This window comes from Lampetra planeri, chromosome 6 (genome assembly GCF_965212315.1).
Source record: "Lampetra planeri chromosome 6, kcLamPlan1.2.h2, whole genome shotgun sequence".
NCBI classification, from domain to species: Eukaryota; Metazoa; Chordata; class Hyperoartia; order Petromyzontiformes; family Petromyzontidae; genus Lampetra; species Lampetra planeri.
The window spans coordinates 16,977,159-17,121,337 of record NC_136112.1 but is presented as its reverse complement, the minus strand read 5'-3'; the positions used below and the strand labels follow the sequence as shown (position 1 = coordinate 17,121,337).

Sequence of the window (144,179 nt, the reverse complement as noted above, 5' to 3'; positions counted from 1 at the left end):
TGCACGGTCGTAAGCAAGCAAGCAAGTTAACTTAATATAAAGGATTTAAAAAAGGCGAGTTTAACACATAGTAGGGCTTTCGCGACTAATATTATCCATGACAAAGGATTTTTTTTTGGGGGGGGGAGGGAGGTTAGCTCGTGTAAATATAAATCTGACGTTAAACTCGCCACGACCCGACACAGATAATGATGTCCATAATAACCCTTATAATAACCGTAATTATTATATTATTACGGACAATTTGGCCATGCAACCCAAACTATTGCCAACACAGTGAACCCACTGTGGCATGTGCTCTTTCAACGTTGGAGGAGAAGGAGGAATAGCAAAGTGACGTGAATTCTGTCTCTCTGCTGAAGTCCTCTCATCGTGGCGAGCAGGCTTACTTCAACATTAGCATTGGCTACCCCTCGCGATGTTGCCAATGCAAAAGACTAGGGTTTAGTTGTTTAAGGACAAAATAGGGAAACATTACACATAGCTACTGCAGATTTATGAAATAGAACAGGTTGTGGTAATTAAGAACGCAGGTCGCCGGATGTCTAACATTTGGAGAGTAATTAAGAACAGAGGTGGCCGCCTGTCTAACATGGAGAGAGGAAGGCACTAGAAGAAGAGATGACAAGTCGTAGCTAATTAAGGACAGGGCGGAAAGGATGTTGGGGCTGCTGGCCCCCGAGGTCTCTCCCTGCTGGGTGCTGACTGCAGGGGTCCCGCCGTTTCCCGACCCCTCGCTGGTGTGCGAACAGCTGCTGCCGCCGCTGGGCTCATCGCTCGCGGGGTAAGGGCTGTCGCCCGACGGCTCCCCTCCCTGAGTCGCACCCCCGCGAGTTCGCGAGAGAGTCATGGATCGTCGCCGGCTCTCGGACGCCAGTAAACACTGCGTTGCCTCTCCGCCAATCAAACGCGACGCCTCCCCTCACACAGCCCCGCGCAGCAATCACACGCTCTGAACGGGGGGTCAGGAGTTGGAGGGTGAATGACTTCGCTCGCGTCTGCGTTGCCGATTGGTGTTTTCGTTACGGGAGGTTTAAAGGGCTGCGAGACGGCGGGCATAAGGGGGGGTTAGTCCGTACGCGGTGCGGGGTCCGCAGCAGCCAGAGGGAGCGTACACCCGTGGAACACTGACCACACCTGCGGTGAGTGCACGTACACTCAGCACCATGCGCTTTCACATGCTTGTCGAAACCACACGAGGCTACGATTAGTTATTAATGATTTATTACCGGCCGACTGCGATTCACTGTTAAGGCAGTAAGGATCGACAAGGCAAGCCTACACTATCGCCCGAGGGTCTGTACCCGATTTATCTAATTTGATGGACTCTAAGCGGTGTTGGTTTCCCTAGACTCAATCCCAACACTCTCTCTCCACTTACTCAAAGTTAGATGCTTACGGCGTTCCGATGGTCTCGTTCTCGCTGCTCACCTCGACGCGTCACACGGACGTTTGAGTGGCCTAACTGGAGACCGTCCCGAGGGCAGACTTTTGGAGCAAAAGAAGGCTCTACCTGTCTGCACCCCCCTTTTATCATTAACCTACATCAAAGAGAGCTGACCCGAGGGTCTTCTCGGCCAATCAGGTCGTCGTTTCCCTAACAATGGGCCCCCGCTGGCTGCGGCGCCGGCGGTGGTCCACGGGCGCCTTTGCTATGCTAATCAGCCGCGGTTTCCGTAACAAAGGGCTCGCCGTGGGCTGCTGCGCGGCGGCGGTCCCCGAGCACACCCGCTATGCCAATCAGCCGCCCCCCCGGCTTCTCCCTTCGTTCGTGGCTGCGGACCCCTGCCTGCTTTGTCGATCCGTGTGTGGGGGGCATGCGTTTCAACCGTGGTGGCTGGACAGCCCCCGCCGTGACCATGCAATCTCAACCCAGGTCACAGCGCCGCGGTGCGACTTAGCATCGGGGGAGGTCGCCCAACTCCCCTCGGAGCTCTATGGGGGTGAAAGGTGTGAGGGTGTGTTTATGTGGGGGGTGGTAAGGGGGAAGCAGGTTTCGGCCCCGTCGCTTGGTGGTGGCGAGGTTGTAGATGGGGCGCCCGCCGAGCGGCTTCGCGGCGGCGGCATCACAAGGATATCGCCGACAGTCGGAGCCCTTGCCTGGGACGAATACGAGTTGGTGGCTATACGCTGGAGAAGTACTCGTCGGGAGAGATGTGAACATCTACACATTCGGAAATAAAGACTTACCGTCCTCTTCATGAACGTCTTGTCTGAGCTTCTTTACAGTTGTATTTGTATGTTTATAGGTTATTTGTTTGCCTTTCCTGTACTTTGCATTTCTATCGTGTTTGTATACTTGTGTTTAATGTTGTGAAGTTGTGACCCCATGCTCTTTCTGAACATTTGTGAAAAAAAGCTTTATAGCTCATTGGATTCCTCCACGATAAATATTATGATTCTAAAAAATAACATATTTTTGGGGTCTTCCGGTAAAACCACGTAGAGAGAAAAATTATAAAAATATAAAAAAATATCACGACGTTTTGATCGCAACACAAGCAATCATCAGGTGAAAAAATATAGCAGGAGAGTTGCTGAGGCAGGAAAAAATAGTGGGAGAGCTGCTGAAGCAGGATATTATATACGTTTGAGATGGGTGTAGCCCAAGGGTTAGTGGGCTTGGCTAGAGATGAAATTTGCGTGTAAATATACCTCCACGACTACGAAGCTGTGGAGGTGGCTATTTTATTGTGAGAGGTTAGCATGTCAATCTGTTAATGTAAAAATAGCATGTCAATTTAAGAAAACCGGGCGCAACGATGGCTGTATTAATGAGACATTTAGCCTGTTAATGTAAGATTAGCATGTCAAAGTAAGAAAACTGGGTGCCACCGCCACATCGAGGAAAACTACGCTGTGGAGGTGGCGATTGTATTGTGAGAAATTAGCATGTCAATGTAAGATAACCACCGCAACGGTGGCTGTGTTAGTGAGACATTTAGTCTGTTAATGTAAAGACATTTAACCTGGTAATGTAACTTAGAGAGTCGGAAATAACTGCTAACATCGGCAGGTAGGATATAAACATCACAACCAGTTATGACTTAAACTGGTTAATAACCTTCTTTCAATGATTGCTCAGTTCGTACCCATCTTGTCGGTTGAAATTGTCTTTGTTTATATATCTGGATGGCTTCATGAACGGATCTTTGTTGATAGCCAGTGGGTTTGCAGAGTACCTTCGTCTTGGGAAAAATCTATTTTGTGTGTTCCCACAGCATTAAAACAATGATCAGGCACGGCCGAGGTATTTGTTGTACCGTGTTTCAGATCTGCCTTATGTTCACGAACACGGTCCGAGACATGTGGCTTAGTTTCCCCAATGTAACTACTGCCGCATACATAGCTTAGTTTGTAGACACCGGGGTATTGCATGTCAGGGATCACATCCTTCACATATGGGATCAGATTTCGAATTGTATGTACTGTGCTGAATCGAACCTGGATTTTGTGTTTCCTCAAGATTTTGGGAAAAAAATTGGTCACCCCTGATATGTATGGCAAGCTGATGGTTTTGATTGGGTCCTCAGATGGCTCTTTCCCAGCGGTTGGGATGATAGTTTTACGAATTGTGTAGTCCGAATATCCATTCATCTTAAGGGCTTGGTGTACGTGCTCCAGTTCACTGGCTAGGTGGTGATGGTCAGAGATTGAGTTACGATCTTGCTGAGACGCAGTTTTTTTACATTTGCTTCGTTTTTCTCTCAGGCCATTTTAGTTCCTATGAAATTTGCGGCTCGCCAGGACAAAACGTTTCCGACAAATGTTACGATGAATCGCAATGAGCGTTGCCTGCACTCTGGTTCCCTGTGTGGGTTAGGCTCCCACGCAATACCGAGTCAAGTTGTATGTGCGTGCGTGTGGACCTCTGGTGACCGCAGCGTAGGAGAGACAACCAGACTCACCAGCAACTCACCCGTGCCACCGGCAGAGGGAGAAGCAGGATCAGGTGAGAGCGACAGTGTATGGAATTTAAGCAACAGTTTGATGTTATAGTTGAATGTTAAGGTCATTCAACCAATCCAAGGTGGCAGTAAATGCTGTGCGGATTGCAGCGATACCGTCAGGGTGTGTGGCGTGGATGGCACCCTCGTGGGTGATGTGTTTGCTGGTTTGGGGCTTTACCACCACGGTTCAGTGTGGTACACAGCCGTCGTGGACCACACTCACTGCTAGTTGATAAACATTCACTATAGGCAGCTCTGCATGTATATATGTTGAACTTCTTTTGCACCATATATCGAGGGTATCTGGTCTACTCTTCCATGCAGGTGTAGCCAGCCTGCCCTTCCTCTCCTCCCGTGGATTCTAATGATGGAAAACAGGTCGGCTAAATGGACAGAAACAAAAATAATAAAGTTCGTCGACAAAGATGAGTAGAGATACTCCACGTTATGTTCTGTCCTCCGGAGAAATGGGCGACTCCACCACATCAGAGCACCAGAGCTTTGTGGAACGGCAAAGCTTCATTTAAAAGTGTTCCTCCTCAGAGCATTTGCGTATCTGCTAAAGCGACTAGGCACATGTTCCGCGTCACATAACCACAGCTCCGTCTCTCAGCACGGGATCCGCCCAAATCTAAATTGGGGGGGGGGGGGGTGCCTCGTACTCTAACCGTAGCTATTACAGCCATGATATTTAATACAAAATAGTTTATTCAGTTCCCATATGCTGCAGAGTGCACAATTATAAGTGTGATTAATCACAGGTGAGCTCACACCCGTTCCACAGGCCAGAAACATATTGTCTGGCGTTGGTGGCATATGTCTGTAATCGAGCACTGTAGAGGCCAGGATGAGTGGACCACGAATAATTTACGAACTAACTCACTTCCAAAGGAACCATATCCTGGCTCACCAAGAGAATGGAGAGCTGAATAGAGTTCAAAATAACTCACAAACACCTTGGTGTGGAAGACCCAGTGTAGAAGATCCATGGGTTTGATCTCACAAGAAAATCATAGTCCACTCTAAATCGCATCTGCTGCACAGACCATGGCAGAAGGTGCATATACCTGATGCACAAATGAAAAAGCATAAACTCTCCGGCGTGCGACTGTGGTTATGCAGAACAGACTATACAACATATTACGAATGCCTCGATCCACAAATACAAAGGACACATCACAGCGATACACTCCGCTGCTCCTGATGCGGTTATCTGGCTTGACCACCTGAATATTAAAGTTTGGTTGTGGTCTCTGCATCGACATTAGCCATACGAAAGAAGACGAATATCGTCTGTCCCTTCTATATGGGATAGCGTTGACCAGTCGCGTGCGTGTGGTATTCTTCGGGTGTTCCAGTTTCCTCCCACATGTACAGTATGAACTAAACTATTTTTATTTTACCACGTAGGGCCCACTGACATGTATAGCTCTTTTTCAGAAGCGACCTGGCTATCACATATGATAGCTTAATGAAGTGGCTTATCATGTGGACATTTATAGCGGCCAAATACTCTTAAACGCATGTTTCTAAACGTTGGAGGGAAAACCGGACATTTCGGAGAAAATCGATGCGACCACGAGGATAACATGCAAACTCCAAATATACAGCAGACATCAGGGTTGGGATCGAACCCACGACCTCCTGTATACCAGGCGATGTAGTTAACATCTCCTAGGTACCGTGGCGCCCTGAAAATATGTTTTCAGCATTGGCTGAAAATATCTTGATCTATGCGCCTCCGTGTTTGCAGATGGCAGAACGTTGTGTTCAAAATGAGAATTGGGCCCAGGAATGCATCACAAAGTGGATGATTCTAATTAAGGTTTAATTGACCTCAACGGCAGCTCTTCTCAAAATGCATTGTGCTTGTGTAGTGGTGATACGCGCTGGCAGTAGGGATCGTGTGGCAGCGCGTGGTGATTGGCTGTGTATTGGTGACACGCGCTGGCAAAAGGGATCGTGTGGCAACGCGTGGTGATTGGTCAACTAGAGTGGGTGCTCACATCGCGGTCCGCATAGGCTCCGCCCCCTCGGGAGCGGAGGACTATGAAAGGCGATGCGCGCGGGCGCTCGGGGAGTTGGTAACCAGTGAAGACGGAAGACGGAGGAGGAAGAGATAGGGCCCTGAGACCCCTAGCCCCGCTGTCCTTGTAAGGGCCGGGACCCTGTGTGGCTCAGAGGCGGAACCTTGGGACCCGCGGCCGGACGTCCTTGTGAGGGCCGGGCTGCGGGACCCAGTGGTCGTGATCCATACCCCGGCTGGGGTGGGTCTGTGAGTTTCCCCTGGAAGCTACGGGGCTGGAGAGCCCGTGTGTGTGTAGCCAGGTGGAACGTGTAGCGTGAGCTGTAGTTGACCACACGTGTTATTGTGGCTACGGAAGTGTTAATAAAGTGTGCTACCCGTCAAGTGGTTTCCCGCTGTAATTTACAATATTACACTTGCAACATTTTGCTTTTAATCCAAATGCGTTTATCGAGATATATAACGTATATTATAAAGGGTTTTTCTGATACTCAATAGTCATAAATACGTATCTATTCATAAACCAATTTGAAAACTGTCCATGAAGATTTTTTTAACGTTTGTATGTATGTTGTACTTTTTTCACAGTTCGTTGCCAACTGTGCACATCGGATATGTAAAATGTGATCATCTTCAGGCCCTATGGTGTAAAGTGCAGTTTTCAGTTATTATTAATCAACTTTTTTTTGCTACTCTCTGATATTTAGAAGCTATATTGCCCAATACCGAATCTATTATATATTTTACTTATTAAGGCCACACAGTGTTATTGGGAAATGCTGTTTTTGTTGTTGTAGTATACCACATAGCATTGGAGAGATGATAACTTTCATTTTATATATCGCCATTCATGCTAGACGCATCCCATTACGCAGTACATTAGCTATAGATATAAATAATCAAATCCCATATACAGCCACTACCAATCAAATCAAACCCCTACTACTCCCAAACAAAATAAAAAATAAACAAATTAAGTTATGGCATCAAAACAAAAGCAGCACAAACAACATAAACGTTATCACAACAAAGAAATGAGTCCATGAGGTCTCCAGGGACAGTTCAGATAACCGTGACTGGTGTTGGTGGTCTTGTGCGAGAATTGAACTCAGGTTGCCAGGTTCGTAGCACACTAACCGCTACACAACTACACACTTTTGCAACTCCCTACCCGTGTGTGTTACAGTCACCATCTCCTGGCAAATGGCCAGGGTATGATAGTACAGCAAGTGGTTCCACCCTCCACCACTCACTCCATTCACACACGTGGGTTTACACTGGCTACTCTCTCACGCAAGTACATCTTTAATACAGTTGACCAAACTCTGGCTACTCTCTCACGCAAATACATTTTAATACAGTTGACCAAATATCCCAATAGAGGAACTGCTTTTTGTGTTCAGTTTGTTGTCCTTCCCCTGCACCTCCAATTATCGTGGTTGGCTACATATGGTGCTACGTTTCAACATACATCCACTACGCTATTCACTGAACTACTATACACAACCATACACTGCACCATAGACGACACTACTATACATGACACTATACACTACAAATTATACACTTCACAAATGTGCACCACGCTACATTGGGAACTCCAATTAGCATGATTGGTTACGTACGGTGCGAAAGAAGTTCAACATACAAACATCCCAATATTGGACCACAGCGCTTGGGTAATTGGCACGTTTTTTCTGGCTGCCTTCCCACTTATGTGTTGGTTGTGCATTGAATTCATTCTCTCTCTCTCTGAGTAAACGGAAACTGTTAAATATTTAAATAATAATAATTATTGTCATAATTTGAAAGAGGGAAGGCCTCAAAAAAGAGTATCTGCTTGGACACCTAATAGGTCAGCACCGTCACTGCGACGGGGAGTACACATTCTGAAGGCAAAACAAACCCTGACTGCGTTGTTGCTGTATCTGTTTTGCGTGACAGCTGAGACATCAGTGTGGCAAGTCTAATGGAAAAGTTGCCAGAGACACCCATCTGATATGGGCAACCCTTCAATCCCTCGTCTCACTTGATGACTACCCAGACGCGTTGAGTACGCGTGTGTGCTGTAACCCGATAAAATCGTACATCTGACGAAATCACCGATCAGAGATGTGCCCATATATGGAAGAAAGAGTGGTGTTGGTTGAAAGGGGCTTTTCTTTGCCCATATATGGTCTCATGGATTGTGAATCGAGGATAGTTGTATAGATTCAGCTTACTCGATCTGGAAGCCTTCTTGAAAATATCCTATTTTATTTCAATTTACATTTTCCGGTTCACAGATCATACAAAACAACGGTATTGATATGCGATTTTTACGTAAAAGTTTTAAATACATTTGTTAATATCGTCATTACAACTGCTGTATTAAATCGCTGTGAAAAATGTCCTTGTTTATATTTATAAATCAATGTTATCCAAATGACCGATTTTATCATAGCTACGATTCAATAGATTATGATGTCCTACTTTTCTTAAATTTTACTCTGTGAAACTTTACAAAGTGAGTGCATATAAAACCATTGTATTTCAATGTCCTACTTCATATTAGCTTGATTCTGTGTCAAATGTGTTCAACTTTATTCAGTGAGTACATACAAGACCATGCATGCTGATGTCCAATTTTATCATAGCCGTGATTCAGCCTATTCGTGTCCTACTTCATCTTTCACTTAATTCTGTCAGTGTCCGATCTTATATTAAACATCAGTGAGTGCATATGTAATAAACCCCGTTCAGACGACGTCATTACTTGAGAATTATTTATTCGGTTTTGTTCACAGCTTCCACCACATTCGTTCCTTCAGTTCCCTTGCTCCTTCACGCTGTTGGCTGACAGCGTGAGAGAGAAAGACTGCCGCGGCCCGCCACGTGGCAGGCTCCGGACCACAGCACCAGCGTGGCTTCCCCCTTCGTTCCTCGTGATGCCACACAGCCAATCCTCAGCCACACCCCTGGAACTTTCCCGAAGATACTGTACGGCTCCAGGGCCACGCCCCTGGCTCGACTCCCCATTGGTTGCGGGCTGAGACCAGCAGAGCCAATCATCATCATCATCCAGGTGTAACCTTCACATTACATCAGGGCCACGCCCCTGGCTTGACTCCCCATTGGTTGCGGGCTGAGGCCGGCAGAGCCCATCATTATCATCCAGGTGTAACCTCACATTACACATACAAGACCATGTATGCTGATGTCCGATTTTATAGCCACACTTCAGTCTATTCAGATGTCCTACTTAATCTTTAACTTGATTCGGTGTCAAAGTTGTATTAAACTTCATTCAGTGAGTGCAAATGGCAAACACACAAATGAATATATAAACAGCACCTCAAATACGACCACAAAGCCACATGCATAAGGCATAAAGTCAGAACTTTATTCACGACTATGACTCAACGTAATCCTCACACATGCATAGTCCAACAAATCCATGTCTGCACAGCACATCCGCTCCAGTAATTTCAGCTGGGAGGCCAGCACTCAAGTTTAAGCTGGCAGTCATGTATGTGTAATGACAGGGTGACACCTGTCGGCCTGAAGGGGTAATTGCAGTTATGGGAGTATTACTTAATGCCTTATTATAAGGGGGTGTATCTGGGGTAAAGGTGAAAGGCGGAGTTAGTCCAGAGGCTCCGGGAACCTGCTCAAAGGTTCTGGAAGGGGGTGTGGCCTGAGGCAGGGCTTGGCCACGCCAGGGTGCAAATAAGGGGGGCCGAACTAGAAGTTTGGGTGCTGTTGTGGGTCCTGGGTCCTGGCTGCATTGCTGCTCATCGTCGTCTCTTCGTCTTCAACCACGTGGCTGATCTTCTGCAAGACCCTCTCCGTCGCCGTCGCTGCGCTAGTCAGACAGCTAGCGCAGCATATGCCAGAGATGGGCTATGTCTTAGGATTGCCTATGTGTAGCTGCATTACGTAATGTATCACCCCATGTGCTTTTAATAAACAAGAAGCCTTCTACTCGACATGTCTCGGAAGTCGCTCACTACATTTGGAGTCAGAAGTGATTGAAAAAAAATGAAAAAAAATTCCCATCGGAGGAGAGAGGAAGGAATATCAAAAGAAGCGGAACTCACCTGTGGCGTCTTCCGACAATGACGAGAATGAGGATCTCCTAACAGCCCCGGGAATCGCGGTCCTGGTTGTCAAGAGTTGGCGGCGCTGGAAATGGCAGAACTGGCGACAGCTTCTCCGCGGTAGCAGCCCGATATTGGATGGCGCGTGGTGTCGGAGCAGTTGGAGCTCCTGAGGGCAACAGTCTCGCACATGGTGGAGCTCATGACGGCGACCACGATGGCGAGGCTGACTGCATGGATTTCGCCGGGGAGAGAAGACCGACCGCTGGAGGATGACGCACGGGCGGGAATTTCCATGAGCGGAGCAGCCATCTTTACTAATCGGGGTGGAAACCACGCGGCGGAGGCCACTATGACGTGTAGCATGGAAGAAGCGTGGTCGGGGGTCGCCATTTTACAACACGGGCGTGATTCACCGGAAGTGATGCCTGCTGCTGCCAATGCTGGAAGATGGACTGAACGAACCCGCCAACTGCGTCCCGTCAGAGAATTCGTCGTGCCAGGGGGTGACTGGAGCACCTTCATCTGGCACTTCGAGGTGGCTTACTGGTTGGTGAACTGGACCGAGGAGGAGGTGCTGAGAGTTCTGCCGACAGTGCTAGATGACGATGCCCTCGCTGTTTTCTGGGCCATACCCAAGGGGCATACGCCGAGATGGCCGAAGTATGTGAGCTGCCTTCCAACACCCGTAAGAAGTTTTTTACAGCGGAGGTGAGGGGAGGCTAAGATGCCCCTCGCCTACCACAGTGTGCTGTTGGTGCTGGGAGAAGAGGCGTACCCTGCGGTAGACCCGAAGGATCTTGACTCTCTGGAGATGGAAAGAATGTTGGGACTAGCACATGAAATGGGGATCGTCTTGCCGGTCATTGCCATAAACGAGCAGAAGTCCCGATGGGCTGCCCGATGTCTGCAGGCCACGGCACTTTGGGCAGGGATGTCAGAGCCTGCGTCAAGCATGTATCCGGTGCCCCCAGCTCCTTCGACGGCTGCACGCCAACCCCACCAGGCGAGTCATGACAACTCAGACACTCGGCCTGTGTTACAAACTCAGGCATCTAAGCTTACGGAAGTCATCGCCACCCCACACAGGGGTGGCCTAGCTCGGGGACACAGTAGAGGAAGTTAGCGCGTTGGGTGATCGCAGCCGCTGCGGGGACCTTGGCGGTGTCGGGTTGCATTCAAGGAATTGAGGTGTGTGTGTTGGTTGATATGGGTGCTTCCTCTACCATTATATCGGACATGATTTTTGACCTGTTACCAATCAGGGATCGGCTTGTTAGGCCGGTAGTGAATGCATGCGTTGCGCGAACGGTGATAGTATGGGGATTATAGGGCAAACATAGGCCCGTGTTGAGATTGGCGAGATTGCAGTAGTTGGGCCGGTACTGATCTCGAGGATGCTGGAGGTGCCCTGCCTTCTAGGCACGGATTTTTTTTAGTAAAATGCCCCTTAAGATCCTCATTGATCAGGGCTGTGTGGAGATGCCGTCGGGCCCCAAAAACATTTTGCAGTCCCCATACAGGAGTACAGTTGCTAATGTTATGGTTCAGGCACTTTCCAAGGACTTGGTGCGAATCCCGCCAGGATCACAGATGTTGGTGTCGCTGTGCTACCGCAAGCGGTTACAGGTAACGGATCCTGAATCGGGCATCTTGTTGACTCCGTCAAATGCGGTGACTCGGAGATTGGCGCTGGTTGGCGCACAGACAGTCGTCCGCCTCAATCAGGAGCTATTCTTGCAGGTGCTCAAGCTCAATGCGGGCCCGGAGATGCTTTGGTTCAGGCAGGGATGGTGTTGGCTCACGCGACAGCCGCGTTTCACGAAGGTGATGGTGTTGCGTGCGACGAGATTGTTGGCATGGTGGAAAAGAATGTTGCAGAGGATGAGACGTGGGCGGAGGTGGTGTGTCATGAGAATCCCCAATTGTCTCCGGCGCAGCAGGGGGAATTACGATCACTGCTGCGCGAGTTTTCAGATGTGTTTAGTAAAAGCAGGATCGATATTAGCCGTACCTCCCTGTTGCAACATTCCATTGATACAGGGGAGGCCGGCCTCATCAGAACCCGTATCGGCTGAGTCCGCTGAAGAAGGAACATGTGCAGAAACCGGTAGATGATGAGATGTTAGCTGCCGATATTATTTCTCCTTCTACCAGCCCTTGGGGAGCGCCCATTATGCTCGTTAAGAAACATGATGGCAGTCTTAGATTTTGTGTGGACTTTCGGAAAATGAACAAAATCTCGGTGGCCGATGTGTACCCGCTCCCTCGCATGGACGATTCTCTGGACGCATTGTCTGGCGCGCGTTTTTTCTCTACTTTCGACTTGTTAACGTGGTTTTGGCAACCTAAAACCGTGTTCTATACGCCCCAAGAACTTTTCAAAAGCAACTGCCTTCCAATGGGATGGCACTCAGTCCCGGCCACTATTCAGCAGTTGATGGAACTTGTTTTGGTTGGCCTGCAGTGGGACTCCTGCCTCATCTACTTAGATGACATCATTGTGTTAATCCAAACTTTTGAAGAACACCTCCAGCGACTGCGAGCTGTTCTTGTTAGGATGCGATTGGTTAATCTGAAATTGAATCCTGCTAAATTTAATTTGCTGCAAACTCCATGCGATACTTAGGCCACATTGTCAGTGCGAACGGGGTAGCCACGGACCCCGAGAAAACAGCATGTGTGCGGGACTGGCTGACCCGCAAGTCTGTGGGGGAGGTCCGAAGTTGTGTTGGGTTTTGCATCGTATTATTGTAGATTTGTGCCACAATTTGCTACAGTGGCTAAATCACTACACGCTTTGACGGCTAAGAACCAGAGGTTCAAGTGGGGGTCGGAGGAGGAGGCTGCATTCATAGCTCTTCGTAAATGCTTTGCTGATGCGCCTCCACTCGATTACCCAGATTTCTCCCCGCCCTTTGTTCTTGACACAGATGCTAGCAACACGGGTATAGGTGCCGTCCTTTCCCAGGTTAAGAATGGTGTGGAAAGATTGGTCGCGTACGGTAGCTGCGTCTTGATTACGGCGGAACAGCATTACTGTGTCACTCATAGGGAACTGTTGGCCATTGTATACTTTATACAACAGTATAAGCCTTATCTATATGACAGGGAATTTGTGGTTCGCTCAGATCATGTGGCCCTTCAGTACTCCCTCAGGGAAGACCAGCCCTCTGGGCAGCTCTCGCGTTGGCTGGAGATTCTCTAGGAGTACTCTTTCCAAGTGATGTACCATAAACGAATACGACATTGTAATGCTGACGCATTATCCCGCTGGTGCTCAAGGCAATAGTTGTGCATGCGCGTCAGGCGCAGGTCATTGCAAACCTCCGGCGGCAATGCCCTCGGCTGTCATGACAGCGCTTGGGGGAGTGGAGCCCGCCGAGGAGGTTGCGCCGGGGGATAGTGTTGTGCAACTTGCGCGTGCCGATTGGAGAGGATTACAAATGGAAGATGTGTCTCTTATGACCTTGCGGCGCCAAGTGGAAGCAGGATGAAAGGGTCCACTCCCTCCGATGGCCTGCGACCGGTCCTAAGGGACGTTTTTTTAATGATAGACAAGGGCACAGTGACGTTTTGTAGTTCCCACTGCCCTCTGAGGCAAGCTGACTCGGGGTGCACGAAGACAAGTTGGGACACCTTGGGGTGCGAAAAACGTTGCTAACGTTGCAACATGATTATTATTGGCCGAGGATGGCGAGCGACGTGCATCACTTCATTCTGGGTTGCATGGAATGTACGCGTAGGAAGCCACTGTTGATAAAGTCACAGCCTCCATTGCAGTCTATCTCGGTTTCGCGCATCAGTGAGTTGGCCACACTCGACATCCTCGGGCCCTTTCCTCCCATGCAAAGGGGGAACAAGTTTCTCTTGGTAGGGGTTTCATGATGGCATATGGCCTGGCTGCTGCCCGACCAGTTGGCAGCCTCTATTGTGGATGCGTTTTTGCATGAATATGTGTTGGCAAAGGTACCCCCGACCAGCTTCTCACGGATCAGGGGGCAGAGTTTTCTCTAAGCTGTTACGAGAAGTTTGCAATGTGCTAGGCACTAAAAAGATTTGCACGTCCCCGTACCATCCCCAGACAGACTGGATGGTAGAACAGCTGCATAAAACCCTGACAGAAATGCTCAGTCAGCACAGCCGAAACTGATTGGGATTTGCATGTTCCAGGAGTGTTAACCGCGTACAGAACAGTTCTGCACGCTTCCACTGGATTTTTGCCTTTTGTCTCATGTATGGGAGGGAGAGTGAATCTCCTATAAAGATTAAATTAGGTTTGTCTGATAAAAAGGGAAAATCGAACTGGCTTGCGCCTTTGGAAATTACTTTGGAACGTGTCTCGGCAGCTCGAGAAGCGGCAAAATTAAACTGCCAAAGCACAGGTGGCAAACAAACTAAATTCGGGGCAAAAGGACCATGAGTTGAATTGGGCTGTGGGAGATCGGGCGTGGTTGAATTGCCTGCAAGTGCCATTGGGAACGTGCCCTAAACTGTATTGGCCATGGCAGGGTCCTGTGGAAGTGGTGCGTGTGTAAACCAGTTGGCCTTTGCCGTTGGTTTGTTCATCCGTCGCGGTTGAAGCCTTATATTTCTCCTCGGACTGACACCTCATCTCCAAATTGTGTACCTCCGGTGTCTGTTGTGGCTGACGAGCAGGGGGGGGAGATGCCAATGGAGAGTATACAGCAGAAAGAATGTATTGTGCCGCCCACAGCTTCCGAACCCCTAACCGACGGGGCCCGTGATCTTGCCGAAGTCGGAAGCCGCGACTCCTGCAAAGTCAGGAGTGGAACTACCTTCATTGAGTCTTTGGGTGGAGCCCACATCTTATGTGAAGAAGATTTTCCCAACAGATGGACCAGCATCGAGGACTCGGTCCAAATGCGTTAGATTTCAGTGACCAAGAATATTTCATTGTATGTGTATGTGTGAGAGGAATTGGTGGGGTTGCGCTCACGTGTTATATAAAAGGGAATTTTTTTTTTATTTTTCCCTCTCTGTGTCTCTTGTTGTTCTCTTACCTCCCTATTGTGTTGGTCTATTCCTTCCCCTTCATTGCAGATCGTTCTACCCTATTCGAAAACATTTTGTTAAGTTGATTCTAGTTATGGCAGAACTATTCCTGCCTCACGTGCATTTCATTATTATTATTAGCCGGGACAGCTATCTTTAACCACTGGGGGGGGTGATGTAATAACAGGGTGACACCTGTCGGCCTGAAGGGGTAATTGCGGTTATGGGGGTATTATGTAATGCCTTATTATGAGGGGGGCGTTTCTGGGGTAAACGTGAAAGGCAGAGTTAGTCCAGAGGTACCGGGATCCTGCTCGAAGGTTTTGGAAGGAGGCGTAGAAAGAGGCGGGGCTTGGCTGCGCCGGGGCGCATATAAGGGGGGGGGGCGAACCAGAGGTTCGGGTGCTGGTGCAGGTTCTGGGTCCTGGCTGCATCGCTGCTCGTTGTCATATTTTAATCTCCGAGTGGCTGATCTTCTGCAAGACCCTCTTCCTCACTGTCACTGCGCTAGTCGGACAGCTAGCGTAGGATATGCCAGAGATTGGCTATGTGTTAGGATCACCTATGTGTAGCTGCATTACGTAATGTATCGCCCCGTGTGCTCTTAATAAACACGAAGCCTTCTACTCGACGTGTTTCGGAACACGCTGACTACATATGTATGTTTGTGGAACTTTTGCACCGTACGTAGCCAACTAGGAATATCTGAAGTGTGGGGGAAGGACAGCAAATTAAACACAAAACGCAGTTTTGAGGAAATTAGTGTGTCAATGTAGACGATTTAAAAGTGCATAGATTCAGTGGTTTCCTAATATCGGAAAAAGAGCGTTCTAGACGGCTGAAGTTCATTTTAAAAGTGCGTGATGCAGTGACCGTCTTAGCTCGATGACTCGCCAGAAGCCGCTGCTGTGAGGATGACCACAGTTTGCATGATGTTGTATGCTCATTGACAAGATCAGCAAGGTATTGTGGTTCATTTATGCCAATGAGTGCGATCTTTATAATACATTCGCTCGGCAACCGGAAGCTAATGCAGCTCGGCGGGCACTACATGGATACAGTCCAATCTTGCAGTACCCGTCACGACACGCGCCAAATAATTGTATACACACTGCAGCTTGGTAATGCTTGGTGAGGGTAGAGAGGCCTGGGCTGGATCCTCCCTCCTGTGGGCTCCCTCCGGTCCCTACAAGATGCCGCTCTATGTGTTGCCTCTGGCTACTACGGCTACGCTGTCTGTTTTTGAAATCTGAAATAAATGTGAGTGATGGAGAAGCTGTTGTGGTAATGGGAGCAGAATTTGTTTCAACACCCGACCTTATGGACAATAATAATGTTAACTGTTTTAGAATGTATTTTGTAATAGAGTGCTGTTCACAATGACATGCACAAAGACATTCGTAAGAGTAATTTGAAAGTTACAGGTGAGAGGTGCTGACCTTGGGGAACAAACTATGAAATTGTAGTATATTATAGACTGCAGAATGATCAATATGGGAAGTACCTTTGTTTGAGAAAGTATATTAGTGTGTCGTATGTGATGGATGAGGTGACCGTTTGATGGGTTGTAAAACAGAACGAGTTACTGCGTGGGAGACCGGCAGCAGTGATTCAGCAGTGGAGACCATTGCTGATGATGGCAATGGTGAATTAGAGGGGGAGGTTAGGGGAGTGAGGCATTCATCCAGAAGTAGAAAGACCCTGGCTGATGATGCCGATTGTGCATTAATTGGGGGAGCAGACAGTAGACGCAAATCAGGAATTATATGTATACGTTCTGGAGAGAGACGGAACGAGCTCCTTTCCCCGTCAATTGTTTTGTATACACTCACAGAATCAAGTTTAAAATGAAAACGGAAATCAAAGTCCAGCGTTCTTCATTAATATAAAAACGGGTATAAGAATATAATAAACATCAACAGTACTGGATTCATCGTAATTTGCAGGTTAATCGTTGTACCTATTCATTGCCAAGCAATCCATGGACGGAGTAATGCTGCGACACGCCCCCCTTCATTTGATTGGCTAATATCAGAAAATCGATTAATCCGTCGCAGTCCGATTTTATTGTTACCACAGCGCCACCGCTATCGCTCTGCCACAAACACCACAGGCGCACAGTGCGAACTCCATCACAAAGACAAAGATACCCCGTATAGCCTTCAACATACCGTTGGGGCAAGTGCTGTTAGCGAGTAGCAGCAACACGATCGAGTCAGAGCTGTAATAAATTCGGAGATCTCCTGACAGCTGTGTGATGATGTGTCGGTTAATTTCGAGAGTGTCCTGGTTGGTAGGTGCCAGAATTGCTCTTTTCCCAAGCTCTTCAGCAGGCATGTGTTGCAAGTTTTGACCGTCAATTGCGGTGACCAGATCATCAACCGTTATCATTTGTGGTGGAATTTTAATGAACCTAATGGTACTCCAGATATCTCTGGCAAAGTTCCCAATCCAACTTTCAGTGATGCTCATTTTGACCATCACTCCGAAGGTTTTCCGTGAGAGTAAATTTGGTAAAACGCTGCTATAATACGCTGGATTTGATGCAGCACTCGATTACATCAACACGGGTGCCTTTTGCTACAACCGGAAAAGTCTGTCTGAAGTCGCCACCGATTAAGACGACTTTTGCACCAAACGGCCGTAGAATCTGCATGATGTTGTGCAACAGCTGATCGATGCATCGAAGGTGATGCATTGTCAGCATCATAATTTCATCAATGATGATGAGCGAAGTTTGTCGTAGCGTTTCGCCTTCTGGCAAATTCAGTCTCATCGGCGAAGAAGATGTGTCGAGGAGGGGAAGTGGAAGCTTGAATCAGCTGTGCACAGTTCGTCCGCCTTTCAGTAAAGTCGCTGCGATTCCAGTGGTCGCAAAAGGAAGAGCGATTTGACCTTTTCCACGAACAAATGAGAGCAGCGTTGAGTACAAAAACGTATTTCCAGAGCCGCCAGGACCATCTATATATATAAAATCGCAAATCTGTCTGTCTGTCTGTGTGTGTGTCTGTCTGTCTGTCTGTGTGTCGCCGGACCATACGTAGTTTCATTGGACGACCGGCGCGGACCACGGCGGTTGCTCCTGGCAACGGGTAGCGACGCATTCGCTGCGGGGTGGACGCCATTTTTAATTACCGTTAAAAATATGCGCACGCATTAACACGCGACTCTGAGGTAAATTCATCAAAGTTTCACGTCCTCTTCACTCCCCCCCCCACCCCAATGTGTGCAATTACTATTATAGGGTCGGTAGATAATAAAATTATAGCGATTAGACAGTATTATTGTAGCGCGGGGGGGGGGGGGGGGGTAACGGCCCCAGTACCCAGCCTCAGCCGAGTGGGCAATTTAGGCGAGGCCGGAGGCTCTGCACCGTACTAGGCCTCGACACCCCACCACACTATAGGCCGTACATATTACTGCACAGCAGCCGAGGAGATCGTGGCTGGGGGGGGGGCAGGGGTAGCAGCCCATCTGTGTATATATGTAAGGTTATTAAGAAATATATTTTTCACCCGGGCAACGCCGGGTACTTCTGCTAGTTGCCTGATGAAGCTAGTTGCAATTACTGGCGAAACGTCGTACTCAGATTGTATATATTGTGGATTTGCTCTCCAACACACTGGTGTGCAGTACTAGTCTAAGTAGAAAAGTCTGTTGTGGACATGTTCATTGTCGACAGCTCTCATTCATGCTGTGAAAGCTTCAAACTGTTGTCCATTAAGGAAGCAATTTCTCGTTTCAGCTTCTTGGTCTTCTTGCACTGCGTCATATAGCTGAACTTAGATTGGATGTCCTATCGGTTGAAGAATAGCAATTGATGCGCAAGACAATCCATGTTGTTTGAAAATAGCGTGCAGAGCCATGTTCAATGCAACATTTTTGTCATGACGCCGTAGATAATCCAGCGACATGTCATGTGAATTATTGTTCCACAACTCGCCAGCGTTTGTTTAGTTTTATGATAATTTAGAAGCAAAATTTTGACTTACCTTTTGTTTCAAGTGTTGAATAAATAAACAAAGACACCAAAAGCACTTTGTTGCCGCGTATGATTATTTATTTGATTAAATTTCAATAAAGAAACGTCAAATTTAAAGAGAAATTGCTTAAAAAAATGTTTCTCCGCTCGACCTGGGGGATTGTAAAAATCCACCCGCTATCTTGATGCTCAGATCCAAGGTCATCTTTCTTCTGGTGGACAAGCTCAGCATCAACTCCTGTGGTATTGCCAACATCACAGACAACTTGAACTTCTAGTGCCTCAGTCATTTTGCCATGATTGTATGCATTTGTTGTTAGCTCTTTTTGCTGTTCTGCTGCTGCCTTGCATTTGAACCCAAGATCAAATAAGTTTGAAGATTTACTGAGCAGTTCTTCATGCTTCTGCGTCTTGTTGTCTTTTTCTTTTGCTTGCTCCACTCTCAAACCTCTTCTTCTCCGACATGATTAATCTGAAAGGATGGAACAATTGGCAAACATTGTTATTTTAATTAAACAAAAACATGGAATTATATTAGTAGTAGTATTTTGGGGGCTTTCAGTTTGTTTTTCCCAATGTCAACGCTAAAAGTATTTCTTAGGCCTAGGCCAAAAATTGTGCCTATCTTCGCCATATAGGTTGCATGCAGTTTTTAGAGAAAAAAGGTGCGACTTATGTGCCGAAAAATACGGTACTTATAATTTGATTCGGCATTCATAAGTGAAATAACTTTTCACTTAATCTCTGGAGGCCCTCCAGCTGGCGGAGGCCGCTGAGCTGCAGCACCTAAAGCTCATGCCTTAATCCGTGCCAGAGCAGACCAGGTACTTATTAGAGACTGAGTCGACCTAGGGGAGGAGGCCCAAATCCGCTTCAGATAATCACTATCACTGGTGTTTGTGGCCTCGTCGTGGGAATTGATCTCAGTTCGGCGGGTTCATAGCACAGCGCGTTAAGACCGGAACTGTGGCTACACGAGGGGGTTAGGTGGCCAGTATGGTCACCGTATCAAGTGCCTTACGATGCGCTTCTGTGACCGTCTGGAACGCTCTTCCTTATATTAGGAAGCCACTGAGAGCTATGCGCTTTTAACTCATCTAGATTGACGAACAATATTTTTAGAACTGCTTATTATGTCCAGTTTATTGTCCTTCCCCCGCACCTCCGATTGGCTACGTACGGTGCGAAAGAAGTTCTACGTACATACTACGCTACTCTACACTATACCGCACACTACATCACTATACACTACTATACCTACATACCGTGCCTCCCATGCAGTGCTTTTCCACCACTACTAAAAGTTTTATTAGTTAGAGACACTCCCTCGCCCCACGTCTCCCCCTTACCCCATCACTTCCCGCAACCATGGTTTGGGGATGGAGTAGCCCAAGTGTAACAACAACACCAGAAGGCACGGGTGGTGCACGAGAGCCAATGCAGCAACAATGCCAATGCAGCAACAATGCAACAAGAGTGCCATTGAAACAACAATGCCAATGCAGCAACAATGTCAAACGCTGTGGATGCGGGGGGAAATTAACTCGGAAAAATAGGCTAGTACCCGGCAGATATGATGGAACAACCATAAACAGTTAAGGAATTGCCTGTTTAATAACATCCTTCGAATGATTGCTGAATTTGTATCCATCTTCTCGATTGAAGTTATGTCTATGTTTATATATCTGGATGGCTTCATGAACAAACCTTTGATAGTAGCCCGAAGGTTTGCAGAGTACCTTGGTCTCAGAAAAAACAATATCATGCGAGCCCACGGCGTTGTAACAAACCACGGTCCGAGACATATCGTTTCGTTTCCCCAATGTAACTGCCACCGCAGGTACAACTCAGTTTGTAGACTCCAGGATATTGCAAGTCAGGGATGACATCCTTCACAGATGGAATTAGATCACGGATTTTGTGTACTGTATTGAATACCTCTGCTGCGGCTGACCATTGTAACCTCATTTGCCAGTAGCAAAATATGAGAATTGTTTTTTTACCTTTTTATCTGGCAATAAAACTGACACCTTTTTTACAAGGAGTAATGTTTGCATTGACCACAATAACTGCAGTCGGAATGCAAACAAAAAAACATAACTCTGATAATGTATGCACTGTCCTTGAAATTGATTGGTCCACACCAAAGACAGATTTCTTTAGAGCGTAGTCTCACATGGTGTTGGACCAGATGACGCCAAAAGGCGCACAACTCAATGACAATGCACCATCAGAGTATGAGAGCTCGGGGTAAGCATTGACACCATTGGAACCTCATTTGCCAGTAGCAAAATATGATAATTGTTTTTTTACCCTTTTATTTGGCAACAAAACTGACACCTTTTTTACAAGGAGTCATGTTTGCATTGACCACAATACCTGCAGTCGGAATGCAAACAAAAAAAACATAACTCTGACAATGTATGCAATGTCCTTGAAATTGATTGTTCCACACCTGAGACAGCTTTCTTTAGAGCCTAGTTTCACATGGTGTTGGACCAGATGACGTCAAAAGGCGCACAACTCAAGGACAATGCACCATCAGAGTATGAGAGCTCGGGGCAAGCATTTACACCATTGGAACCTCATTTGCCAGTAGCAAAATATGAGAATTGGTTTTTTATCCTTTTATCTGGCAACAAAACTGACACCTTTTTTACAAGGAGTAATGTTTGCATTGACCACAATAACTGCAGTCGGAATGCAAACAAAAAAACATAACTCTGATAATGTATCACTGTCCTTGAAATTGATTGGTCCACACCAGAGACAGCTTTCTTTAGAGCCTAGTCTCACATGGTGTTGGACCAGATGACGCCAAAAGGCGCACAACTCAATGACAATGCACCATCAGAGTATGAGAGCTCGGGGTAAGCATTGACACCATTGGAACCTCATTTGCCAGTAGCAAAATATGAGAATTGTTTTTTTACCCTTTTATCTGGCAACAAAACTGACACCTTTATTTACAAGGAGTCATGTTTGCATTGACCACAATACCTGCAGTCGGAATGAAAACAAAAAAAAACATAACTCTGACAATGTATGCACTGTCCTTGAAATTGATTGGTCCACACCTGAGACAGCTTTCTTTAGAGCCTAGTTTCACATGGTGTTGGACCAAATGACGTCAAAAGGCGCACAACTCAAGGACAATGCACCATCAGATTCTAGATTTGAAGCTTTCGTGACTGCAAGGAATCATATTCTTAGGTTTTTTCAGTAAAGTCACGTAGGTAAAACATCAAAATTAATAAAAATAAAATAAAATAAAAAATCACGACGTTTCGGAGGCAACACAAGTCTCCGTCATCAGGTGGGACCGTCACAGCCGGATTAGCTGCATCAAGTGAGGCAATGATTCAAGATGTAATCCCTTAAAAGCAAGTTGAGGGGGGGAGGAGAGGGGAAAGTTCATCAGAATGTGGTAGCCAATGAATGGAACGTATCGGGAGGGAGGGGAGCGGGGCTCAAAGACGGCACGGAGTGCCAACGTACAACGCATCGGGAGGGTGAGGGGGGCGGGGCCAAAAGGATGGACGACGGCTTGGACGCGGTTTCTGCTCGGGGTAAGCATTGACACCATTGGAACCTCATTTGCCAGTAGCAAAATATGAGAATTGGTTTTTTATCCTTTTATCTGGCAACAAAACTGACACCTTTGTATTACAAGGAGTCATGTTTGCATTGACCACAATACCTGCAGTCGGAATGCAAACAAAAAAACATAACTCTGATAATGTATGCACTGTCCTTGAAATTGATTGATCCACACCCGAGACAGCTTTCTTTAGAGCCTAGTCTCACATGGTGTTGGACCAGATGACGCCAAAAGGCGCACAACTCAAGGACATTGCACCATCAGAGTATGAGAGCTCGGGGCAAGCATTTACACCATTGGAACCTCATTTGCCAGTAGCAAAATATGAGAATTGTTTTTTTACCCTTTTATCTGGCAACAAAACTGACACCTTTTTTACAAGGAGTCATGTTTGCATTGACCACAATACCTGCAGTCGGAATGAAAACAAAAAAAAACATAACTCTGACAATGTATGCACTGTCCTTGAAATTGATTGGTCCACACCTGAGACAGCTTTCTTTAGAGCCTAGTTTCACATGGTGTTGGACCAAATGACGTCAAAAGGCGCACAACTCAAGGACAATGCACCATCAGATTCTAGATTTGAAGCTTTCGTGACTGCAAGGAATCATATTCTTAGGTTTTTTCGGTAAAGTCACGTAGGTAAAACATCAAAATTAATAAAAATAAAATAAAATAAAAAATCACGACGTTTCGGAGGCAACACAAGTCTCCGTCATCAGGTGGGACCGTCACAGCCGGATTAGCTGCATCAAGTGAGGCAATGATTCAAGATGTAATCCCTTAAAAGCAAGTTGAGGGGGGGAGGAGAGGGGAAAGTTCATCAGAATGTGGTAGCCAATGAATGGAACGTATCGGGAGGGAGGGGGGCGGGGCTCAAAGACGGCACGGAGTGCCAACGTACAACGCATCGGGAGGGTGAGGGGGGCGGGGCCAAAAGGATGGACGACGGCTTGGACGCGGTTTCTGCTCGGGGTAAGCATTGACACCATTGGAACCTCATTTGCCAGTAGCAAAATATGAGAATTGGTTTTTTATCCTTTTATCTGGCAACAAAACTGACACCTTTGTATTACAAGGAGTCATGTTTGCATTGACCACAATACCTGCAGTCGGAATGCAAACAAAAAAACATAACTCTGATAATGTATGCACTGTCCTTGAAATTGATTGATCCACACCCGAGACAGCTTTCTTTAGAGCCTAGTCTCACATGGTGTTGGATCAGATGACGCCAAAAGGCGCACAACTCAAGGACAATGCACCATCAGAGTATGAGAGCTCGGGGTAAGCATTTACACCATTGGAACCTCATTTGCCAGTAGCAAAATATGAGAATTGTTTTTTTACCCTTTTATCTGGCAACAAAACTGACACCTTTTTTTACAAGGAGTCATGTTTGCATTGACCACAATACCTGCAGTCGGAATGAAAACAAAAAAAAACATAACTCTGACAATGTATGCACTGTCCTTGAAATTGATTGGTCCACACCTGAGACAGCTTTCTTTAGAGCCTAGTTTCACATGGTGTTGGACCAAATGACGTCAAAAGGCGCACAACTCAAGGACAATGCACCATCAGATTCTAGATTTGAAGCTTTCGTGACTGCAAGGAATCATATTCTTAGGTTTTTTCGGTAAAGTCACGTAGGTAAAACATCAAAATTAATAAAAATAAAATAAAATAAAAAATCACGACGTTTCGGAGGCAACACAAGTCTCCGTCATCAGGTGGGACCGTCACAGCCGGATTAGCTGCATCAAGTGAGGCAATGATTCAAGATGTAATCCCTTAAAAGCAAGTTGAGTGGGGGAGGAGAGGGGAAAGTTCATCAGAATGTGGTAGCCAATGAATGGAACGTATCGGGAGGGAGGGGGGCGGGGCTCGAAGACGGCACGGAGTGCCAACGTACAACGCATTGGGGAGGGTGAGGGGGGCGGGGCCAAATAGATGGACGACGGCTTGGACGCGGTTTCTGCTCGGGGTAAGCATTGACACCATTGGAACCTCATTTGCCAGTAGCAAAATATGAGAATTGGTTTTTTATCCTTTTATCTGGCAACAAAACTGACACCTTTGTATTACAAGGAGTCATGTTTGCATTGACCACAATACCTGCAGTCGGAATGCAAACAAAAAAACATAACTCTGATAATGTATGCACTGTCCTTGAAATTGATTGATCCACACCCGATACAGCTTTCTTTAGAGCCTAGTCTCACATGGTGTTGGACCAGATGACGCCAAAAGGCGCACAACTCAAGGACAATGCACCATCAGAGTATGAGAGCTCGGGGCAAGCATTTACACCATTGGAACCTCATTTGCCAGTAGCAAAATATGAGAATTGTTTTTTTACCCTTTTATCTGGCAACAAAACTGACACCTTTTTTTACAAGGAGTCATGTTTGCATTGACCACAATACCTGCAGTCGGAATGAAAACAAAAAAAAACATAACTCTGACAATGTATGCACTGTCCTTGAAATTGATTGGTCCACACCTAAGACAGCTTTCTTTAGAGCCTAGTTTCACATGGTGTTGGACCAAATGACGTCAAAAGGCGCACAACTCAAGGACAATGCACCATCAGATTCTAGATTTGAAGCTTTCGTGACTGCAAGGAATCATATTCTTAGGTTTTTTCGGTAAAGTCACGTAGGTAAAACATCAAAATTAATAAAAATAAAATAAAATAAAAAATCACGACGTTTCGGAGGCAACACAAGTCTCCGTCATCAGGTGGGACCGTCACAGCCGGATTAGCTGCATCAAGTGAGGCAATGATTCAAGATGTAATCCCTTAAAAGCAAGTTGAGGGGGGGAGGAGAGGGGAAAGTTCATCAGAATGTGGTAGCCAATGAATGGAACGTATCGGGAGGGAGGGGGGCGGGGCTCAAAGACGGCACGGAGTGCCAACGTACAACGCATCGGGAGGGTGAGGGGGGCGGGGCCAAAAGGATGGACGACGGCTTGGACGCGGTTTCTGCTCGGGGTAAGCATTGACACCATTGGAACCTCATTTGCCAGTAGCAAAATATGAGAATTGGTTTTTTATCCTTTTATCTGGCAACAAAACTGACACCTTTGTATTACAAGGAGTCATGTTTGCATTGACCACAATACCTGCAGTCGGAATGCAAACAAAAAAACATAACTCTGATAATGTATGCACTGTCCTTGAAATTGATTGATCCACACCCGAGACAGCTTTCTTTAGAGCCTAGTCTCACATGGTGTTGGATCAGATGACGCCAAAAGGCGCACAACTCAAGGACAATGCACCATCAGAGTATGAGAGCTCGGGGCAAGCATTTACACCATTGGAACCTCATTTGCCAGTAGCAAAATATGAGAATTGTTTTTTTACCCTTTTATCTGGCAACAAAACTGACACCTTTTTTTACAAGGAGTCATGTTTGCATTGACCACAATACCTGCAGTCGGAATGAAAACAAAAAAACATAACTCTGATAATGTATGCACTGTCCTTGAAATTGATTTGTCCACACCCGAGACAGCTTACGTCATCTGGGGTTCTGCCGGATGGCAGCGGCATTGCCAACATCGATGTGGTGACTCAAAAGGGGAGTGCGGCCGATGTCTAATTTGCCTTTACTAAACATGTCAGAAAATTCAAGCAAAAGCGTCCTCAACTCCCTCTTCTGAGGCTCGGACAATTTGGAACTTTCAGAACAAAGCGCATCCATCCACTTTTCATTGGAAACCTGTTGCGGCTCTGTTTTCGATGCGACCCCGACCCCGCCAATGATGTTTCTCTCACGACGCGCGGGCAATGCGTGGGCTAGCATGGTGCCCTGCTGTATGACAGATGTGTCCACCCTACATTAAGGACTTGAATGAATAGTTCTTGGTCATTGGACAACAGAGTCTGGGCCCCCATCAACGTCAACACATGAATGGCTTTGTTTGATGGTCCTAAAAGGATTTCTCCCGCAGTCGACTCCTGATCAAGCGGCTTCCGCAATCGTAAAGGAACCAATATTTGCGCACCAGGAGGAATCTTTAAGGTCCTACTCTCAAGTGCTTGTACAGTAGCGTTGGCCATGTGCAATCGAGTGGGAGAAGGGAAAAAGGCCATGCGGCGGCCCGATGGCAACTCAGGACAATTTTGGTCAATTAAAATTTTCTCCAGAAAGTCAGTTCCGAGCAAGCAAGGGACATTGACACAAGAATTGGTCCTGTCAATTTGATATCTTCATTACACACCTGTGCTGTTATCTGTTCAATGATGCCCAATGAAGCGTGGCCCTCTCCGATGGCGGGATTGTGCAAAACGCCGCAAAAGCATCGTCTTCAAGCACGGCGGTTAGCGCTCTCAGCGCCTCCGCTTCCGTCCATCCCACCAAGTCGCAGTTTGTCTAGTCGACGTCGCCTGAGGGATGTAATCTCCACAGGCGAAATCGGCATACTTTCAGACTTGGCGGGCTCTCCGTCTACTGAATCTACAGTAGTTTCTGTATAGTTGTGTGACAGGTTCCGGAGACACTTGTAGAGGTAACTTCTTTATTACAATCCAACACTCCAACAGTCCTGATACTCTGTTACAGCCTAGGTACACAGCCTAGGTACACAGCCTAGATACACTACTCTGGCTACGCTCTGGAACTCGCCCTCACAAGGACGTAGATCCGGGAGTTCCAGAGTCCCACCACTGGCCCTCACAGCGTCCCAGGGTCCTGAGATGGCTGGTCTTGGGTCTTGGGTCTTGAGCTACAACTGGCCCTGATCGGCCAGGGAGCTGCCCTTTTATGCCTCGTCCCCAACGAGGGGTGGGGTTGTGTGCGCCCCCAGATATCCCACAGAGCACACACAGCCCCCCCCCCCCCCCCCCCCGTTCGTGCCGCCAAGGGGCTTAACTGGCTGGGGTGCCTGGTATCCCAGCGCCTGGCGCCAAGGGGCTTAAGCGTCTGGGTTGCCTAGGGTCCCAGAGCCCCCAGCAGCCCCTCCCCTCTTATGTCACTACATTACCCTCCTCTATGTAGCCTCCAGCCGTCCCGGCTGTCAATAATTATAATGTTTAAATTAACGAAAGGGAAGAAAAACATACACGAGCCTCAACACTATATACAAGCGTCAATCAACAAAAAGGTGAAGCAATGACACGTGAACAAACGACCCGCGGCACACCTAGCCCTCCTCGGGATCCGCAGCAATGCCCGACTGGCCAATGATATGGCTGAGATATTGCACAGATCCTTGCAGGAGATGGCACCTCCACGGTCTGAGATGCGCGAACCGCATCCCCGTGGTCTCCCGCGCTCGCACAACCCAGCAGCCCTCCCTTGAAGGCCAACCAGGACATCTCATGCCACTCGGCATCACACCCCGCCTTTCCGACCTTCACGCGTCGGCCGTATCGGGGGAACTTCAACCCAGTCTCTCTCCAAGACTCGCGTCGCAGCATATAGCTGTACCGACCGAACTGAGATGAGCCATCGTTCACTCACTGCACAACATGCACCCTAACAACTGAGGGATACAGTCCCAACATAACGGGACAACTACACCTGAACACTACGAATCTCCAGCCCACTGTTTCAACGCGCCTCGGAGTGTCTCAATCTCTGGGCTGTCAGGGCGAGCCTACAGCTCCAGACGCACCACGGAGGGTCTCAACCTTCGGGCCGTCAGGTCAAGCCGTCAGCCATTGCATGACGGGACCACACTCTCCGAGCCATGTGAGCGCACAGCCCACTAGGCTAGACATGCCACGGAGTGTCACAATCTCCGGGCTGTCAGGTCAAGCCGTCAGCCATAGCATGACAGGACCACAACTCTCGTGTTAGACACGCAACACCCACTGGGCCATCCTGGTCAGGATCTGCACCCCAAGATATTTGAGAGCCAGCACGACAATTCCAAATCCCTGGCAGCATGTCACCATCTCAAAGTAAATGCCCCATACAGTCTATACATCGTTAACAATGACAGCACAAGCTATACATTAACAATCACGAACAAAGCTCCATACAAACCATTCATTGTTAACAATCACAAGCCAAGTTTCGCACACACATTGACAACACTCACGAGCGAAGCTCCAAGCAGTCTACCCAACAACAATCACGACTCCCCAACGACAACGAAGAAAATGTCAACCAAAATCATTAACCCGGAGCGCATAAATTAGTGAAGTGTCAGGGGTCTGGTCTCCCGACCTCCAACCTTTGGCCGGAGCAGAGGCGACGACCAGCGGGACGATCGATGTGCCGGCCCCGGCGCCGGTTACAGTAAGATTGGCGCCCTCATTGTCCGGTCGCAGCGCTGATGATGCGGTATGGTAAGTTGAAGCCAGCTGTCGTCCGGCGGTGAAGGTCACAGCGCTGATGACGCGGCGTTGTTTGGTTGGACCGCGCTGGGCCCAGAAGTGACGTTGCTCCCAGCGGTCATTGCTCCTCCAGTGGAAGTGATGTCATTGCCAGCGGCCACTGTGCCCCGGGCGGAAGTATCCCCCACATTTGTTGCGGGAACGGCGGTGGCGTCCACCATGTTTGTGGCGGCGGCGGTGGGCTCGGGCGAGCGCTGCATCTCTTCTCTCTCTCCCGCCATCGCATGTGAGCGCCGCAATTTGCCCAGGAGGGAGGCGGTGGCGCAGAGCAGCTCTGTGAGGCGAAGCAGCGCCTCCTCCATCCCTGCTCCCGACGCTGGAAAGGGGACGGTCGGTGAAGCAGACAGCTGCTCAGCCGGCGGTGCGGCGTCGCCGTCGGCCGGCGGTGCGGTGCGGCGTCGTTGTCGGCCAGCGGTGCGGCGTCGTTGTCGGCCGGCGGTGCGGCGTCATTGTCGACTGGCGGTGCGGCGTCGCCGTCGGCCGGCGGTGCGGCGTCATTGCCGGCCGGAGTTGGCCGCCCCATCGCTGCTTGCTCCTCTACATCGCCGTCAGGACTGAAGGCTTACTTCTTGTCTCCCTGGCCACTTCTGACACCAAATGTGACGGGTTCCGGAGACACTTGTAGAGGTAACTTCTTTATTACAATCCAACACTCCAACAGTCCTGATACTCTGTTACAGCCTAGGTACACAGCCTAGGTACACAGCCTAGATACACTACTCTGGCTACGCTCTGGAACTCGCCCTCACAAGGACGTAGAGACGGGAGTTCCAGAGTCCCACCACTGGCCCTCACAGCGTCCCAAGGTCCTGAGATGGCTGGTCTTGGGTCTTGAGCTACAACTGGCCCTGATCGGCCAGGGAGCTGCCCTTTTATGCCTCGTCCCCAACGAGGGGTGGGGTTGTGTGTGCCCCCAGATATCCCACAGAGCACACACAGCCCCCTCCCCCCCCCCCCCGTTGGTGGCGCCAAGGGGCTTAACTGGCTGGGGTGCCTGGGCTCCCAGCACCTGGCGCCAAGGGGCTTAAGCGTCTGGGTTGCCTAGGGTCCCAGAGCCCCCAGCAGCCCCTCCCCTCTTATGTCACTACAGTTGTATCAACTGACTGTACAGTAGTAACTACTGAGTACAGTAGTATCTACTGACTCTATAGTAGTATCTACTGACTCTGGAATATTATCTGGCTCTACAGTAGTATATTTTGACTATAGTAGTATCTACTAACTCTATAGTAGTATCTGCTGACTTTGTAGTTTCATGTACTGACTGTACAGTAGTATATACTCCGTACATTAGTAACTACTGACTATAGTAGTATCTACTGACTGTATAGTAGCATCTACTGACTGTGGTAGTATTTCCTGACCGTAGTAGTGACAGTAGTATCTACCGACTCTACAGGAGTATCTACCGACTCCATAGTAGTGTAATGCGAGCAAGGACAGGGTGGTTGCCGGCCTCCGCGCCGCTCACACGCGCCGGTGTAGTGAGAGCGTGTGGGGGGGGGCACTGCTCACCTCGCTCCAATGGGAGCGGGGTGAACAGGGGGGCGGAGGCAGAGGCAGGATGGAAGGTGGAGTTGGGTCACGTGGGAGAGGGGGATATAAGAGGAGGGCCGGAAGGAGAAGGGGAGGAGAGAGTGAGAACCAAAGAGGGATCCACGCAGGAGGGTGGAAGGAGCCGTGGCGCCATTGCCACGTGGTCGAGAAGGGATAGGCGCCCACGGGAAGGCAGCGTGCGTGGGGAGCGGCCAGACAGGGGAGCTTGCGGGATCGTACGGAGAGAGACACAGAAGGGAGCGTGTGCGGAGTACCTGAAGGGCGGTGTGGCCGGGCCGGGTGAGGGAGAGCACATGGAAGGGAGCCAGGTGACGGCGTGAGCGAGAGCCACAGGGGATCATGCGCGGGGCGCACAGACGTGTGGAAGGCGAGGCCGGAACGAGGAACAGCAGGTGCGTGGAAGAACCCAATAAAGGACACGGAGAACAACGAAGTGTGAAGGAGTCCTTTATTACAGTAGTATCTGCTGACTCTACAGTAGTATCTGCTGACTGAGTAGTTGAATATATTGACTCTACAGTAGTATCTACTGACTGTATAGTAGTACCTACTGACTGTATAACAGTGCCCGCGGACTATAGTATGAACTACTAACTCTATGGTTGTATATGCTGACTGTATAGCATTATCTGCTGACTCTACAGCAGTATCAACTGACTGTATAGTCGTATCTACTGCCTCTGCTGCAGTATATACTGACTGTAGTGGTATCCACTGACTCAGCAGTAGTAACTACTGATTCTACAGTAGTATCTGCTGACTCTACAGTAGTATCTACAGACTGTACAGTAGTATCCACTGACTATAGTAGTAACTACTAACTGTATAGTAGTATTCTGACTCAATAGCAGTATCTGCTGACTCTATAACAGTATCTAGCGACTATAGTAGTATCTACTGACTGTAGTAGTATTTACTGACTCTTTGCTAGTATCTACCGACTCTACAGTAGTATCTCCTGACGCTATAGTAGTGTCTACCGACTCTGTAGTAGTAACTCCTGACTCTACAGCAGTATCTACTGACTGTATAGTCGTATCTACTGCCTCTGCTGCAGTATATACTGACTGTAGTGGTATTCACTGACGCTGCAGTAGTAACTACTGACTATATAGTAGTATCTACTGACTGTACAGTAGTATCTACTAACTCTATAGCAGTATCCTGACTCAATAGCAGTATCTGCTGACTCTATAACAGTATCTAGCGACTATAGTGGTATCTACTGACTGTAGTGTATCTACTAACTCTTTGCTAGTATCTACCGACTCTACAGTAGTATCTCCCGACGCTATAGTAGTGTCTACCGACTCTATAGTAGTATCAACATAATCTATTGTAGTATCTATTGACTCTAGTAGTATCCACTAACTATAGTAGTAACTACTAACACTATAGTAGTATATGTTGACTGCAGTGGTACCTCCTGATTGTTGTAGAGTCTACTGACTTTACGGTAGTATCTACTGATTCTATAGTAGTGTCGTGACATAGCTGGATGGCACCATGCTGTGGGTGCAGTACCGGCCCTAGAGGGGCACAGCGTGCGGTGTAGCAACATCGCCGGACACCACAATATTGTGGGTGTAGTACCGGCCCTAGAGGGGCATGGTTTGCACTGAATAATAGCGCTGGATGGCACCATGCTTTTAGTGCAGTGCCGACCCTACAGGACAGGGTGTGTGGGTGTTGACCTAAGGATAAGGTTGTTTGAGGCCATGGCACTCTCGTTGACCCAGGAGGACACGTGACCGGTTAAGTTGACAGAGGGACCCCAAGAGGGGGCCAGGGGGGTCACATGCTTGGAAGGTGGACGTGGCCAAGGGCGGAGCTGGCCACTCCACAGAGAATATAAGCCAGATCCCGAGAGGAACCAGGGTTGTTGTTCATCCTGGAAAAACCCTTCGTCTACGATCTCTATTCAATGAGTCTCCAACACGTGGACCCAGACTGAAGTCATTGGTCCTGGTCAGAAGTAACAGTTACGTAGTAACTAGTATAGTTAGCTGGGTGGTCACCACCATAGGTTGTTATTCTGTTAAGGGGAAGTTACATCGTGTGTTGGAATTGAATAAATGTGTTGCCTCAAAAGTCTACATCTGCAACTCAGTTGAACACATTACAACTGGCATCAGAAGTGGCCAAACGTTATTTTGTCAGTAAGATAGGCCGAATGTATGGGTGCCGACCGAAGGATGAGGTTGTGTTAGGCCATGGCGCTCTGGTTGACCCAGGAGGACACATGACAGAGGGGCCCCATGAGGGGGTTAGGGGGGGTCACTTGATTGGGACCCAGATCCTTCCTGAGGATTCTGGAAGGTGGACATAGCCAAGGGCGGAGCTGGCAATGCCACAGAGAATATAAGCCGGCTCCCTAGAGGGACCGGGGTTGTTGTTCATCCTGGAAGAAACCCTTTGTCTATGATCTCCGTTCAACGAGTCTCCAACACGTGTGTAGTGGGTTAAATGCAGGCACACACTGGAACTTTGGAGACAACACTATTTAATAGCTAAACACAATGGATAACTCTTAACATTAACAGAATAACGGCATAGGGTGGTAACCACCATTCCTAACTTGGCTAATACACGAGGATACTACATTTTTGGACCGGAGATCGAGGATCATAGATGGTGGCTTCATCCCAGAGTTGACCCAGCAGAACAGCCCAGCTCTCTGTCCACACCCCACTTATAACCACGCTGGCGTGGCTGGCTCCGCCCCAGGCCATGCCGCCCTTCCCGATCCTTCAGGAAGGCCCGAGCCCCCAACCATGTAACCCCCCTGGGGCCCCTGGCCCCCCTTTATCCGGTAACGTGTCCTGTTAGGTTCACGCAGAGTGTCACGGCCTGACACGACCTCCGTTTTTATCGGTTCACTATATGGTAGTCATTATGCAGTGTAGTGTATACCCAGTTACTTAATGTTAATAGCTCAGCTTATTGGAGAGTATATTGATTATATTTATGTAGTTCATATATTTAGTTGTTTCACATCGGTTTATTGGATGATAGTTGGGTAAACTTTTACTTTAACATAGCCACTTCCGTGACCAGTTACATGCTAATTCCTCACATTAACATCATGTTAATCTCCCAGTTACATGCTAATTTCTCACTTTAACATCATGCTAATCACTCACATTATCTTAGCTACTTCTATGCTAAATTCCTCTGTTGATATGTAAACTCCTTTGTCAAGGCGCTCTACTCCTCCCACCCAGCTTAAATACGCTCCCAAGCTTAGCAGTGTTCATTGGAGCCCTGTCTTTCCGACAGCTCTGTTTCTTCAACTGAGGACGGCTGCTTGTGTTGTGGCCGAATCGTCGTGATAATTTAATTTTATAATGTTTTATTTTTATTATTTTATTATTTCCCTTATACGTGACTTTACCGAAAGAACCAAGAAGATAAACTATGAAATTGTATCATATTGTAGACTGCAAAAAAATAATGAACAATATGGGAAGTAGTAATAGGTTTTTACCCTTTCAACTGGTACAAAAACTGACACCTTTATACAAGTGTAATAACAGCCATAGAGGGTTCACGTGGGGATTGGCTTGCCGGTCCTGCTTTGTAGCCAATAAGGGATGAGCCAGGGAGCATGGCCTCGGCGTGATCTCGGCATGTCAGCAGGGGTGATTGGCCTGGCCATTCGGGGCCCCAGCTAATGGGGAGCCGGATCAGAGGCGTGGTCCCGGGATTGACAGGGAACCATCGAGAATGGTCAATGCTGTCTATGGAGGATTGGCTGGGGGGTACCACGTGACGAAGGGATTAAGAGAGAGAGAGAGAGAACGATCGAGAGCAGACTTGGGAACGACAAGAGCAGGAGTCACGCGCGTACGGGGGCTCTGGGTGCCACGTGCGCGGTGGGGACTTGGTGTGAAGTCTGCCCTCTCTCCGTTGTCTGCCAGCAATGGAGAGTGTGTAAGTAAAGTGTAATTGTGGAAGTGGAAATAAAAAGGACTGATTCCGAAGCCGTCTCAAGAAGGTTTATTACATTGGTGTCAGAAGTGCTTCTGCGACTGTTTGGACGATCGTCAAGATGTCCAAGCACCCCAGAAAAAAGAACCTGCCCGTGCCTCCATCGGAAGAAGAGGTCGAGACGGATGAAGATGAGCTGTTGGGAGCTACAGCCCCTATGCCGCCTGCTGATAATACTCTCCTCGACGCCTCTCAGCGTCGACCGGGGGAAGATGCGACCACCGCAGGAACAAAAGACGAATGGCGGCTGATAGCGGAGGAGATCGAGTCATTACGCGCCATTCTGCTAAGCCTGGTGACCGCGGTGGCGTCCTCACCAGCCGTGGGTCGCCATATCGCCGATCAGCTGGACGCCGTGGGAAGGGGTCCTGCAAAGGAATCTGAGTCCGCCATTGCTCCTGCCACGCGGGAGGACGCCATCGTTTTGGGTGGGGCGGCTGCGCCGGAGCCGTCGGCCGCCATTTTGGGCGCGCCTACCGCCACGCGGCCGCCGGACGCCATTTTGCCTGCAACAGGTGGAGAGCGGGAACGGCAGTCGGAGACGCCCGCGGAGCGTTTGCCACCGCGGACATCGCCTTCCACAAATTAAAGAATTTATCGCCGGGGGCGATTGGAGTGCTTTTACGTGGCGCTTCGAGTCAGCTTTTAGATCCGTGAACTGGACGGAGGATGAAGCGCTGGGAGCGCTACCTACACTGCTTGATGATGTTTCTCTGGGGGTCTTCCGCTCCATCCCGGCGTCCAAGAAGAAGACACTGCGGGATGCGTTCGCAGAGATGGCGGAATTTTATGACCCACCGACGTCAGCCACCAGAAAATTTATGTCGCGTCGCCGAGCATCGGAGGAGTCGCCGTTGGCTTATCGGGGGGCGTTGATGGCGCTGGCCATGGCTGCCTACCCCGACGCGACGGCCGATCATTTGGATCCTCTCATCCTTTCCCGTATGCTGGAGTTGTCTCAGGAGCTCAACATTTCTCTACCAGTGTGCGGCCACGAACCGCTTACATCGCGATGGGTGGCGCGCTGCCTGGACGCTAAGTTTAATATCAAGCGTTGGGACCAAATGGTGGCATGGACGGGGAAACCCGAAATCGACGGGCCGCCTTTGGGGTGGTCTCCGCGGCTGGTTGTCCACTGCTCCGACGACTCGGGCGACGACGACATGCTGGCTGCTGCGGTTCCGCATAGGATTCCGGGACGACGGCTGCGCGACCAGCGTGGCGACTACACGGCCTGTCCACGTACAAGGGCCGGGTCGTCCGACCGCCGGCCGACGACGGCCGCGTGTTTCCAGTGCGGCAGACGGGGCCATTTCACCCGTGACTGCCGCTGCCGGCCTCTCCTGTCGCCTCTTCTGCCAAGGGGACCTCCATCTCCTCCACCTGCTGCGGAGCTGCAACAACCTCGGGCGAGTCGGCACAAATCGGACACCTGGCAGGTCTTGTCACATCACTCATCCACTCGCACTCATTCTTACACTCCTAAGGATAATTTTACTTCTACTGCTCCATTTACACGCTCTGCTACACAGTGGAAGAAATTGGCTCGCAGGGTTGTGGCTGCGGCGTTGGGCTCGTCGACGGTACGGGGTACCATCGACGGCGTTGACGTCCGTATCTTGGTAGACACGGGCGCGTCTGCTACCATCATTTCAGATGTTATTTTTCATTTGTTGTCCATTCCTACGTCGCGGATACGCAGGGTTAATGATGCGTGTGTTGCCGCAAATGGGGGAAGCATGGGTATCTGTGGTCAGGTAGATGTGAGCATCGCTATCGGAAATATTACCACCGCAGGACCTGTGTTAATCTCTCGCTCGCTAGCTGTTCCATGCTTGCTTGGTACTGATTTCCTGCGCCGGATGCCGCTGAGAATACGGGTCGACAAGGACTGTTTGGAAATGCCGGGGGGTCGTAGGATGGCGTTCCTGCCTTCCCTGCTGGCCAATGCGCCTACAGGTAACGCAGTTACTGCCGTAGTTGCTGCTACGGTGGAGGTTCCATCGGGAGCGCAAATGTTCATTCCGCTGCGTTACCGAAAACCCCTTCAAATGGGAAGGGATGCGAAGGGCGTGCTATTATCCCCACGGAATTCGGTATCTAAATCTTTTTCTTTAGCAGCGGCACAAACGATCGTGCGACCAGGTCAGGCACCTTTCATACAGGTGTTGAATGGGGGACCTGACCGCGTTGTTGTTCCGGAGGGATCGGTGCTGGCTCACGCCACTACCGATTTCGCCTCTTGTGACAAAACGCCGCGCGCCCGGATGCCCGCGGGTGGGCCTCCGCACGATCGTTCACAAGAACGCTGGATCGCAGATTTATGTGGAGAGAATTCTTCCTTGTCGAATGAACAAAGTAACGCCCTGCGTTCACTATTGCTATGGTACGCTGATGTTTTCAGCAGAAATGATTTGGACCTCGGCCGCACGTCGCTTTTGTCGCACCATATTGACACCGGTGCGGCACCTCCCATCTGTATGGACCCTCATCGCATGAGCCCGGCGGAAAGGGAACACGTGCGCGGAGCAGTAGATGAATTGCTGGCGGCGGATTTTATTTCGCTGTCCAACAGCCCTTGAGGCGCGCCCGTCGTTCTGGTTAAGAAAAAAGATGGTGGTACGCGGTTTTGCGTTGATTTCCACCGGTTGAACAAAATTTCGGTGGCGGACGCGTACCCCTTACCGAGGATGGATGACTCGTTGGATGCTTTATCGGGTGCTAAATTCTTTTCCACCCTTGACCTGTCCTCGGGCTTCTGGAAGCTTCCCCTCGATGACGAGTCGAAAGCCAAAACGGCATTCCGCACGCCGCAAGGTCTTTTTGAATTTAATCAGTTGCCTATGGGCTTGAATGCGGCTCCGACGACGTTTCAGCGACTCATGGAATTGGTGTTGGCTGGACTGCAGTGGGAAACGTGCCTCATATATCTAGACGATATTATTGTCTTCAGCCGCACGCTCAAGGAACACCTCCAACGCCGAGAGACAGTTTTTCAAAGAATGCGCGCGGCTGACCTTAAGTTTAAACCTAAGAAATGCCACCTTCTGCAACACTCCGTCCGTTACTTGGGTCATGTTGTCAGTTCAGACGGCGTGTCCACTGACCCTCTGAAAACCAAATGTGTACGAGAGTGGCCCACACCCACTTCAGTGGGTGATGTTCGGCGATTTATTGGATTCGCTTCCTATTATCGCCGCTTCGTTAAGAACTTTGCGACGTTGGCAAAACCATTACACGTTCTAACTGGCAGAAATCAAAGATTTAAATGGGGAGCGGAGGAAGAAAGTTATTTTAGGGCACTTCGGGACCACCTCGCCACGGCGCCTACGCTAGATTACCCAGACTTCTCACAGCCGTTCATCCTTGATACGGATGCTAGTGATATCGGCATTGGGGCCGTTTTGTCGCAACGTAAGGACGGGGTTGAGCGAGTGGTGGCGTACGGCAGCAGGGTTCTATCCCCTGAGGAAACGCAATATTGCGTGACAAGGCGGGAACTTTTGGCAATTGTCCATTTTGTTCGATTGTACCGGCAGTATCTGTATGGACGGAAATTCCTGGTTCGCACTGATCATGCGGGTTTGCAATACTCCTTGAAATTGGATCAGCCATCAGGCCAACTGGCTCGGTGGTTGGAGTCGTTACAGGAATTTTCCTTCGATATTACATACCGAAAGGGGGCCCGTCACGCGAACGCTGATGCGCTCTCAAGGCTGCCGCCCGTTCCTCCGTGCACTTGCCTGACGGGCACGCACTGCTGTGCTGCACCGCCCACCTCGCCCTGCCCGGTTATGGGAGCGATAGCGAATGAGGACGACGCAGGGGCGAAAGCGAAGGAGGACGACCAGCAGGTGTCGGTGGACACCGATGATACCTTGCGGCTGCCGCACGCGGTCTGGTTGCGTGAGCAGGAGGCCGATGCCTCGCTGTCTCCGCTACGGAAATTGGTACGGAAACAAAAATCTCAATTGGCGGGATGGAAGTGGCAGATGTTCCGAGGCAAGTCGGGATTGTTAATGTGTACCGACGGGTTGTCTGACCGACAACGCTTGCTAGTGCCTACTTCGCTTCGCTACGACCTGCTCCGTGCTCTGCACGCTGATAAGTTGATGCACCTCGGCGTCCAAAAGACTTTGGCCGCGATGCAAAAGGATTTTTTCTGGGCCGGTATGACGGCAGACGTCAATGACTTTGTCCGCTCATGCCATGATTGTGCGAAGAGGAAGCCGCCTCGGAACCACTATGTACCACCGTTACGTTCCATTGAAGTGTCCCGTATCAACGAATAAGTTGCTCTCGACATTCTGGGCCCGTTTCCCCCGTCGGCTAGGGGCAATAAATACCTTCTGGTCGGTGTGGAATATTTTTCTCGATGGCCGATGGCCTGGCCTCTACCCGACCAAACGGCAGCGTCCATCACCGACACTTTCTTGAACGGGTATGTCATGGACAAGGGGGCACCTGAGAGGCTGCTCACAGATCAAGGGCGGAATTTCTCCTCTAAATTGCTTAGGGAAGTTTGTGACGCGCTGGGTACAAAGAAAGTTCGCACTTCCCCATACCATCCACAAACAGATGGTATGGTGGAACGATTCAACCATACCCTCTCGGCTATGCTTTGTCACACGGTCAGTGAAAAGCAAACCGATTGGGACCTGCACGTACCAGGCGTCTTAGCGGCATACCGCATGGTTCTGCACACGTCCACGGGATACTCACCATTTTTTTTTATGTATGGCCGTGAAAATGTTCCACCCATCGATGTGCAACTGGGTAAGCCGAGTAAACGACCGTCCCGCTCCTTGCCTGACCACGTGCGTGACTCACTTGAACGAGTAACGGAGGCGCGAGAGGCTGCCCGGTGTGCAACGGCCCGTGCCCAGGCAAGGAATGAACGGTATGTGCGTCGATCGCATACTCGCATGCCTTGGTCAGTGGGAAATCTGGCGTGGCTCCACTGCCCCCAGGTACCGGCGGGCACATCCCCCAAACTGCACAGGCCGTGGCGGGGGCCTGTGACGCTGGTATATGTTCGGAACTCGCAAAGTATCCGCGTTCAGTACGGAAAACGTCGGTGGTATGTTCATTCCTCGCGACTTAAACCCTATGTTGACGTGCGTGTCGGTCCTTCATCCCCACTAGCTGACCTGCCGGGTTCTGCCGAGCCCACTACGCCGATTGCCACACCCGTTGATCCCAAGGGGGACTGTGTTGTGCCTCCTACAGATGAACAGGTTCTGAGGGCTGAGGAAGCCCCCGCTGCCCCCCCTCCAACGGGGCCTGCCCTGGACGTGACCAAGCACCAACAACCTACTTCTTCTTCGAGCCTACTACCTCCTGTCCATCCGGAAGCGAAGCGACCATGCGCTGGGAGCGGAGAGGGTTCCGCGTCGCGTACGCGGTCGAAATCTCTCCCGTTTCGTTAACGTTTGATCGTTTGGCTATTTTCCCTGTCATTACTACGCTGCAGGGGCACCCTAATGTATGTCGGGTTTTTCATGGGTGACTGTTTTAAGTGTTGTTAGGCGCGGGGACACCGTTTCACCCTCTACTGTTAAATGCACCTTGGTGCCCTAATAAGATATTTTACGGAATTGGTTCATCACCCTTTTCCCAGCCGAGACGGCTAAATTTTTTCACCGGGGGGGGGAGGTGATGTAATAACAGCCATAGAGGGTTCACGTGGGGATTGGCTTGCCGGTCCTGCTTTGTAGCCAATAAGGGATGAGCCAGGGAGCATGGCCTCGGCGTGATCTCGGCATGTCAGCAGGGGTGATTGGCCTGGCCATTCGGGGCCCCAGCTAATGGGGAGCCGGATCAGAGGCGTGGTCCCGGGATTGACAGGGAACCATCGAGAACGGTCAATGCTGTCTATGGAGGATTGGCTGGGGGGTACCACGTGACGAAGGGATTAAGAGAGAGAGAGAGAGACAACGATCGAGAGCAGACTTGGGAATGACAAGAGCAGGAGTCACGCGCGTACGGGGGCTCTGGGTGCCACGTGCGCGGTGGGGACTTGGTGTGAAGTCTGCCCTCTCTCCGTTGTCTGCCAGCAATGGAGAGTGTGTGAGTAAAGTGTAATTGTGGAAGTGGAAATAAAAAGGACTGATTCCGAAGCCGTCTCAAGAAGGTTTATTACACAAGGCATAATGTTTGCAATAACCACAAGACAAGCAGTCAAAATGAAAGGGTAAAAACCTATTACTATATTTTGCCACTGGTAAATGAGGTCTCATAGTGTAAATGCTTACCCCGAGCTCTCAATACTCTGATAGTGCGCTGTCTTTGAGTTGTACGCCTTTTGGCGTCATCTGGTCCAACAACAATGGAGACTAGGCTCTAAGAAAAGCTGTCTCGGGTGTGGACCAATCAACTTCAAGGACAGTGCATATCATTATCATCATCAGAGTTGCTTCTATTTGTTTGCATTTTGACTGCTTGTGTTGTGGTTATTGCAAACATGATGCCTTGTATAAAGGTGTCAGTTTCTGTACCAGTTGAAAGGGTAAAAACCTATTACTATATTTTTCCACTGGTAAAGGAGGTCTCATAGTGTAATATGGGAAGTCTAGATTTGAAGCTTTCGTGACTGCAAGGATTCATATTCTTGGGTTTTTTCGGTAAAGTCACCATCTACATGGCAGGGGCTCGGTCCCATTAGCAGCAGTTGCACTTTAACAACTCTGGCACCCCCCCCCCTCAGCCAGTCTACATAACAAAGGCTCAGTCCTTTGTTATGTAGACTAGCCGTAGTTGCAGCCGCACTAACCTTACCATAATAATAAAAAGGGGGCCTGTCCTGGCTCCTCCCCCCTCAACCAGTATATATACGGGGTCGGATCTCTTGGAATTTCTCATTTACTTGATACAGCAAGCGTGCTGTGACGGTTCCACCTGAAGACGGAAGCTTGTGTTGCCTCCGAAACGTCGTGATTTTTATTTTACTTTTATTAATTTTAATTTTAGTTTTTTTTACCTACGTGACTTTACCGAAAAAACCCAAGAATATGGGAATTACCATTGTTTGAGAAAGTATATGGGTGTGTCATATGTGATGGATGAGGTGACCGTTTAATGGTTTGAGTGACAATGGGGTAAAAACAGAGCAAAGTTACTGGATGGGAGACCGGCAGCAGTCATCCAGCAGTGGAGACTCTGGCTGATGATGCCGATGGTGAATCAGAGGGGGGAGGTTAGGGAAGTGAGGCATTCATCCAGCAGTAGAAAGACCCTGGCTGATGATGCCGATGGTGCATTATTTGGGGGAGAAGGTAGTAGATGCAAATCAGGAATTATATTAATACATTCTGCAGAGAGACGGAACGAGCTCCTTTCCCCGCCAATTGTTTTCGTAAACACTTACAGAATCAAGTTTAAGATGAAAGTCGGACATCAGAGTCCAATGTTCTTCATTAATATAAGAACGGTTGTAAGAATATAATAAACATCAACAGTACCGGATTCATCGTAATTTGCGGGTTAATCGTTGTGCCAATTCATTCCCAAGCGATCCATGGACAGAGTTATGATGCAACACGCCCCCCTTCATTTCATTGGCTAATATCAGCAAATCGGCGATTCCATCGCAGTTCGATGTTATTGTTACCACAGCGCCACCGCTAATCGTTCTGCCACAAACACCACAGGCGCACAACGCGAACTCCATCACAAAGACAAAGATACCCCGTATAGCCTTCAACAGACCGTTGGGGCAAGTGCTGTTAGCGAGTAGCAGCAGCGCCCATGAAGGCTTACTGGCACTGAGGCACACGAGAGGGTGGGTGGCCAGCACCACGCTCGATCGCCTTTGTCTCTTGACTACAAACCACGCCAGGTACTTATTAGAGGTTGAGTCGACATAGGGGAGGAGACCCAAACCCGCTTCAGATAATCACTAATCACTGGTGTTGTTGGCCTCGTCGCGGGAATCGAACTCGTTTCGGCAGGTTCATAGCAAAGTGCATTAAGGCCGGAACTGTGGCTACATGAGGCGGTTTGGTGGCCAGTACTACCCCGGCCCGGCAGTCTTTGTCTCTCCCCCAGCACCAGGTACTAATTTCTAGGGGCTGTTCCTGTCTGTGTTAATATTTGAGCTGTGATGAGGGTGAGGAGCTGCATTTAACTTCAGGTTGCTGAACTGATTCGTCATTACACACAAAGTGGTTGCCGCAAAAGAACCACAAAAAATCTGAAGGTTGCTGATCTCGTCATTTCGTCAAGGAGCATAAACCACCAATCACGCGAACTCCGTTCATCCTTGCAACAGCAGCGGCTTTTAGCTATCCGTCAAACAAAGATAGTCGCTGCATTGCGTGCTTCCAGGTGATATAAAGAATTCACTAATTTACTGTACACCTACATTACTATACCCTATTATACAGTATATACTACACTACTATATACTACACTTGGCTCGCCATCGAAAGATGGTTACCATATCACGCGCCTTAGGATGCGCTTTTGTGGCCGTCTGGAACGCTCTTCCTTATATTAGGAAGCCACTGGGAGCTATGAACTTTTAAATCATCTAGATTGACATTTTTTTAAGAACTGCTTGTTAAGTTCAGTTTATTGTCTTTCCCCCGCACCTACGATTGGCTACGTGCGGCGCAAAAGAAGTTCAACATACATACTACGCTACTCTACACTACACCGCACACTACATCACTATACATTATTATATAAACATACCGTACCTCCCATGCAGTGCTTGTGCACCACTGCCAAAAGTATTGTAGTGACATCAGGGATGTCACTGTATGGCGTGCGATGTCCCTACATCGCGGACAGCACCGGGTGGGTAGCTGTGTGAGGCCGGCTCTAGCACAACACGGCGTGCGATGCACTGTCATCGTGTACACCCCGTGGACGAGAGAGGTACCAGCCCTAGTGGGGCTTTGTGAGCGCTGGGATAGCGCGGGCACCACGCATAGCATGTAGTGCGTGCTCCCACTAGGAGTGGGAGAGTGTCAGCCCAGGGGCAGGGTTGCCCCGGGCCATGGCACTCTGGTTGACCCCGTAGACACTTGATCCGGAGTGTCCACAGAGAGGCCCCTAGGTGGGGGGTAGGCCTCGGCAAGGTAAGGTAAAAATTAAAATGTAAAAAAACAAGCCTACCTTTACCCTACCTTTAACCCTTACCCCATACAAATTACCCGATTACAGGGTAATTACTGGGGTACTACTACACATGCAAAAGGTTTTTAACGGTAAATGCTAGGCAGAGCGCTTTCTTCATATAGAATACTCTCCATGATTCCAATTTTACACGCTTTCTTTTAACTCACTCTGTTGTTGTTGTCGTATCCTCAAATCTTGTAACTCAATTTTAACCCACTTCCCAATGTGGTATCGACTTCAAACTTGGTATACTTATGTCATACTGATGACAACACTATATTATATCATTAAAATATATATTTTTAAACATTTTGTATATGTTATGTTTCGGCTTGGGTCTAATTGTCCACGCACAACTGACGTTGGCTGTAATTGGCCACGGTCCCTTACGTTATGGCAAGCTTCGGGGCCATTCCTGGAGTCGTGGAGTTCTGCCATTACTAGTTCATTTCATTAAAGCGTGTTTTTAAAACAGTGTTTTTTTATATTACTTATTAAATGGAAGCCACGGACTGCCCCACGGAGCTTTTAGCGGTAAACAAGGTACCATATTTACCGAGTGATACTTCGCGCTACCTTTACCCTACCGGGTAATTCTTCCGAGCTACCTTTACCCTACCCTTTACCTTACCCCTTGGCATGTCGACACCTTTACCCTTTGCCTTTACCCTTTCACCCGGTAAAAAGGGTAAATTACCTTACCTTGCCGAGGTCTAGTGGGGGGGCTAGGGGGTGATCACGTGTCCGGGGAGAGCTCTCGAGAGGGATCGAGAGGGAGCTAGAACGCTCGAGAAGGCGGGCGGGGCCACGGGCGGAGCGGCCCCAATAAGGTGGGTTCCTGAGAGGGACCGGGGTTGCTGCATTCTACAAGCTGAAGCATCAAGTCTATAAGCTGGAAGCTCTACGTCCTATGAGGCATCGACACGTGGTCGGGAACCCGCGTGAGGGTCTGACCCTTCGTAGCTGTAACTCCTACGTCTAGAGTAGTTAGCTGGGTGGTCACCGCCCTAGGCTGTATTTGATGAAGGGGCAGTTACCCCTTTGTGTTAACGGGTTGATGTTACATTAAAAGTGTTGCCTCTAAGGAACATTGTCTGCGACTCAGTTGGACTCACTACAGTATTCCCTCACCCCACGCCTCCCCACTTACCCCATCACTTCCCACAACCATCCGCCCACCCCTCCCCCACCAGCGTCACCCAAACCCCCTCCCCTCTCGCACTGGAAGGTTAAGTTGACTCATGCGACTTTTGTGCCCACAAAGTTGTAACGTTTCTGGTGAATGTGTTAATCAGCAAACAACTATTCTTTGCACGCACACACTTTTACGAGCACTCAAAAGTAGAACATTTATTTTTATCCCCAGAATTAATCAAATTTGATGTGCTGAACAAAAGTGGGTGGTTCGTATAAAGACAATTTAACATACAAAATGAAACCAGACACTTTCAGCACGTAAAATTTGATTAATTATGGGGTCAAAATAATGTATTTTCTACTTTTGAGTGCAAATAAACGTGTGTGCATTGGAAAAAAACTGTTCTTCCCTTTTTTAGCATGAAAAATATTGTAACTATTTAACAGCAAATATATTTTACCAGGTAAGGTCCACTTGAGCTATATATATATGCCTTTTTTAGAAGCGACCTGTCCACAAATGATAGCCCAATGAAGTGACTTATAACGTGGAGATTTATAGCAGCAAAATAAAGCACATGTTTATAAATATGCAGGGAAAAACTGGAGGACTGGAAAAAAAATTCATGCGTCCACGGGGAAAACATGCAAACTCCAAATATACAGGCGTCAGTGTCAGGATCGAACCTATGCCCTCCTGTATACAAGGCGAGGTAGTTAATATCTCGGAACTGCGAGATCTTAGCTTTTAAGAATAACATCACGAAAACCCTCAACGCCTATGAAAAAATCATCAAGACCTGGAATATACCCGATGTGGTCGGACCTCGAAAACCAAGCAGATCTGAGCTTGGACAGTGCCTGGATGGGTACCCACCATGCACACACAGGTTGTCATAAGGCTGGAGGGCCACTTTGTATTTATATCGTGTTGGACTATACGTTTATACTGGCCACCTTTACCAATCTGCACTGACCAGCCGAGGTGAAGTATGGTAAAACCGCCTCCACAACCACACTGCCCATAGACTCAACACTGCACCATAGTCTCAACACTGCAACATAGACTCATCACTGTCTGTGGACTCCACACTGCCCATATACTCATCACTGCACCGTAGACCTAACACTGTACCATAGACTCAGCAGAGAGTTACATCTCTATGAGTTTGTGTCTCTATGGGTCTCTGTGTGAGTTTGTCAGTCTCTATGTGAGTCGATCGGTCTGTGTGAGTAAGTGGGTTTTTATGTGAGTCTATGGGTCTTTGTGTGAGTCTATGGGTCTTTGTGTGAGTCTATGGGTCTCTGTGTGAGCTTATGTGTATTGGTGTCAATCTATCGGACTGTGTGAGTCTGTTAGTCTCTGTGTGAGTCTATGGGTCCTGTGTGAGTATGTGGGCCTCCGTGTGAGTGTATGTGTCTCTCTTTGAACCTATCGGTATCTGTGTGAGTCGATGGGTCTATATGGGTTTATGTATGATACTATGGGTCTCTTTGTGGTCTGGCACCACATCCTGGTGGTGCCGGATGGTCACACTTTAGTGGATGTGCTATGGGAAGAAAGCCAATTCAAAGCGAATTTTCCCCTCATGGTGCTCGTAGCCACCACAGTGGCCAAAGGGAGCTCTGTATGGGTGTGAGGTACTAGTAACTAAGCTTGTGCTGAAGGCCCGAGGAGATGGGTCTATTACGTCTCTTGACCAAATCTCATTTGGTGGAGCAAGGAGACTGAACCCACACTCCACCGCGAGTGGCCACATAGTACCGTCTGAATCTCTGTGGCATTCAGAAGGTTCAGTAGACTTGCTCCGGCTCCAGTTACCACTAGGAGTGGAAAGTCCTCTCTTCGGGGCAGGAGAATGCCAAACAACAGGGAGTGGCTATTATTTTGAATAAAAGCTTGAAGGGACCGTGGGAACCGGGCGGTGAGGTGTTGGAATCTGTAAGCCCCAGGCTACTTTAGGCTCGCCTCCCAATGGGCCGGAGTGATTGGAAGCCATGGGTCAGATCAGCCCAATAACAAAGGTAGGAGGCGTCTAGACTTCTGTGCCGCCCATTGACTTGTAATTACCAACATGCTGTTCCCGTATCGGCGCATCCACACAACATCATGGATGCACATCGGGTCCAAGGAACAACATCTGCTGAACTATATAGTGACAGAACAGGAGATGCGGGCCCATGTTCTTGACACCAAGACCTACAAAAGAGCTGATTTGACCACTGACCATCGGCTTGTAATCTGTAAGATGCACCTGCCATTCTTCCACTCCGGTGGTTGGTGTACATCCAATACACCATTCAAACCTACAGTGGCCTAGTCTCAGCTAGCTGATGAAAGTTGCTAGCGAGAATTCCATCACTGCTTGCAGCTGGAGTTGGCATCGTCCCCCACTCCCCCTGATACGAAGAAGAAATTGGCGAGGTTTAGGACTGCTTCTCATGCAGCTGCAATGGCTATTTTGGGTACACGGTCCAAACCTTCCCAGAGACCCTGGCTGACAAATGCGGTGTTTCGGCTGGCTGATAAAAAAATAGACAGGCCCACTCTCACCATCTACAGCATCCCACATCAAAATTTTATTAATTATGGGGTCTAAATAATGTATTTTCTAATTTTGAGTGCAAATAAAGTGTGTGCATTGAAAAACAATGTACCTGGTGCGGTGTGTAAAAAAAAGCCACAAGGAGAGACAAAGGCGGCCGGGCGTGGTGCTGGCCACCGACCCCCTCATGTCCCGTTCCGGCCTTTATAGGTGCTCGCTAACAGCACTTGCCCAACAGTTTGTTACAGGCTATACAGGGCATATTTGATCTTTATAGTTGTATATCTGCGTGCGTGCGTATGCGGGCAAGAGAGAGAGGGAGGGGGGATAGAGGACGTTGTTCGGACGTCGTGAGCTGGCCCGAGGGCGTCTCCTCCACTTGTCTCCAGGCCGGCACGGTAAGCACGGACCGGTTTGACTCTCGCTTCGTAGTGACGATGACGCCTCCGACACTGCTCATGAGTTGTGGTCATGTTCTCGTATTCGTTTTAAAATCAATAGCTACGTGGATAGTTTATAAATAAGAACATTACATAGTCTATTTTAATGTGTCATAACGTATGGAGACGCGTATGTTGTTGAAACGTGTTCCCCGTGTGTTTCTCTCTGTCTCTCTTTGTCCCTCTCTCTCTGTCTCTCTCAGTATCTATGTATATCTATGTCTCTGTCTCTCTCAGTCTCTCAGTCTGTCTACCTCAGTCTCTTTGTCTCCTTCAGAACCTCTATCTATCTCGGTATCTCTCAGTGTTTGTGTCTCTTTCAGTCTCCCTGTCTGCCTCTTTCTTTCTCTCTCTCTGTGTTTGTCTGTCTCGCTCTCTCCTCTGTGCCAGCGTGGACGGCACCTTCAGGTTTACCTTCTGAAACACTCGCTCGTCGCCGTGGCGCATTTAGCGCCACAGCGCGCGGATTTATAGTGTTTGTTATTTGTTTGCTGGTGACTATTTCGTATCGGAATTGCCTCCAGTGCTGTTGCTGCTGGCGGCAATAAAAGTTGTTTAAAAGTATCTCGGTCTCTTTCTCTCTGAGTCTCACTTCATCTCTCTTTCTCAGTATTTATTTCTCTCTGTGACTCTCTGTTTCTCTCTAAGTCTCTAAATCTGTCTACTTCTGTCTCTCCAGCAGTCTCTCTGGCTCTCAACCTCTCTGTCTCTTTCCCAATCTCTCTCAGTCGCTGTCTCAATCTCTCAAACTCTCTCAATTCATCTCTCTCAGTATATCTGTATCTCTCCATCTCTCTCTTTCTCCTGGTGTCTCTCTCTGTCTCTCTTTATCTGTCTCTCTCAGTATCTTTGTATCGCAATATCTCTCTCGCAGTCTCACTTCATCTCTCTCTCAGTCTCTCTGTCTGGCTTTCTTTCTCTGTCTCTCTCTGTCACAGTGGAGGAGGCCACACGGCCCCTAACCCTAAGCGCGCAGCCACTGCCGATCACGAGCCCTACCCAAAAGTCGCAGAGCAGGACGAGCAACGCCCCCCCTCCCCCCCTGAGCGCCATCCCAGACGGCATTGTGTGGGGGGGGGATATGAAGACATGCTCGATGGCGACCCGCCTCAGGACAGCACGGTGGGACAAGTGCCACTAACACCCCCGCTGCCACCACCGCACGCCCCTTCAGCATCCTCAGGGCAAGAGGAACCACCAGCCGGTGCGGGACCTGACGGCGCCACGCTGCAGGAAGGTGACGAAGACTGGCTCACCTCACCGGAAGGGAGAGCAAAAGAACCTCCACTACCAGAGGGCAGCCACCCTCTTCCCGATGGGGCCCTGACATCACCAACGGCAAACGAGCTTTCTGCCAAGTCACAGTTTGACGAGCTGGAGGACTCAGACGACGAGGTGTCGGAGACTGAAGGAGAGGACAACGTGAATGAGCTCAGCTACTCACAAGTCAACAGGGAGCGCAATTACTCACCTGGGGACATCCACAGCTTCCTCGGGAAAACTTTCAGGAAGCGTCAAGTTAGGGTCGGGGCCATTTTCCCTGACCTCACCGCTTTCCTCAAAGCGTCCCAAAAAATTTGCCACAACAGCGACAGGTTTGGTTTCTCGACTCAGGTATGCTACCGCCTAAAAGCGTTGATGTGCAAGGCGAAGAAGGAGCTTACTTCTGCCCAGAAGTAGCCCAGCCTCCCCCAACTACTGTTAACACTACCACCACCACACAACTACATGATGGCTTCAGCTATTAAGGTTGCTAGTCTGAACTGTAACAGCGCTCGCAGTGACAAGAGGTAGGATCAGATCTGCTGCTTTGTCAGGGAACACAAAGCAGATGTGACTCTCCTCCAGGAAACTCTCCTCGACGTCACTCTGGAGGCCCAATGCCAGCCTTTTCTAGGCGGCCGGGCCTTCTTCAGCCATGCCGAGGACAACCTCGCCGGCATGGCGATTGTGCTCAGTTTGCGGTTTGCACCAGAGAATGTCTCCTTCAAAGAAATCGTCAAGATTTCCAAAATTTTAAACAAACACAAGATCCAGGTCCGATTCAATACAGTACACAAAATCCGTGATCTAATCCCATCTGTGAAGGATGTCATTCCTGACATGCAATATCCTGGAGTTTACAAACGACATGTCTTGGACCGTGTTCGCGAACATAAGGCAGATCTGAAACACGACAGAACCAATACCTCTGCCGTGGCTGACCATTGTTATAACGCTGTGGGCTCGCATGGCATTGTTTTTTCCGAGACCAAGGTACTCTGCAAACCTTTGAGCTACTATCAAAGGTTTGTTCATGAAGCCATCCAGATATATAAACATAGACATAACTTCAACCGAGAAGATGGATACAAATTGTGCTCAGGCGAAGATGGCGGTGTACAGAACGAGGAAAAAGATGCTGGAAGGTGACACTGACGGCTGCTCTGTACTTCCAGTGTTCAGGCGCCAGCTTAAGGCGCGACTCCGGCTGGATCACGCATACCACACACATGTCGGTGATATGGACGTCTTCTTCAAATGCTGGGGAGCCGGAAAAGCCCTCTTTACCAGCGTGGACGGCACCCTCGTATTCACCTTCAGAAACGCTCACTCGTCACCGTGGTGTGCGCAATGAACAACACCACCACCACGTGACTTTTCTTTTATGTTGTGCGCGGTGCATTTAGCGCCACAGCGCGTGGATTTATAGCGTTTGTTTTGTTTGTTTACTGGTGACTGTGTATTTCATATCGGAATCGCGTCCAGTGCTGTTGCTGCTGGCGGCAATAAAAGTTGTTTAAAAGTCAAGTCTCTCAATCTCTTTCTATCTCAGTCTCTCTCTTTCTCTGGTACAGATATAACTTAATCCTAGTATCTGTCATGTCACGATTATATTCACAATTATATTCTTAATCATAATCTGTATTTAGACAGCAGCAGGGGGAGGAATCCGATGAGCTACGAAGCTCTTTGTCACAGATGTCCAGTAGGGGCACGGATTCAGCAAGTTACAACGACAAACAATACAAAATTAATGCAATGTTTTGACTTAACACTTTCGTGACTGCAGGAATTAATATTCTTTTGGTTATTTCGTTGAAGCCACGTAGATAAATAAATAAAGTTAATAAAAATAATAATAAATGAAAATAATATTAAACAAAAAACACTAATGTAGACTTTAGCCTGGTTATTAAGTTTGGTGAGTGTACTGGCAGTCTATAATGTCGACTGTAGCAATGTTATTAAGCTGGGTGAGTGGAATGGCAGTCTATAATGTCGACGATAGCCTTAACCTCGGTGAGTGTACTGGCAGTCTATAATGTAGACTGTAGCTTGGTTCAATGTAAGACACACACAGAGACACACACAGAGCGATAACCACAGAGAGACACACGTAAAGAGACACGCACAGAGAGAGAGAGAGACACACGCAGAAAGACACAGAGAAAGAGAGAGAGACACAACCTAGAGACACAACCTAGAGAGACACACTGATTTTGGAAATATTTTTGGTTAACCCTGCTATGTATGATTTATTTTATTGTCAAGGATCATAGGTTACGACTTGATTTGTCGTTTTCTTGTTTTTCTTGTTTTCTTTCCCAAGGGCACATATGCCCCGCCCATTTCACTGCACGGCGGAGCTCTTGTGCCACGCCCATTTTTGAAATCTTATAAGCGGTTGCCTTCGGTGACATTCCTCTTATCTCCTGAAAACGATCGCTTGTGTTGTAATCGAAACGTCGTGTTATTTTTTAAGAGATATTTATTTATTTTATATGTTTTACTGCCAGTACGCCCACGCAGGTTTAGAACCAGGCTACCTACCTTATAGACTGCCAGTACGCTCACTCAGTTTTAATAACCATTGCTCCAGTCTACATTCTAGACTGCCAATACGCTCACCAAGCTTAAAAACCAGGCTACAGTCTCCATTATGGACTGCCAGCACGCTCACAGAGGTTAAGAACCAGGCTCCAGTCTACATTATAGGCTGCCAGTCCACTCATCAAACTGAATAACCAGGCTACAGTTTACATTATAGACTGCCAGTACACTCACTCCGATTAAGAACCAGGCTACAGTCTACATTGTAGAATGCCAGTACACTCACCACACTGAATAACCAAGCTGCAGTCTCCATCATCGACTGCCAGTACACTCACTCCGATTAAGAACCAGGCTACTGTCTACTTTAGTGTTTTTTGTTCATTATTATTTTCATAACATTTTTTTAATTCACTTCATTATTTATTATTCTTTTATTCTATCTACGTGACTTTACCGAAAGAACCAAAATATTAATACTACAATGGTGAATCGTCACATGGCGCGAACACTATGCACAGCATTACTGCTTGTGGAGTCTGCCTAGGTAAGTCGCAGTGTGGAGTCAATGACTGGGCTGTCCGTCCAAGCTTTGTTTGCTACAGCGAGCTCGGCCTATAACAGCAATATCCCTATATGTCCTGCCTTTTGGGCCACCCTGTATAACAATAAACCTATGTGTCCTGACTGTTGGGCCACCCTTTATAACAATAACCCTATGTGTCCTGACTGTTGGGCCACCCTTTATAACAATAACCCTATGTGTCCTGACTGTTGGGCCACCCTGTATAACAATAACCCTATGTGTCCTGACTGTTGGGCCACCCTGTATAACAATAACCCTATGTGTCCTGACTGTTGGGCCACCCTGTATAACAATAAACCTATGTGTCCTGACTGTTGGGCCACCCTGTATAACAATAAACCTATGTGTCCTGACTTTTGCGCCACCCTGTATAACAATAACCCTATGTGTCCTGACTGTTGGGCCACCCTGTATAACAATAAACCTATGTGTCCTGACTTTTGCGCCACCCTGTATATACACATACACAGTTTAAACACACCACTATGAATGGGTTAGGGTTGGACGATATCACTGCAATATTGTCGTGCTATCAGTTTCGAGAGTTTATATTTTAATTCCGTTGTGTGTTTTAACGTAGCTATAAACATAGGAAAAATGTAATGTTTAAATTTCATTGTTAATATATATTTTTTCTTCTCCATACCAACCCGGGTTAATGTAGAAAATAATATTTCGGTATATGGTAAGATGCACAACGTGAAGTTGATTACCTGTTTATAAGATGCATCATTCATTATCCAGAGATACACAGAGACTCATAGAGATCCATAGAGGTACATAGAGACTCATAGAGAGGCATAGATACTTATAGAGATAAAGAGACGTATTGAGACTCAGAGATGCATATAGACTTATGCAGTCATATATAGAGACTCGTAGATAAACTTAGAGACACAGAGATGCATATAAATGCACAGAGATACCAGAGACTAATTGAGCCTTATAGAGATACATATAGAATTATACAGATAGAGACTCATAGAGATACGTTAGAGATACGTAGATATACATAGAGATGCAAATATATGCATTTCGACTCGTGGATGAACAGAGATACATAGATATACATATAATAAGAATAATGTATCTTTCCAAATATGTAGTTATCCTGGAGAAATCAGATGATCTATGAAGCTGTTTGTCCAGTTGTATTTAATAAATATACGTTAAGATACGCAGAGGCTCGCAGATATGCATAGGCATTCATAGAGTTGTGCAATGTGAGTAGATGTGCAATATTATTTTAAATTGCAATGTTAGTCTGAAGTGCCATTCTAGTAATTATTTATTTACGTTGAACTTATTTTACAACGTACGTAGCCAACCGTGATCGAAACAAACTAAAATACAAAAAGCAGTTCTAAAGAAATGAGTTGGTCAAAATAGGGTTAAAATATGCATAGCTCTCAGTGGCTTCCTCAATTCGGAAAGAAGAGAGTTTCAGTTGGTGCAGAAGAACATCCGAAAGCGACGCGCGATGCGGTGACTGCCTTTGTTCGATGGCCAGCCAGAAACTGCTCCTACTGCTGTGAGGATGACAAGCGTAGTTCGCCTGATGATGGTTAAGAGCTCCTTGAGATCAGCAGCGATGTTTCGTGGTTCATTTGTGCCAAGCACTTTGTGTGTGTAAAAATAGTGTGATGACCTTATACTTTATCTGTTTGGCAAACGGACAGCCAATGATATATATATATTTTAAAGATTTTTTTCACAATTTGTATTTGACCAGGCAAGGTCCGCTGAGCTGTTAAGCTTCTTTTTCAGAAGTAACCTGGTAACAAATGATTGCTCAATCGAGGGGCTGATTATTACGTGAACATATATAGCAGTTCAGAAGATAACCATCATGCCTCACAATGCCCGTGTTGAACTTGAAGCTATTCGTTGCGAGATTGGACCTTGCCAGAACAAGATCCATTCTCACAACCTCTGAAAAAGACAAAGACCCCCCCCCCCCCCCACCTTTACCTTTAACAGACCGTTGGGGAAAGTACTGTTAGTGAGCAGCACCTGCCATAGACTCAGTAATGTCCATATACTCAGCACTTACCCATAGACTCAACACTGACCATAGATTCAACACTGCCCATACTCTTTGGTTATTTTGGTAAAGTCACGTAGATAGAAAATTAATAGATCACGACGTTCCGATCGCAACACAAGCAACCGTCATCAGGTGAAATAAACACAGCAGGAGAATTGCTGGCGTAGGAGAAAGAGCTGCTGCAACAAGAGGTTATATAGGTTTTTGGTGGGCCCAACCCAAGGGTAAGTGGGCGGAGCTATTTAAGGAATTTGTACGTAAATGTAAGAGATTAGCATTTCAATCTGAGACGGCTCCAGCAACCGGGGGTTGTGCCAACGAGAAGATTAGCATGTCAATGTCAGAGAGCCAGGCAACAGGAACAAAAGACCCGCAAGAGCAAGAGATACACATGGAGAGAGACACACACAAAGAGACACACACACAGAGAGACACACACAGAGAGATACACACAGAGGGACAACCCACAAACAGAGACGGATATCCACATAGAGAGAGACACACACAAAGACACACAGAGACACACACAGATCGATAACCACAGAGAGAGAGAGATACACATAAAGAAACACAAGCACATGGAGAGAGACACACACAGATAGAGAGAGAGACACAACTTAGAGAGATACAAAGAGAGAGATACACACGTAGAGAGAGAGACCCACAGAGAGACTTGACTTTTATACATTTTATTCACCAGCGGCAATTGCGCTGGAATGTTTCCAGTATATCAGTATATCAGCCTTTATGGCAACAAAAACTCACACCGGCCCACACGCCACTCCGCGACGCGCAGCGTCGGCCCCACATTCACCACACACCATCCGCACAACATCGCCACCGCCCCACAGCCAAGTGTCCGATGCGCTTGTCATTCCGGGCTCTCACGCCCCTTTGCCTGACAGAACACCCCCTCCACTCCCACACCCTCACCCTCCTCCCCGGCGGGCGACGGTGGTGGTGGTGCCGTCTTTAGCGCTATGGGGGGGAAGGGGGCGGAGGTGGGGGGGGGCTGTTTTTTGACCTTGCTCATCAAGGCCTTCAAGCGGTAAATTTCCTGGCAGCTATAATTATACTTTTTCGGGTCCTGGACCACACACCGGGCCGTATTCATGAAGATCCCCCTTTTGGGGAAGCTATCCTGCACCCGGACGTTGCGCCTCCCATACGACCACTTCAAGGTAGTCGGGCGTGCACGCCTCTTTGGGCATCGGAGGCCAGCTCTTCGGCCTCGCCGTCCGTCCCTTCAGGTCGTCGTTGCTAACGCCACTCACCTTGCTCGCCTCTGACGCTTCAGCGTCAAAGTCGTTCGTCATGTCGGCGCAGGTCCCTTCTGTCCCCACCGCCGACCCGTCTGGGGCCAGGGCCTCACTGGGCTCGATCCCAAGCCCAGGCAGCCCACTCCCCTCAGATTCCATGGTCACCTCCTCCCCCCCCCGCGTCGGGACGGGCGAAGAGGTGCTCCCTGGAGCCGCAGCACCGCTCGGCACGCCAGTGGCGCCGGCAGCGATCGGTGACTCTTCTTCTCCCCGCATCGGGGTGGGTGAGGCCGGGTCCGGCGGTCGCGCTCCCGGCTCGGTTCGCGTCCGCCTGGTGCACGCCACCAGTGGCATCCATGGCCTCTCCTCCCATCTCCACCGGGCGGCTGGCTGGCTGGCTGGACAACGTCGCCAGTTGTTGCTGCCCTCATGAGCTGGGCGCTCTCGCGCCTGCCCATCCTCCTCTTCTTCCGCACCCCTCCGACGATGGTGAACCCTCCCCCGTCGTCGTCGGTTTTCTTCTCAGGTGCCGACTCTCTGCAATCTGGCACAGAGTCGGCACCACCTTGCTCCTGCTGCTGCTCCCGCTGCTGCTGCTGCTGTTGTTGCAGCTGCTGCTGCTGTTCCGCTGCTCCTGCGGCGGCGCCGGTGGGGGGTGCTCCCGCTGCTGCTGCTGCCGCTGCTGCTGCTGCCGCTGCCGCCGCTGCCGCTGCCGCCGCTGCCGCCGCCGCCGCTGCCGCCGCCGCCGCTGCCGCCGCCGCCGCCGCCGCCGCTGCTGCTGCACGTGATGCTCCCGCTGCTGCTGCTGTTGCAGCTGCAGCGTCGGCGTCGTCTCCTCCGTCGCTGCTCCACCAGACCCCACCACTCCCTCTTTGGTCCTGGTCGAGCAGTTCCTCCTCAGGTGCCCCACGCCGCCGCACCCATAGCACCGCGGCGCGGTTGTGGCCAGGTACACCGTGTAGACGCGGCCACCAGCGGTGCACTTGATGGCCACGTCCAACTCGGTGAGCCCACCTTTTAATATGAGGAAGGCCTGCCGTTGCCCCGACAGGATGTGCCTCATGGCAGGGTTCCGCGACCGCATGGGCAGCAGGACGATGCTCGAGGCCACCGGGCCGTAGCGCTGTAAGTCTCCCACCAGCTCCCCGTTTGTCAGGTACGGCGGCGCGCCTGAGATGGTAACTCTCACCGCCGGCGTGGAGAGAGGGGTGCACTGGACGAGCAGCCCCCCCTCCCCTCCGATGCTGAGCCCCCCCTCCATGACACGCGCCGCCGCAGCCACCGTGGCCACGTAAACCATGTAGCCGCGGTTCTCTGGCTGGACCACACGGAAGGCCGCCAGCCCGATGTGCACCGTCACCGCGGCAGCAACGTCATCAGGCGACATCCCCGGTGGCGGGAAACATCGGAAGCCGTGCTTGTCCGTGAGGGCCTCGTGCTGCCGAGCTGAGCCATTACACTCGCATGGCAGCAGCGCGACAGCAACATAAATAATAACAAAAAATAAACCAACAACAGTAATAATAATACTACTGCAGGTTGGAAAAACGGAGAGAAACACGCAGGATGACGGTGCATTTCTCCCCCCGTTCACCTCTCTCTAGGCCAGGCTCAGGCTTCACCTGTGCCCGGGCCTCCGTCTGTACACCTGGGAAGGCAGGAGCAACCACTAGGTGCGGCCACCCTCCACGGCGCCAGAGATAGAGAGAGAGAGACACACATATGGAGACACACACAGAGACCGAACACAGAGAGAGACTTTTGACTTTTAAACAACTTTTATTGCCGCCAGAAGCAAAAACACTGGAGGCGATTTCAATGTGAAATACAGTCACCCAGAGAGACACACACAGAGAAAGACACAGAGAGAGAGACACACACACAGAGAGACACACACAGAGAGACACACACAGAGACACAACACAGAGAAACACACACAAAGAGAGACACACACATAGGGAGACAACCCCCGCATGTCATTAATCACATCTTTTACAGATGGGATAAAACAACAGATTTTGAGTACTGTGTTGAAACGAACCTGTACCTTGTGTTTGTTTAAGATTTTGGAAATATTTTTTATAACCCCTGCTATATTAAGAATAATATCGGCCAATTTTTATTTAAATTAAATAATGAAAACAATCCGCTACTCACAGCACCCAGCATTTGGAGGTCGTAAAATACCATTCAACAACAAACTTCGGAGCAAATGGGGGTTAGAAGCTATCTGGAAATATAATGGTAGGTTTTTACCCTTTTAACTGGTACAAAACTGACACCTTTATTCAAGGCATCATGTTTGCAATGACCACAACACAAGTAGTCAATAAAGCAAACAAAAAGAAGCAACTCTGATAAGGATAATAATATGCACTGTCCTTGAAGTTGATTGGCCCACACCCGAGACGGCTTTCTTTAGAGCCTAGTCCCCATTGGTGTAGGGCCAGATGACACCAGAAGGCGTACCACTCAAAAAACAGTGCAATATCAGAGTATTGAGAGTTCGGGGTAAACATTTACACTATGAGATCTCTTTTACCAGTGGCAAAATATAATGGTAGGTTTTTACCCTTTTAACTGGTACAAAACTGACACCTTTATTCAAGGCATCATGTTTGCAATGACCACAACACAAGTAGTCAATAAAGCAAACAAAAAGAAGCAACTCTGATAAGGATAATAATATGCACTGTCCTTGAAGTTGATTGGCCCACACCCGAGACGGCTTTCTTTAGAGCCTAGTCCCCATTGGTGTAGGGCCAGATGACACCAGAAGGCGTACCACTCAAAAAACAGTGCAATATCAGAGTATTGAGAGTTCGGGGTAAACATTTACACTATGAGATCTCTTTTACCAGTGGCAAAATATAATGGTAGGTTTTTACCCTTTTAACTGGTACAAAACTGACACCTTTATTCAAGGCATCATGTTTGCAATGACCACAACACAAGTAGTCAATAAAGCAAACAAAAAGAAGCAACTCTGATAAGGATAATAATATGCACTGTCCTTGAAGTTGATTGGCCCACACCCGAGACGGCTTTCTTTAGAGCCTAGTCCCCATTGGTGTAGGGCCAGATGACACCAGAAGGCGTACCACTCAAAAAACAGTGCAATATCAGAGTATTGAGAGTTCGGGGTAAACATTTACACTATGAGATCTCTTTTACCAGTGGCAAAATATAATGGTAGGTTTTTACCCTTTTAACTGGTACAAAACTGACACCTTTATTCAAGGCATCATGTTTGCAATGACCACAACACAAGTAGTCAATAAAGCAAACAAAAAGAAGCAACTCTGATAAGGATAATAATATGCACTGTCCTTGAAGTTGATTGGCCCACACCCGAGCGGCTTTCTTTAGAGCCTAGTCCCCATTGGTGTAGGGCCAGATGACACCAGAAGGCGTACCACTGGTAAAAGAGATCTCATAGTGTAAATGTTTACCCCGAACTCTCAATACTCTGATATTGCACTGTTTTTTGAGTGGTACGCCTTCTGGTGTCATCTGGCCCTACACCAATGGGGACTAGGCTCTAAAGAAAGCCGTCTCGGGTGTGGGCCAATCAACTTCAAGGACAGTGCATATTATTATCCTTATCAGAGTTGCTTTTTTTTGTTTGCTTTATTGACTACTTGTGTTGTGGTCATTGCAAACATGATGCCTTGAATAAAGGTGTCAGTTTTGTACCAGTTAAAAGGGTAAAAACCTACCATTATATTTTGCCACTGGTAAAAGAGATCTCATAGTGTAAATGTTTATCCCGAACTCTCAATACTCTGATATTGCACTGTTTTTTGAGTGGTACGCCTTCTGGTGTCATCTGGCCCTACACCAATGGGGACTAGGCTCTAAAGAAAGCCGTCTCGGGTGTGGGCCAATCAACTTCAAGGACAGTGCATATTATTATCCTTATCAGAGTTGCTTTTTTTTGTTTGCTTTATTGACTACTTGTGTTGTGGTCATTGCAAACATGATGCCTTGAATAAAGGTGTCAGTTTTGTACCAGTTAAAAGGGTAAAAACCTACCATTATATTTTGCCACTGGTAAAAGAGATCTCATAGTCTATCTGGAAATCTCCAGATTGACGAAAGGTCTATGGCCCAACATTCCCAAAACGCTCTGGAGGTGCACAAAATATGCGGGCCAGAGAAAAACACATACGCTCAGAGCAGAGACAAACAACGTTTCTTTAACGGTAAAAGTTTGAAACTCAGCAAAAAGAACAAATCAGCGTGATACGACTGCAGTCTACAATAGTGGCTTTATTATTAATTTCCTCATTTTACTCGTATTCACCACAAATATATATTATTTTATATTGTATCTTTCTATCTTTGTAATTTCACCAAATGAACCAAATACATGAGCCCTGCCATCACGAAAAACTTAAGTCTAAACTAAAACTATTCCCCAGCATCGAAATATAACTCAAAATAAAACACTAATCCCTGGAGACAGACTCATAACGAAGCTTGGCAAAACCCTCAAAATAATGATTAAACACGAACAGAGTAATAACCACGATATATTAAGACCGGGGGTAACTCATAAGAGATACAAGGAATAAATCTAACACACAGGATCACATAATATGTATCCCATAGAACCAAAGCCTCCCCGGCCACCTTTGTCTTCCAACGGTTCGGCACAAACACATGCCAGCCATAAATACGTATGAAGGGGTCTCGAGATGACAAGCACTCAGAGGGAGCGCGGGGAGAGGCCGCGGGGAGAGGCCGTGGAGGGCATCTGTTTTTTTTGGTTGCTTTTTCTCTCGCAAGAGACGCGCAGAGAGGGGACGGGGTTTCACGTTTTTGGTTTAAGCACAAACGCACATCACGCAGTTCAGTCTGGTTTTCAGCCTTGCTCAGGCTTGCGGTGCCGCCGCGAGGGAGCAGGCACCAGACACCGACCATGGGTGCCGTTTCTCGCAGAACGCAGAGACGATGTGTGGTTAAGTGCGAGTGAGGCTTGCGAAATTCCAGCTATCACTCTCGTGAAAGAACCTGAGCCAGCGCAGCCCTGAAGTGAGGGCGGGAGAGGCACCAGCGGGTGCCTGTGTGAAGCTGTCAGCTGCACGCCAAAAGTGAAAGCAAGGAGAGAGAACGGAGCAGTGGAAAAAGCCTGACCGGCCGCCCGTGAGGAAGAGGAGAGCGCCATCGAATGCGCCGTGTGTTTAATACAACAACAACAACCGCCATTCGCCACTAATTGGCGGTGACGTCACCACGACGCTTGTGCCAGGCCATGTGCACCCTGAGGCCACGTGAAGTGTCGAACGCCCGCTGGCAGGAGGTCACGGGGCAGACCCAGGTGCCACGGGTCGACTGACCGAGATGACCGAGATGACTGGCTGATGCACCACCTGTGCCCCCTACTGTGCCAACTTGCTGTGCTTTAGCCACCCGGCGCTCCGCTCGTTGTTGTGCGCGTCGCTCCTCCGCCCTCCGTTGTTGTTGGAGGGCGACTGCCTCAAACTGCCCAGTAGCGTCCTTCACGAGCCTCCTCCACTGAGGCCGATCTTGACACCGCTGGTACCAGTCATCGGCAAGTCCACTCAGCTCCACGTCCTCCTGTACCACATCACTCCATCTCTTCTCTAGCCCGTGCCGCGCCCGTTTAGCCCCCTCGATCCGGCCGAACAAAAGCTGTTTAGGCATGCGGTGGCTGGGCATGCGGGCTACATGACCCAGCCAACGCAGCCTTGCCTGCCGGAGGAGCTCACTGATGGGACTTTGCCCAGAACTTTCAAGGACTTGTGAGCTCCTCACACAATCCAGCCTGGTTAAACCCAGGATGGATCGTAGGCAGGCCAGCCTAAATGTTTCCAACCGGCGAAGATGCTCCACTAGGGGGGTCCACGTTTCGCAAGCGTAGAGAAGGGAGGGAATGACCGTGGCCGAGAAGACCTGAAGCTTCGTGCGGAGCGACAGACCAGGTAGCTTCTACACAGCGTTACGCAACCGATGAAAAGATATTGCCGCTCGACTGATTCGGAGTGAGACCTCTGCTGATAAACTGGAGCCGGTCATAAGCACACTGCCCAGGTATGGGAAACTCTCCACTCTCTCCACAACTGCCCCATCACCGATTGAGAGTTGTGGGGGTGGAGTGCCCGATGGTACAAAATACCCAGGCAGGTGCTTAGTTTTGGTGGGGCTGATGGTAAGGCCCCACCTCTTAGTGACACGCTCCAGTCTCAGCAGCAGCGTCTCCAACTCCTCTTCTGAATGAGCAGCTATTACCAAATCATCGGCATACATAACGTGGTTGACCAATAGGGAGCCATCCCTTGATCGCACCCGGCCGTCGATCAGCCTCCCATTATATCTGTACCAAATGGTAATTCCCCCGGTACAGCTATTGAAGGCTTCACGAACTACGCAGTCGAAATAGATGTTAAATAATGTGGGAGCCAGAGGACATCCCTGTCGCACCCCAAGATGTACAGGGAAAGGCTCCGACTCCCGGCCACGTAGTTTTACCCGGGCCCGCTCACCATCATGAAGGTCCTTAATGATCGTGAGCAGAGGGTCAGGGACTCCGAAAGCACGAAGGACAACCCAGAGCCCAGTCCTACTGATGGTATCATAGGCCTTGACCAGGTCAATAAAGCAGAGATGTAGGTCTTTTCTGCTGTAGCAGACGGACAGAAAATATGGCATCTGTGCAGGACCGCCCTTTCCTGAAACCGCATTGGGGCTCCGCAAGCCTCTCCTCAGCGCGCCTAGCAAGGCGATGTTGAATAATCCTTGCCAGGACCTTACCCGGCACACTGAGGGGTGAGATGCCCCTGTAGTTGTTACAGTCGGTACGGTCCCCCTTCTTAAAGAGGGGGACCACCAGGGCATCCTTCCAGTCCTGCGGAACCCGTCCAGTGGTCCAGACTGTTGTTATGATGTCATATAGGGCAGTCTGTGCACAAACGCCACCCTCCCTCAGCATTTCGCTTGGGAGATCATCTCTGCCCGGTGCCTTCCCTGGTCTCAGACTCCGGATCGCCCTCAGTACTTCCTCAACAGCTGGTACCTCAGCCAGCCACTCACAGGGGGTGACCTCTTCCAATATTTGAGGCACCGCAGCCTCAGCAGGGTTATCCCCACTTTGTGCCATGATGTTTTCCTGGCTGAGAGATTTTCCCTCCCCCAGGACCTCATAGAAATGCTCAGCAAATCTGCAAACCTGTTCCTGGGGGTCGGAGATTGGATCACCGTTTTTTCCTCTAATGATGGTAATAGGTGTGGCGCTGCAGGTTACTTTTTTGATGGAGTTAAATAGTGATTTGTGATCGCGGGCCACTGAGGCAGACTCCATCTCCTCAGCAACCCGCGACCACCACCCATCCTTACAGCGCCTTACGGCTCTCCGAACCTCCGAGCGAAGGCTGCGGTAAACCTCCTCATTCTCTGACGTGGGATGCTGTAGGCGATGAGAGTGGGCCTGTCGCTTTTTCTCAATTAACCTGAACACCTCCTCCGTCAGCCAGGGTTTCTGGGGAGGTCTGGACCGCGTACCCAAAGCAGCCATTGCAGCTGCATGAGTCACAGTCTTAAACCTCGCCCATTTACCCTCGACATCAGGTGGAGTGGGGGACGATGCCAACCCCAGCTGCAAGCAATGATGAAATTCTCGCTTGCAACTTTCATCAGCTAGCTGAGACCAGGCCACTTTTGGTTGGAATGGGGTCCTGGGTGTACACCCACCACCGGAGTGGAAGAATGGCAGGCGCATCTTACAGATGACTAGTCGATGGTCAGAGGTCAGATCAGCTCCACGGTAGGTCCTGGTGTCAAGGACATGGGCTCGCATCCGCTGGTCCGTCACTATGTAGTCCAGCAGATGTTCTTGCTTGGACCCGGCATGTATCCATGATGTTGTGTGGATGCGCCGATGCCGGAAGAGCGTGTTGGTAATTACAAGCCCATGGGCTGCACAAAAATCTAGCAGCCTCCTACCGTTATTATTGAGCTGATCTGGCCCATGCCTTCCAATCACTCCAGACCAGGTGCCAGCATCATGACCAACTCGGGCATTGAAGTCACCCAACAAGATGACTCTGTCCCGAGTGGCCACTTTAGCCAGCACCTGTGACAGGAGGTCATAGAAAGCGTCTGACTCATCAGCTTTGCCTGCATCCCTCCACGGATGTTCGTCTTCGGTGGGGGCATAAGTAACCACGACCACCACTCCTCGCCTCTGGTTGATGGGAAGGCGAGCCCAAAGTATCCTGGGGCTTACAGCTTCCCACACCTCACCGCCACGCTCCCACGCCCCCTTCATTCTTTTGTTCAGAAGAAGAGCCACACCCTGTTGTTTGGCAGTCTCCTGCCCCGAGTAGAGGACTGTCCACCCCTCATGGTGGCAGGAGCCAGAACCGGTCCACCGGACCTCCTGAATGCCACAGAGATCCAGGCGGTACCGGTCCAGCTCCCGACAGAGGAGTGGCAGCCTCTCCTCCGCAGTGAGCGTTCGAACATTCCACGTGGCCATCCGCAATGGTTTTTCGTTGTTTCTGGAGGAGCCCCGAGGGTGAAAATTCAATCTCCTGGCTCCGCCAAATGGGGTTTGGCCAGGAGACGTCATAAAAGCCTGACCCCCCGGGGCCTCCGGCACAAGCTTATTAATTACAGGTTTATGTTTAATTCGTAGTTTAGTGGTGGTTAATTGAAGGTGGAGGGGTTACCAGCCCCTCGCACCCGTCCAGAGCCCCCGTTTAGCCACTGTGGTGGTCACAGACGCCATGAGGGGAGAGGCCAATGGGCATTGGCCCTCCCCCCACAGCACTGCCCACGACAGTATTGCCCGTCCGGCACCGCGAGGAGGTAGGAGGTTGTTTTGCCGGACGTGTTTAATACACACACACATCGACCAGCACCCGCTGGGAACCAAGACATCCAGCAGCGGATGAGCTGCGTGCGCTCTCCGACGACGGAATCATCACGCACCACGACGGCGAGCGTCGTGCCAACTCGTCATCCAGCTGCGTACAAACAGCTGCAAACGGCCATAGAGCATGGGAGCCAACCCGCCATCGCACGAGTGAACGAGCGCCGACAAGCACCGGGCGCCACCGAGCGTCGAGCGACCGAGCCTCTTCAAGGACAACATCGTGCCGACGCATCTCATCTAGCTGCGGAGAGAGAAAGCCGGCGGCTCACTGCAGACACGCCCGCGCGAGGGAGCAGGGCGTGAATCCGCTGGTTGTATACCCCTCCCCCACCCCACAAGCTCGTGACACAGCGCCCCGCCTCTGCTTAAAACAACGAATGTATCAAGGAGACAATCCACACGCACACAACACGCATATCGGGACGAATAAGATTGTTTCAAAAAGTTATCTTTGTATTTCGAGAAGGGTTGCCATTCCAAGGTGGTGCGTTAAATATCAACTGATCGTGAAAAGCAGTGGCTGCCCATCGAGTTACATGAATACGATTGTTAGAAGTATTTTAGTCATTCGTTTTCGCTAATTGCATAATCTTGACAATTATTTAAGTGACCTATACTTTGCCTTCGGGATATAATAATTTGCTTATTGCCTTTCGTATGACTATCGTTGCATGCCTGTTTTAAAGACTCTAGCTGTCGCCGAATATGCTCGCGTTACTCTGGAATTAACTGATTGTTATGATTACCCACTTTGACAACATAATCACTGAGGGTAAATGCACAGATCAATAAGAAACATCTTCAGGCGTACTGTGTTAACAATTCCAAACATAAGAGTTCGCATATTAGAGTGTCATGTTTTTGTTTACAATAAAAATTGCTTAACACATAAGTGTTTGAGTGGTTCTTTCCAAAGTTCATGCGTAACTATCTTATTTATAAGAACTGTATCCTGCGTTGAGATATGAATTTGGAGACCTAACATAATATAAACACACTAATACATAATCGATTAATGTTAAAAAAATAGTTGCAGTATTCCGATTGATAAATACTATACGAGGCAGCGAAGCTAAGCCTAATTATCATAACTACCAACATTAACATAATCGCAAACATTCGCATAAATTAATACGATTATATCATAATGTATGCACATAATTACACACACTGCCATAATTTCCGCGATTTACGTATTTTTAAATGTTATTTATTTATAAAAAAAAAATCCCAAAATTTTCATAATCCAACATCTACAACAGTCTCCACATGGCTGGGGAGACAACTTTGCGGATTGTACGGTCAGAATATCCATTCATCCTGAGAGCTTGGTGTACGTGCTCTACACCATCGGGCCCATTGCATCTCCGACCAGCACCACCTAGCCAGCGAGCTGGAGCACGTACACCAAGAATTCAGGATGAATGGATATTCTGACCGTACAATCTGCAAAGCTGTCTCCCCAGCCATGGGGAGACAACCATCTGAGGACCCAATCAATTTTTTGTAAAAAAATCTTAAACAAACACAAGATCCAGGTTCGTTTCAACACAGTACCAAAAATCCGTGATTTGATCCCATCTGTAAAGGATATTATTGCTGACATGCAATACCCTGGTGTCTACAAATTAAGTTGTGGCTGCGGCAGCAGTTACATTGGGGAAACGAAACGACATGTCTCCGACCGTGTTCGCGAACACAAGGCAGATCTGAAACACGGTAGGACCAATACCTCTGCAGTTGCTGATCATTGTTTTAACGCTGTGAGCTCACACGAAGGTACTCTGCAAACCCACCGGCTATCATCAGAGATTTGTTCATGAAGCCATCCAGATATATAAACACAGACACAACTTCAACCGAGAAGATGGGTACAAACTGAGCAATCATTGGAAGGACGTTATTAACCAAGTAATGTCTTAACTGACTGATGTTTCCATCCTACTTGCCTATGTCAGCTGTTATTTCCGACTCTCTGAGAACATCACCAGGTTAAATGTCTTTACATTAACGGGCTAAGTGTCTCAATAACACAGCTACCGTTGCCCCCTTTTCCTCGATGTGGCAGAAACTCTCGTTTTTTAACAGGCTATTACTGGCTGTCATGTTTATGTGTATGTCTCTCTCTTCGTGTTTGTGTCTCTCTCTATATGTGTCTCTATGTGTGTATCTCTCTCTTTTTGTGTATCTGTGTGTGCGTCTCTCTCTGTGTGGAGGTTGTCCCCCTATCCGTCTCTCTCTCTATGTCTCTCTGTGTTGTGTCTCTGTATGTGTCTCTGTGTGTGTCTCTCTCTCTGTGTGGGTCTCTCTCTCTAGGTGTGTCTCTCTCTGTCTCTCTAGGTTGTGTGTCTCTCTCTCTGTGTGGGTCTCTGTGTGTGTGTCTCTCTCGATGTGCTTGTTTCTCTTTACGTGTGTCTCTCTCTCTCTCTTTGGTTGTCGCTCTGTGTGTGTATCTGTGTGTGCCATTGTGTGTCTTTCTCTATGTGGATGTCCCTCTCTGTCTGTGGGTTGTCCCTCTGTGTGTCTCTCTCTGTGTGTGTCTCTTTGTGTGTGTCTCTTTGTGCGTCTTTCTGTGTGTGTCTCTCTCTCATCATTTGTATCTCTTGCTCTTGCGGGTTTTTTGTTCCTGTTGCCCGGCTCTCTGACATTGACATGCTATCTTCTCATTGGCACAACCCCCGGTTGCTGGAGCCGTCTCACATTGACATGCTGATCTCTTACATTTACATTTACGTACAAATTCCTTCTCTAGCTCCGCCCACTTATCCTTGGGTTGGGCCCACCAAAAGTCGATATAACCTCTTGTTGCAGCAGCTCTTTCTGTTATGTCAGCGTTTATCCTGCTGTGTTTATTTCACCTGATGATGATTGCTTGTGTTGCAATCGAAACATTGTGATCTATTCATTTTCTATCTACGTGACTTTACCAAAATAACCAAAGAGTATGGATTCCTGCAGTCACGAAAGCTTAAAATAAAGACAGCCCATAGACTTAACATTGCCCATAGACTCAACACTGCCCACAGACCCAGCACTGCCCAAAGACTCAACACTGACCATAGGACTGAACAGACTGTTGGGCCAAATGCTGTTTGCGAGCAAAGCCTATGAAGGCCGGCCCGGCACATGAGGGAGTTGGTGGCCAGCACCACGCTTGGCTGTCTTTGTGATCCTAGTGGTGGTTTTTTTACCGACCGCACCAGCTTCTCAGTTGAGGCTGATAGACCTATGGGAGAACCATGACTTGTTTAAATTATCGTTTTTGTTCATGTTGGTGTTGGCCGTGAGTGGTAATCGAACTCGGGTCTCTGCCAGGTTCAAAAAGCAGCACGCTAACCGCTGCGCCACCGCTCCATACACACACAAACACAAGGGAGGGTCGTATTTTCTATCTTATATCCGGTGATTTATTGCCGGTCAAGGTCGGGAGATTGTACAATCAAGCAATGAATCATCCATTGACTGCGGTCCATAACAACTTTAATGCATGCGCATTCAACCTATTCCGCTCCATACATGGCCAAATGTGTTAGTCAGAGGTGTGGAGGAAGGAGAAACAACTATGGGTCACTGCTGTGTAAGTCTATGGTTCTCTGTGTAATTCCATGGGTCTTTGTAAGAGCCTATGTATATATTTCTGTTGAATATTCGAATGCTCACTGCGGAGGAGAGGCTGCCACTCCTCTGTCGGGAGCTGGACTGGTACCGCCTATATATTTATGCTATTCAGGAGGTCCAGTGGACCGGCTCTGGCTCCTGCCACCACGAGAGGTGGACAGTGATTCCCTCGGGGCAGGAGACTGACAAACAACAAGGAGTGGCTCTTCTTCTGAACACAAGAATGAAGGGGGCATGGGAGCTTGGTGGTGAGGTGTGGGAAGCTGTAAGCCACAGGCTACTTTGGGCTTGCCTTCCCATAAATCAGAGGCGAGGAGCGGTGGTCATGATAAATTATGCTCCCACCGAAGATGAACATCAGTGGAGGGATGGAGCCAAGGCCGATAAGTCAGATGCCTTTTATGACCTGTCACAGGTTCTAGCCAAAGTGGCCCCTCGGAATAGAGTCATCCTGTTGGGTGATTATAATTCCCGAGTTGGTCATGATGCTGGCACCTGGTCAGAAGTGATTGGAAGGCATGGGCCAGATCAGCTCAAAAATAACGGTAGGAGGCTGCTAGACTGTTTTGCAGCCCATGGGCTTATAATTACCAACATGCTGTTCTGGCATCGGCACATCCACACAACATTATTGATGCACGCCAGGTCCAAGCAAAAACATTTGCTGGACTATATAGTGACGGAGAAGCGAATACAGGCCCATGTCCTTGACACCAGGACCTACCATGGAGCTGATCTGCCATCTGACCATTGACTTGTCATTTTTCCACTCCGGTGGTGAGTGTACACACAGAACCCCATTAAAACCAATAGTGGCCTGGTCTCAGCTAGCTGATGAAAGTTTCAAGCGAGAATTGCATCATCACTTGCATCTGGGGTTGGCATCGTCCCCCATTCCTCCTGATGCCGAGGGGAAATGCGCGAGGTTTAGGACAGTGGGTCATGCAGCTGCAATGTCTGCATTGGGTACATGGCCCAGACCTCTGCAGAGACCCAAGCTGACAGAGGAGGTGTTCAGGCTGGCTGAGAAAAAGCGACAGGCCCACACTGAACCCTCGACAGCATCCTACGTCAGAGAATGAGGAGGCTTACCGCAGCTTTTGCTTGGAAGATCGGGAAGCCGTGAGGCGATGCAAGGATGGGTGGTGGTCGCGGGTTTCTGAGGAGATGAAATCTGCCTCAGTGGCCCGCGATCACAAATTACTCTTTAATTCCATAAAAAAAAGTAACTTGCAGAGCCACATCTATCACCATCATGAGGGGAAAGAATGGTGATCCAACCTCCGACCCCCTGGAACAGGTTGGCAGATTTGCTGAGCATTTTTATGAGGTCTTGTGGTAGGGGAAATCCATGAGCCTGGAAAAAATCATGGGACAACGTGGGGATGACCCTGAAGAGGCTGTCGTGCCTCAAATATTGGAAGAAGTAGTCACCCCCTGTGGGTGGCTGGCTGAGGTGCCATATTTTGAGGAAGTACTGAAGGCGATCCAGAGTCTGAGACCAGGAACGTCACCGGGGAGAGCTGATCTCCCAAGTGAAATGCTGTGGGAGGGTGGCGTTTGTGCACAGACTGCCCTACATGACATCATAATAACAGTCTGGACCACTGGACGGGTTCCGCAGGACTGGAAGGATGCCCTGGTGGTCGCCCTCTTTAAAAAGAGGACCGCACAGACTGTAACAATTACAGGGGAATCTAACTCCTAAGTGTGCCAGGAAAGGTCCTGGCAAGAATTAGTCAACATCGCCTTGCCAGGTAAGCTGAAGAGAGGCTTGCAGAGCCCCGATGTTGTTTCAGAAAAGGGCGATCCTGCACAGATGCCAAATTTATGTTTGTCTGCTACAGCAGAGGTGTAGGGAATTCCAAAAAGACCTGTATCTCTGCTTTATTGATCTGGTCAAGGCCTATGATACCTTCAGTAGGCCTGGGCTCTGTGTTGTTCTTTGTGCTTTCAGAGTCCCTGACTCTCTGCTCACAATAATTAAGGACCTTCATGATGGTGAGCGGGCATGGGTAAAACTACGTGGCCAGAAGTTGGAGCCATTCTCTGTTCACCTTGGGGTGCGACAAGGATGTCTTCTGGCTCCTACATTTTTTTACATCTATCTAGACCACGTAGTTCGTGAAACCTTCGATGGCTGTACTGGAGGAATTTATATCTGGTACAGATACAATGGGAGGCTGATCAATAGCCAGGGGATACCAAGGGATGACTCCCTATTGGTCAACCATGTTATTTATGCCGTTGATCTGGTAATTGCTGCTCACTCAGAGGATGAGTTGGATGCGCTGCTGAGCCTGGAGCGTGCCACTAAGAGGTGGGGCCTTACCATCAGGCTCACCAAAAACCTAAGCAAATTGATGGGTATGTTGTACCATCAGACACTCCACGCCCAAAACTCCCAATTGGTGATGGGGCAGTTGTGGAGAGATTGGAAAGTTTCCCATACCTGGGGAGTGTGTTTATGACCAGCCGAGGTCTCACTCCCAATCAGTGGAGTGGCATTATCTTTTCATCGGTTACGTCACACTGTGTGGAAGCTACCTGGTCTGTTGCTCCACACGAATCTTCAAGTGTTCTCGTCCACAGTCATGCCCTCCCTTCTCTACGCGTGGGAAACGTGGACCCCCCCCCCTAATGGAACATCTTCGCTGGTTAAAAACATTTAGGCTGGCCTGCCAACGATCCATCCTGGGTTTCACCAGGCTGGATTGTATGAGGAGCTCACAAATCCTTGAAATATCTGGACAAAGTCCCATCGTTGAGCGCCTCCAGCAGACAAGGCTGCGATGGTTTGGTTATGTAGCCGGCAGGCTCAGCCACCACATGCCTAAACAGCTTTTTAGAAAGGGCGAAACGGACGCAGTTTGGGCCAGAGAAGAGATGGAGTGATCTGGTACAAGAGGGTTTGGAGCTGAGTGGACTTTCCGGTGACTGGTACCAGCGGTGTCAAGATCGGCCTTTATGGAGAAGGCTTGTGAAGGACGCTACTGGAAAGTTGTAGGCAGTCGCCCTCCAGCAACAACGGAGGGCAGATGAACGACGCTCACAACAACGAGCGGAGCACTGGGTGGCTAAAGCACCAGTCATCTCATTCAGTCGAGCCAAGCACCTTGGTCTATCCCATGTCTCCCTGCCAGTGGGAGTTCGACACTTAACGTGGCCTTAACGTGCACATGGCCTGGCACAAGCACCGTGGTGATGTCAGTGCCACTTAGTGGCGAATGGTGGATGTTGTTATTTATGTTGAACTTCATTCGCACAGTATTTAGCCAACCGTGCTAATCGAAGGTGCTTGGGAAGGGAAACTATGAGCCTCTGCTGTGTGAGTCCGTGTAGCTTACAATTGTTGTTGTAAATACTTTCAACATCTGCTTTCATTTTAGTGACACAGCCTCGCGTCCAAACCAGCGTTAGACCACAGAACCTTAAGGCGAACGGAACAAGGATAATGCCAACACCTAGGCATTTAAATAGCTCAGGTCTCGCAGTGTTCTTTATGGGGCCGTTTTTTGTTACCAGCATCAAGATAATGTTAATGTCGTGCTATGAGTATGGGGAGAGGTGGCGCAGAGGTTAGTGGTTAGCACTGCGCTACGAACCCGGCCACCAACACCGGTGACAAATATCTGAACTGGGCCCGGGCCTCCCCTTGGCCGACTCAGCCTCAAATGAGTACCTGGTGCGGTGTGTAGTAAACATCGACACTGGGGAGACAGTCGGACGTGCGCTGACCACCCCAACCCCTCGTGTGCCACGGTGCTAGCCTGCTACTTACTAGCAACAATACCAAATAGACACCGATGATTGTAACGCTGCATCGTCTTAATAATGGCAAAAAAGTGTCCCCGTAAGCTAATAATGCTTGATAGTTGCATTGTACTTGGACTGTTTTCCCTATTGGGCGACTCGAGGACAATACGTACAATGTTGTCACCAATGCGTGTGTTTGTTTATCATGCTTTACCACAAGCAAGGTGGGTCGATTATGCCTTGCAATGTCGGAGCCTTTATTTTGCCAGAAAGGGAAATGCCTCTTCTTCTGATTATCATAATTTTGGATACTGGCAAAAAGGTTCCATAGATATAACTGCTCACTCAAACGGAGCTAATCCTGCTTTTATTTATGCATTGCCTTTCTATTGTTTCGCCTTTTGCCGTTCTTTGGTCTAACACATAAAGAAGGCTGCAGCCCTGGTGTAGGTTAATCAGTTTCAAAGACAATGCATACATTATTATCAGAGCATGTGTGTTTTGCATATTTGACCACAAACATGATGTGTAGTTCATGCAGACTTGCCCTACGTTGTTCCTTCGTGTTTTTAACATATTAACACCTTGAAAAGCACCACGCTGACCGTCCTTGTTGAAAGGGGAGAACTTTGAAATCATACAAACCCCCGAGTTCATAAAGAAGTATTTTCACCTACCCAAATCACGTACCCGTCCACTAACCTCACCCACTCAGCTACCTTCTCACCCACCCAATCACCCACTCAGCCAACCACGTACCCACTCTCTCAATTACCGACTGACCTCACTCACTAATCCACCCACTGACTTACCCACTCACCTCACCCACCCACTCACCCACCCACTCACCCATTTTTCAACCTATCCACTCACACACCCACCCAATCACTCATTTGCCCACTCACCTCACCCAGTCCATCACTTATTCACTAACCCACTCACTTACCCACTCACCTCACCCACTCACCCACCTACTCACAACAACAACAAACGCCATTCGCCACTAAGTGGCGGTGACGTCACCACGACTTTTGTGCCAGGCCATGTGCCCCTTAAGGCCATGTGAAGCGTCGAACGCCCGCTGGCAGGAGGTCACGGGGCAGACCCAGGTGCCACGGGTCGAATGACTGAGATGACCGAGATGACTGGCTGATTCACCACCTGTGCCCCCTACTGTGCCAACTTGATGTGCTTTAGCCACCCGGCGCTCTGCTCGCTGTTGTGAGCATCGCTCCTCCGCCCTCCGTTGTTGTTGGAGGGCGACTGCCTCCAACTGCCCAGTAGCGTCCTTCACAAGCCTCCTCCAGAGGCCGATCTTGGCACCGCTGGTACCAGTCATCGGCAAGTCCACTCAGCTCCACGTCCTCCTGTACCACATCACTCCATCTCTTCTCTAGCCCTTACCGCGCCCGTTTAGCCCCCACGATCCGGCCGAACAAAAGCTGTTTAGGCATGCGGTGGCTGGGCATGCGGGCTACATGACTCAGCCAACGCAGCCTTGCCTGCCGGAGGAGCTCACCGATGGGACTTTGCCCAGATTTTTCAAGGATTTGTGAGCTCCTCACACAACCCAGCCTGGCTAAACCCAGGATGGATGGTAGGCGGGCCAGCCTAAATGTTTCCAACCGGCGAAGATGCTCCATTAGGGGGGTCCACGTTTCGCAAGCGTAGAGAAGGGAAGGAATGACTGTGGCCGAGAAGACCTGACATTTCGTGCGGAGCGACAGACCAGATAGCTTCCACACAGCGTTACGCAACCGATGAAAATATATTGCCGCTCGACTGATTCGGAGTGAGACCTCTGCTGTTAAACTGGAGCCGGTCATAAACACACTGCCCAGGTATGGGAAACTCTCCACTCTCTCCACTACTGCCCCTCACCAATTGGGAGATGTGGGGGTGGAGTGTCCGATGGAACAAAATACCCAGGCAGGTGCTTAGTTTTGGTGGGGCTGATGGTAAGGCCCCACCTCTTAGTAGCACGCTCCAGTCTCAGCAGCAGCATCTCCAACTCCTCCTCTGAATGAGCAGCTATTACCAAATAATCGGCATACATAACGTGGTTGACCAATAGGGAGCCATCCCTTGATCGCACGCGGGCATCGATCAGCCTCCCAATATATCTGTACCAAATGGAGATTCACCCGGTACAGCTATTGAAGTCTTCACGAACTACGTGGTCAAAATAGATGTTAAATAGCGTGGGAGCCAGAGGACATCCCTGTCGCACCCGAATGTGTACAGGGAAAGGCTCTGACTCCCGGCCACGTAGTTTTACCTGGGCCCGCTCACCATCATGAAGGTCCTTAATGATCGTGAGCAGAGGGTCAGGGACTCCGAAAGCACAAAGAACAACCCAGAGCCCAGGCCTACTGATGGTATCATAGGCCTTGACCATGTCAATAAAGCAGAGATGTAGGTCTTGTTAGAATTCCCTACACCTCTGCTGTAGCAGACGGACAGAAAATATGGCATCTGTGCAGGACCGCCCTTTCCTGAAACCGCATTAGGGCTCTGCAAGCCTCTCCTCAGCGTGACTAGCAAAGCGATGTTGAATAATCCTTGCCAAGACCTTTTCTGGCACACTGAGGAGTGATATGCCCCTGTAGTTGATACAATCTGTGCGGTCCCCTTCTTAAAGAGGGGGACCACCAGGGCATCCATCCAATCCTGCGGAACCCGTCCAGTGGACCAGACTGTTGTTATGATGTCATATAGGGCAGTCTGTGCACAAACGCCACCCTCCCTCAGCATTTCGCTTGGGAGATCATCTCTGCCCGGTGCCTTTCCTGGTCTCAGACTCCGGATCGCCTTCAGTACTTCCTCAACAGATGGCACCTCAGCCAGCCACTCACAGGGGGTGACTTCTTCCAATATTTGAGGCACCGCTGCGGTGCCACCCACCCACTCACCCTCACCCTTACTCACTTTCCCACTGACTAACTTACTTTCATTTAAATGCGGGAGGAGGGAAGGAACGGAGGTGTGAGATTGTAATCCATTGACATCCAGAGGCATCAGATTCAAGCAGTAAGTCGTTGACGACGGGTTTGGTGGGTGGGCGAATGGGTGAGTTGGTGGGCAAGTGAGTGGGTAGGGAGGTGGATAGGTAAATGAGTGGGTAAGTGAGTGGGTTAGTGAGTGGTTGAATGGGTGGGTGGGGATGTGGGTGGGTGAGTGAATTAGTAAGTGGGTGAGTGAGTGAATGCGTGAGTGGATGAGTGGGTAAGTGATTGAGTGAGTGGTTGCGTGAGTTGGTGAGTGAGTGGGTGAGTGATTGGGTGTGTGAATACGTGAGTGGATGAGTGGGTGAGTGAGTTAGTAATTGAGTGGGTGAGTGGGGAAAGTGAGTTGGTGAGTGAGTGGGTGAGTCAAGTCACGTCGCGCTTTTCTGACAGAAAATCTGAAAATCAAACTCTATCATCATCACATTTAGTCTGCACCCATAGACATCAACACATTTTGTACAATGAGAAAATCATATCTGTACAATATATGTTTAAAATCTCTAGAAATATACAAAAACTAAATTGAGGCTGTCAGCTGCGAGCGGAAGACATCACGCTATTTTTTCGTTCTTTTGACATTTAGTTTTTCGTTCTTTTTTTCATTCTTTTTTTCTTTATTTCCCTTTTCTTCGTCCGTCTATCACGCCATCGCTCGAATGGCATCATCGTTGCTCCGTCAATCGCTACGTTCAAAACAAACTTCGCAGTATTTTACCTTTCACTCACGTTCTGCTCTGCCGATGCTGTCGAATCGCTTGGCCCTTCCATGACCCTTTTCAGTTGGCACTGCATCGCGATTTATCTTTTTTTTATTCGGCAAGAAAAATATTCTAGCTCTAAGAATTTAAATAAACACAGATCGGATTAAACGTGAATTATATTGAACTCCGCACTCTGCCAGCTGTTCTTATCTTATGTCGTATTCATATTTAGAGCTATTTTCATCAAGGTGCTCTACATCGTTTGAAAATACAAGAAAAAAATAGTATAACAATAAAACAATACTGTTGGCAGGTGGCATGCGATGGCCGATGAATCGGTGACTATGATAGAGAGTTGAGTAGGGGATAGGGGAAGGGTAGGTCGTAATAGAGAGATGCATTTGGGAATTTGGAAAGGTAGGGAGGTGGTCACGATAAAGGGGTGCATAGGGGAGAGGGAGGGTAGGGTAGGGGAGGTGGTCAGGATAGAGGGGTGCGTAGGGGATGGGGATGAGTTGAGGAGAGGAGATGGTAACAATAGAGTGGTACTTATAGGATAGGGAAGCTCGAATCCGCTTCCCTGGTGCGGTTCTCTCACCTGAAGTTGTTTGCTGCTCTTTGAAATATTTCGGCTGGATTCTTAATTTCGGCCACGAACACGTGGAATGCGTAAATCGACAATTGGACGAATTAATAACTATTTTAAAACTATTGCATTTCCTAGGTAAAACCTACTGAGCTCCGTTTTTCAGAAGTGACTCGGCCACAAATGAGAGCTCAACGAAGTGGCTGATATCATCACGTGGGAATTTATAGCAGCAACCAAATAATCTAAAAGCACGTTTCTATGGCCCCCCATAGCGATCCATACTCATAGAGAACCAGACAGACTCATAGTAAACCATAGAGATCCACAAAGATTCACAGAAACTCAGAGCGACCCATAGAGACACATACTCATCAAGACCCAGACTAAAACAAAACTATTTTATTTGTATTTACCAGGTAAAGTCCACTGAGCGATGTAGTTCTTTGTCAGAAGCGACCAGACGGCAAATTAACGTATTGGCGACGTATCAGTACACATGTAATGCGGGCGTAAACGGCTTCGCGGATATGACGTCATGGGGGGGAGGAGTTAGGTCACGTGTGAGAGAGGGGTGAGGTCTTAAGGGAGAGATACCGGACGAGACGGGAGAGTGTGGGAGACAGAGTTAGAGTGAGGTCACGCAGGGCGGAGGTCGAGGAGTGGCGAGATCGCCACACACACGGAGGATAAGACTTGGCACCGTCGGCCAGCGGTGACCAAGCACGGAGGAGCGACGGGCAGCGGTGGAGCTGCAGTGAGGGCAGCGGTGGAGCTGCAGTGAGGGTAGCCGGAGGACTGCACCGGGGATCTGCAGCGGAGCTGCAGAGGTGTGGAGGCTACGGGAGCGAGAGCAGCTTTGTAGCTGCCAAGGGGAGAGCTCTGAGCGAGGGCCGTGCGGGAAAGGTGTGAGAACCCGAATAAAGGACGACGGAGACAGAACCAGGATCGAGTCCCTTATTACACTGGTGTCAGAAGTGAAACGGCATGTCAAAACAGCTCAGAAGAAAGAATATTCCTGTGCCATCGTCTGCTACAACATCCGACGACGACAACCTTCCTCGGGCGGTCGACCTACCTGCGATGGAGGAGGAGATCCGTGCGGGAACAAGTGCGGGTCCGGGAGTCCAAGAGGTCGCCGCGTCGGTGGACCCGTCTGCACCTGTGGACGCGGATTGGCGATGGAGGCAGATGGCGGCGCAGCTGGAGACGCTGAAAATCGTGCTCGCGCAATTGTGCGAGCTCGTCACGCCGAGAACGGCATTGGGGGGAGCCGATGGAGGTCCGCAGGTCGCTGCCTTGCCTCCGCTGTCGGCGCCATTGACCACGCGGCAAGAAGACGCCATCTTGGGCGTGGCAGGAGAAGAACGGCGGGAAGCCGCCATCTTGCGCTCTCCGCGGCGAGAGGCCGCCATCTTGAACACGCGGCGATGCGACGCCACAATTATGTTATTTTCGATTCACAACCTCAATCAGAAAATCTTGGGAGATGCCTCAAAATCAGTTCTCGTGATTTCGAAGCGGTCCGAAGACGAACGTTTTTAGCGGCTGAACATGGCACTTTACGGCCTGTTGCTATATCCCAGCACCCAGCCTGACCATAGGCTGCTCCGTAATCTAAAGGCAGTTTTGTGTCATGCCCTAGACCTGGTCGGACAGTTCCTGAATGATTTCGGAATCATTTATCGGCAGACGGTGGCATCAAAAGATTACGACTGATGTCATGACCGCACGTCCGAATGGGAAAGCAGCTGCTGAATCTAAGAGCAACTTCTGATGGAGAATTATGTAACTTCACTCAAGGGGCAATAACTACATCATCAGTTTGGGCTTCATATTTACCTGGTGGCTCTCCAGCAGCAGCTCAGTCAGCGGAAACAGCAACAGCGACGGCGCTGTAATGTTCCTTCTGGTGGAGCGTCAGAAATGGCTACAGTGTCTGTTCGAGCTTCATCACCAGTTGGTCGAGTCGGCAGTTTGATCAACGGCTTCAGCATCTGCATGGGCTTCATCGTCAATTGGAGAATTGGCTGGTCGACCAACGGCAACTGCGCTTGCACAAACAAAGTTTCCATTTATGAGGACAAGTGTGTTATGCTGCACCGGTGTACTGCCACGTATGTCCAAATTATAGCTTAACGTAGTGGGCTTATTGTCATCACGTGGGAAATTATAGTAGCAGCCAAATAATGATCTAAACGCGTGACGTTGATTACTAAATGTGTAGGGAAACCCCGAAGAAAATCCATGCAACCAACATGGAGAGAAAGAGAGAAAAAACGTGATTCCAAATAAACAACAGGCATCGGCAGGATCCGGGATCGAATCCTAACCTCCTGCATATCGGGCGATGGAAATAACATCTCCTCACAACCGCGAGAACTTCTTAACATGGCGATGCTTCCGAACATTAGTCGTTCTCATGTCACGATGGTGACATTGATGGCGATTCATGGTGATATTGGTTATTGATGGTGATATTGATAATTGATGGTGACTGATAGTGATATTGATGATTAGTGGTGATTTTAATCATATCTACAATCTCCTGCGTGTCCCTGAATGCAGGAAAAACTGTGGCAATGAAGATCAACATCGTACTTCTCGCAGTCACATCCATTGTGATTGCGAGCTATCTACTCCATATGTACACGTAGGTCAAATCCAAAGTTTCACCATAATGGCTCTGTGCCTATCCATATAAATATATATATACAGGGGGTTTGATACAGGAAATGTCAACACACATAGGGTTATTCTTATGCAGGGTGGGCCAAAAGTCAAGACACATAGCGTTTTTATTATACAGTGGTCCTATATTATATCATAATAACAATTTTGACCATTGGATGGATTTCGATTTAAAGCTTTCGTGACTGCAGGGATTCATCGTATTGGTTCTTTCGGTAAAGTCACGTAGAAGGGAAGTAATAAAATAATAAAAATAAAACATAATAAAATAATTCTCACGACGTTTCGGCCACAACGCAAGCAGCCGTCCTCAGGTGAAAACCAGGTCTGTCGGGGAGACAGCGTCTGAATGAAACAGCACACGAGCTTGGAGCACATATATAAGCTGGGTGGGGAGGGGGGGAAAGGGCGCTTCGACAAAAGAATTTGCATATCAAGAGGAATTTAGCATATTTATTGGAAATGCAGGAATGTGATTAGTACTACATATGCCCGTGCATTATGCATTATGCACGGGCATATGTAGTACTAATCACATTCCTGCGTTTCCAATAAATATGCTAAATTCCTCTTGATATGCAAATTCTTTTGTCGAAGCGCCCTTTCCCCCCCTCCCCACCCAGCTTATATATGTGCTCCAAGCTCGTGTGCTGTTTCATTCAGACGCTGTCTCCCCGACAGACCTGGTTTTCACCTGAGGACGGCTGCTTGCGTTGTGGCCGAAACGTCGTGAGAATTATTTTATTATGTTTTATTTTTATTATTTTATTACTTCCCTTCTACGTGACTTTACCGAAAGAACCAAGAAGACCATTGGATGGGTTACACACGATTGGAAGAATAGCCTGGTGGTCCCCCTCTTTAAGAAGGGGGACCGCACAGAAAGGAACACTACAGGGGCATCACCCTCCTCAGGTGTGTCGGGAAAGGTTCTGCTAAGGATTATTCAACACTGCCTTTCCAAGCAGGCTGCAGAGAGGCTTGCGAAGCCTCAATTTGGTTTTAAGCTTGGGCAGTCCTGCACAAATGCCATATTTTCTATTAATCTACTAAAGCGGCGATGTAGGGAATTCCAACTGGACCTACATCTCTGCTTTATTGACCTGGTCAAGGCCGATGATACCATCAATAGGCCTGAGCTCTGGGTTGTTCACAATCATCATGGACCTTTATGTTGGTGGGCAGACCCAGGTTAAACCGTGTGGCTGGGAGTCGGAGCCATTTCCCTGTTCACCTTGGCATGCGACAGGGATGTCCTCTGGCACCCACATTATTTAACATCCTTTTCTATCACGTAGTTTGTGAAGACTTCTACGGCTGTACCGGTGGAATATCCATCTGGTACAGATACAATGGGAGGCTGATCGATGCCCGCGTATGGTCAAGGGATGGCTTCCCTATTGGTCAACCGCATTATGTATTTTGATGATCTGGTAATTACTGCTCACTCAGGAGTTGGAGGTGTTGCTGCTGAACCTGGAATGTGCCACTAAGAGGTGGGGCCTTACCAAATCTAAGCACCTGCCTGGGCATTTTGTGCCAACAAGCACTCCACCCCTTCAACTTCCTATTGGTGATTGGGCAATTGTGGAGAGAGTGGAGAGTTTTCCATGCCTGGGTAGTGTGCTCATGACCAGCTCCGGTTTGACAGCAGAGGTCTCACTCCGAATTAGTCGAGCAGCATTATATTTTCATCGGCTGCGTAACGCTGTGTGGAAGCAACTTGGTGTGTCGTTCCAGTCGAAGCTTCAGCTCTTCTCGGCCACGGTCATGCCCTCTATTATCTACACTTGCGAAACGTGGACCCCCCTAATGGAACATCTTCACCGGTTAGAAACATATAGGCTGGCCTGCCTATGATCTATCCTGGGTTTAACCAGGCTGGATTGTGTGAGCTCACAAATCCTTTAAAGATCTGGACAAAGTCTCATTAGTGAGCTCCTCCGGCAGGTAAGGCAGCGTTTGGGTCATGTAGCCTGCATTCCCAGCCACTGCATGCCTAAACAGCTTTTGTTTGGCTGGATAGACGGTGCTAAACGGGCAGTGCACGGGCTAGAGAAGAGATGGAGTGATGTGGTACAAGAGGATGTGGAGCTGAGTGGACTTGCTGATGACTGGTAACAGCGGTGTCAAGATCAGCATGTGACAGAGGCAAATGAAGGATGCTATGGGGCAGTTGGAGGCAGTCACACTCAAGTGGAGCGGCGGGTGGCTAAAAACACAGCCAGTTCGCACAGTAGAGGACACAGGTTGTGTATCAGCCAGTTATCTCAATCAGTCTACCCATAGCACTTGGGTCTGTGCTGTGAACTCCTGCTAGCGGGCGTTCTGATACTTCACGTGGCCTTATCGTGCCCATAGCCTGGCAAAAGCGCCGTGGTGACGCCGCTTAATGGTGAATGGCGGTTGTTGTTTTTGGTGGTGGAGATGGCTCTGACCAAACAACCTGTTGAGGCTATACGGGGGATGGTTGTTTTCACGTTGAGGGAAGCGGGGGAGCAGAAATCACTATTCTACTAGGAACCCGAGAGAGACCCGAGTTCAATTCCTGCTTATGACCACCATCACCACTAACACCAGTGACAGATAATTGTATCCGACTTGGCCCCAGGTCTACCCTAGATTGACTCAACTTCAAATGTGTAACCTGGTAGAGTGGTGTGTAAAGGTCGCCACCCAGCAGTCTATTAAGGGCTACACGGGGAATATTTGTCTTTCGTAGGGGTAGTATTAGCGATAGAAGAATAACAACGAGGCGACTGCTCTCTTCACAGTCACCGTACCAATGTACAGACTGTGACGGTGTGGGGAGCTTCCATCCTGTGGAATGGCACTTTTGACCAATCATACGTGGACCGGCTGTACGCGAGGCGTGAGGTCACAGTGGGCATCACCGTGTTCGCCATTGGACGGTAGGGGAGCTCAAATACAACCGCCAACACCACCACAACCATCACAACCACCACAACTACCACAACCTCCACCAAACCACCAACACAATCACCATAACCAACTCCATCACCACCACCATCACCATCTCTATCACCACCTCCATCACCACCTCCAGCACCACGCTCACTTCCACCACCAACAACTTCACCACCACCGCTCTCGTAGACAGAGAGGAAGACTCAGAGAGAGAGAGAGACAGTGTCGTCCTCTGAGTCATCCACTCCCTGTCTCTCTCCGAGTGGTTCTCTCGTTCTGTCTCTGCTTTCTTTGAGAGAAAAGAAAGAGACAGAGTGAGAGAATACCGAGCGGCGTTGGTGCTTTGCGAGTTGACACCACTCCAGCGATTTTCGTACAATTTTACGGCTCCATGCCTTGAACCCATCGACACCACGTGTGTACCCTCACACACTCACACTTGTGCCGCAGCTACCTGGACCTGTTGCTGAAAAACTTCGTGGATTCGGCCGAGCTGCACTTCTTCGTCGGCTACAGCGTGACCTACTACGTCGTGACAGACCAACCATCGCGTATACCCAACCTCTTGCTAGCACCCAAGAGAATGCTCGTTCCTGTCAAGGTCAGTTCACAACCCCTCCTCTCCACAGAGGTGGCCAGGTCCTCCCTAACGCAACCCACCCCCACCCCAAATCGTAATTCCCTGTCCCCTACTCACAGACGTCAATCCCTGCACTTAATCAATCACGAGATATTGTCTTCTCACCATCAACTAGAGAGCCATTAGACTCACAGTGACTCAGTCTCACAACGAGACCCATCGACTCACACAGTGAGCCATAGACTCACACAAAGACTGTTAATAGGCAATCAGACACACTTTTCAGATGAAATGGTGCTGTGGTGCAGAGAAGTTATCTTCCTTTCCTGACCCTGACAGCTATATATTTGAAGTTTTGCATGTTCTCCCTGTGATCGGTTCTCCGGGTTTTCCCTCAATATTTAGAAACATGCATTTTGATTATTTAGATTATTTTGCGGCAATACTTGTGTAGTGTACTAATTCACAGACACTCGTAGGAGGTGTTGTATGTCGGATTATGAAATTTTGATACAAATAATAAATTAATGAAGATTGGGAAAAATGCGTAAATCGCGGAAATTATGACAATCATGGAGATAATCGTATTAATTTTTGCGAATGCTTGTGATTATGTTAATGTGGGCAGTTATGATAATTTGGCTTAGCTTCGTTATCCAAAGTTGTATCAATCGGGATAAAACAATTATCTTTGATTAACATTTATTTATTATCTTAGTGTGTTTATGTTATGTTAGGTCTCCAAATGCATATCTCAACGCAGGATACAGTTCTTATAAATAAGGGGTACGCATGGACTTGGAAAGAAACACTCAAACACTTCTATGTTAAGCAATTTTAATTCTAAACAAAAATATGACACTCTAATATGCGAACTCTCATGCTCGGAATTATCCATGGTACCATCGGGGACATTTCTTTCAACGAAAGGCAAATAGGAAATTATTATATCCCGAAGGCAAAAGCATACGTCAATAGATTCGTCGGCAAGATTACATTTTTTTAACTAAATGTTTGAAACACTGGTGTGTGAGTGTGTGCGTGTGTTCTTTGTGGGAGAGCGTATTCTGGGCTCCGCTTTAATTAATTCTTAAGCGAGATTCTATGACAAAGGAACAGGTTTGACACAATATTCTCTCTCTGTAAACGTGTAGATTCGTGATGAGGATTTCAAGAGTTTTAGTTTGCATCGACGAATCTATTGGTCGTTTATGCGATAAGAGAAAACGAAATAAAAGGAAAAAAAAGAAACGCCTAATACACTTATAACCGACGGATTCTTAATCACTCGATGGGCCACGATTCCTCACGGCCAGCTGGTGTTCATACTTTATAATTAGTATTCTTATGATTGTCTAGGGTCGGTCCCATTGTGTGGGAGAGGTGGATTGTCTCTTAGATAAATTCTTGCATGAGCCCTGGGGATGTAGATGTGTGCGTGTGTGATTACTTCCTTGGGTTTGTGAGTGGGGGAGGGGATACGAACGGCTTGGAGTTTCCTCTCGCACGTGCGGGGTTGCAGCGAGCCGCGACTTTCTCCCTCCGCTGGAGATGAGCGGCGTCGGCCCGATGCTGTCCGTGGAGAGGCTCGGTCGCTGGGTGGCGCCCGGTGGGGCTTGGCGGCGCTTGGCGCTGGCACCCGTACTCTGTAGCGCTGGTGGCGCGGCGGTGCTCGTTCACTCGTGCGCTGGTGGCTGGCACCTTTGTGCTCGGGCACTGGACAACGCGGCTGTGTGCGCTCGCCGGTTTGGAGTGCTCTGGCGATGAACGATGCTCTCGTTCGTTGCTGGGTTGACGTTGGGTTGACGTTGGGTGTCTTCGCTTGCTCGAGAATGATAACTGAAATCTCCGTCAGTTTCACTCGCACCTCGGCGGCTCGGTGTAGCGATTCTTCTTCGGTGGTGCAGACCTCGGCTTGGCTTAGCACGTCGCTACTCAGCGAGCATCGCCATTCTGGGTGATGAGAGAGCTCCTCCGTTGGAGGTGATGAGATGAGATGATGATTAGCTGAACCCCGGTGATGAGCTGAGCTCCGATGAGCTCCGATGATCTGAGTTGAGATGATCGTGTCTGGGTATATATCTAGAAAAACTACTCTGCTTCCGAGCCTGGCTTCAAAGGGCCGGAACCATAATTTTTGTTCGCGTGTGTGTGTGGACACAGCTGCGTGTGTGTCCGTGTGTGTGTTTATTGGAATAATACACTTCTTCAAGCGACGCAGCCGTTCGCTCAGCCTTCGTAATAATTAACATGGAAAGAGGCGGGGGGGGGGGTCTTCCACGCGAAACGGTGTCACAGATGAGTCATCAGACTAAAACAAGACTGACGATTCGCGTTCGCACCGAGAATTATATAATCCCTTCCCATTCTGTTTCTGTTAACAAGTACATTTTGCTTTGATTTTGCTTGGTGTGGAAAACAAGGGGGGGGCGGCTTTCCCGCGGGCTCTTCGCCAACAAAGGACTTTGCTCCAGATGGCCCCCACCTTCCCTCGCTCTGGGCGTTACCTTTGTCTCACACAACGTTTAAGTTTTTCGTTTTCTGTTTGGAAGTTAAAATGAGACTCACTTTACTTCTTATAGTATTATTGTAAGTGATTCAAGGTATGTTGTAGCCGTGTTCACAGTATTTCCATCGTGGTTTGATTTCTTTATGGGGAGATGTTATCCTTAGTGTGCAAATCTTGCTATCCGTGCCACGGGAAGACAAAGGCGGTCGGGGGCTCCCTGTCCACAGAGCACTCTAATCCTGCACCCCGGCTTGTGCCGTCTGGTCTTCAATTGGAGTGATAATAAATAATGTTCCCCCATTCTTTGTCGCTAAGTTTCGGATTTTCGTTATTAGAGGGAACATGAAAAGTTAATCAAAGTGAAGCCTGTGTCCTCTCTCGTCGGGGGGGGGGGGGATATGCGTGTGTGTTTCCTTTTATGACCGACTCTTCCGTTGGAGGGGGGTATGCGTGTGTGTGTGTTCTTTATTCTTATTGAGACATCTGTTGAATTTCCTTTCTCAAGCCGTCCCTTCGTCGGTGGACACAGATTCCCAACTTGCAATAAAACTTTTTATGAGGGCCATTTCCCTGCTCTGGTGTGCTCGCTGCGCTGTCCCGATGCTTCGGGAAGACAAAGGCGGCTGTGAGGCTGCCTTCCTATGGAGTATGTTACATATTGGTTAGGTATGACCGACTTATTTCGCTCTTAACTCCTCTAGATGACCCTTGTATACTATTAGTAATAATAATGTTTATACTTGTTTTTGGTTTGTTTAGAATTATTATTACTACGTGTTTTCATAGGGTTTATTAACCTTTGTTTCACTGCCTGCATCCTGGGCCTGCGCTGCCCGTTCTCGAGTCATTACTATTATCTGATGCCGGGGTTAGGTAATTCGCTTTGGCCTAGGAACGATCCTGACTGCCATATTACCATCATTATTTTCCAACCAGAACATCGGTATTGAATTAACAAATGAGGACTCACGACCCCCTGGTGCAGACTAAAGTCTGCTTTTTAATTGGAGTGAGGGTGAGGAAAGATAATGTTTGCTTAATCTTTGTCGCTAAGTTTGTAACTTTGTTTAACTAATATGACTCAAAACCAGTCTGTTTGCTTTCCCTGTTGCCAATTTTTGAACTTTTAATCGTGGTATTTAGGGAGCTAAAAAAATTATATATGTCTCGTGACGCCTACTGCCTGTATTGTGTGGGGGCCTTTTGAAGTGGAGGTCATTGTTTTAACCCCATTTGCAAATTCCCCCCCCCCCTCTCTCTCTGTGTGTGTATGGGGAGGGGTTTATTATCCTTTATGGTTCATCTCCTGCCCTCTGGCCTTTTGATGCGAGCGTGACTGCTGCTGTTCGAAAAAGAAAAAGGGAGGGGGGGGGTCGTTGTTTGCGCTTCCGAGTGACTGAACCCAAAAATTATTGGCCGAATTATTCTTAATATTAATTCTGGAAAAAGGGGCATACATAGAGGTACTCTCTCTCTTTTATTACAGCCTTCCCAGCGTTAGGGGATAATCACACACCGCGTCGGGACAGCCAACATGCTGCCAGACCCAGTTCCACTCCAGATCGCAGCAACCCCGACTGAGTCAGAGCTCGCCTTTTTCCTGAACAGCATGGCCAGGCTCTGCCCTCGGCCCCACACCCCTCTGGATCCCCCAGAGGGCTCAGTGCCTTGCCCACAGGTGCAACTGGTAGAACGGCTGTTACTCCTAATTCTCTTGTCTACCAATCTCCCAGCGGCACTCGCTACAGTGCTACAGTGACTAATTCCCTGTCACTACATCACCCCCCTCCCCATCCCCTATGAAAAAAAGAACCCAGCCGTCCCCACGTAGCAGGACAAACACCGCAATATCCACGCAATATTCGCAATGCATGTCAACAATCCAGCCCCCAAAATAACAGCAAGCCAACGACGAGTAGGGGTGGTCATCTGCACCGAACCGATTAGGAACGGGTCCTTGTCGCAGGTCCCTCGTATGGGCCTGGCATGGGGCCCCCAGGGACCCCGGGGGTGACTTGCAGCTGGCTCAATGGGCGTGGTCCCCGCCGGGATGAAGGTGGAGGAGAGGAAAAAGCAGGCGGCGGTTGTACCGTCCACCCCGGTCCGCCTGTGGGCGGCACCGCCGGCAGTTCCATGGGCGTTAAGCCCTGGGATCCTGCGGATGGAAGAACAGTCTCTTAGATGTGCGACCTCCGTAACCGTACATCCATCCCCGTTCGAAACATCACACACACGGCCATCAGATGGTGGAGTTGAATTTCCCTCATAAGGTGGAAAATAGGGTTTCAGTCGTGACGGGTGCACATACCAATGCCTGCAACCAACCTGGATCCGTACACACTGCGGTCACCTAACCTCAATTACCTACACCCTGCCATGGCCTATGTAATTTAGGAGATGTTGCCTACAGATACCTGGAGGAAATGCAATCATTCCCTCTCCCCAGGTTTCCACGATTTCCGATTCCTTAAGCCCAGCCACTTTTTCATTTGCAGCCTGCCATTTGGCTGAATTTCCCTGGGACGCCTCCCACGCTTCCATCAACCGCTTTAGGGTGAGGCTCATCAGTCCCAGCACAGCGACTCTCTTTTTGCTTGGCTCAATATTAAACTGGGCTTCCATGGGGGGGGGGGGGTTGCATTCTCTCATGTACATCAATAACAATGGAAATAATCCAGTAGAGGCATGAGGAGCCATCCTATAGGCCGCAAGATCTCCTGGAACATGTAGGTCCCAATCGGCCTGTACCTTGTTAACCTGTTGGCAAAACATGGTCGTAAATGTCCTATGTAAACGCTCTACCATCCCGTCAGTCTGAGGATGATAGGGCGAGGTTTGACTTTTCTTCGTACCTCTTTCAATAATGTTCCGGAGCCCGCTAATCCAATACATAACCATGCAGGAACGCGTCCATATTGGACGCCGCCGACTGATCCGGTAGGGCCAGGCCGCGACTGATCCAGTAGGGCCATGCCACCGGCCACCGTGACAGGTACTATCCCTACCAGCAATAATTTATTTCCCCCGGAGTTGTATAAAATGGCCTGAGGATGTCGAAGGCAACATGCTCGTTCACACGGGACACCCCAATTGACTACAGCGGTGGTCGGGTCAGTCTCACCAGGAGCTTCTGGCGGGCACAAGCTACACAATCCTTGAGCACATTGTGAATGTTCTCTGCCATCCTGGGCCCAAATAAGTCCCGCTTAAATGTAGACAACGTTGTTTGCACCCGAGGTGCATCAATCGCACATGGGCAGCTCTCATTTCTCTACCCCGCAGAGCAGTTGGCACCACGATACAGTACCGCTGTACCTCCGTTCCCCAGTGCATAAGTAGCCCATCTCGGAGGACCACGGGTGACATACCCCCTGGACCCTTCCTATCGCTTGGTGCATCAACACGGTGCCGTAACTTTAGTAAGGAGGCGTCCTCCGCTAGGAGGCGCCCCCATTCCTCGTGCGCAAGACCAATAGTATTATCGTACGCCAGGCCTGGTACAGGTGGCAGAGCATCCACCGATGCTACGACGGCACCCGACTCCCCCGCATCTACCTGCTTACAACGGCTGGCACCCACCAAACCTGTGCACTTGTTATTCGACCATAACCGTGACAGAGCGTCCGGGTTGCAGCGGCACAACCCTTTCCCATGGGTGACTTCGAATGAATGATCTTACAAGATTTCCAACCATCCCGAGAGTTGTTGCGGACGGCTGATTGCAAAGCCGCATGATCTGTGCATACCATACCATAAACTGCCTACCGTAGAGGTACTGTTGTACAAAGTGCACAATAGCCAACAACTCGCGGCGCATAAACACAATAGTGCTTCTCTGCAGTGGACAGCACCCAGACGCGACCACGCTCTCCACCCCGTTCTCCACCTGTGACAACACGGCGCCGATCCCAGCATCACTAGCGTCCATTTCCAACGTAAACTGCAAGGATAAATCAGGGTATCAAAGGGGGTGCGTGTTCACGAGGCCATCGCACAGTGCAACAAATGCAGCCTTCCTCCTCCTTTCCCCACCGACAACCTCTGGAGCAGCTTAGTGATCGTCGCAAACCAGGGCACGAAGCGGCAGTAATACGACACAAACCCCATAAAACTGCGGACCTCACCCACCGATGTGGGGGGGCCACGTATGCACGCAGTCTTGTCAGGGTCTGTGGCGATCCCAGACTCGCTAAAAATTTGTCCCAGGTATTGAACCGATTTTTGCAAGAGGTAACATTTCTGCGGCTTGAATTTAAAATTAGCTGCCCGCATTTTAACAAATACCGCACGCCACCGGTGCAGATGTTCCTGGAACATGCTGCCAAAGACAATCTCGTCATCCAAATAGTTCAGACATGACTCCCATTGGAGCCCCGACAGTACCAACTCCATAAGTTGCTGGAAAGTGGCCGGAGCTGAGTGAAGCCCAATCAGAAGCACGTTAAATTGAAACAGCCCTTGTGGTGTCTGGAACGCTGTTTTGGATTTTGAACTTTCTTCCAGGGGCAACTGCCAAAACCCTGACAATAGATCCAGGGTGGAGAAAAACCGCGCCCCCGACAAGGCATCCAACGAATCGTCCATCCGTGAGAGAGGATACGCGTCCGCCACAAAGACTTTAATTAATTTCCAAAAGTCCACACAGAACCGCAAACTCCCATCCTTTTTAACCAGGACAATGGGAGCACCTCACGGACTGGATATTATATTGGCGGCCACCATCTCGTCGACCGCCTGACGAACGAAGTCCTTTTCTTTTGGACTTAACCGAAATGAGTTGACAAATGGGAGCGGCGCCACCCGTATCAATCTGGTAATGCATCAGGGACGTGCGGCCAACATCAAATTTACCCTTACAAAATACATCAGAGAATTCCCGAAGCAATGCCCGCAACTCGCCCCTCTGCTCCCACGACAAATCCGGATTACCCATGCACAACGGATCCTTCCACGAGTCATACAACACCACTTCCCGTTCAACTGTGGTCACGACCCGAGTGGTTACATCATCCTTTTCTTCACAACACGCAGCCGTCGCATGGGCCAACACCGTACCCCCCTGTATGACCACGGTATCTAGCCCAGCATTCAATACTTGCAGGAAGGGCTCCTGATACCCCCTCACTATCGTTTGAGCCTCTATCAAAGTGAGCATCTGTGCACCAGGGGGACCCTAACAGTTTCACGCACAAGGGCCCGAACCACAGCATTAGCCATACACCATCCAGTAGAGGACTCCAAAAACCTCAACCTTAGCCCCGACGGTAACTCCACACAACCCTGGTCAATTAAAATCCGGAGGGGCATCCTCTTTAAAAAATCCATCCAATAAACAAGGTACTGCCAATGAAATTGAAACCAACTGGGCCCGTCCTTTCAGTATCACCAATCCATATCAATGCCTCAATTCGGCCCACAACTCCCCTGACATGCATGCCCTCTGTTCTGTTCCCGCGGCTGCCATCGCCTGTGCCAATACAGTGCCTTCCTGAATAACAATCGGCGTATGCCCGCATTAACGACTTGAATGAAAGGGTCGCTATTTGCCGACACCACAGTCAATGCCTCCACCAAGGAGGGTGTCCGCGACACCGTATTAGAGGGGGTCAACAAGACCCCTTCCGCCGGGTTCGCCAAGGGCAAGTGTTTACGCAGACGTGGCACAAACATCTGCGTGTCTGGTGGAACACGTACCGTGCGGCGAACCATAGCCTGCACAACAGCATTGATCGCGGTATACTTTATAGATGTTTTCAAAAAATTCAGATGCTGTCCCGATGGCATCTCAATACAGCCCCTATCCAGCCGAATGTTAAGGGGCATCCTGCGCAAAAAATCCACGCCTAATAAGCACGGCACGGCCAAAGTAATGGAAACCAACACAGGGCTATCCATGCGTACATCCCCTATTTGTATCATAGCAATCATGCGACCCACAATCCCGAGACTACCTTCATTGCCCGTCCACCTGCTCTAGTGGTTGGGGTGAGGCTGGCAACGATCGAAGAGTCGACAGTGAAATGAGGGTAGCCGAAGCACCCATGTCGATTACCACTCAGACCTCTACACCCTGAATAAGCGCCATAATGTCCAACGAACCCGGCATGGCACCGAACGCCCGATAAGCCAACAAACACCATTTACCATCGTCATACAACCCGTCGAGATGAGCATTTACAGGGCAGGGCAACGCGGCGCGGATGAGTGATGGGGATGGAGTGGCCATGTTCATGATGTGTCGCGACTCTCCTGTGGTTCTCGGAATGAAGATACATTGACGTCGTAGGTCGCAGGAGCTCCAGGCATACCGCCAACATGCAGCCGGCAGTTCCTGACGATGTGGCCCATCCGCCCGCAGTTGTAGCACCCACGTGAGGCGTATCCTCTTGGCGGTCCGCGCCGTGGTGGCCACCCAACCGGCGACTGACCTCCTCGCATCTCTGCACGTCGTGAACTTAAAGACCAGGGCTGCATATCCAGTGCTGCTGTCGGTGGCCGTTGAGTCCCCTTTCTCCGTCGTGCACGCCATTGCAGCTTGGCTCTTCCCTGAGGTCCAGATGCGCCACTCCAGGGCGAGCGAGTCGAGAGCTGCCCGATTCAAGGAGAAATAGGCTGCCCGTCCGAGGGCTAATAGAGCACTGCGGAACACCAAGGGCGACTCCATGGCCCCCCGCTTTCTAAGCTGGAACTTCCTTCAGATGGTCGACGGTGGTTCGAAAATAGCTGCCATCGCAGCGCAGGCTTCGGCGAGTGATGATCGATCGGTCTGGGTGATGGAGTAGAAAATGACCAGCAAGTTATCGTCGAGGGCCGTTGGCAGGGCCCACAATGCCTCGTGCTCCGACCAGTCGATAGAGCGATACACTCATTTCAAAGCGTCGATGAAATGCCGTCCAGTCACCCTCGGTCACGGAGAATGCGCAACGGAGCTGTGTGCATCGTCTGCAAAGTGGATGTTGAGTCCGACGCTCGTTGAAATACTTTTTTTTTTATGTAAGACTTTGCTGTTTTTCCAGGATTTTTCTGTTGCACGTAGTCAGTTTAAGATGTTTCTTGTTCATGTTTTTGTTTTGTTGCGGTTGCACCCGAGTCAAGAGCCGCATGGCTCACAGGGTTATACCCAATAAATTAAACTGAAACTGCTCGGACAAGATCGGCGTTGTTGAAGGGACGTGAAGACCGTCGATTCCGTCGCCATCCCCGTAGACATCGTTCAGCCCGCCGCCATCAACATGTTGAACATGTATGTAACTGCTGCCAGCGTGGTCTCCAAGTGTGCAGCAACGTACAACCAACTCCGTCTCGTGCTGGCCGGAGTTTTCTCGCGCTCACCCACTTGTGCCGAGGGCAGCCGGTCCTCTGGTTCCGCTGGCTGAGCAACAGTCTCGCGAGCCGTGGTGGGAACAACCTCCTCGGCATTCTCATCATCTGAAGAGTCGACGGGTAAGTTTTCTTTTTGCCGCTTTCTTTGACATGGCTGCGTAGTTCTTTACCACTTCGACACCAAATGTAGTGGTGTTATTTTACGCGGACAAATTGTATTTCTTCTGTGTCACTTTTATACGAACAGGCTAGCCTCTCCACTGCTAGCCTGTATGGAACGTTCTGCTCGCTCCGCTCTCTCATTCTGCTAGCCTCTCCACTGCTAGCATATCACTACACACTCTGGTAGCTTCCCACCGTCCATTCTGCTAGCCTTTCCACTGCTAGCGTATTACTATACACTGCTAGCTTCTCCACTGCGAGCCTCTCACTATATACTCTGCTAGCTTCTCCACCTCAAGCCTTTCGCTATACACTCTGCTAGCTTCTCCACTGCTAGCCTCTCGCTATATACTCTGTTAGCTTATCTACGGCTAGCCTTCCACTATATACTATGCTAGCCTCTCTACTGCTAGTCTTCGCGCACTCACACTTAGAATTCCGCTAGCCTCTCTATTGCTAGCCTGTCTACCCTCGCCTCTCCAACCTCGCCCTTACCTCCAATGGTGGATCAGCCATCACCGCTGGAGAGGACGAGGTGCGGAGAGTGGGGCCCGGGACTTCTCTTGTGTACACTCTTCTCTTCACTCCAACCAACTCAACTCCCTGCCTCACACGTTGCCATATTTATATTGCTCCTCATTAAACGCCATCATTAAGCTGGCGTCCTCTCATCACTTCTCGCACGTGGTTTCCGCTTCTTTTTCCTCAATCTGCAGACTCTGGGGCGCCTACACCGTGTCTGCATTTTCAGCCAACCAATCACTAATATGCATCTTAATTGGTCGTCTCTCTCTGGATTACTCTATGCCCAGTAACCGGGCTGCACATAATGACAACATTATCCGCTCTGGCTTCGTAAGCCCGGCACCACATTGACATTCACAGTCACTACAGTTTTTTTGCCTTGTCTACCTCCACCACCCGGCCGATCAGCCTACAGAGGTTAGGTGGTAAACCTCGGTAGGCGTCATGTAGGTACGTTAGAGCATCAGAACAACTCGTCTTCCACAAGGCTTCTTTTATAGCCCCCACATCGGCCCATGTCTGGGCGAAAGCCCTTCCTGCTTTCCGCCAAAAAACTCCCCAAATAACATCTGGCATTGTGACCTTGACCGGATAAAAACGGGCTAGCAAAGGCTGGCATAGCTCCCACAACTCCAGTGCAAAGGGGCATCGCACAAAAAGATGACTCGTGTACTCGTCCGAATTACAGCCCGTTGGGCATTTAGGGGTGTGGGTCATATTGCGGGAATGTATAAACGTCCTCCATGGCAACCTGTCCCAGGCCGACCAAACACAAATATGTCCCTTTGCGTCTTTGTTAAGGCTTCAGACGCAACGTTCTCCCATATTTGATGGTGTAGGGCACTCCGTGTGCCTGGTACCTCTGCGCAGGTTTCCCTTTTGCCAATCTCAACAAGGACACTCCGTGGGTGACACGACTCCCTTACCAGGGTCGGCACATCTTCTGCGATGTACTTGTTTACCGCGGCACATAGGCACCCTTGTGTCCAGGCGAGGGGCTTTCCGCAAGGCAATGGAGCCATCCCTAATCTACGAAGGAGTCATGCCAGCCTATACTGTAAAAAATATGGAGCCTTTGCCTGGGACCCATCTGAAAAAAAAGCGGAACGTATTACAAAAAAATTCGTAGTCAGGGTACGCGCGACACCGTTAGCAGGGTGTTTGTACACGGTCTTCCTCTTCACCCAGTCCATCCCGCCTCCCCAAATTAACTCGAAAAACAATGTCTCCATACAATGCAACATTTTCGCAACTGGCAGGAAGATGTGCACCAGGTAGTTGAGCTTAGGAAGCATTTCTGCCTTCAACACCAATATCCTTCCTTCCATGGGGAGGTTGCTGGTCATCCACCTGGCCAGCCTGCCCTTCACTGCCTTTATTTTTTTCATTCCAGTTCTTTTTTGCAGATTCCTGTTGGTAGAAGGTGACCCCCAGGATATGAATCCCTTTTACCTTCACGCTCAGTTGTGTTGGCCGACCTTCAAACAGCCTAGGGTCTCCAAAAATCACAATTTCGCTCTTATCCAGATTAATCCTGGATCCCTAGGCCAAATAAAAAAAAATGTCTTACAAGTTACAGTACCTCCCAAACCGAGGAAACATCCCTGCAGAACACCGCAACATCATCCTTTTACATTGCTATCTTTGTCTGTTCTCTACACCCCGGGGTGTGCACCCCTCGAATTCTCTGATTGGCTCTGACCGCCTGGGCAAACGGTTCCATGCACATGACGAATAGGACTGGTGACATGGGGCACAACTGTCTCACGCCCGATCTAACTGGGACTGCTTCAGAAAGGACCCCGTTTATCAAAAGCCTGCTAGAGAGATTACTATATAGCTTTTTCACCCACCCACCTAAACGCTCTCCTATCCCCATGCATGCGAAAACCGAAAACAAATAATCATGCGATATGCGGTCGAAAGCCTTTTCCTGGTCTAAATTAATGAGCCCAAGTAACCCTCCCCCATCCACCGTGGTCTCAAGGACCTCCCTTTGTAAAATAAGATTGTCTGAAATATGCCTACCTGAGACCGCACATGTCTGGTCTGCATGTATTAGTTCTTCTACCGCTTTTCCTAGTCGTGCTGCGATGGATTTGGCTAAGATCTTATAGTGCGTATTTAGCAGGGTGATTGGGTGCCAGCTCCCAAGGTCGCTGCGGGCCCCCTTCCCCTTATATATAAAGGATATTACCTCTTCCCTCATGGACTTTGGTACTGGACCCTCTGCCAAAATTTCCCTGTTCAATTATAAGTCATGCTTGATGGTGTCCTAGAATTTGGCAAAAAACAGCGGCCGGTATTCCGTCATTCCCTGGTGTCTTGTGCAAACGTAGACCTCTCACCGCCTCATCCAGTTCCTCCATTTAAATTTGCTTATTCATCTCATCAGGAGCCCTGACCTTCTGTTTAATTTCTCGAAGAAGGAAATCCCGGGCTTCTGCCTCTGATGTCTTATGACCATACAGGTCCGTATAGTAGTCTCGCGCCGCCTCAACGATGCCTTCTGTCTGCGTCAGTCTGCCCAAATTAGGGCTGAATAGCTCATGGATTATGCTTTCCGGCTTCCTACACTTTTTTAAAAGAAGCGCGTGCACTTTTCCCCCTCCTCTACTGCCCTAACCTGTGCCCTAAAACGAGGTGTGCCACCCGTCTCTCAAGCGACAAGGAGATGTTATCCTTTAGATGTCTTACTTCGTCCATCACTGGAAACCTAGTTCCAGCAGCCGATACACCTTCTCTAGCTGATAATTCAGGCCCCTTAACTCATTTCTGACACTCCTGAAAAAATTCCTTTGTCTGGCTTTTGACCATTTCCCACCATTCTGCCATAGTGCTAAAGCAGCACCGTAGGCCTCTCCATTCCTCATAGCATTTGATGAAAGCCCTCGTCACCTTCTCGTCTGCTAAGACACTCACGTTCATCTTCCAGATCCCTTTCCCTATCTGTAATCCACCTGGAATTTGTAGCCTTGCCGTAATCAGTTTGTGATCCGAAAATGAGAATGGTTCATTCTCCACATACTCCGCTATTCTTGAAAGCAGAGAACCTGAACTACTTGCCCAAGTGAAGCCTGGGCGTGCTGGGTGCAGCAACCTAAAGGTGTCAGTTAAATGAATATCCTTAAACAAGGCACTGACTTTCCTAGAAGAGGGGTCTATCTTCTGGCCACCAGAGGTAGACAGCACATCTGACAGGCTGAGCGGGCAGTTCAAATCACCCCCCCAATACGACATGCTTATGCGTAACCAGCAGGGCAGCTATATTGGCCCCATAGTTTCACTCTCTCTGCATACGTCAATAAGGCATACTGCAGCTCCATCGTATGTGACGTCGACAAATTGGAGATGGCCAGGGACCACTTCCTGGGCTTCCTGTACCTTGACCCTTCTACATCCTAGGAGGATGGCTACCCCAGTGCACTTATTAGAGTTGCTCCCGTGACCAAAAACAGTGCCCGTCCCAGGGCTCAAACAGCTTAGCCCGGCCGAGGGAGTACGGCAGGTGGCATTCCTGCAGGAAATAAATGTTTTTCCTTAAAGTTTGCAGATAATGCACCGTTGCTCTACGCTTAGCCACACCCCAAATTCCCCTCACATTGACTGATGCTATGCAGCCATGGAGAGCTCAATGACCAGTGGTGTCTAGTCCGGCTCAGAGACGTCCTCCAGCAATGAATAACAGTTCTTGTCTACCAAGTCCAGGAGACATTCAGCACTCATGGGTTTCGGGGAAAACCCCCTCTCTTGGCTCGTCTTGGTTGTTATTTCTTATTCCGTTGTAATCAAGTCAGTTGACGAGTCTGACGGTCGAGGGCCTTCCCAGGGGGCAGATCCCGGTGAAGTACTCGGTGTCCTCCGCTTCCTTTTTGCTGTCCTCACGAAAGACCCCTCGTCACCCTTATTCTGTTGCGCCCCTGCCGTCTGGCAAAGCTATTAAACAAAAAAGGTCAATAGGCTCGACTTGCAGCATCCCCCCCAACCACTATCCGCGCAAAAAGTCTAGTGGTCCATCGCTACTTCGTCTGGTACGTCTTCCTTAAAGGCCACCCGAATGCAGTTGTGTCACGTAGCATGGACCGGTGTGAAGCTTACCCCCGGTCCACCGCACCAACGCCCCACACATTTCTGATGCTGCTCTGCCCCCAGATTCTGCATCTACTTTAGTAATCTTGTTCTGGTCGCCTTGTGCCCGCTGGCCAGTTGAGTCCTCAGCTTCCACAGTATCCTGGCCCAAACTGACGGAGGTCACCTCCCTCTGCGCCGGCACCTCTGCTCTCCTTGGCCGCTGCCTCCAGGCGTCCTCTGTAGCCCGCCACCTCCCAGTCGAGGTTGACGCCTGCGCCACATCGCCCTCCTTCACGGACCCCCGTCCTCCAGATGGTCGAGTCGTGGCGGTTCCCACCTCGTCAGCTGTCGACATGGCCTGGTCTTCTTGACTCGCCTGGACAGCACGGCAGTTCTCCATGTCCACCTGCGATTTTGAGAGGCAACCACTGGCCCAATAGCCAGGGTACCTCGCAGGTACGCAGGCAGGTACGCAGGCAGGTACGCAGGCAGGTACGCAGGCAGGTACGCAGGCAGGTACGCAGGCAGGTACGCAGGCAGGTACGCAGGCACACAAGATGAGGAATAGACTCTCTCCTACACCACCCGTACCTGCTCAAAACAAAGATGAAGACCACGGCTGCTGAGTGTAGATGATCACAACGACGACGGCACGACGAGTTCCACTGCAGATCGCAGCAGCCCCGACTGTGAGATGGAGCTCGCCTTATCCTGAACAGCATGGCCAGGCTCCGCCCTCAGCCCCACACCCCTCTGGATCCCCCAGAGGCCTCCGTGCCTTACCCACCCGTGCAACTGGTAGGACGGCTGTTACCCCTAATTCTATTGTCAACCAATCGCCCAGCGGCACGCGCTACAGTGACTCATTCTCTGTCACTACACATGTACACTTGATAAGCAAATTCGTTAAGCTATATTTAGCGTGCCAGATTGCTTGTGGAAAAAAAAGCTCATAGCTCAGTGGGCTTGTTATATATGCCGGGTTATGAAATTTTGCTAAAAATGATACAAATGAATAATAATAAAATAAAAAATGCGTAATTCGCGGAAATTATGCTAATGTATGTAATTATATACATACATTATGACAATCACGGAGATAATCGTATCAATTTATGCGAATGCTTGCAATTATGTTAATGTATGCAGTTATGATAATTAGGCTTAGCTTCGTTATCCAGAGTTGTATCAATCAGGATAAAACGATTATCTTTGATTAAACATTTATTGATTATCTTAGTGTGTTTATGTTATGTTAGGTCTCCAAATTCATATCTCAACGCAGGATACAGTTCTTATAAATAAGAGTTTTGCATGGACTTGGAAAGAAACACCCAACCACTTGTGTTAAGCAATTTTAATTCTAAACAAACATATGACACTCTAATATGCAAAGGCAAAAGTATACGTCAATAGATTCATCGGCAAGATTATGCAATTAACGAAAATAAATGACGAAAACATTTCTTATTCATGTAACTCGACGGCAGCAACTGCTTTGCACGATCAGTTGATATTGAACGTACCAACTTGAAATGGCAACCCTTTTCGAAACACAAAGATAACTTTCTGAAAGTCTTATTCGTGTGCGTGTTGTGTGTGCGTTGTCTCCTTGTAAAATTAATAATCATTTTTTTAGAGCCGGGAGTTGTGTCGTTAGCTTGCAGGAGGTGGGGGAGGGGTATACCACCAACAGCAGCTTCCCGCCCTGCTCCCTCGCTCAGGCGTGTCTCTGCTTTTTTGCTCGCTCTCTCCACTGCTAGATGAGTGATTGTGTTCACGTTTACGGTGACTTTCAGACCGCAGTCCACTCAGTGGCATGACTATATATCTTGTATTCTCCGCAGGGAATGGATTCTTTGCTCCACTGCAAGTCTCCTACGACCACTCTTCCATTGACATATTTCGTTGCTTCCTCTTAGTATCTTTCACTCGACGGTCAATGGTATAGTGTATAGCAGATTGTATAATAATAAATAGTATACAATTGTAATGTTTAATACAATGTATAAGGCAATATATAGTATCGTAATTGTATAGTGAATATACAGCAGTGTGATATACAGTAGGGTGGATAGAATAATACATAGTGTAATATTACGCTATGTATTATTCTAAGGTATAGGGTGGTGTATAGTAATACAGTATATAATTTAATGTTGGGTTTGTCTATGGCAGCATATAGTACGGGGTAGACCCGTGTGATGGAAGCATATTCTATTTTTTGCGACATAGAATTGTAATTTATTACTTACTGTTAGTAGCCCAGCTTATTGGAGAGTATATTTAGTATACTGATGATACTATGTAGTTTATACTTTAGTTTTTTACGTGGTTGTTTAGTTACTGCAGCTACACACTATTAACATTCCTTCCCTTTATTGATGCTACCCCTATCCCCTCCCTTTGATGCTGCTAATCCTGCATAATGCACGGGCATAATATGACTTTGAAACCCCCCGCCCACCTCCTACGCATTTCACAATTAGTACTAATCACATACCTGCATTTCCCATAAATATGCTAAATTCCTCTTGATATGCAAATTATTTTGTCAAGGCGCCCTTCCCCCCTTCCAACCCAGCTTAAATATACGCTCCAAGCGTGGTGGTGTTTCATTCAGACGCTGTCTCCCCGACAGACCTGGTCTTCACCTGAGGACGGCTGCTTGTGTTGTGGCCGAAACGTCGTGAGAATTATTTTATTATGTTTTATTTTTATTATTTTATTACTTCCCTTCTACGTGACTTTACCGAAAGAACCAAGAAGATGCTGGATGATTGTTGAGTCGGCACGATGCTCGCCTTCGGCGGTGCCCAATAGCGCTCGCAGCTCATCACGCAGGTACCCGGTGGTGCCTTTCCCGCCCTTCCTTCAGGGCTGCGCTGGTCCAGGCTTTTTCCACTGCTCTTGTAATATCTCCGTGCCCTCTCCCTTGGCGTGCCACCGCCAGCTTCGCGCACAATGTAGAATCAAACTTTTAGCGATACTCTGTCGGTCCATGCCGAACTCAGCCCGTAACGACCCCTCCTCATCCCATCACGGCACCCATGGTTGGTGTTGATGGTTCGGCAAGCCTCCGCCCTGGCTCCCTTGCGAGCCTCCCTCGCAACACTGCGTCGCAAGCCGAGTCACAAGACTGAGCACGACTCGAACCAGACGGCCCTGCGTGATGTGCGTTTGTGCTTAAAACCCAAAAACGTGAACCCCTCCCCTCTGCGCATCTCTTGCGAGAGAAACAACAACAGAAAAACAGACGTCCCAGGAATGTCAGGTCATAAACCCTTTTCGCGACCCTCTAACTCCCTTGCTCCCCCTGCGTGGGTCATCCCGAGGCCAGACCCCTCTCCGGATTTGATGGCTGGCATGTTTGTGCTGAACCGTTGGAAGACAAAGGTGGCGGGGAGGTCCTGACGTTTGCTGTTTTTGATTGCATTCCACGTTTACCAGATGCCCGGCGTGGAATGTCACGAGTAGTGGGTTGTTTTCATTATTTAATTAAAATAAATATATATATTTATTTTTTTGGCCTAATTATTCTTAATATAAGTTTTTGTAAAAAGGGGCATAAATACAATAGTCCGCCTTTTTAAAAATTATCAGTGGTCAATATGGCCACTGGCGATTTTTAAACAAAATAAATGCCCCTTTTATTTTTCGTTATGAACCCATCAGCCGCCCTCGTGTTTCGGTTGTTATTCCTTACAACGCGCGCGTACGTATCACAAACTTAGCATGGTTACATTTGAAATAAGGAAAAAAAAATGTTAAACATCAAGGCAACAAGTTACATCGGTTCTTATCCATCATAATTACTGTGAAATTGTATTAATTAATTAAAAAACTAATTTTGAAAAAAACATTTTTTATAAAAAAAAAATTTAGTTCCTGGAAAACGCTAGGTAGTGGTTTCGAACACTCTTGTGCGGTGGCTTCCTTATGTTACCTCCTTGCCACGTTTTTTCCAAGTTACGAGTGTCTGGTTTACCACTTATCGCTTTGATCATTCGATCACGGTTTGCTGGTTCGTTTTTGTAATTTCCCCTGTCACTCCCTCGCGTCGTGGGAGTGTGTGGTGTAAAATTGTGCTGCACATAACCAGAATTCGCGCACACAACCAACTTTTGCACTCCGTTGTCAGTGGCACTTGCCATCCCCGCGACAACATGCACATTTGCCGAGTCAGTGTGTCGATTCAATTCTGTGCCCCGTGGTGTCTCCCCCTCCGTGCCCGTGAGGGTACTGGATTTCGACACAACTCTCGATATGTCCTGGATATTCACCTCCTCCATTTCAGCACTCCGATTTGCATTCATTTTTGTGTCATTGGAATACCCTCCATTCAAATGCTGACGCCTGCACTCCTCAGGGCGTGTCTCTGTGCTCCATCTCTCTGCACCCCCATCGCGCGATCCTGCGACATGCTGCGCTGTTTTTCCTGCGCGATCCGGTCCTTCTCTTTGTCTCCGCCGTCTGTTATCTACTGTCCGATCACACTTCACTGCAGTTATGTTTTTACGTTCGAACGGTGCGTCAATTACGGGAGCAGTGTTTGCGTTCTCTACCACATTATTCGAATTGGTACTCGATGCATTTAGTTTTTCCTTATTATCTGTCTCTCTATTCCCTCCTGGCACAGTCGGCGGGGGAATTGGTCGGAAATGGGAAAACCGTGTTTGACCTCCCATGTGCCGTCGCATCGGGCACTAATATGGTTTTGCCTTTGACCCCCACATCCTGCGATTCTCATACATATCTGGCTTTTTGTGCTTCCAATTTGTGTGCCAACCTCTCTCTGGGTTATTTTGCCATCTGTGCGTGCGTGTTCGCTCCTCTCTGTATTGTGGGGCTGCTTGGTGATTTTTATTTCTCTCTGAGAGGCTGGGTTCATTATCCCTCTCCCTGCGTTCTGGATCCGAATTATGATTATTAGCTCTGTACAACCATGTCATGTAGACTTTGTTCTCTATGCGGTGTAAGGAGGCTGTCTCTGGATTCAAAACCATTCTCACAATTTCTGTAATCTCTGGACTCAATGATTAAAAAAACATAATTTTGAACATTTTGTCACCTTCGTGGTACTGATTCACATCGCATGCGTAGTACGCTCTTTTAAATTGTAGGAGGTAATCTCGCAGATCCTGGTCCATGCCCTGGGTCATCGATTTTACAGCATAAAACCCCTCACTGAGTGTCGAATATTCTCCAAACTTCCGAATCACTGCCAGGCTTAGTTGTTTGAAATCATTCCTAACCTTGTATGGTAGCGACTTTTCATCTGTATCTCTCCATCCCTTCTCTCGAATTGTGAGGGCTTTTCTTTGTCAAGGATATTTTGATCGATATCCATAATTTTTGTGCGATCTGTCCCTGGACTATGTCCACGTACCCAAGAGTGTGGTGTACTGCTACTTTCATATTTATTCTGTGGATCAACGTCTGTGAGTTTCGATGGTGTTGGGACATTTTACCTCGTTGATTAGAGACGGTTTCTCTCCCGTTTCCTGTCCGAATTTTTCCTCATTCCACAATCTCTGTTTGTATGCCTGTGTGAGAAGGCATGAGTCCTGTCCTGCTTTTTCTGCAGTTTTTACATCGTGTTCGCCTTCGTCACATTTTATCCAGTCAATTAGTTTACCTCGAGGTGTCTTAGTGTCATAGATACAGCTCCCTTACCACATGTCTCTTTGCCTTGTCTGTTCTGTAGCAGAACTGCCTGTACATTTTAATACGAGTTCCCATTATTCCGCAATCCATTCAAAAATTCCTCCTAATCCTAGCATCTCATCTGTGGCAGAGCTACTCTGAAATTCCCCTTCAGAGTGCATATAAAACAATTATATCACAGAGTGTAGTCAGTTTGACTCGAGTTATTATGTTACTTCAGAGTGCGTATCTCTAACACAATTTATCACAGGATGCAATCGATTCGATATGATGTTATCTTAATACCACTGTCTTTGTTCCAACCTGCTATTCTGGAGTTTCGCCTCAGAGTGCGTTTTTTTTTAGTTTTATGCCCGTTTACAATCACAAGGCAATGTTGGATCACAATACTCTGGTTAACACATAGTGATTCGTTCCTTCATCCATGCAAAACACTGTCTGCGAGAGATCCCGAGCGAGCCACCCATTATGTTGTATATGTCGGGTTATGAAATTTTGATAAAATAATAAAAATAAATAAAACATTTTAAAATGCGTAATTCGCGGAAATGATGCTAATGTATGTAATTATATGCATAAATTATGATAATCGCGGAGATAAGCGTATTAATTTATGTGAATGCTTGCAATTATGTTAATGTATGCAGTTATGATCATTAGGCTTAGCTTCGTTATCCAGAGTTGTATCAATCAGGATATAACGACTATCTTTGATTAAACATTTATTGATTATCGTAGTGTGTTTATGTTATGTTAGGTCTCCAAATTCATATCTCAACGCAGGATACAGTTCTTATAAATAAGAGTTTTGCATGGACTTGGAAAGAAACACCCAACCACTTGTGTTAAGCAATTTTAATTCTAAACAAACATATGACACTCTAATATGCAAAGGCAAAAGTATACGTCAATAGATTCATCGGCAAGATTATGCAATTAACGAAAATAAATTACTAAAACATTTCTTATTCATGTAAATCGACGGCAGCAACTGCTTTGCACGATCAGTTGATATTGAACGTACCAACTTGAAATTGCAACCCTTTTCGAAACACAAAGATAACTTTTTGAAAGTCTTATTCATGTGCGTGTTGTGTGTGCGTTGTGTCCTTGTAAAATTAATTATTATTTTTTTAGAGCCGGGAGTTGTGTCGTTAGCTTGCGGGGGGTGGGGGCTCGGTATACCACCAACAGCCCGCCCTGCTCCCTCGCTCGGGCGTGTCTCTGCTCTTTTGCTCACTCTCTCCACTGCTAGATGAGTGGCGTCGGCATGACGCTCGCCGTCGTGGTGCGCGATGATTCCGTCGTCGGATAGCGCACAGCTCCTCCACTGCTAGATGACGAGTCGGCACGACGCTCGCCATCGTGCTGCGCGATGATTCCATCGTCGGATAGTGCGCAGCTCCTCCACTGCTAGATGACGAGTCGGCACGACGCTCGCCATCGTGGTGCGCGATGATTCCGTCGTCCACTGCTGGACGTCTTGTCTGTTCTCAGCGGGTGCTGGTCGATGTGTGTGTGTATTAAACACACGGCGCATTCGATAATGCTCTCTCTCTCTTGGTGGCAACTCCAGGCTTTTCCACTGCTGGATGATTGTTGAGTCGTCACGATGCTCGCCTTCGGCGGTGCCCAATAGCGCTCGCAGCTCATCCGCAGGTCGCCAGTGCTGACACTCTTTCTCGGTTGCTGGTCACGCTCTCTCCCTTGCTCTGTGCTCTCTCCCTGGGCAGGCAAGCTGCCAGCTTCGCGGTGGTTTCTCTCCCGCCCTTCCTCTTGGTTGTGTAGTGACATAGAACGGTCACTACTGTGTCGGCCCGTACGAGGGCTGGGGGCCCCAAGGGGGTGCCTGGGGGGTCACGTGGTGGAGGGATCCGGACCTTCCCAGAGGTGGGGGGAAGGGAGGCATGGCCTGGGAATGGAGGCGTGGCCTGGACAGAGCCAGCCACGCCTGGGCGGAGCCGGCCACGCCTGGGCGGAGCCGGCCACGCCAAAGCAGATATAAGCGTGGTGTGAATGCGGAGCGAGGCTGTTGTACTGTACTCCAAAGTGAAGACATCATCGGTCGTCAAGTCCCGAGTCGTCGTCCTGGGCCAGGCAGGCCGTTGCCTGCCTGGTCCAGTCTGTGTCGTGTTCCAGAGTGTTAGTGAGTTGAGGAAGGTGGTCACCACCTCATGTACAGTGTTATATTACTTACCGTTTAATAAATAGTGTTGCCTCCAAGCTGCGTGTGTGTGCACCTAATACAAACCCACTACATTTGGTGTCAGAAGTTGTGGAAATATAAATATTGCTAGGTGTTATCCTAGGGAAGTAAAATGGGCACACGAAAAACAAATACAAAACTCACCTGGACGCCTTCGTACGACGGGGATGGTGTGACAACCATCCTTCGGACAGCCCCGGGGATGGCAGCCCCGGTGACAGAGAGAGAGAGAGATGGCGCTGCACGCGGAGCGGCGGGATTGCCATCGCCATCGGGAACGGAGCGATGGAGCCGCGGGGAGAGGACACCGTCGTCTCTGCGGGGGCTGGCGGGGGAGGCCCGGGCATGCGGGCCACGCGGTGGGGCCGCCAATTCGGCGGCTGGTCGGGGCGCGGTTCCCGCCAAAACGCCGCCCCCGCCAACTCGGCGGCTGGTCGGGGCGCGGTTCCCGCCAAAACGCCGCTCCCGCCAACTCGGCGGCTGGTCGGGGCGCGGTTCCCGCCAAAACGCCGCTCCTGCTGCCGAAATGCCGCTCCCGCCGACATCAACGCCTGCGGAGGGGGAGTTCCAGTCTTCTGCTCGAGCGCGAGAGGTGGATGGGTTCGCAAGAGCAGGCCGTGTTCACCATGAAAGATTCTTTGGGCCGTCCCAGTGCTCCACCTTGCCGCCCTCTGCTATTCACAGTCGCCAGGCGAGTCGTGACATGACAAGCACCCGGCCCCAAGAAAAATAATAATAACTTCACCCATCTTGCGTGTGCCGGGTTGCGATCGCGTTTGTTTTTTTTTTAACTCGCTGGTTTGCGGAGTGTGTTCGTCCAGTTGTGTGCGTGATAAATTGACGTGGCTTCCATGCGGGTGTCTGCTTGTAACAGTGTTGTTAATTACGGCGTCCAGATCGGTATCTTCTGGGTGTAGTTAATGATTAATTCGTTGTTTGGTGTCCCGAGCTCCGTTGATATCCTGTAGGTTGCCATGTTAATGACTCGTGTTGTTACGTCGTTTTGTTGCGAAATCGCCATTGTTATTGTGTATACTGTATGGAGTTTCGCTCGTGATTGTCACGTGTAACTGTCAGAAACTTTGATCGTCATTGTTGCCAATGTACAGACCGTATGGAGCTTTGCTTGAAATTGTTAACAGTGTATGGACTGTTGGGTACTTGCTTGTGATTATTTACTATGTACGGATTGTCTGGAGTAGTGATTGTGTGTGTTGCCATGTGGGGACTGGATGGAGCATTGCGCCAAATGATTGACTGTACAAACTTCGTATACTGCATATACTGTATTAATCAATTCGGCGATTCTTGGGGTTTGTGTCTAGTTTTTTTTCTCTCAAAATTCGAATGCCCTGAGTCCCATGGTTAATGTTGAAGGAGATTTTGAAATGACAGGTTCGGTTTGTTTCAAACTCACTGGTTGGTTCCTGTCCGTTGTTGCACAGATGATGTCTTTTGTGCGAGAATGCCCCTTGTGTTCTACATGGATCGGGGGTGCGTTTCCGTTAATTGCCGTCAAATTGCGTTGCTCTCTCCACTCGGTTGGTACAGCTGCATGCTGCAATGCGAGTCTCGGAGATGATGTGTACGGATACGGGATGTGAGGTGTATTGTTGTGACCATTGAATATTCGGGATCGTCACAAATTGTGCGTACCTGTTCGGCATTGGATCAGTTCTGTGGGGGATCATAATTCAAATTGTATCTGTTGTGATGGTGTTAAATTGCGATGGTGACATGCTGCCAGGGATTTGGAATTGTGGTGCTGGCTGTCACTTATCTTGGGGCGCAGATCCTGACCAGGATGGCCCAGTGAGAGTTACGTGTCTAACACGAACATTGTGGTCCCGTCATGCTGTGTCTGACGGCTTGACCTGACGGCCCGGAGATCGAGACACTCCGTGGCTTGTCTAGCCTAGTGGGCTGTGAGCTCACATGGCTCAGAGAGTGTGGTCCTGTCATGCTGTGTCTGACGGCTTGACCTGACAGCCCGGAGATCGAGACACTCCGTGGTTTGTCTAGCCTAGTGGGCTGTGCGCTCACATGGCTCAGAGAGTGGTCCCGTCATGCTGTGTCTGACAGCTTGACCTGACAGCCCGGAGATCGAGACACTCCGTGGCTTGTCTAGCCTAGTGGGCTGTGCGCTCACATGGCTCAGAGAGTGTGGTCCCGTCATGCTGTGTCTGACAGCTTGACCTGACAGCCCGGAGATCGAGACACTCCGTGGCTTGTCTAGCCTAGTGGGATGTGCGCTCACATGGCTCAGAGAGTGTGGTCCCATCATGCTGTGTCTGATGGCTTGACCTGACGGCCCGGAGAGTGAGACACTCTGAGGCGCGTTGAAAAAGTGGGCTGGAGATTCGTAGTGTTCAGGTGGAGTTGTCCCGTTACGTTGGGACTGTATCCCTCAGTTGTTAGGGTGCATGTTGTGCAGTAAGTGAACGATGGGTCGTCTCAGCTCGGTCGGTACAGCTATATGCTGCGATGCGAGTCTTGGTGAGAGACTGGGTAAAAATCCACCCGATATGGCCGACGCGTGCTACTGGTTGTGACGCCGCGTCGGAAAGGCGGTGGGGTTGTAACATGGAAATTCCCCCCCGATATGGCCGACGCGTGCTACTGGTTGTGACGCCGCGTCGGAAAGGCGGTGGGGTTGTAACATGGAAATTCCCCCCCGATATGGCCGACGCGTGCTACTGGTTGTGACGCCGCGTAGGAAAGGCGGTGGGGTAGTAACATGGAAATTCCCCCCCGATATGGCCGACGCGTGCTACTGGTTGTGACGCCGCGTCGGAAAGGCGGTGGGGTTGTAACATGGAAATTCCCCCCCGATATGGCCGACGCGTGCTACTGGTTGTGACGCCGCGTCGGAAAGGCGGTGGGGTTGTAACATGGAAATTCCCCCCCGATATGGCCGACGCGTGCTACTGGTTGTGATGCCGCGTCGGAAAGGCGGTGGGGTGCTAACATGGAAATTCCCCCCCCGATATGGCCGACGTGCGCGGGTTTTAGGATGGAGATGCCATATCGGAAAGGCGGGGGGGGGGTGCTATTGGGTGACTGTCATGTCCGAAGAGCGGAGGCGAATGTTCGTTGAGTGATGCCTCAGGAGGGTTTGTTTCTCGTCACAGGAGGCAGTATCTACCTGGCACCTTGGAGTCGCCGGTTATGCCGACCGGCTATGGACTGGGGGGGGAGTGGAGCATGCGTCAGCTACTCCTGCTCCTCCTGTTCTTGACTCCTGGGGGGAGGGGCCATGCCCTTTGGGCCGCTTCTGGTTCCCCAAGCCCGGCCACATTGACTCGTTGAAGACTGGCTGCTCTACATGCCTCTCAGACTCCTTGCTCATTGCCTACGCCGTCGTTCCAATGGCCACACTCACATGTCGGTGCATGTGTGATTCTCACAGTGGGGGGCTGTGCTGGAGCGTAAGTGGGTTAGCCAGTTTTCATGTATATTTGTTGTTAATTCCCCATTTTCTATGCGGTTCCCTTCCTTTTACCCTCGTCGATTCTGTATATATTATGTGATTGTATTTCTTATCGGTCGCCGGTCATTTATTGATGTTGCTGGTTCAGAGGCACACCTTTTCGATGTTTCACAGTTGTGTTACAGCCGGGGACGGCTGTGTGTTTATACAGGGGGAGGTGATGTAGTGACATAGAACGGTCACTACTGTGTCGGCCCGTACGAGGGCTGGGGGCCCCAAGGGGGTGCCTGGGGGGTCACGTGGTGGAGGGATCCGGACCTTCCCAGAGGTGGGGGGAAGGGAGGCGTGGCCTGGGAAGGGAGGCGTGGCCTGGACAGAGCCAGCCACGCCTGGGGGAGCCGGCCACGCCTGGGCGGAGCCGGCCACGCCAAAGCAGATATAAGCGTGGTGTGAACGCGGAGCGAGGCTGTTGTACTGTACTCCAAAGTGAAGACATCATCGGTCGTCAAGTCCCGAGTCGTCGTCCTGGGCCAGGCAGGCCGTTGCCTGCCTGGTCCAGTCTGTGTCGTGTTCCAGAGTGTTAGTGAGTTGAGGAAGGTGGTCACCACCTCATGTACAGTGTTATATTACTTACCGTTTAATAAATAGTGTTGCCTCCAAGCTGCGTGTGTGTGCACCTAATACGAACCCACTACAGTTGTGCCAGCTCTCTCCGTGCTCTCTCCATGCTCTCTCCCTTGGCATGCAGCTACCAGCTTCACGCGGGTACCCGGTGGTGCCTCTCCCGCCCTTCCTTCAGGGCTGCGCTGGTCCAGGCTTTTTTCACTGCTCTTGTAATCTCTCAATGCCCTCTCCCTTGGTGTGCCGCCGCCAGCTTTCGCGCGCAATCTAGAATCAAACTTTTAGCGATACTCTGTCAGTCCATGCTGAACTCAGCCCCTAACGACCCCTCCTCATCCCATCTCCCCTCGTGGCACGGCACCCATGGTTGGTGTTGATGGTTCGGCAAGCCTCCGTCCTGGCTCCCTTGCGAGCCTCCCTCGCAACACTGCGTCGCAAGCCGAGTCACAAGACTGAGCACGACTCGAACCAGACTTCACTGCGTGATGTGCGTTTGTGCTTAAAACCGAAAAACGTGAACCCCTCCCCTCTGCGCATCTCTTGCGAGAGAAACAACAGAAAAGCAGACGTCCCAGGAATGTCAGGTCATAAACCCTTTTCGCGACCCTCTAACTCCCCTGCTCCCCCTGCGTGGGTCATCCCGAGGGCAGACCCCTCTCCGGATTTGATGGCTGGCATGTTTGTGCTGAACCGTTGGAAGACAAAGGTGGCGGGGAGGTCCTGACGTTTGCTGTTTTTGATGGCATTCCACGTTTACCAGATGCCCGGCGTGGAATGTGACGAGTAGTGGGTTGTTTTCATTATTTAATTTAAAAAAATATATATATTTTTTGGCCTAATTATTCTTAATATAAGTTTTTGGAAAAAGGGGCATACATACAACAGGCTTTACCTGGTCAATTTAAAATTGTTAATTTGTATTTGTTATTTTTTTGTGATTTGCTTACCTTTCCTACATTTTGTACTCCTATCATGTTTTGTATCGTTTCTTGTTGTAACGTTCTGACCTGCTACTCGTGGACATGTGAAAACCCTACTATCAAGCACAAAAAAGAATACAAATTTACCAAAAGAACCAAGAATAGGTCTACATTATAGACTGCCAGTACGCTCACTCAGGTTAAGAACCAGGCTACAGTTTACATTATAGACTGCCAGTACATTCGCCCAGCTTAATAACTATTGCTACAGTCTACATTTTAGACTGCCAGAACACTCACTCAGATTAAGAACCAGGCTAGAGCCTACATTAGTGTTTTTTGTTTATTATTTGTATTCATTTTATTTTTATTTTACTATCTACGTGACTTTACCGAAAGAACCAAAGAAAATGAATAATCGATTTAGGTCTACAAATCCTGGAGGTGGCGAGATTTTAACTACCTCACCTTGTATACAGGAAGTCGTCGGTTCAATCCCATCTCTAACCCTTTTATAATCGAGTTTGTTATGTTCTCCCCATGGTCACCAGGATTTTTTTACCGGGTCCTCTGGTATTTTTTCTCCATATTTAGAATTGTGCGTTTATAGTAATTGGCTGAAATAAATTTCCACGTGATGATAAGCCACTTCATTGGGTTAACATTTGTGATAGCCAGGTCACTTCTGAAAAATAACTATAAAGCTCAGTGGACCTTACTTGGTAAGATTTAAAAAAGTTGAATTTAGTATGACGATTTGTGATTTGTGTCTGGGAATGAGGTGACAGGGATGAGGGGAGCGGGCAGGAAATGGAAGAGTGGACCGTGGAGATAAAGGGGGCATTGGAGAAGGGACGGGAGGATATTGCTGTGGATGAAGGAGGAGGCTGTGGATGAAGGAAAGAACTGTGGATGAACGAGGGAGCTGTGAATGAAGGAGGACACTGTAGAAGGAGGAGGGAGCTGTACATAAAGGAGGCAGCTTTGGATGATGCAGGGAGCTGTGAATGGAGGAGGGAGCCATGAATAAAATAAGGAAGTGTGAATTAAATATGGGGCTGTGAATGAAGGAGGAAGCTGTGGATGGAGGAGAGAGCTGTGGATGAAGGAGGGGGCTGTGGATGAGGGAGGGAGCTGTACGTTATGGAGGGGAAATAAATGGACGGGAGCCCTGACCTGTCTTGGTGTGTTGATGAGGGGAGTGTCTGCTACATTAACAATTATAATTTTAACTGGCAAGACAGATGTCATGCGTAGATCCTCAATTCGTCAATTCGACGTGCATGACATTCATGTGATAGGACAGCAGCAGCACTTTGAGTACTAATTTGAAATGGACTTTTAAATACCGAGTTTATTATTGTTGTTATTATCGTACTTGGCTCTTTGGTAGGTACAGTTGTATATTATATAGAAGTGTTATATATATATAGTGCCCGGGTTCAAGGCGCTTTACAACAATTATACAATTGTACTTAATATGATAGTGGTTGAGATAGTAAAGAGTGGGGTTACTCAGAGTCGTCGTGTAGTTATAGTGGCAGGAGAACAGGCTGCAAAGCTTAAGGAGGGGTGGGTTAGTGCTAGGGGTTGGCGTAATGTTAGGGGTTTGGGTAGTGATAAGGGTTGAGGTAGTGATAGGGGTTGGGGTAGTGATGGGCGTTGCAGTAGTGATAGGGCTTGGGGTAATGATAGGGGTTGGGGAAGTGATATAAGTTGAGGTAGTGATATAAGTTGAGGTAGTGATAGGATTTGGGGTAGGGGTAGTGATAGGAGTTGGGGTATGCCTTGTTCTCGCTAGGGGGTGAGGTTAGGCAGTATCAGGATAATTATGATGATGGGCTAGGGGAGAAAAGATGTGAGTGTTTTTTCTGGAGGAACGGATGCTAGCGATAGTGATTTCACGTTTGATGAATTTATTTCACTAAAAGAGTAACTGTTGACTGAACGAAAATGAACAAAATATTTTAGTCGCACCATCACTGAGTTTGTTGACCAAACTGAAAGCAGATGACAATGACTCTGGCGGCATGTGTAATTTTCTTTTCAGGTGGAAAAGCGCCCACGCTGGCAGGACATCTGCATGGATCGCTTCAAGATCATCAATGGGCTTGTTGAGACTACCGTGAAGGAGGAGTATGTTTTCTGTTTCGACGTGGATCTGCTGTTCACAAACCGCTGGGGTCCCGAAGTTCTGGGCAGCACCGTGGTCGTCCTCCACTCGTGGTTCTTCAATGTAGACCCAGCGATGTTCACCTATGAGCGCCGGCCAGAGTCTATGGCCTACGTTGCGAACGGAGAAGGAGACTTCTACTACCACGCGGCCGTGTTCGGTGGCCGCAGGTCACATATGAAGAACGTCACGCACAACATTTTCCAGGCAATCACTAAAGATCGCAGTGCTGGGATTGAAGCCATCTGGCACGACGAAAGTCACCTGAACCGCTATTTTATCGACAACAAGCCGAGTAAAATATTATCTCCAGAGTACTGCTGGGACGAGGAGGCCACTAACGCGGCCATTAAGGTGAAACGCTTGATCTGGGTTCATAAAGATAACGATGCTCTCCGAGAGAACCCATAGCCTCACCGCCAGTGAGCCTAGCTATATAGCGGCATGGGTTTTGCCGTATATATGTGGAACTCCTTTTGCACCGCATGTCGCCAACTGTACTAATTGGAGGTGTGGGGAAGGACAACAAACTTAAACACAAAAATCAGTTCGAAAGAAATGAGTTTTCAATCCAAAATGTTCAATATATGTGGGTGTGTGGGTTTCTACTGTATGTATGTATGCTGAACTCCTTTCTCACCATACGTAGCCATCCGCACTAATCGGAGGTAGGATAGATCTGTATGAGAAGGATCAGAAGTGTATTTCCCGAGTGGAGCCCATTGAGCTAAAAAGACTAGTTAAGTCATCATTATCATCATCATCAGCCAGCCATGATCAATTAACTGTTGAATGAAGGCACTCTGAAGCCATATCTAGCTATCCTAGATCATGCAAAACGTTTGCACAATTTTACCGTGCGCATTTAGCCGTCCACTCTCCTTTTTAGATGTTTATTTCTCACTCAGTAAAACCCATGTGCTACGAGGATCTTACTCAAGAACGACTCGGCAGGCAGAAAACATCAAAGCATTCCACGCAATTAAAGATTGAAATAAAGTTAATTAAAATAACAATAATACATGATAAAAGTATGCCGTTGCATTTGTCCTTATGTCCGTCAACTAAATTATAAGAGCCTTTCAGAAGGCCTGAATCAAAAAGTTTTAGAAAGTGGACAACCCCTCCCAAATATATGTATATTTCTATAACTTTTGTAGGCATATGTGCCTACACACCATACATACAATATAGTGAGATGTATCTGCACACATGGGGGGGGGGGGCTGTTGTATATGTCGGATTATGAAATTTTGATTAAAAAAATAAAAATATTAAAAATGCCTGATTCGCATACATTATGCTAATGTTTATAATTATCTGCATAAATTATGATAACCACTGAGATGATCGTATTAATGTGAAGTATTCGGAATGACGGCGGGAAACCACTTGACGGGTAGCACACTTTATTTTCACTTGTCTTCCACAATAACACTATTCCTCACACTACACACTCCACCTGACACTGGTGGTTACTACAGCTCACGCTACACGTCCCACTTGACACGCGTGGTTACTACAGCTCACGCTACACGCTCACTTGACACGCGTGGTTACTACAGCTCACGGTACACGCTCACGGGCACTCCAGCCCCGTAGCGTCCGTGGCGCTACAGACCCACCCCAGCTTGGGCGTGGGTCTCGACCTCTGGGTCCCGCGGGCCGGCCCTCACACGGACGTTCGGCCCCGGGTCCCAAGGTCCCACCTCTGAGCCACACAGGGCCCCGGTCCTCACAAGGACAGCGGGACTAGGTGCCTCAGGGCCCTATCTCTTCGTCCTCCGTCTTCTGTCTTCACTGGTCACCAACTCCCCGTGCGCCTGCGCGCACCGCCTTATATAGCCTCCCCTCCCGGGAGACGGAGCGTATGCGGACCGCAACGTGAGCACCCCCTTAGTTGACCAATCCCCACGCGCTTCCACACGATCCCTTCGCTGTCAGCGTGCGTCACCGATACCCAGCCAATCACCGCCTCATAACCCATGATCCTTCACCGTCAGCGCGCGTCACCACACACACAGCCAATCACTACGTGCTGGCACACGATCCTTACCCCAGCGCGTATCACCACTACAAATGTATGCGAATGCTTGTAATTATGTTAATGTGTGCAGTTATGATAATTAGACTTAGCTTCGTTATCCAGAGTTGTATCAATCAGGATAAAACGATTATCTTTGATTAAACATTTATTGATTATCTTAGTGTGTTTATATTATGTTAGGTCTACAAATTCATATCTCAACACAGGATACAGTTCTTAAAAATAAGAGTTTTGCATGGACTTGGAAAGAAACATTGAACCACTTTGTGTTAAGACATTTTAATTCTAAACAAACATATGACACTCTAATATGCAAAGGCGAAAGCATATGTCAATAGATTCATCGGCAAGATTATGCAATTAACAAAAATGAATGACTAAAACACTTCTTATTCATGTAACTCGACGGCAGCAACTGCTTTGCACGATCAGTTGATATTGAACGCACCACCTTGAAATGGCAACCCTTTTGAAAGACAAAGATAACTTTTTTAAAGTCTTATTCGTGTGCGTCTTGTGTGTGCGTTGTCCCCTTGTAAAATTAATATTTTAAGCAGAGGCAGGGCGCTGTGTCGGAGCTTGTACGGTGGGGGAGGGGATACAACCCGCGGCCAGAAAGGTTTCCTCTCGCTTGGGCGTGGCCGGAGCGAGCCGGTCCTGCTCCCTCGCTCGGACGTGTCTCTGCTCGTGCACTCTCTCTCCCCACTGCTAGATGAGTGGCGTCGGCACAACGCTCGCCGTCGTGGCGCGCGATGATTCCGTCGTCGGATAGCGCGCAGCTCCGCCACTGCTGGATAACGAGTCGGCACGATGCTCGGTGACGCCCGGGTCGTGCTGCTCGTGCGCTCTCTCTCTCTCCACTGCTAGATGAGTGGCGTCGGCACGACGCTCGCCGTCATGGTGCGTGATGATTCCGTCGTCGCCACCGCTGGACGTCTTCTCTGTTCTCACCGGGTGTTGGTCGATATGTGTGTGTATTAAACACACGGCGCATTCGATGGCGCTCTCCTCTTCCTCATTTTCTCCGTGCTCTCTCCTTGATCGCTGCCAGCTTCACATGGACACCCGCCCTTACTTCAGGGCTGCGTTGGCTCAGGCTCTGGACGACGTGGCTGTGCGCGCTCACCAGCTTGGAGCGCTCTGGCGATGAACGATGCTGTCGTTCGTTGCTGGGTTGACGTTGAGTTGACGTTGAGTTGACTTCGCTATTGCTCGAGAATGATAACTGAAATCTCCGTCAGTTTCACTCGCACCTCGACCACACCTCGCCAATTCGTTCTGCGAGAAGCAACGCCGGCCATCGGTATCGGTGTTTGCTCCCTCACGACGGCACCGCCACCGGAGCACGGCTGAAACCCAGCCTCGACCCAGACTGAACTCAGACTTCTGCGACTCTAACGACCCCTCCTCCTCCCATCTCTCCTCGAGGCACGATGCGCCCCCACTCCCTTGCGAGCTTCCCTCGCAACGCTGCGTCGCAAGCCGAGTTGCAAGACTGAGTGCGACTCGAACCAGACTGCACTGCGTGATGTGCGTTTGTGTTTAAAACCCAAAAACGTGAACCCCTCCCCTCTGCGCATCTCTTGCGAGAGAAACAATAACCGAAAAACAGGCACCCCAGCTATGCCAGGCACCGACCCCCCCCTCGCGACCCTTTGACCCCTTCTCCCTCTGAGTGGGTCATCCCGAGGCCAGACCCCTCTCTATTTGATGGCTGAAATTTTTGTGCCAAACCGTTGGAAGACAAAGGTGGTGGGGAGTCCCTGACGTTTGCTGTTTTTGGTGGCATTCCACTTTCCCAGATGCCAGGCGTGGAATGTGGCGAGTAGTGGGTTGTTTTCATTATTTAATTTAAAAATATATATATATATTTAAAAAATTGGCCAAATTATTCTTAATATTATTTTTTGGAAAAAGGGGCATAGATACAACAGGGCGGAGGTGGCGAGAAGAAGACATCAATGGGGGCCACGGGAAAGGCACGAAGTGCCGAGAAGCCCTCTTTAGGAGCTAGAATAAGGTGGCCATAGTTCGCCGAAATTCTAGTGTTGTAATATTTACATTCATACCTAAGCTGTAGTGGAGAAGAGTAACGAGTGTGGGGGCAGGCAGCGGGTGTCTTGGTCCCACCGGGTGGCCAAAGCTACGAGTTGGGGAACCCCCTTGACAACCGAAATGCTTTCATTTACGTTTCACTTTTAATTTAATTAGAGAAGTAACATAATATTGCAAAGAGGTAACAACTTCAGAAATGTTAGTGGCTGCATTTATAGAAGACCGTTAACATAACTATGATGCGATTAGGGCAAGAGGAGCCGTGATAAATAATAGTGTGCATCCAACCGTATGAAGAAGTAGATAAAAAAAAATTGGGACCCTACGTGGCCGTTTCCCACACCACGCTCTGAGTTGATGATTTAGTTATTACGCCACTGCTATAGTGAGTTTATAAGAGTTAGTTTAAATGAGGGAAATAAACAAAACTAGGTGACTCTAAACACTTTGGGGCAGCTCCATTAAATGCTTTTAATGTCAAACACTGAGAATTCTGGGAAACTGTTAACAGACATCACGACTCACACAGAGAGCCATAGACAAACACAGAGAAACACAAACTCACACAGAAACCCATAGACTCACACAGTGAATCATAATCACACAGAGACCTATAGACTAACACAGGGACCGACAGACTCACATAGACCCATAGAGTCACAGAGAGAGGCATACACTCACACAGAGCCATAGACTCACGCAGAAAGCTGTAGACTCTCACAGAGACCCAGCGTCTCATACAAAGCCAGACTCACAGAGATAAACATATACTCACACAGAGACTGTTAATAGACAATCAGACTCACGTTGCAGATCGAGGCGCTTCGTTGGTGAGATGTTAACTACCTTGCCTGGTATGCAGGAGGTCGTGGGTTGCATCCTGAACCTGACACCTCCTGTATATTTGGAGTTTGCATCTCTGTCTCTCTCTCTCCCCATGGTCACGTGCATTTTCTGTGGGTCCTCCGGTTAACCCTCCACTTTTGGAATCAACACCACGCGTTTGGAGTATTTGGCTGCTCCTCTACATTTCAGCCACTTCATAGAGCTAGCGTTAGGTGTAGCCAGGTCGCTTCTGAACAAAAGATGCATAGCTCAGTGGGTCTTATCTGGTAAAATGAACATAGTTTAGTAGTTTTTCAATAAAATGATTGACAGTTTTTTTTGTTGAATAGATCATGATTAAATGTGAGTATTGATTGAATTGCCGTCAATCAATCGAACTTTATTACTTAATATATTGCGTCCTTCACAAGATAATCATCACCGAGGGCTTATAGGTATGCATGTTGAACTTTTTATGCACCATACGTAGCCAACCGTGCTAATGTATGTTGGACTTCTTCAGCACCGTATGTAACCAACCGTACGCATCTGTTTCTTCCGATTCAATTGTAAAGTATATAAACAGTGGGGACTGCCTGTGATTTACTGTGATGAGAGTGACTGCAAATTATTCGTTCAAACTATGTGAATTTCTGTAATATCGTTTATGAAACCATCTATATAATCGATATGATAGATAGATATGAAATTAGCAATGTGATCAAAATGATATAATCTATACAATATAATCGATATAATGCGATTGATATGGTATGATCAATATTATAGATCGTTATGATGGATGATATGATAGATCAACACAATCGATATGCTAAGATCAACATGATACAAACAATATGATCTATACCATACACGCGATAACATACAATCAATATGTAATGCGGGCGTAAGCGACCTTCCGGAGGTGACGTCACGGGGGGTGGAGTCATGTGACGTGGGGGTAAGGTTCGGGGCTTTAAGCGGGTAAACCGGAAGGGGAAGGTAGTCGGGGTGTGAGCGGAAAAGAGTGAGGCCACGCGGGCAAGTGTGGAGAGGGGGGGGCGCCGACGGCGATCGGGAGCCAACCCCGAAGATAAGAGGAAGCTGCGGAGTGGTGTGCAGCTGGGGAGGAGACAGCCAGGAGGGCTGCGTGTTAGAGGCAGCGGTGTGGCTGCCAGGAGGAGCTGCGGAGAGAGAGAGAGAGGGGGCTGCTTGTTAGAGGCAGCGGTGTGGCTGCCAGGAGGAGCTGCGGAGAGAGAGAGAGAGAGCAAGAAGCTGTGAGAGCTGCGGAGGGAGAAGAGCAGCAGAGAGTACAGCCAAGGGGGGCTGTGTGAGAGAAACAGCAGCGGAGCTGCTGTTGTGGATCGGGCCGACATTGGAGTCAGCACCGTGGAGAAGCTACAGAGTAAAGACAGCCGTGTGGGTGTACAGCACGAACCGAATAATAAAGGACACTGAGCCAGACATCGTGGTCCAGTCGTTTATTACACTGGTGTCGGAAGTGCAACGGCATGTCGAAACAAGTGAGGAAGAAAGTTAATCCGGCGCCTGCATCGGCTTCTTCGTCCGACGACGACGAACTCCCTCCAACCGCGGATCCTGTTGGGGTGGTGGAGGAGAGCCCGGCTGAGGAGACCACGGGAACGGGAGTGGAGGATGTTGGCGCGGTGGCGGGTCCGTCGACATCATCAGACGCGGATCAACGATGGCAAGCGATGGCGGTACAACTGGAGGCACTTAAGGACGTCCTGGCGCATCTATGCCATCTCGTCGCGCCAGGGACGATGGATGATGCAAGTGGTGCTCCGCGGGCCGCCACGTTGCCTGTCCTGCCGCCGCCATTGCCCACGCGGCAAGAGGCCGCCATTTTGCGCGCTCCGTGGCGCCAAACCGCCATCTTGGCCACGCCGCGGGCCGACGCCATTTTGAATTTGCCATCACAACCACCACCATTGGAAGACGGCGGGAAGAGGAGTCGGAGTCGCCACCTTACAACAGTTAAAGAATTTTCCGTCGGTGGGGACTGGAGCGCGTTCGCCTGCCGCTTCTTGGCGGCGGTACGCACAGCAAGATGGACCGATGCGGAGGCTTTGGAGGTGTTGCCGACTCTCCTGGACGACGAATCTGTCCGATTCTTCCGTTCCATAGCGACCGATAAGAAGGCAACTTTATGTGGTGTTTTTCAAGAAATGGCCGATGCTTATGAGCCACCAGATGATGCGCATCGGCGATTCGCTCAACGACAACGAGCACCAGAGGAGTCGCCCGTGGCGTTCAGGGGTGCGGTGCTGGAGCTGGCCATGGCAGCTTATCCTGAGACGCCACAGGACCTGCTGGAGCCTCTCATATTAGGGAAAATGTTGGAGCTGTCTCGGGATCTAGGGATCCCCATGCCTGTGTGTGGGCATGAGAAGCTAACTTCCCGGATGGCTGCTAAGTGTCTCGATGCGCAATTCAACCTCCGTCGCTGGAAACAAGTGACGGCGTGGACGGGGGAGCCCGTCAAAGAAGAGGAGGCGCTGGGGTGGAACCCTGCGCAGGCCGTCTATGTTCCGGATGACCGGGGCCCTCAACAACTGACGGCCGCCTCCGCTCCATGGACGGGACGCGGCGGGCCGAGACCGCGCGCGGTGCTACCAGAACGGGGCCGTCAGGAGGCGAGGCCTGCGCTTCGGCGCAACGAGGCCGAATGTTTCCGCTGCGGGCGTAGGGGCCACTACGCCAGAGACTGCTGGGCCCGCTTCCCGGCTCCGCCGCAGCAGGAGGCCTCGGCACCGGTCAAGTCGGCTAAAGATCCTCCGAAACAGGCATGTTGGCACGCACCAGACACTCGGCAAGGCTTTCCACCTCACCCACCACCTGTGTTGCGCGATCCTATTGTTGTTGTTAAAGAAAGGCCATCGACGGGGCCTTGTCATTCAGTTACGCAGTGGCGCAAATTGGCACGGAGAGTTGTCGCGGCCGCTACGGGTTCGTCCACTGTACCGGGGTCCATACAAGGTGTGGACGTGCGCATTTTGGTCGACTCGGGCGCGTCTGCGACTATTATATCGGATGTCATTTTCCATCTGTTGGGCATTCCGTCGCGGGCTGTGCGTCCGGTTTATGGGTCGTGCGTCGCTGCGAACGGGGGTAGCATGGGTATCGTGCGTCAGGTGGATGCTAAGATATCTATTGGGGATGTGTCGGCCTCGGGTGTTGTGTTGATATCGAGATCTTTGGCGGTTCCTTGTTTGTTAGGCACCGATTTTTTGGCTAAGATGCCCATTTTGATCAAAATCAATGAGAATTGTATTGAACTGCCGGGGGGCCGTCAAATCTCGTTTCTGCCGTCGCCCTGGGGGCGACCTGCTTCGGCCGTACAAGTGCAGGCGCTGTCCGTCGCATCTGTGGACATCCCACCTGGTACACAGATGCTTATACCCTTGCGGTATCGGAAGCCCCTGCCTGATCGGCTAGGAGCAGTAGGGGTCTTGTTGTCACCGTCCGCCACGATAACAACCGGGTTGGCGTTAGTGGGGGCACAGACCATCGTCCGGCCGGATCAATTACCGTTTTTACAGGTGCTTAATGCGGGGGGAGAAAACGTCCGTGTCCCGGCCGGTACGGTTGTGGCACATGCCACTACGGCGTTTGCGACCCATGATTGTCCACATAGCCGGGGAGTTGTTGCTGGGGTTTCCGAGCCAAGGAGTTCGGATGATCGTTGGGTTGCTCAATTATGTGACGAAAATTCTTCCCTGTCCATGGAGCAACGTGGTGCGCTGCGTAAATTGTTGTTGACATATTCCGACGTGTTCAGCTCCGATGATTTGGATTTGGGCCGCACTTCCTTGCTTTACCATCACATTGAGACGGGCGATGCTGCCCCTATTCGATTAAATTCGCATCGGATGAGTCCTGCGGAGCGAGAACACGTACGGGGGGCAGTGGAAGACATGTTGGCTGCGGACATTATATCGCCATCTAACAGCCCATGGGGCGCTCCAGTCGTCTTGGTTAAGAAGAAGGATGGCAAATTGCGATTTTGTGTTGATTTCCGCAAATTGAATAAGATATCGGTGGCAGATGCGTACCCCCTGCCGCGTATGGATGACTCCCTCGACGCATTGTCGGGGGCTAAGTTCTTTTCCACACTGGACCTCTCTTCGGGATTTTGGCAGCTTCCCCTTGACGAGTCCTCACGGGAGAAAACCGCATTCCGTACGCCGCAGGGGTTATTTCAATTCAACTGTCTCCCGATGGGATTGAATGCGGCCCCTGCTACATTTCAAAGATTGATGGAGCTCGTTTTGACGGGGTTGCAGTGGGAGACATGTCTTATATATTTGGACGATATCATTGTCTTCAGCCGCACATTCGATGAACATTTGACGCGGCTGGAGACAGTGTTCACGAGGATGCGTTCTGCCAAATTGAAATTCAAACCAAAGAAATGTCACCTACTGCAACGGTCCGTCCGCTATTTGGGGCACATCGTGAGCGCTGAGGGAGTGTCCACGGATCCGGAAAAGACGGCGTGCGTCCGGGATTGGCCGACTCCGGCCACCGTGGGGGATGTTCGGCGGTTTTTGGGATTTGCCTCGTATTACCGAAGATTCGTGCCGGGTTTTGCGACGATTGCGAGGCCTTTGCATCTCCTTACGGCTAAAGGACGGAAGTTTGTTTGGGGACAGCCGGAGGAGGCGGCCTTTCGGAGTCTGCGTGATCTATTGGCCACGGCCCCAACATTGGATTATCCCGATTTCGATCACCCATTCATTCTTGATACGGACGCGAGTGACACAGGTATTGGGGCGGTGTTATCACAGTCTAAAGGGGGTGTAGAGCGTGTCGTGGCGTATGGTAGCCGAGTCTTGTCTCCTGCGGAAACCCGCTACTGTGTCACTCGCAGAGAACTATTGGCGGTTGTTTTTTTCCTACGGCAATTTCGACCATACCTCTACGGTCGTTCTTTTATTGTGCGTACGGATCATGCGGCCTTGCAATATGCCCTTAAAATTGACCAGCCATCCGGACAGTTGGCACGTTGGTTGGACACGCTACAGGAATTTTCCTTCCAAATTCAACATCGGAAGGGAGTGCGCCATGCGAACGCTGACGCACTTTCCAGATTACCGCGGCGCGCCCCTTGTAAATGTGAGTCGGGGACGCATAGGTGTTCGCCGATTCCAAACCCCCCTCAGCCGCTCACGTTGGCCGTCGAGAAGTCGGACACTCCGATGGAACCGGGACCGGCTGACTGGGTTTTGAATCTGCCGCGGTCTGTCTGGATCCGGGAACAGATGATGGATGAGTCATTGGTGTCCTTGCGGAAGCGGTCTGCTAAGGACAATGGGAGTCCGAGTACGGCTGTGGGGCCGCAAACCGCTCTCCGAGATGGTCTGCTTATGTGGCGGGAGGGGTTCCAGGAACGTTGGCGCCTGGTGGTACCAACGTCCTTGCGGTTCGAGTTGATTAGAACCCTCCATTGTGACACTCTCTTACATTTAGGGGTGCAGAAGACCTTGTTGACGTTGCAACGTCATTATTTTTGGCACGGCATGGCGACAGATGTCGTAGGGCACGTGCGCGCGTGCCCTGCGTGTGCACAACGTAAGCCGCCGAAACATCCTTACGTGCCGCCTCTCCAGTCGATTCAGGTGTCTCGAGTCAATGAATTGGTGGCGCTGGACATATTGGGACCTTTTCCACCATCGGCGAGGGGTAATAAATATTTGCTGGTAGGGGTTGAGTACCTCTCCCGTTGGCCGATGGCCTGGCCGTTGCCCGATCAGTCGGCCGCGGCCATTACCGACGCCTTTTTGTTTTGGTATATTATGGATAAGGGGGCGCCTGAGAGACTCCTCACGGACCAGGGCAGGAATTTCTCTTCTAAATTATTGGCGGAAGTGTGCGCGGGCCTTGGGACTAAGAAAGTACGGACATCCCCATACCATCCGCAGACGGATGGTATGGTTGAACGGCTGAACAGGACGTTGTCTGCCATGCTTTGCCATACCGTGAGTGAACAACAATCAGATTGGGATCTGCACATCCCCGGGGTGCTTTCGGCGTACAGGATGACGCCTCATGCGGCTACAGGATATTCGCCGTTTTACCTTATGTATGGTCGGGAAAACGTGCCGCCGGTGGATGTGCAATTGGGAACTGGGGTGAAGGGACCTCGTAAACCACTTCCTGAATACATTCAGGACACGGTTCGCCGAGTCACGGAGGCGCGGGAGAATGCCCGCGTGGCTACGGCCAAAGCCCAGGCCCGGAACGAGCGATATGCGCGACGGTCTGAGGGGGAGTGCCCTTGGAAGGTTGGGGACCTAGCCTGGCTTCATTGTCCACAGGTACGTCCGGGGACCTCGCCGAAATTGCACAAACCCTGGCATGGTCCCGTACGCCTCATTGCGGTTCCCAACCCACAGACAGCACGCGTCCAGATTGGGTCTCGTCGCTGGGTTGTGCATACGTCGCGCTTGAAACCATATGTTGCTCCCTTACATGATGCGTCATCCCCCAATGTTGCCTTGCCGGGGTCTGTTGCTGCTGACTCTCCCCTGCCTGCGTCCATTGATCTCGCTGGAGCGCCTGTCGTACCTGTTCCAGACAGGCCGGCCGTGACATTGCGGGGGACGAGGGGCCCTGCTCGGAGGACGCCTGCCAGGTCTGCGGGACCTTCGAGCCCTGCAGCCCTTCCGACCCAGCTGCGGGCACGGTCACAGGACAAGCCCAAGACTAACTCTTTAGGGACACGGGACGTCGGTGGACTTCCAGCTGCGACAGGGGGATTACCCCCTGTCATTCCTCGACTTTCATCGCGTTCCCGTTCTGCGAGTGGGCCGCCGACCGTCCGGGACGGGCCGGCGACCCGCACACGTTCCAAATCGCTTACGTTTCGTTGATTGTTGCTGTCTTGTTATTTTTTTCTTACAGTTGTATTTATTGCATGCTTTTGTACGATCGTTGATGTTCATTGCGTTGTTGTTGTTCTTGTTGTTACATTATATGCTTAGTGTCCTTTAGGGGGGGAAGCTCGGTTCGCCGCATTACGATTTGCTATTGGTCAGCCGAGGTCGGCTGGGATTTTTCTACGGGGGAGGGTGGTGTAATGCGGGCGTAAGCGACCTTCCGGAGGTGACGTCACGGGGGGTGGAGTCATGTGACGTGGGGGTAAGGTTCGGGGCTTTAAGCGGGTAAACCGGAAGGGGAAGGTAGTCGGGGTGTGAGCGGAAAAGAGTGAGGCCACGCGGGCAAGTGTGGAGAGGGGGGGGCGCCGACGGCGATCGGGAGCCAACCCCGAAGATAAGAGGAAGCTGCGGAGTGGTGTGCAGCTGGGGAGGAGACAGTCAGGAGGGCTGCGTGTTAGAGGCAGCGGTGTGGCTGCCAGGAGGAGCTGCGGAGAGAGAGAGAGAGGGGGCTGCTTGTTAGAGGCAGCGGTGTGGCTGCCAGGAGGAGCTGCGGAGAGAGAGAGAGAGAGCAAGAAGCTGTGAGAGCTGCGGAGGGAGAAGAGCAGCAGAGAGTACAGCCAAGGGGGGCTGTGTGAGAGAAACAGCAGCGGAGCTGCTGTTGTGGATCGGGCCGACATTGGAGTCAGCACCGTGGAGAAGCTACAGAGTAAAGACAGCCGTGTGGGTGTACAGCACGAACCGAATAATAAAGGACACTGAGCCAGACATCGTGGTCCAGTCGTTTATTACAAATATGATAGATCAATACCGTATGATCAATATCATATATCGATACCCTATGATTGATACATTACGATCAATACCATACAATTGATATGGTAAGATCGATGCGATACTATTGATACCATACAAGCGATATATTACAATCAATACGATACGAAAAGTACTATCGATATGATACAATTGAAACGATAACATCGATACAAATGTGATATTGAGAGAGTATTTTCCTCTTGGTATCTTTTTTTCATGGTATTTTTTGTCACTATGCTTTCAATATGAATAAAGGTTTTGCATTGAATGTGTTCAACTGTGGCTCACTCATTATTAGCCTGTTGTATGTAAGTAGAACTTATTTCTCACCATATGTAGACAACCATGCTCATGTATGTTTAATGAGTCCACCAGACGAAGATTGAGACGACAGTTATTTATTTTCTGCACGATCTCAAGCCGCGTGCACCCACTCCACTCTAATTCCCACCAGGAAGCGCCACAATCACCCCGCCTCATCTGGTGACGTCACCACTTTCTCCCTGGGCGTTCCCTCTCTCTCACACCCCGACTACACTTTCCTTTCTTTTGTCACGTCATTTTTAATAATAACCTGGGATCCCTTGAGTATTTCTATCCCCCGGATTGCGTAAGTATTAACACTACATCACCCCCCTCCTTCTGAAGAAAAAAGTCGTCCTCAATTCAACACAACCCGTGAGAATCCACGGGATTCAGGGTAATTGTGACGGCACATACGTATGAAGAAATGAAGAGCAAAAAAATATATAAACTTTTGTTCGTCAGTAAACAAGCAATTTCGAACTCAACCAGAGTCCTGCCACTTTATGTGTGTAGGTGTTGAGTGCATGTGTACAGAACATAATTTAAAATACTAAAAAATGAGTAACCACAAGACAAGACAGTACACACAAGGTTCAACTGGACCTGTCAACCGTAACAAGCGAACAACTGACATCCTGCACGAAGGAATAACAATGTAATTTTCCTCCATGGTTCCGTCGTCTTGCATGTGGTGGTTGTTTATTACCGTGGGACCATCACCTGAACCCGTTCCCGGGTAACTGGGCATTGTAGCCACAGCCCAGTCGGATGCTGCCGCACCTTCTTGGTCATGGATGGTGATGGGGAAGGGAGGCAGCATTCTTGAGGTTGGTTCGACGTGGCAAGTGGCTTGCCTGACCTCGGCAGTGATGATGAAGATGAGTGAAGGCATGAAGGTGTATGTGTTCGTAGTTACTTCGTTTTTAGTGAGTGTAGTGGGTGCTCCCCTGAGTATCGTGGGGCATTCATAGGCTTTGACCAGTCAGGCTTTAGATCGGCGGGATGTACATACCACCGTCCATGTCCTGATTGGACACGTACACATTGAGGCCCTGCCACGGATGGTGCTGTTTGGGTGAAGTCTCCCTAAGGGTACCCGTGGGCAGTGTAGCCACACAGCTATCTCCCACTTTGAAGGGTAGTGGTGTCACTCCATTTTGCCTAGCCCATTCATTGGTTAAACGGGTGGAAGTCACTGCAGTTTGCGTCGCTTCCCTCGCCATCTCCCAATGCTGCATGACCCATCATATCGCTAAAAGCCATATCACAGCTCTAGCTGTGGGAGGTAAAAAAGCCGTCACTCGATGGGAGGGTCTGGCTCCCTACCATACATCAAGTAGAACGGGGCGTATCCTGTCGACGCATGCAGGGCCAAACGATATGCCACAAGGACCCAGCCAATGTGTAAGTACCAGTCCGTCTGAGTGTCATTGACCACCTGACACAGCAATGGATGTGATGGTGCGATTTAGGCATTCTACTATCCCATCGGTTTGTGGATGGTATGAGGAAGTGCATAGCTTCTTAGTACCTAGAATGTCGCACACTTCCTGTATTTGTTTTAAATATATTTTTACCCTGGTCTGTTAGAAGTTTTTTCAGGGACCCCTTTATGCATTGAATACCCATGCACAAAAGCTTCTGCTATTGACTGAGTGGTTTGATCCTCCAGGGACCACGTCACTGGCCATCGTGTGAAGTACTCGACCCCTACTAGCATATATTTGTGACCTCTGTCGGTATGAGGTAGGGATCCCAATATATCCAAGGCCACCAATGTGTTTACTCGCGACACCGCTAATGATTGTAGGGGCACTTTGGTCGGGTGTGATGGTGGCTTCTGCCATGCATATTCTACACATGAGGACGTCCATGTGCAGATATCTGCCATCATGCTCGACTAAAAATAATGCATATTTGTAGTAGAGAGTGTTTTCAGCTCCCCCAAATGCATGAGGCAGCGGCCATGTAACTCCACAACTAACTTTTTGAGAATGGAGGTCGGCACAACAGTAGGACTGTGTGTCGATCTCCCAACGCATCAACAGCCCTTTGTACTCTACGAATGTCGATGTTGTTGGAAACCAATCTTGTTCTGGGCTAGATTTAGCGATGGTACGAATGGGTTTAAGTGTCTCATCCTCTCATTGCAATCTTGCTTTCCCGTATGTGTGCAGGTGCTGTGAGGCAATCCATGTCAAGTGAAAATGGTTTACACCTGGGTGACCCCTTAATGCATGCACACGCATATGCCTCTGGCAGACGAGTTAAATCATTCGCATCAGTGTGGCGCAACCCCTTTCAATAGACCACCTCATATGTAAAATCTTGCATACTTTAAATCCATCTGGCCAGAGGGTTGGTCGATATGTAACGAGTATTGCAGTGCTGCGTGTTTGTCCATACCTCAAATTTCCATCTGTATAGGTATGGGCGAAAATGTTGCACAAAATGCACAGCGGCCAGGAGTTGTCTCCTGGTTATGCAGTAGTGTTGTTCGACCAATGACAATACCTGGCTGCCATATACTATTACTACCTCTCTGCCCGACAGCTCCTGAGATAGGATGCCCACCTCACTTATATCTGTATCTAGCATGAAGAGCAATGCTAAATCTACGTATGCGAGGAGTGGCACCTCCGTGAGGAGCGTCCAAAGAATTTAAAAGCTCTGTCCTCTTCCGTACCCCATTGAAATTTCTGTCTTTAAGCTGTGAGTGCGTGTCGGGGATTTGCAATGCCTGCAACATCCTGTACAAATCGATGGTAATAGGAAGCAAAACCTTTACATCTTCCGACATCTGGCATGGATACGGGGGTTGGCCAATCTCTAACACACAGCGTCTTCTCGGGATGTCACCACCCTCGTTGCACTGACAATGTGCCCCAGTAATCTGATGAAAGGCCATGCAAGGCTTACGTTTCAATTGTGCTTCCCTGTTACTTGAGAAAACCAGGCTTCGGCAGTGAAAGTGTTCTTGGATAAATCGTTCAAACACAATTACGTCGTCTAAATATATCAGGCAAACATCCCATTTGAGACCCGTTCGTACTCGTTCCATGAGCCACTGGAATTCGGCTGGGGCCGTTTGTAATACGATGGGGAGACATTGGAATTGGAATAATCCTGGTGGTGTCCTAAGAGCAGTATTGTCTTTCGAATCGCCATCCAGTGCTAGCTGACACCACAAGTAGTTTTCGAATACTAAGGCATCGAGGCAATTGTCAATCCTTGGTAGCAGATAAGCTGCTGCCATTGTGAGCTTATTTAGTCGATAAAAGTCGAAGCCAAACCGCAATCAACCATCTGGTTTCCTTACCAGGATGGGCTCTTGCATGGCGAAATAATATCAGCTTGTAAAATCTCGTCGATTGCATTTTCTACGTGAGTTTTCACGACTGGCCCCATGCAATATTAATTTTTGTGGCTGTGCAGCACATTTCCCGTCTCTATGTGGTGTGACATCAAATTAGTATGCCCTAAATTATATGGTCCTTTACTAAATATATTTTTAAAATGCTGTAACAATTTCCGAGGGGCCTGACGATATTGTTCGGATAAGTTATCATCCTGCTCTGTCATAGCTTCCAGCCATGGTGTGACCTCCTCGCATGCAGGATCCGTTTCATTCTCCACTATTCCCACCTGCACTTCATCGCCCCCTGCAGGCATGGGCCGTGCATGCGCCAAAACTGTTCCACCATGTATCGGGACAGGTGTGTTTGTTGTGTTTAGAACTTGGATAAATAGTTTCTGGTGGCGACATAGGATGGTGTCCGCGCCTGCCAGGGCGTGTCGGTCCATGATCGCCATCGCTGGTGATACTAATATAGGTGTGTCCAGTCAAGCCGTTACCAGTGGAGTGGGATATCGAAGAAGAATAAAGATGTGTGATGCCGTGGGTACCCTGGGCGTTTCCTTGACAACTGCCTGCACCTGAGCCGACGTACAGGTGCTGTTATCAGGGCGTAAAAAAATATAGCCATTCCTCTGATGGTATTTCAATGCACCCCTGGTCCAAAACAATTTTGATAGGGAGTTGATTTAAATAGTCTGTCCCCAGCAAACAGCCGCCAATATTTCTCCCCTGGGCAGCCCGATATCCACCTCTGTCTTGACGTCTTCCTCTTTTTTCTGTGTTCCCAGAAATCCCTCCAGTCCTTGATGATATTAGGGTCCTGCTATTTGCGTGACCATATGTTATGGCCTCATCACCTCTTCAAGAGTCTGTCCTCTTCCGTGACCTCCAAAACTATTGTTAAAGCCTGTGTCAGCGCTAACATATGGTCAGACACCATAAAGTCCAAGGCCCCCACGTCCAGGTCCGGCAAAGCAGCTTCTGCTAGGGCCATGACTGTGCTCCTGTAGGACAAGGCTGACTCCCTCTCTTACCTCCGACGGTTCTTAAATTGTCTTTTCACGCTGGATGGTGGCTCAAAAATCTCTGCCATCTTTCCATAAGCAGCTTACAGGGTCTTCGTTTTCTCCACCGGAATTGAGGAATATACAATTAACGCATTGTGGAGAGAGCCTTCCGTGCTTCAGGCTCTGTCCACTCGAGATATGTATAGGCTACCTCGAATAGGCAAACAAATGCTCCTCAGTCCCGCCCTTAGTTACAACCTTATCAAGAAAGCTAAACCTACGTGGGCCATCAGCTCCCTCTCTTCCTCCAGATGAATACATTTCCGCAACTTGGGCTGTGGCGGCTATGTGCGCTTTGGACTGTTGTCCTAGTACTCTCTGCATGACTCCAACGCTATGCCGCTAGGGCTCGGAGGGCCATTACCGCTGTGCCTGGCGTATTTTGCACCAATTCTGCTCCTATGGCGGCTATGGGTGTCATTCCTGCCAAATGCATTTCTACTTGCTCTGGAGGTTGCCCTTCTGTCCCTTTGTTTGTCTGCCCATTTTGCAGCCTCCAATAGGCTGGCCAGCCCTGGGAGGGTGGATCCTGTCAGTCGTGGTGCCGCGCTCTCACCCTGGATCCTGTCAGTCGTGGTGCCGCGCTCTCACCCATCAACAGCGCTGGCTTCTCCATCCCTGGAGCCAATGTCTCCCGTGTTCCTTGATGGGCAGCGACCATCTCAGCCATCGCTGTTGCTCAGAAGAAGGAGGTTGAAGAGGAGGAGCTGCCGCGGATGCCAAGGGCACCGTCGTCTGGCAAGCAACCATCTTGTCTTCCTGCAACTGTTGCAGGAGCAGAGTTACTGCCTCCTTGAGGTCATTTATTTGGCCCAGGGCCTCCTTCTCTTGCGGGGTGGAGGGCTCTCAGAAAAGTCGCTCCTTGACTATCGCATCTTTTTATGGTACAAGCAGCCATCCTGACTCCATCTGTAGACCCTGCTGTCTCCAGATCACAGCTGTCTGGGGCGCTGGGGCGTGAAGCTGCATTTTTCTCTTTCTTTGCTGGGGTCTCGGCTGAGGTCCTTTCAGTTAGAGTGTTGAGGCACCTTCACGATCCCACCGCTTCCATCAGTTGTAAAGAGTCCACCAGACGAAGATTGAGACGACACACTCCCGTTTCTTTTCGACACGATCTCACGCCACGTGCAGCCACTACACTCCGAATCCCACCAGGAAGCGCCCCGATCGCCCTGCCTCGTTCAGTGATGTCACCACTCTCTCCCGAGGCGTTCCTTCTCCCTCACGCCCTGCCTTCTCTTTCCTTTCCTTCGTGACGTCATCGTAACAGTAACCTGAGATCCCGTGGGTATTTCTACCCCCGGATGGCATACGTATTAGCACTACATACGTATGCTCAACTTGTTTTGCACCTTACATAGCCAACCGAGCTAATTGAAGGTCATGAGTACTGATTTATTAACGTTCAGTTTACATTTCGCTTGAACGCAATTTGTTAACTACTCGCACTTTTTGATTGACGAAATCGATTTTCCGCGTTAATACAATTTCACGTGGCACGCGTCACGAGATCGTCAAAGGAGAAGCCACCCAGGAGGCTGTGTCATTTATCCGTTCCAGGACATCCATGACAAAAGCTTCATAGCTCATCAGATTCCTCCTCCTTCAGTCTAAATACAGGTTCTGCTTAGAAGAAACGCGCGGTGCACGCAGCACAGCTGGTAAAAATATAGCTGCAGGCCCCCATGCACCCCTTTGATGCCGTAGGATGCATATCGATCAATCGGTCTCCGCCCGCTAAGCGAAAAATTGTACCATTATGCAAACAAATCGGTCTGAATTCAAATTGCTCGTTATAGCAAAGTCTCGTAAAAAATGTTCATTAAGCAAGACATGCCTGTATGTATATTGAACTTCTTTGGTGCCATATGCAGCGAAATGTGCTAATCAAAGATGTGGGGGAAGGACAACGAGCTAAACACAGAAAGTAGTTCTAACAAAATAGGTGTGTCAATCTAGATGATGATTAAAAGGGCGTAGCTCCAGTGGCTTCCTAATATCAGAAGCAAGAGAGTTCCAAATGGCCGCAGAAGTGCATCTGAAAGCGCTACGTGATGCAGTGACTGTCTTTGTTTTATCGCTAACCAAAAGTGGGGTCTATAGTGTGTATAGTAGTATAGTATATAGTAGTGTGGTGTATAGTAGTGTCCTTATAATAATTATGTGCTTAATTATTCATGTTTGTATTGTGAAAATAAATATAGGTGTAGTATTTGTTTTAGGTTAGGGGTAGAGAAACAGTCATATTTTTAGTACTAAATTAATAGGAAAATCTTGACTTAAAGCTTTCGTGACTGCAGGAATTCATATTCTTTGGGTCTTTCGGTGAAGTCACGTAGATATAACAATAACATAATAAAAATACAAATGAATCAAAACTAATAAAAAATATCACGATGTTTCGATCGAAACACAAGCAGTCGTCATCAGGAGAAAAAAAGGGGGGGGGGGAAGCTGCTGAGGCAGGCTGTTTTAAAGGTTTGAAATGGGTGTAGCCCAAGGGTCATACACGAAGCGTGCAGAGCTAGTGATGTTAAAGTGAGACAGATTAGAATGTCAATGTAAGAGATCAGCATGTCAATGTAAACGGCGGCTGTGTTAGTGTGAACCTGTTAATGTCAAATCAGAGAGTCGAAAATAGCTGCTAACATCAGAAGGTAGGATGGAAACATCACAGCTACTGTAGTTATGACCTAAACTGGTTAATAACGTCCTTCTAATGATTGCTCAGTTTGTACCCATCTTCTCGGTTGAAATTGTGTCTGTGTCGAAATATATGGATAGCTTCATGAACGAATCTTTGTTGATAGCCAGTTGGTTTTCAGAGTACCTTCGTCTTGGAGAAATCAATTTCGTGTGAGCCCACCGCATTAAAACAATGATCAGCCACGGCTGAGGTATTGGTCCTACCTTGTTTCCGATCTGCCTTATGTTCATGAACACGGTCCGAGACATGTCGCTTAGTTTCCGCAATGTAACTGCTGCCGCAGACACAGCTTAGTTTGTAGACACAGGGGTATTGCATGTCAGGGATCACATCCTTCACAGATTGGATCAGATCACGAATTTTACGTAGTGTTAAATCGAACCTGGATCTCGTGTTTGCTCGTGATTTTCGAAAACTCTTTGGTGACCCCTGCTATGTATGGCAAGGTGATGGTTTTGATTGGGTCCTCAGATGGTTATTTCCCAATGTTTGGGGTGATAGCTTTACGGATTGTGTAGTCTGAATATCCATTCATCTTGAGAGCTTGGTGTACATGTTCCAGTTTACTGGCTAGGTCAGGGGTCGGCAACCTACGGCTCCGGAGCCGCATGCGGCTCTTTACGGGCTGCTTCTTGACGATATGTACGTATGTACATAGATGCATTGCGGCTCTTGAAATACTGAATTTTGTACCGAATTGGAAAGAAATGGCTCTTCTTGTTATTTTGGTTGCCGACCCCTGCTAGGTGGTGATGGTCATAAATACAACAAGCTCTATGGTGCAGAGTTTTGATGAGGGAATTATTCTGGGATGGATGGTGGTGGGAGTAAGGTTTTAGGTAGGCATCCTTATGGGTGGCTTTCCTGTAGACAGTGTCCCATTGAGCCATCTGGTCTCTTTTGATTAAAACATCCAAGAATGGTAACTTGCCATCCTTTTCCAACTCCATGGTGAATTTGATGGCCGGGTGTATGGAATTGATGTGGTTGAGGAATTGGTTCAGAGCTGGTAGGCCATGTGGCCAGATGACGAACGTGTCATCTACATACCTCTTCCACAAGGACGGACATAGAGTAGATGCCTGGATGGCATCTGTCTCAAAATTTTTAATGAAAACACTGGCTACAACTGGAGATAAGGGAGAACCCATTGGGGTACCTTCAACTTATTTGTAGAATGTTCCAATTCAAGTGAAGTATTGGTGAGGCAGTGTCTAACCAGGTCCTTGTTGGACCAAATCTTCAATTATTGCAATGGTGTCAGGCACATAAACTTTGGTAAACAAAGATACTACATTGACATCTATTTTTATTATTTAAATTAAATTTTACGCGTGTTTTTTAAGGACACATCCCATTAGTAAATCGAGGAATTGCTGGAATCTTTAGTAATCGTAAGAGTAAACAAAATTACTACTTATAACACTGTCAGGGTCGGTCCGAAGACCGGAGTTTATTAATTAAAGTCATATGGGTCTCAACAAGTGTACCGAGCCATTATTGTAATGCTTTTATCTAACTGGTATATTAACGCATCCAAAATCAGAATCAGAATAATTATTTAGACTGGAGGAATCCGATGTGATGTAAAAAAATGTTCAGAGATGTCCAATCGGTGCCAGTAAATGTTACAACAACAAACAATACAACCACACGATAGAAGTGCAAAACATAGGTACATTAAACAAATTGCTTTAAAATATACGAATGCTAAATTATGTTAAATCTTATCAGATAAATTCCGGTCACGATAGACTTACAGAGAGACACATAGACTCACATAGAGACCCATAGACTCGCATATGAACAGCGGTTTAAATTCCAAAATTCATCATTGCCAGAGGAGAGATGCCTGTGCGTCTGAGATCTCTCATTTGAACAGGGCAGAGAGTGTAAGTGATATTATGTTGTCATAACTTAACACTGCAATAAGATCAAATAAATGCTTAGAAACATGAATGTTAAGTCACTGTTCTGTTGCACATGGACATGATTATGCTAAAGATAGTGCCGCGCTAGCTGGCTGCTGTCCGACTGCTCCAGCGTCGCGTCTCCTTCCCATCCAGCTTAATTATCCAGTCCCCTCCCCCTTCTCTTTCTCTCATCTATACGCCCCTCCCCAGTATTTATTTACCTGTTTCATTTTCATCTTCTGTTTATTAATTTATTTTATTATTTTCTCGGCTGCACGCAGCTGCTGGCCTTGGCATCCAGGCTTGGAGTCCATCCTGGCTGCTGGCGTCGTTGTTCAGCCTGCAGTCCGTGTGCTGCCAGCATCCACCGCTGGCCAGCGTGGTCAGCATACCTGGGCGAATCGACGAGGCCCGACCGCCCATGGATCCGGGTTACCACTGTCTCCGTGCTGGCAAGTGGCGACACCTACTGCTGCATCGCCGCCACTACGCGCGCCCCCCAGTGCTGATTCCAACAAACTGTTGACATGGCAGCTCTGCCCATGTTGCGGCCTTCTTCCTCCTCAACAGGGGTTGCGCCTGTCGTCGCCGTCGCCTCATGACTGTCTCTAGTGCCAACTTCGTGGGTTGGATTGCGCAGACATGCAATGCAGGCATTCAACCCACCGCGCGCGAGCTGTTCACCAGACGGACTTCACACACCGATACTACAGTTGGAGCGGTAACCGTCGGTGCTGTCTCCTGCCGCTGATTCCGTGGCTCACATAGAGTTTTGTCTGGCATGGCTCTTGACTGTCGCAAGCACCACTCACTCTGGGCACCTTGCGCAGGTGCTGCTTCCTTCTGCCTTGCTGCATCTGTCTATGGTCTCTATCTGCAACGATCTATACCCAACACTCTCTCTGACCTGCGTCTACTCTATGGCCTCCACTGTCGTTGTCAGCGCCATGCTTGTCGTAGTGGCAGGGGACACACCAACATCTGACCGATCATACAGAGTCAACCGCCATTTCTTCGTCTACTCAGACTGACGACTGAGATACCAGCCATCGTCCTGGGTCTCCTCAACTCTCGCTCCATCACTAACAAGTCTGCCGTCATTCATGACACCATCTTGGACCATAGCCCAGACTTTCTTTTCATCACCGAAACCTAGTCCAGGCCTGACAATCCTCCTGCGATTACAGCTGAAGTTGCCCCTATGGCTACAATGTTCTCCACGTTCCCCGTGTTGTGACTTACTCGGAATCGATTAATTTTGGAGGAACTTTTATTTAACGAGCACCCTTGGCACAATACACACCCTACGCTGGTACACACTCTTCTGTCGCTGGCGTATACACAACTCTTTATATACTCTGCAAGCCTACTGGCTATCAATAAAGATTCGTTCATGAAGCCATCCATATATACAGACACAATTTCAACCGAGAGGATGGTTAGAAACTCAGCAATCATTGGAAAATATCATCAACCACTTTGGGTCATGACTTGATTTGTGTTTTATTGTCAACCTCCACCGTCAGCAGTGTGGGTGTGTGGAGCTAGGTACAATTGTAGTGATATCGCAGATGTCACTGTGTAATGCCGGCCCTAGAGAGGCACGGCGTGCGATGTATTGACATCGCGGGCACCACGTATATGTGAGTGCAGTACCGGCCCTAGAGGGGCTCGGTGAGTGCTGATTGGCATTGCTGGATGGTACCACGCTCTACGTGTAGTTGCCGACCCCTACAGGATAGGGTGTGAGAGTGCCGGCCATGGAAATGGGGTTACTAAGGGCCAATGACTCTGGTTGACCCCGAAGGACACGTGACTGGTAAAGTCTACATAGGGCCCCGAGGTGGGGGCATGGGGTGGTCACGAGTCAGGGTTGAGATCCTGCTCGAGGATTCTAGGAGGTGGTCGTGGCTAAGGGCGGAGCCAGCCATGGCACAGAGGATATAAGCCAGGTCCCCGAGAGGGACCGGCTGCTGTTGTTCATCCTAAAGAATCTACGTTTTACGTCCTACAGAGTCACCAACACGTGGACCGAGACTCAAGCTGTGGTCCGGTCCGTCGTAGCTAGTTTACGGTGTAATTAGTGTAGTCAGCCTGGTGGTCCACCACCATAGGTTGTTATCTGATTAAGGGGCTATTACTCCTTTGTGTTGGTATTCATAAATGTGTTGCCTCCAAAGCGTACTTCTATAACTCAGTTGAACTCACTCCACAATGACTCAGTTGAACTCACTCCGCATTTTCCATCAATATGCTTAATTTTGGTGTTGATATGTAAACTCCTTTGTCAAGGCGCTCTCCTCCCCCCGACCCAGCTTAAATATACGCTGCCAAGCTTGGCGGTGTTCATTGGGACGCTGTCTTTCTGACAGCTCTGTTTTTTCACCTGAGGACGGCTGCTTGTGTTGTGGCTGAAACGTCGTGAGAATTTTAATTTTATTATGTTTTAATTGTATTATTTTATTATTTCCCTTCTACGTGACTTTAACGAAAAAATCAAGAAGATGAATCCCTGCAGTCACGAAAGCTTTTAATCGAAACCAGGCTACAGTCTACATTATAGACTGCCAGTGCACTCACTCCGATTTAGAACCAGGCTGCATTCTACATTAGTGTTTTTTGGCTTTTTATTTTTTTTTCATGATTTTTCTTTTTATTATTATTTATCTATTTACGGGAATTTTTCCGATAGAATCAACTCAACGTGGATTGCTAGCCTATACACAGCACTAACCGTCTAACACTGACGGTGCTGAACCGAGACAGCCAACAACCGTCTAGCAGCGCAATATCGAGTGCAGATGACAGAGACGATGGCGATGAGACAGCGACAATCGTGACCATCTTCAACAGCATGATGGGGATCCCACTCCACACCACAACCCTGAGCTCTCGTATAGCCTCGATCCGCCCTGGCCACGCCCTCTCTCTAGAACCTACCATCGGGTTCCTGTGGCTTCCCCCATGTGCCTCTACTGTGACCTTTCCTCCAGATATCCCCCTCTGGTGTATAGCCTTGCCTGCTGACGTCAGGGCTGCTGTAAGCCACAGATCCCCTTCCCTGCCAGCAGCCAGCGCTATGCTGCTACATTACTTATTCTGTGCCACTACACCCGTACAACGCATAATCGTGGTGGTGGCCTGGCACTCATCTACGCTACAAACCTCAATATTAAACCACTTTTATTACCAGATGGTCCTTCCACTTTTGAGATGAGTCCATGTTACTTGTCAGCCAGTCTTCCACTTTCATCCTCATCATTATTTACCACCCTCCTGATGGCAGTATCGCCAACTGCCTTGTCGACCTATCGGAACTTTCATATACATTCCCATTTCATCCCACGGGTTCGTGCTTACCGGTGATTTCAATTGTCCTGGCACGACCCAATCAACCATTGTTGGTTGCCTTGCCAACACTCTCTACTCCCATAACTTGGAAGTTGACAACCTGGGCCCTAACTGTATCTATTCCACTGGCAGCAAGAACATGCTTGACCTCATTATAAAGCTGGATTATGATCGTAGCATTTGTTGTTCGGTCAATTTCTAGTTTAGCTATTCCGACCATAGCCTCATCATCACCTCCATTAAGTCTCTCAAGACACTCCTCCCCAAGATGACCCATTATTCACGAAATTGTTATTTAATCAATTTCACCACTCTTTGAAACCTACTCGCAAACTCAATCTCCAACATTTCACCTTTACCTAACCCCAATATCTGCATTGAGCAGTTAGATATTGACCTTAGGGCTGCACACGACAAGCTCGTGCCCCTAAAATCTTGAACCACTCCACTACCTTTACTTGATTTTTGCTAGCTTTCGCCTGCTGCCATCCCCACCAAGCAAACCAGAAGGCGGCTCAAAAGGACTCTCACACATAGTCCGCGACCTGTTGACCGGACTCTTTACCATGCTGAGTGCAAAACAGCTTAAGCATAAATTCTCAACTGACACTCTGCGTACATCTCCGTATGAATCCAAACTGCCTCTTGCAATCCTCGGACGCTATGGAAAGTCCTCAAGGCTCTGCTCCACCCAGGATAATATTTTTCTACAATAACCAGCTGACATCACTCAACCTTGCCACTTCCTTCAGCATTCACTTCACTAACAACCTCGCCACTATTGCGGACACCATCAAGTCATCCCTCATCGATCACCGTTCATACGTCAGCACCACGCCCTCCACCCTTCCCCAACTCTCTTCTTGTCTCCATTCACACCCGTTTCTTCACGTGATATATTGGCCCTAATACGTTCACTCCACATCAAGACATCCCCTCTGGATATTCTCCCTGACCGTCTGTTTGATCACTGCACCATGGAACTTGCAAATATCATTACCGACATTGCTGATGCTTCATTTTCCACGCGTTGGTTTCTCCCTGCCTTAAAGGTTGGCCAAATTTCCCTGCTGCTCAAAAAAACCTGCCTTGGACCCTGCAATCCTGTCTACATATCATCTGATCACCAACCTCACTACTACCTCCAACCTTCTTGAACGTCTCACCCTCACCCAACTCATGCCTCAGATCACATCATCATCGAAGTTTTGCCCCTTTCAATTGGCTTATCACAAGTATTATTCAACAGAGACAGCTCTAACTAGGATCTTGTATAACATTATTGCCATTATCGATTCAAGTTCCATTGCTTAACTCGTCAGCCTTGATATTTCCTCAGCCTTCGACACCATGAACCACAAACGCAACCCTCAAAAACGCTAAGATGCCAGCTAGCAACATCAGCAAAGATGAGCGTTTTGAATTAGCTCAATTAAAAAAGAGGGATGACATTGTCATCCTCTCAGCCGACAAAGGCAATGCCACTGTCATCATGGACAAAATAGAATACAACAACAAAATTGAAGAACTACTCAACGATGGCAGCTATACAAAAATAAAAAGAGACCCCACCAACAGCCTCGTCTCTAAAACCAACCAAATCATTTCTGATTCAACCGCATTAATTGATCAGACCAAACAGTTATCGTTGAAACCTTCTGCAGCCAGGCCACCAAGATTATACGGCTTGCCAAAGATACATAAAGAAGATACACCTCTTCGTCCCATTGTCTCTACGATCAACCCCCCCACATACAAACTGGCTCGTTTTTTGTCTGAAATCCTACGGCCTTTCACTGGAAAAACCACCTCTGCGGTACTAAACTCTACTGACCTGGTATCGACAATCAAGGGGATTTTCCTGTCCCCAGACGACCTGCTTGTCAGTTTTGATGTGGTTTCCTTATTCACCAAAGTTCCTGTACCTGACACCATCGCAATCATTGAAGACTTGGTTCATCAAGGACTGAATGCTGGGGTACCCCCCTTGGTGAGACACTGCTTAACCAATACATACTTCACCTGGAATGGAACTTTCTACAAGCAAACTGAGGGCACCCCAATGGGCTCCCCTCTATCTCCGGTTGTAGCCAACGTCTTCATGGAGAAATTTGAGACTGACGCCATCCAGACTGCCACTATACGCCCGACCTTATGGAAGAGGTACGTAGATGACAAATTTGTCATCTGGCCACATGGCCGGCCTGCTCTAGACCAATTTCTCGACCACATCAATTCCATACACCCAGCCATCAGATTCACCATGGAAGTCGAAAAAGATGGCAAGCTACCCTTTTTGGATGTCCTAATTAAAAGGAGACCTGATGGTTCAATGAGCCACTCTGTCGACAGGAAAGCCACCCATACGGATGCTTACCTAAAACCGGATTCCCACCACCATCTATCCCAGAAGAATTCCCTCATCAAGACTCTATACCATAGAGCCCAATGCATTTCCGACGAGGAACACATTGCCAGTGAACTCAAACACGTACGCCAAGCTCTTAAGGCTAATGGTTACTCCGACTACACAATCCGCAAAGCCATCACTCCAACCATCAATACAGATCCTGTTGAGGAGCCTCTCAAAACCATCACCTTACCCTACATTGCTGGGGTCACAAAAAAGATCTCCAAAATCCTGATTAAACACAAGATCCAGGTCCGATTCAACACAGTACATAAAATTCGTGATCTGGTCCCGTCTGTAAAAGATGTGGTTCCAGACATACAGTACCCTGGCGTCTACAAACTAAGTTGCCTCTGTGGTAGCAGTTACATTGGAGAAACCAAACGACATGTCTCGGACCGCATCCGTGAACATAAAGCAGACTTGTAACACGGTAGGACAAACACCTCAGCCGTGGCAGATCACTGTTACAATTCAGTGGGTTCACATGATATTGACTTCTCCAAGACAGAGGTTCTCTGCAAGCCATCTGGCTACCATGAGAGATTCGTTCATGAGGCGATCCACATATACAAACACAGAGAAAGTTTCAACCGAGAAGATGGATTCCGTCTTAGCAATCATTGGAAGGACGTAATAAACCATTTCGGATCTTAACTGATTGTGTCCACGTTTACGGTGACTTTCAGACCGCGTTCCACTCACTGACATTGACTATATATCTTGTATTCTCTGCAGGGAATGGATTCTTTGCTCCGCTGCAAGCTTCCGTCCACCACTCTCCCATTGACATGTATCGTTGCTTCCTCTTAGTACCTTTCACGCGACGGTCAATGGTATAGTGTATAGCATATTGTATAATAATAAATTATATTCAAGTGTAATGTTTAATACAATGTATAAGGTAATATATAGTATCGTAATTGTATAGTGAATATACAGCAGTGTGGTATACAGTTGGGTGGGTAGAATAATACACAGTGTAATATTACAATGTACAGTCTAAAAACATATTAGTTGCTGCGGCGCCATATTATTAACATTATTTCCCTTTATTCATTCTAAGCTTATTCCCTCCCTTTGATACTGCTAATCCTGCATAATGCGTGGGCATAATGACTTTAAACCCCTCGCCAATCCTCCTACGTATCTCACAAGTAGTACTAATCGCATATCTGCATTTCCCATAAATATGCTAAATTCCTCTTGATATGCAAATTATTTTGTCAAGACGCTCTTTGCCCCTCCATCCCAGCATAAATAGTCGCTCTAAGCCTGGAGCGTGCCATTCAGACTCTGTCTACTTGACAGACCTGTTCTCCACCTGAAGACGGCTGCTTGCGTTGTGGCCGAAACGTCGTGAGAATTATTTTATTATGTTTAATTTTTATTATTTTATTACTTCCCTTCTACGTGACTTTACCGAAAGAACCAAGAAGATGAATCCCTGCAGTCACGAAAGCTTTAAATCGAAATTTAACACAAACGCATAATCAATCGCATTTAAGTCCGACTTCGGGATCAATGGGACTGTACTAAACTGGATTTCCTCATTTCTCTCTGGCAGGTATTTCACCGTCAAAGTGGGAAGCCACTTCTTATAACGCAATTCTCTTAACATGCGGAGTACCTCAGGGCTCAGTCTTGGGCCCCCCACTGTTTGTTTGCCTATTCACCTCCATTTGGCCAACTGATCAAAAGCTTCGACATCCGCTACCACTCCTTCACTGACGACACTCTTATCCTCGTCTCCATTATATCTTCCAGCAACTGAGGTATCGACCGTTTTTCTGCTTGCAGGACTGCATTAGAGCGCTGGTTTCAAGATCACGACCTCTCCCTAACCCCTTAGAAAATCCGAGGCTATTTTAATTGGCACTCAGAAAAGACTAGTTTCACTCCCACTCCCCTCGGGAATTTCAAACGCTGGTTCCTTATTTCTATTCTATGACAATCTAACATTTCTCGGCGTCACTTTAGATCCCAATCTCTCCTTTGACACCCATGTCAACCTCGTTCTCAAGTCCTGCAACTGCCACGTCAGGGCTCTCCGCCATCTACGCCCGCTCATCACCTCCAACATCACAAATACTCTCGCCTGCAGCATCGTTGGGTCGCGGCTCAACTATTGTAACTCAATTCTCATCCAGTCCTCTCTAGGCAACCAAAATAATTGCTGCAACGCCTCCAAAACCACATTGCCTGAGTTCTAAATTTGAAGCTTTCGTGACTGCAAGGATTCATGTTCGTAGGTTTTTTCGGTAAAGTCACGTAGGTAAAACATTAAAATTAATAAAAGTAAAATAAAATAAAAAATAAAAATCACGACGTTTCGGAGGCAAAACAAGCTTCCGTCTTCAGGTGGAACCGTCACAGCCACGACAGCTGTATCAACTAAAAGAGAGATTGCAAGAGCTACCACTCCGTATGGTCCAACATGGATTGAATTCTGATGTACCTGCGCTGGTTAGGCATTGCCTCACCAACACCTATTTTACCTGGAATGGCACCTTCTACAAACAGAATGAGGGTACCCCTATGGGCTCCCCCTTGTCACCAGTTATAGCCAACATGTTCATGGAAAGTGTGTGAATCAGACGCCATCCAGACATCCACCCTGCGTCCTTCCCTGTGGAAGAGGTATGTGGATGACACTTTCGTCATCTGGCCACATGGCCTCCCAGCATTGAACCACTTCTTGGACCACATCAATTCTAGACACCCATCCATCAGATTCACCATGGAAGTGGAGAAAGACGGTAAACTACCATTCTTGGATATTCTGTTTGAGAGGAGGCCTGACGGATCCTTGGGACATTCTGTCTACAGGAAAGCCACCCACACAGATTCCTACTTGAAACCGGATTCCCACCACCACCCATCTCAAAAGAATTATCTCATCAAAACGCTATACCACAAAGCCCATGGCATTTCTGACCAACACCACCTGGCCGGTGAATTAAGACATGTACATCGGGCCCTCAGGATGAACGGATACTCTGACCGCACTATCCGCCAAGCTGTTTCTCCCACCACACAGAAACAGCCACATGAAACTCCGACCAAAACTATCACGTTACCATACATAGCAGGCGTGACCAAAAAGATTTCCAAAATTCTAAACAAACATAAGATCCAAGTCCGATTCAGTACAGTGCATAAAATCCGTGATCTGATTCCATCTGTGAAGGATGTCGTTCCTAACTTACAGTATCCTGGAGTCTACAAATTGATTTGCATTTGTGGTGATTGCTACATTGGAGAAACGAAACGTCATGTTTCTGATCGTGTCCGCGAGCACAAGTCAGATCTGAAACACGGCAGAACTGATTCTTCGGCCATTGCCGATCATTGCTACAACTCGGTGGGCTCTCATGAAATTGTCTTTTCCGAGACCAAGGTTCTCTGCAAACCTCCTGGCTACCATCAAAGGTTTGTACACGAAGCCATACAAATATACAAACACAGACATAATTTCAACCGTGATGATGGTTACAAACTGAGCAATCATTGCAAAGATGTGATTAACCATGCAAAAAAGATTTTTAACTACACTTATTTGGCCAATCTTATTTGACAGACAACTATTACAGGTTATTGATAGACAGCCAGGCTTGTTTTACCATGTTTAGTTGTTTTCTCCTTTTCACACTATTGTTATTTAGGCCAGGTTTAGTCACAAACCGTACCTCTCCATAACAAAGGCTCACCCTCTTAAGCCTCACCTTACCATATGAATAAAAAGTGTGCCGTACTTGGCCCTTCCCCCCTCTCCAACCATTATATATACGGAGTGGTAGCTCTTGCAATCTCTATTTTACTTGATACAGCTGTCGTGGCTGTGACGGTTCCACCTGAAGACGGAAGCTTGTGTTGCCTCCGAAACGTCGTGATTTTTTTTTTTTATTTTACTTTTATTAATTTTAATGTTTTACCTACGTGACTTTACCGAAAAAACCTAAGAATATTGCCTGAGTTGATAATTGGTTCTTTACCCTTCTATCTGGCAACAAAACTGACACCTTTTTACAAGGAGTCATGTTTGCATAGACCGCAATACCTGCAGTCATAATACAAACAAAAGGAACATAACTCTGATAATGTGCACTGTCCTTAAAGTTGATTGATCCACACCCGAGACAGCTTTCCTTAGAGCCTAGTCTCATATGGGTTGGACCAGATGACGCCAAAAGGCGCACAACTCAAAGACAATGCACCATCAGAGTATGAGAGCTCGGGGCAAGCATCTACACTATGGGAACCTCATTTGCCAGTAAAAATATGATAATTGGTTCTTTACCCTTCTATCTGGCAACAAAACTGACACCTTTTTACAAGGAGTCATGTTTGCATAGACCGCAATACCTGCAGTCATAATACAAACAAAAGAACATAACTCTGATAATGTGCACTGTCCTTAAAGTTGATTGATCCACACCCGAGACAGCTTTCCTTAGAGCCTAGTCTCATATAAGGACAGTGCACATTATCAGAGTTATGTTCTTTTGTTTGTATTATGACTGCAGGTATTGCGGTCTATG

General features: G+C 48.8%; 1 protein-coding gene across 2 annotated transcripts; it reads left to right on the top strand.

The window, feature by feature from the left end:
* Positions 1-47,744: 47,744 nt before the first annotated feature.
* Positions 47,745-113,167, top strand: LOC144719623 (N-acetyllactosaminide alpha-1,3-galactosyltransferase-like). 2 transcript variants are annotated; one of them, XM_078595727.1, is made up of 5 exons: positions 47,745-47,763; positions 78,647-78,731; positions 81,544-81,681; positions 82,148-82,298; positions 111,762-113,167. In XM_078595727.1, exons 2-5 carry the CDS (start codon positions 78,661-78,663, stop codon positions 112,293-112,295), a joined length of 894 nt encoding a protein of 297 aa, XP_078451853.1. In that variant the 5' UTR covers positions 47,745-47,763; positions 78,647-78,660; the 3' UTR covers positions 112,296-113,167. The 2 variants fall into 2 exon arrangements, with proteins under 2 accessions (XP_078451853.1, XP_078451852.1); XM_078595726.1 differs by lacking the exon at positions 47,745-47,763 and adding an exon at positions 47,770-52,165.
* Positions 113,168-144,179: the final 31,012 nt, after the last annotated feature.

What these genes read in the sequence shown, in the direction of transcription:
- LOC144719623 (XM_078595726.1), top strand. Translation starts at nt 52,132, where the DNA reads ATGCACAGCATTACTGCTTGTGGAGTCTGCCTAG. An exon ending in ACCGTGTTCGCCATTGGACG is followed by an intron (nt 81,682 to 82,147) that starts GTAGGGGAGCTC and finishes CTTGTGCCGCAG; the next exon opens with CTACCTGGACCTGTTGCTGA. An exon ending in GAATGCTCGTTCCTGTCAAG is followed by an intron (nt 82,299 to 111,761) that starts GTCAGTTCACAA and finishes TTTTCTTTTCAG; the next exon opens with GTGGAAAAGCGCCCACGCTG.